The sequence below is a fragment of the Oncorhynchus gorbuscha genome, linkage group LG17, assembly GCF_021184085.1.
Source record: "Oncorhynchus gorbuscha isolate QuinsamMale2020 ecotype Even-year linkage group LG17, OgorEven_v1.0, whole genome shotgun sequence".
In the NCBI taxonomy this organism is placed as follows: Eukaryota; Metazoa; Chordata; class Actinopteri; order Salmoniformes; family Salmonidae; genus Oncorhynchus; species Oncorhynchus gorbuscha.
In genome coordinates this window covers 2643473-2787651 of record NC_060189.1, presented here as the reverse complement: position 1 = coordinate 2787651, position 144179 = coordinate 2643473, and the positions used below count along the sequence as shown (strand labels likewise).

The following is a 144179-nucleotide window of genomic DNA, read 5'->3' as shown; positions in this document are numbered from 1 at the left end:
ATTTTTTATTATTATTATGACTATATTATATATACTATTTATCTTTCAGGCTGAAGGACAGAATGCCAAGATGCAGATGGACCCGTTTACTAGACGACAGTGCAAACCGACCATGGTGTCTAACGTAAGTCTGTCTGTCTCTACCATGGTGTCTAACGTAAGTCTGTCTGTCTCTACCATGGTGTCTAACGTAAGTCTGTCTCTGTCTCTCTGTCTCTGTCTAACGTAAGTGTGTCTGTCTCTACCATGGTGTCTAACGTAAGTCTGTCTGTCTCTACCATGGTGTCTAACGTAAGTCTGTCTGTCTAACGTAAGTCTCTGTCTCTACCATGGTGTCTAACTGTCTCTACCATGGTGTCTCGTCTCTGTCTCTCTCGCTCTCTGTCTCTCTCGCTCTCTGTCTCTCTCGCTCTCTGTCTCTCTCGCTCTTTGTCTAACGTAAGTCTCTATGTAGGGTGCCATTTGGGATGCAGCCATGCTGTACAATATTATAATATTCAGATGAACTTGTGTGTCTGTCTGTCTTTGTGTTTTGGCAGGCCAGAGACCCTTCAGTCCATGCAGCTATCCTCCAACACCTCAATGAGAAGTACGGAGAAGGGTCAGGCAAAGAGATGGACTTGGAGTTTGAGATGGGCAGGGGAGCAGGACAGGCTGCTCTCAAAGTCATCGACCCGACAAAGAACACCAGCGACCTATCAGAGGACCTCTTTAAAGTCCACGACTTTGACGTCAAGATTGACCTACAGGTTCCCAACGCAGGTGAAGTTCATATGTAAACGAGCATAAAGTGGTGGGTTCACGGGTCGAACCCCCGTCTCCAGGGGAGTGTGGGGTCGGTAGTGGTGCTGCTAGACCATATGTAAGTATATGGTATACTACAAAGCAGCATCAGTGCATTAGGAATGTAAAAATTCATCCGATACGCGTCAGTCCCCAAGGTCACAGTGGCTTCCGTCATTGTTAAATAGAAGAAGTTTGGAACCACCAAGACTCTTCCAAGAGCTGGCCATCTGGCCAAACTGAGCAATCAGGGGAGAAGAGGCTTGGTCAGGAAGGTGACCAAGAACCCGATGGTCACTCTGACAGAGCTCCAGAGTGCCTCTGTGGAGATGGGAGAACCTTCCAGAAGGACAAACATCTCTGCAGCTCTCCACCAATCAGACCTTCATGATAGATTTGGCCAGACGTGCCTTTTACTGAGAAGTGGCCTCCATGACAGCCTGCTTAGAATTAGCCAAAAAACACCTAAAGAACTCTCAGAAACAAGATTCTCTGATCTGATGAAACCAAGATTGAACTCTTTGGCCTGAATGCCAAGCGTCACGTCTGGAGGATTCCTGGCACCATCCCTACAGTGAAGCATGGTGGTGGCAGCATCATGCTGTGGGGATGTTTTTCAGCGGCAGGGACTGAGAGACTAGTAAAGATTGAAGGAAAGACGAAAGTGCAGAGAGATCCTTGATGAAAGCTTGCTCAGTACCTCAGACTGGGGTTCACTTTCCAACAGGACAACGACACAAAGCACACAGCCAAGACAACTTCAGGATAAGTCTGAATGTCCTTGAGTGGCCCAGCCAGAGCCCGGACTTGAACCTGATCGAACATCTCTGAAGAGACCTGAAAATAGTTGTGCAGCGACGCTCCCCATCCAACCTGACAGAGCTGGAGAGGATCTGCAGAGAAGAATGGGAGAAACTCCCCAAATACAGGTGTGCCAAGCTTGTGGCGTCAAACCAAAGAAGACTCAAGGCTGTAATCGCTGCCAAAGGTGCTTCAATAAAGTACTGAGTAAAGGGTCTGAATACTTATGTAAATAAGGTATTTCTGTTTTTAATTTTTAATAAATGTGCATACATTTCTGAAAACCTGTTTTCACTTTGTTATTATGATGTATTGTGACTTCACTATGGGGTATTGTGACGTCACTATGGGGTATTGTGGTTAGATTGATTAGGGAATCCTGGAGTCGCCTCTTCACTGTTGAAGTTGAGACTGGTGTTTTAGAGGTACTATTTAATGAAGCTGCCAGTTGAGGACTTGTGAGGCATCTGTTTTTTCTAATGTACTTGCCCCCTTGCTCAGTTGTGCACTGGGGCCTCCCCACTTCTCTTTCTATTCTGGTTAGAGCCAGTTTGTGCTGTTCTGTGAAGGGAGTGGTACACAGCTTTGTACGTGATCTTCAGTTTCTTGGCAATTTTTCGCATGGAATCGCCTTCATTTCTCAGAACAAGAATAGAATGACGAGTTTCAGAAGAAAGTACTTTGTGTCTGGCCATTTTGAGCTTGTAATCGAACCCACAAATGCTGATGCTCCAGATACTCCAAGTCTAAAGAAGGACAGTTTTATTGCTTCTTTAATTAGCACAACAGTTTTCAGCTGTGCTAACATAATTGCAAAAGAGTTTTCTAATGATCAATTAGCCTTTTTTAAATGATAAACTTGGATTAGCGAACACAACGTGCCATAGGAACACGGGAGTGATGGTTGCTGATAATGGGCCTCTGTACACCTATGTAGATATTCCATAAAAAATCTTCAATTTCCAGCTACAATAGTCATTTACAACATTAATGTCTACACTGTGTTTCTGATCAATTTGATGTTATTTTAATGGACCAAAAATGTGCTTTTTTTTCTTCTTTTGAACGGTATATAGTGTATAAATTTAATGCCATTTAGCAGATGCTCTTATCCAGAGAGGCAATATTGAGTACATTTACATACTTTAATTTTTTTTATATACTGCCTCCCCCCCCCCGTGGGAATCGAACCCACAACCCTGCCGATGAAAGCACTATTTTCTACCAACTCAGTTGTGACTTGTTAAGTATCATTTTTACTCCTGAACTTATTTAGGCCATAACAGAGGTTGAATACTTCTTGACTCAAGACATTTCAGTGTCTTTTTTTCATTTATTAATTTAATGAAAACCGAATTCCACTTTTACATTATTGGGGTATTGTGTGTAGATCAGTGACCACAGCTCAGACACACAGCTCAGACACACAGCTCAGACACACAGCTCAGACACACAGCTCAGACACAGCTCAGAGAGGCTCTGCTCATGACCATCAGCAGCAGATTTGAATGGAAATTAGTAAATGTGTTTGTGCAACTTTGTGGGCAGAACTGAAAAAGCATGAGCAAGGAGGCCTACAAACCTGACTCAGTTACACCAGCTCTGTCATGGGGAATGGGCCAAACCTGACTCAGTTACACCAGCTCTGTCAGGAGGAATGGGCCAAACCTGACTCAGTTACACCAGCTCTGTCAGGAGGATTGGGCCAAACCTGACTCAGTTACACCAGCTCTGTCAGGAGGAATGGGCCAAAATTCACCCAACTTATTGTGGGAAGCTTGTGGAAGGCTACCTGAAACGTTTGACCCAAGTTAAACAATATAAAGTCAATGCTACCAAATACTATTTGAGTGTATGTAAACTTCTGACCCACTGGGAATGTGATGAAAGGAATAAACGCTGAAATAAATAATTCTGTCTACTATTATTCTGACATTTCACATTCTTAAACTAAAGTGGTGATCCTAACTGACCTAAGACAGGGAATTTTTACTAGGATTAAATGTCAGGAATTGTGAAACTGAGTTTAAATGTCTTTGGCTAAAGTGTACAGACGTTGCCAAAAGTTTTGAATGACACACATGAATTTTCACAAAGTCTGCTGCCTCTGTTTGTATGATGGCAATTTGCATATACTCCAGAATGTTATGAAGAGTGATCAGATGAATTGCAATTAATTGCGAAGTCCCTCTTTGCCATGCAAATGAACTGAATCCCCCAAAAACATTTCCACTGCATTTCAGCCCTGCCACAAAAGGACCAGCTGACATCATGTCAGTGATTCTCTTGATAACACAGCTAAGTGTTGACGAGGACAAGGCTGGAGATCACTCTGTCATGCTGATTGAGTTTGAATAACAGACTGGAAGCTTCAAAAGGAGGGTGGTGCTTGGAATCACTGTTCTTCCTCTGTCAACCATGGTTACCTGAAAGGAAACACGTGCCGTCATCATTGCTTTGCACAAAAAGGACTTTACAGGCAAGGATATTGCTGCCAGTAAGATTGCACCTAAATCAACCATTTATCGGATCATCAGGAACTTCAAGGAGAGCGGTTCAATTGTTGTGAAGAAGGCTTCAGGGCGCTTAAGAAGGTCCAGCAAGCGCCAGGACCGTCTCCTAAAGTTTTCAGCTGCGGGATCGGGGCACCACCAGTACAGAGCATGCTCAGGAATGGCAGCAGGCAGGTGTGAGTGCATCTGCACGCATAGTGAGGCAAAGACTTTTGGAGGATTGCCTGGTGTCAAGAAGGGCAGCAAAGAAGCCACTTCTCTCCAGGAAAAACATCAGGGACAGACTGATATTCTACAAAAGGTACAGGGATTGGACTGCTGAGGACTGGGGTAAAGTCATTTTCTCTGATGAATCCCCTTTCTGATTGTTTGGGGCATCTGGAAAAAAGCTTGTCCGGAGAAGACAAGGTGAGCGCTACCTTCAGTCCTGTGTCATGCCAACAGTAAAGCATCCTGAGAACATTCATGTGTGGGGTTGCTTCTCAGCGAAGGGAGTGGGCTCACTCACAATTTTGCGAAAGAACACAGCCATGAATAAAGAATGGTACCAACACATCCTCAGAGAGCAACATCTCCCAACCATCCAGGAACAGTTTGGTGATGAACAATGCCTTTTCCAGCATGATGGAGCACCTTGCCATAAGGCAAAAGTGATACAGTGCCTTGCGAAAGTATTCGGCCCCCTTGAACTTTGCGACCTTTTTCCACGTTTCAGGCTTCAAACATAAAGATATTAAACTGTATTTTTTTGTGAAGAATCAACAACAAGTGGGACACAATCATGAAGTGGAACGACATTTATTGGATATTTCAAACTTTTTTAATAAATCAAAAACTGAAAAATTGGGCGTGCAAAATTATTCAACTTCACCCTGAGCTGTAACAACAGGATGTGTCATAGTAATGCTGTTCCTCTGGTGTGTTTCAGAAGCCAAGTCTCTGTCAGTGAGCGCCAACACCCTGGCAGTGAAGGACGGTGCTCCACGTAGGTCTCTCAACCTGGAGGACTACAAGAAGAGGAGGGGCTTGATCTAAAGAACTACAGGAAGAGGAAGGGCTTGGTCTAATGAACTACAGGAAGAGGGGCCGTGGTCTAATGAACTACAGGAAGAGGATTGGTCTAATGATCTAATAGCCTAACCCCTCAGTCAGTCAGAACCACCTGCATGTGTTGGTTGGCCATTCTACCTGTGTGTGTGTGTGTGTGTGTGTGTGTAAGATGTGAGGTAAGTGTGTGTGTGTGTAAGATGTGAGGTAAGTGTGTGTGTGTGTGTGTGTGTGTGTGTAAGATGTGAGGTAAGTGTGTGTGTGTGTGTGTGAGATGTGAGGTAAGTGTGTGTGTGTGTGTGAGATGTGAGGTAAGTGTGTGTGTGTGTGTGAGATGTGAGGTAAGTGTGTGTGAGATGTGAGGTAAGTGTGTGTGAGATGTGAGGTAAGTGTGTGTGAGATGTGAGGTAAGTGTGTGTGTGTGTGTGAGATGTGAGGTAAGTGTGTGTGAGAGATGTGAGGTAAGTGTGTATTTGAGTAGTGTGAGAGGGAGGGATGTGAGGTAAGTGTGTATTTGAGTAGTGTGTGAGGTAAGTGTGTGTTTGAGTAGTGTGAGAGGGAAGGATGTGAGGTAAGTGTGTGTGTGTGTGAGATGTGAGGTAAGTGTGTGTTTGAGTAGTGTGAGAGGGAAGGATGTGAGGTAAGTGTGTGAGAGGGAAGGATGTGAGGTAAGTGTGTATTTGAGTAGTGTGTGAGGTAAGTGTGTGTTTGAGTAGTGTGAGAGGGAAGGATGTGAGGTAAGTGTGTGTGAGAGATGTGTGAGAGGGAGGGATGTGAGGTAAGTGTGTGTTTGAGGGAGAGATGTGTGAGAGGGAGGGATGTGAGGTGAGGGATGTGAGGTAAGTGTGTGTTTGAGTAGTGTGAGAGGGAGGGATGTGAGGTGAGGGATGTGAGGTAAGTGTGTGTTTGAGTAGTGTGAGAGGGAAGGATGTGAGGTAAGTGTGTGTTTGAGTAGTGTGAGAGGGAAGGATGTGAGGTAAGTGTGTGTTTGAGTAGTGTGAGAGGAAGGATGTGAGGTGAGGGATGTGAGGTGAGGGATGTGAGGTAAGTGTGTATTTGAGTAGTGTGAGAGGGAAGGATGTGAGGTGAGGTATGTGAGAGAGGGGACAGAGTGTGTACACTAGACTGTCCATTTTAAAACTGATAGGAAATATTAAGAGAAGGCTACTTTTCTCTCTTTGAAGAAAGTTGTCCACCTTTTCATTTGTATGTGCAAAGTCGTACTTTGAATTGTTTTTTATATAAATAAATCTTACGTTGGTTCTCCCTCATACGGATCTGAAGTCCACTCCTTTTCCGGGCCACATTGTCTCGTAAGACTTAGATTTGTTGAAATACTGAATCTGGTTTCCCCATCAACAACAGACTGGATTTCTTTCGTACCTGATTTCAGGGCAGTTCAGAACCTGCACGGTTCACTAGAGGTGGAGTTGCCTCCTAGACGCTGATCTTGGGTCAACCACAAACGGTTGAGGTTTGGATTGGGGAGGTGGGGGGAAAGAGAGAAACTGATTCTAGGTCTGTAACTATAGGGGGAAACTTCACCCCTTTAGCCTCTTAGACTGCAGAGCTGTTATCTACTTACAGTATGTGTCACTTTTTTTCCCCCAAGTCTACAAAAATAAACAGATTTAATCTATTTACATGGATCTTTTCTTTTAATCTCTAGTTTTTTTTCCATGCTTTTTGTTACCTCCCATTTTCAGAGCAGTTTCGAAGTGTTATCGATTGTTCCTGTATTGATGTGGCATGCCATGTGTATACGATACAGTTTGGAGTGAGGCAGAATAAAGAGGGGTTTCGTACCGTTTGGTTTCAGTTTTGTGTTTTGTCTCGCTCCCCAATGAACTATAACCAACGAGTGAATGAGTTTGTCTCAAAAATCTTCCATATTCCCTTATTTGTAACTGGGTTCCAATAGTGAAAATGTTAATCACCTGACAAAACTTCAACAAATATCTACCCTGTTGAGGAAAATGGCGACACTCGGTTTGTTGTTTTGGAAAATGTTGAAAGTCTATTGGAAAGTTTGACTACTAGTTAGTTAAGGGGGGGGGGGTTCGATCCCATGAAGCGGTTGGCATCAGTTGCTGGGACTGCTGACCAAGGCCGGGTCTGAGGAGCTGTGTGGTGTAGCACGGTCAGATGATGATGATGATAATAATCACAGTGGTTGTCGAGGGTACAACAGGTCAGCACCTCAAGAATACATGTCAGTTGGCTTTTCATAGCCCATCATTCAGAGTTCGAGACAGCAGTTCCAGTGACAAGGTACCAGGCAAAACAGTTGAAACTGGAGCAGCAGCACGACCAGGTGGACTGGGAACAGCAAGGAGTCATTAGGCCAGGTAGTCCTGAGGCATGGTCCTAGGGCCCAGAACAGTTGAAACTGGAGCAGCAGCACGACCAGGTGGACTGGGAACAGCAAGGAGTCATTAGGCCAGGTAGTCCTGAGGCATGGTCCTAGGGCCCAGAACAGTTGAAACTGGAGCAGCAGCACGACCAGGTGGACTGGGAACAGCAAGGAGTCATTAGGCCAGGTAGTCCTGAGGCATGGTCGAAGGGCCCAGAACAGTTGAAACTGGAGCAGCAGCACGACCAGGTGGACTGGGGACAACAAGGAGTCATTAGGCCAGGTAGTCCTGAGGCATGGTCCTAGGGCTCAGGTCCTCTGAGAGAAATAGAGAATTAGAGAGAGCATACTTAAATTCACACAAGACACCGGATAAGACAGAGCATACTCCAGATATAAAGATTCACACATAAAAGCAGCACCGGATGAGACAGGAGAAATACTCCAGATATAACAAACTGACCCTAGCCCCCGACACATAAACTACTGCAGCATAAATACTGGAGGCTGAGACAGGAGGGGTCAGGAGACACTGTGGCCCCATCCGATGATACCCCCAGACAGGGCCAAACAGGCAGGATATAACCCGAACCACTTTGCCAAGGCACAGGCCCCACACCACTAGATGGATATCTTCAACCACCAATCTACTACCCTGACACAAGGCAGAGTATAGCCCACGAAGACCTCCCCCACGGCACGAACCCGAGGGGGCACCAACTCAATCATAGGACCTACTGAATAAATGTGTCTTAAACAAAGACTTAAAGGTTGAGACCTCTCACATGAATAGGCAGACCATTCCATAAAAATGGAGCTCTATAGGAGAAAGCCCTTCTTTCAGATGTTTGCTTAGAAATTCTAGGGACAATTAGGAGGCCTGCGTCTTGTGACCGTAGCGTACGTGTAGGTATGTACAGCAGGACCAAATCAGAGAGATAGGTAGGAGCAAGCCCATGTAATGCTTTGTAGGTTAGCAGTAAAACCTTGAAATCAGCCCTAGCTTTGACAGGAAGCCAGTGTAGGGAGGCTAGCACTGGAGTAATATGATCAAATGTTTTTCTAGTCAGAATTCTAGCAGCCATGTTTAGCACTTCATATTCAGTGCTTTATCCGGGTAGCCAGAAAGTTGAGCATTGCAGTAGTCTAATCTAGAAGTGACAAAAGCATGGATTCATTTTTCTGCATCATTTTTTGACAAAGTTTCAGATTTTTGTAATGTTACGTAGATGGAAAAAAGCTGTCCTTGAAATGGTCTTGATATGTTCGTCAAAAGAGAGATCAGGGTCCAGAGTAACGCCGAGGTCCTTCACAGTTTTATTTGAGACGACTGTACAACCATCACGATTAATTGTCAGATTCAACAGAAGATCTCTTCGTTTCTTGGGACCTAGAACAAGCATCTCTGTTTTGTCCGAGTTTAAAGGTAAAACATTTGCCTCCATCCACTTCCTTATGTCTGAAACACAAGCTTCCAGGGAGGGCATTGTTGAGGCTTCACCATGTTTCATTGAAATGTACAGCTGTGTGTCATTCGCACAGCAGTGAAAGTTAACAATATGTTTCTGAATGACATCACCAAGAGGTAAAATATATAGTGAAAACAATAGTGGTCCTAAAATGGAACCTTGAGGAACACCGAAATTTACAGTTGATTTGTCAGAAGACAAACCATCCACAGAGACAAACTGATATCTTTCCGACAGATAAGATAACCAATTTGGGTTTCCAATTTGGGTTTCCAATCTCTCCAAAAGAATGTGGTGATCGATGGTATCGAAAGCAGCACTAAGGTCTAGGAGCACGAGGACAGATGCAGAGCCTCGGTCTGACGCCATTAAAGGTCATTTACCACCTTCACAAATGCAGTCTCAGTGCTATGATGGGGTCTGAAACCAGACTGAAGCATTTCATATACATTGTTTTCTTCAGGAAGGCAGTGAGTTGCTGTGCAACAGCTTTTTCAAACATTTTTGAGAGGAATGGGAGATTCGATATGGGCCGATTCTTCGCTTTTTTATATTTTCTGTGTCAAGGTTTGGCTTTTTCAAGAGAGGCTTTATTACTGCCACTCTTAGTGAGTTTGGTACACATCCGGTGGATAGAGAGCAGTTTATTATGTTCAACATAGGAGGGCCAAGCACAGGAAGCAGCTCTTTCAGTAGTTTAGTTGGAATAGGGTCCAGTACACAGCTTGAAGGTTTAGAGGCCAAGACTATTTTCATCAATGTGTCAAGAGATATAGTACTAAAACACTTGAGCGTCTCTCTTGATCCGAGGCCCTGGCAGAGTTGTGCAGACTCAGGACAACTGAGCTTTGGAGAAATACGCAGATTTAAAGAGGAGTCTGTAATTTGCTTTCTAATGATCATGATCTTTTTGTCAAAGAGGTTCATGCTGAAGTGAAAGCCATCCTCTTGTGGGGAATACTGCTTTTTAGTTATCTTTGCGACAGAACAAAAAATACATTTGGGATTGTTCTTATGTTCCTCAATTAAATTGAAAAAAAAAATAGGATGATCGAGCAGCAGTGAGGGCTCTTCAATACTGCACGGTACTGTCTTTCCAAGCTAGTCGGTAGACTTACAGTTTGGTGTGGCGCCATTTCCGTTCCAACAGGACACTCAAGTCAGTAAGAAAGTAATCACTACAAACTATGTAACTGAGCTGTTAAACCAATTATCTACATCACCGGTTGCTCTATAGCTGGACGAGACTATTCCCGATCCAGATAGTTTTCTTTTTAAGATTAATTATCTACATCACCGGTTGCTCTATAGCTGGACGAGACTATTCCCGATCCAGATAGTTTTCTTTTTAAGATTAATTATCTACTTCACCGGTTGCTCTATAGCTGGACGAGACTATTCCCGATCCAGATAGTTTTCTTTTTAAGATTAATTATCTACTTCACCGGTTGCTCTATAGCTGGACGAGACTATTCCCGATCCAGATAGTTTTCTTTTTAAGATTAATTATCTACTTCACCGGTTGCTCTATAGCTGGACGAGACTATTCCCGATCCAGATAGTTTTCTTTTTAAGAGAGATTTTTATCAGATGGGTCATCGGCACCAACCCAAAACAACAAGCAATGGAACAAATGCAACCCATTCGTCTTACATATTCCCAGATGCGAATAGCATTATTTTCTAGGATGTATTTATTGTGTGTCTAGTGCTGAATAAAAGACGTTTCGATGAGAGTTGTACTTTTTTTGTTTTTTGGGGGGTGAATGTAGCAAAGACGAGCCAAAAGTAATGTCATGAAACAGGCAGGGAGCAGGTCTCGAACCCTCGAACCTTCTCGCCTGAGGTCTGGCGCACTGTCGGCTGTGCTGCAAAAGCATGCTCGTGTTTTTCCGCGCGTAGAAACACAGGGTCGTTACAGTAATAATGATCAAAGAGTTGTGACAGCGTTTATAACTGAGCCGCGTATAACTTAACACTGAGCCGCTTCTAGTGTGGTGACATTCAGAGATCCACTTCGAACAGCAAGACTCCTGTTACTGATGTCATATGTCAACAAGCATTTAACTCATTCATTGACAGAAACCACAAGTGGACTTTGTATCACTGCGTAACAACATAAATGCCATCCAACATACTGTAATGAAACAGGCAGCGAGCAGGTCTCGAACCCTCGACCTTCGAGCCGGAGGTCCGGCGCGCAATCCACTGTGCAGCAAAAGCATGCTCGTGCGGCAGTCGATAGCGCGCCAGACCTCGGGCTAGAAGGTCGAGGTTACAATACAGTCAGCAAAGCAAAGTCACGTGCGACTTATATCACTTATTCAGCAATGGCTGGTTCAGTGCTGAAATGAGCACATCAATATTTTCAATGAAATCAGCGCATTTCATAACATTACTGGCCATTCATAACTTTATTAACATTCTGACATTGTTTCAGAAGATTATGGGCCAGGAGGAGAGGAGCTGGAGGAACAGAAACAGACTGGAAGGAGGAGGAGAGGAGCTGGAGGAACAGAAACAGACTGGAGGGGCGGAGGAGGAGATGAGCTGGAGGACCTGAAACAGACTGGAGGGGAGGAGGAGAGGAGCTGGAGGAACAGAAACAGACTGGAGGGAGGAGGAGAGGAGCTGGAGGAACAGAAACAGACTGGAGGTGAGGAGGAGAGGAGCTGGAGGAACAGACACAGACTGGAGGAGGAGAGGAGCTGGAGGAACAGAAACAGACTGGAAGGAGGAGAGGAGCTGGAGGAACAGAAACAGACTGGAAGGAGGAGAGGAGCTGGATGAACAGACTGGAGGGGGGAGGAGAGGAGCTGGAGGGACAGACACAGACTGGAGGGGAAGGAGAAGCGGAGCTCGAGGAACTGAAACAGACTGGAGGTGAGGAGGAGAGGAGCTGGAGGGACAGACACAGACTGGAGGGGAAGGAGAAGCGGAGCTCGAGGAACTGAAACAGACTGGAGGTGAGGAGGAGAGGAGCTGGAGGAACAGAAACAGACTGGAGGTGAGGAGGAGAGGAGCTGGAGGAACTGAAACAGACTGGAGGGAGGAGGAGATGAGCTGGAGGAACAGATACAGACTGGAAGGAGGAGAGGAGCTGGAGGAACTGAAACAGACTGGAAGGAGGAGAGAAGCTGGAGGAACTGAAACAGACTGGAGGGAGGAGGAGATGAGCTGGAGGAACAGACACAGACTGGAAGGAGGAGAGGAGCTGGAGGAACAGAAACAGACTGGAAGGAGGAGAGGAGCTGGAGGAACAGAAACAGACTGGAAGGAGGAGAGGAGCTGGAGGAACTGAAACAGACTGGAAGGAGGAGAGGAGCTGGAGGAACTGAAGCAGACTGGAGGGGAGGAGGAGAGGAGCTGGAGGAACAGAAACAGACTGGAGGCGAGGAGAGGAGCTGGAGGAACAGAAACAGACTGGAAGGAGGAGAGGAGCTGGAGGAACTGAAACAGACTGGAAGGAGGAGAGGAGCTGGAGGAACTGAAACAGACTGGAGGGGAGGAGGAGAGGAGCTGGAGGAACAGAAACAGACTGGAGGGGAGGAGGAGAGGAGCTGGAGGAACAGAAACAGACTGGAGGGGAGGAGGAGAGGAGCTGGCGGAACAGGAAAAGACTGGAGGGAGGAGGAGAGGAGCTGGAGGAACAGAAACAGACTGGAAGGGAGGAGGAGAGGAGCTGGCGGAACAGGAAAAGACTGGAGGGAGGAGGAGAGGAGCTGGAGGAACAGAAACAGACTGGAAGGAGGAGAGGAGCTGGAGGAACAGAAACAGACTGGAGGGGAGGAGGAGAGGAGCTAGCGGAACAGGAAAATACTGGAGGGAGGAGGAGAGGAGCTGGAGGAACAGAAACAGACTGGAGGGGAGGAGGAGAGGAGCTGGCGGAACAGAAACAGACTGGAGGGGAGGAGGAGAGGAGCTGGAGGAACAGAAACAGACTGGAGGGGAGGAGGAGAGGAGCTGGCGGAACAGGAAAAGACTGGAGGGAGGAGGAGAGGAGCTGGAGGAACAGAAACAGACTGGAGGGGAGGAGGAGAGGAGCTGGCGGAACAGGAAAAGACTGGAGGGAGGAGGAGAGGAGCTGGAGGAACAGAAACAGACTGGAAGGAGGAGGAGAGGAGCTGGAAGAACAGACACAGACTAGAGGTGAGGAGGAGAGGAGCTGGAGGAACAGAAACAGACTGGAGGAGAGGAGCTGGAGGAACAGACACAGACTGGAGGTGAGGAGGAGAGGAGCTGGAGGAACAGAAACAGACTGGAGGAGAGGAGCTGGAGGAACAGAAACAGACTGGAGGAGAGGAGCTGGAGGAACAGACACAGACTGGAGGTGAGGAGGAGAGGAGCTGGAGGAACAGACACAGACTGGAGGGAGGAGGAGAGGAGCTGGAAGAACAGAAACAGACTGGAGGAGAGGAGCTGGAGGAACAGACACAGACTGGAGGTGAGGAGGAGAGGAGCTGGAGGAACAGAAACAGACTGGAGGTGAGGAGGAGAGGAGCTGGAGGAACAGAAACAGACTGGAGGAGAGGAGCTGGAGGAACAGACACAGACTGGAGGTGAGGAGGAGAGGAGCTGGAGGAACAGAAACAGACTGGAGGAGAGGAGCTGGAGGAACAGGAAAAGACTGGAGGGAGGAGGAGAGGAGCTGGCGGAACAGGAAAAGACTGGAGGGAGGAGGAGAGGAGCTGGAGGAACAGAAACAGACTGGAGGAGAGGAGCTGGAGGAACAGAAACAGACTGGAGGAGAGGAGCTGGAGGAACAGAAACAGACTGGAGGAGAGGAGGAGAGGAGCTGGAGGAACAGAAACAGACTGGAGGAGAGGAGGAGAGGAGCTGGAGGAACAGAAACAGACTGGAGGAGAGGAGGAGAGGAGCTGGAGGAACAGAAACAGACTGGAGGTGAGGAGGAGAGGAGCTGGAGGAACAGACACAGACTGGAGGTGAGGAGGAGATGAGCTGGAGGATCAGACACAGACTGGAGGGAGGAGGAGAGGAGCTGGAGGAACAGACTGGAGGGAGGAGGAGAGGAGCTGGAGGAACAGAAACAGACTGGAGGGAGGAGGAAATGAGCTGGAGGGACAGACACAGACTGGGGGGGAGGAGCTGGAGGGACAGAAACAGACTGGAGATGAGGAGGAGAGGAGCTGGAGGAACAGACACAGACTGGAGGGGAAGGAGGAGAGGAGCTGGAGGAACAGAAACAGACTGATGGGGAGGAGCTGGAGGAACAGACACAGACTGGAAGGAGGAGAGGAGCTGGAGGAACAGAAACAGACTGGAGGGGAAGGAGGAGAGGAGCTGGAGGAACAGAAACAGACTGATGGGGAGGAGGAGAGGAGCTGGAGGAACAGAAACAGACTGGAGGGAGGAGGAGAGGAGCTGGAGGAACAGAAACAGACTGGAGGGAGGAGGAGAGGAGCTGGAGGAACTGAAACAGACTGGAGATGAGGAGGAGACGAGCTGGAGGAACAGAAACAGACTGGTGGGGAGGAGGAGAGGAGCTGGAGAAACAGAGTACAGTGGTACTGTGTGTTGGAGACAATTTTTTCCCTTGGGATATTAACATTAAATCCTATAAGGAGGAGATTCTGAGGGACCAGCAGAGTCGACCCCAGCCCCCCGGCCTTGCCGAGCCACGCACCCCGGACATCACCACCGGTAACACATCCTGTCATATCTCTTGTTGTTTTAAAAAATACATATCTATGTATTGTATTTGCTGCTAAATGAACAGCCTTATTGAGCACATTAACACGAACCACAGAACTGGAGACGGACATCACCCAGCTGAAGACCTCAGGAGATGCCTGGAGGAGGACCATAGAGGACCATAGAGGACCATAGAGGACCATAGAGGAGCATAGAAGAGCATAGAGGAGCATAGAGGACCATAGAGTACCATAGACGACCATAGAGTACCATAGAGGAGCATATAGGAGCATAGAGGAGCATAGAGGAGCACAGAGGACCATAGAGGATCACAGAGGAGCATAGAGGAGCATAGAGGACCATAGAGGAGCATAGAGGACCATAGAGGACCACAGAGGACCATAGAGGACCATAGAGGACTAGCGGGGGCACCTCCTCTCCTCCCAGCAGTCTCTCCTGGCGCAGCAGAATGAGTTGGAGCAGGCCCACCAACGCCACGAGCAGAGCAGAGAGAACTACGATAGGCTGATCCAAGCCAAGGACGAGGAGATTGGGCGCCTGCAGCAGGAAGTAGTTGATCACTTTGGCCCTACCCGATACTCCCAGGAACAGGAAGTGATCATTCTCCAACAGGAAGACGAGACTAAGTCGTCCCTGAATAACAGGGAGAACGGCAACGAGAAACGCGACCTGTCCAAGATGGAGGTGTTGTACTCAGCATCAAATCAAATCAAATGTATTTATATAGCCCTTCGTACATCAGCTGATATCTCAAAGTGCTGTACAGAAACCCAGCCTAAAACCCCAAACAGCAAGCAATGCAGGTGTAGAAGCACGATGATTCGGGATGAATTGGTGTTGTACTCAGCAGCAGCTGATGATTCGGGATGAATTGGTGTTGTACTCAGCAGCAGCTGATGATTCGGGATGAATTACCATTCAGGATAATAAAGCATTATCTGATCTCAATTTGAAAGGCATTAGGACGGAGATCAGCCAGCTGAATGAGAAGAACCAGAACCTCACCAGACAGCTGGACCAGCTGGTGGTCTCCAGAGAGGAGATGGGGAAGCTCAGCCAGATGGTCTAGCAGAAAGACGTAGAGATCCAGGCGCTGCACTCCCACATCTCCCTGGGGGGGACGAGGCCACAGCCAAGACGTGATGTTCCTCCAGCAACAGCTGCGGGCCGACGCCGTGGAGAGAGAGCAGGTCAAAATCACTATCAACTTTATTCAATTTATTACAGTTGCAAAATCCTGGGTAATTTTCCTAAAATGTCTAGATTTTCCAGAAATCCAAGTTGAAGGATTTCCTGTCTATCCCCTCTGGATTCCAGGAATCTTCCAACCAGGAATTTTGTTAAAGTTATTGTAATTTTACAACCCCAGTAATATATATATATATTTTTTTTGACTTGACTTGATTTACTGTAGGCCCTGGCGGTGCTGAATGAGAAGACGAGGGAGAACAGCCGGCTGAGGGGAGACTACCAGCACATCATTGACATTGTAGCAGGGAAGGAGGCTCCTCAAGGTCCAGCAGGAGAACATGAGGCCATCCACCATGTCTGACCCCTCAGGGAGTCGAGAGATGTTCAGAGAGACCATTCAGAACCTGTCATTGTTGTGTAACATATATACACAGTACCAGTCCAAAGCTTGGACGCACCTACTCAAGGAGTTTTTCTTCATTTTTGACTATTTTCTACTGAATAATAGTGAAGACATCAAAACTATGAAATAACACATATGGAATCATGTGGTAACTGAAAATTTAAAATATATTTTAGATTCTATAAAGTGAGGCTTTGCCCCTTTTGCCTTGATGACAGCTTTGCACACTCATGACATTCTCTCAACCAGGAATCACCCGGAATAGAGAAGATAGCCCTATTTGGTAAAAGACCAAGTCCGTATTATGGCAAGACCAGCTCAAATAAGCATGCTTCTGCTGCCATGGCGATCAGGTATTGTCAGAGTGTATTTTGTTCTCGGGATTCATTTTGATTGACACATGCAGGTGTATTTTGATTGACACATGCAGGTGTATTTTGATTGACACATGCAGGTGTATTTTGATTGACACATGCAGGTGTATTTTGATTGACACATGCAGGTGTATTTTGATTGACACATGCAGGTGTATTTTGATTGACACATGCAGGTGTATTTTGATTGACACATGCAGGTGTATTTTGATTGACACATGCAGGTGTATTTTGATTGACACATGCAGGTGTATTTTGATTGACCAACATTGCAGAGGTTAAAAAAGTTAAGGGCTCGTAAGTAAGCATTTCACGGAAAAGTCTACAGCCGTTGTTTTCAGTCTCTTGTGTAGTCTGAAATCCCAGGCGTATGCTGGAGCATTGTTAACATGGTCTGTAACCTGTCTGCCTAGGGACTATACTAGGGAGAGTAGCTCTTGTGCAGACATTCACATACACAGTTTATTAGGTACACCCATCTAGTACCGTGTTGGACATCTAGTACCAGGTTGGACATCTAGTACCGGGTTGGACATCTAGTACCGTGTTAGACATCTAGTACCGGGTTGGACATCGAGTACTGGGTTGGACATCTAGTACCGGGTTGGACATCTAGTACCGGGTTAGACATCTAGTACCGGGTTGGACATCTAGTACCGGGTTGGACATCTAGTACTGGGTTGGACATCTAGTACTGGGTTGGACATCTAGTACTGGGTTGGACATCTAGTACTGGGTTGGACATCTACTGGGTTGGACATCTAGTACCAGGTTGGACATCTAGTACCGGGTTGGACATCTAGTACCGGGTTGGACATCTAGTACTGGGTTAGACATCTAGTACTGGGTTTGACATCTAGTACTGGGTTGGACATCTAGTACCGGGTTGGTCATCTAGTACTGGGTTAGACATCTAGTACTGGGTTAGACATCTAGTACCGGGTTAGACATCTAGTACTGGGTTGGACATCTAGTACTGGGTTGGACATCTAGTACCGGGTTAGACATCTAGTACTGGGTTAGACATCTAGTACTGGGTTAGACATCTAGTACTGGGTTGGACATCTACTGGGTTGGACATCTAGTACCGGGTTGGACATCTAGTACTGGGTTGGACATCTAGTACCGGGTTGGACATCTAGTACCGGGTTGGACATCTAGTACCGGGTTGGACATTCTGTGCCAGGACAACATTCTGTACCAGGACAACATTCTGTACCAGGACAACATTCTGTGCCAGGACAACATTCTGTGCCAGGACAACATTATGTACCAGGACAACATTCTGTACCAGGACAACATTCTGTGCCAAGACAACATTCTTTGGGCATGGACAACATTCTGTACCAGGACAACATTCTGTACCAGGACAACATTCTGTACCAGGACAACATTCTGTGCCAGGACAACATTCTGTGCCAGGACAACATTATGTACCAGGACAACATTCTGTACCAGGACAACATTCTGTGCCAAGACAACATTCTGTGCCAGGACAACATTCTGTACCAGGACAACATTCTGTGCCAGGACAACATTCTGTGCCAGGACAACATTATGTACCAGGACAACAATCTGTACCAGGACAACATTCTGTACCAGGACAACATTCTGTGCCAGGACAACATTCTGTGCCAAGACAACATTCTGTGCCAGGACAACATCTGTGCCAGGACAACATTCTGTGCCAGGACAAAATTCTGTGCCAGGACAACATTCTGTACCAGGACAACATTCTGTACCAGGACAACATTCTGTGCCAGGACAACATTCTGGGTTTCTTCCTAGGTTCCTCTTTATGCTGTAATGGAACAGTCACTGTCTCCACTATGTTATAATGGAACAGTCACTGTCTCCACTATGTTATAATGGAACAGTCACTGTCTCCACTATGTTGTAATGAAACAGTCATTGTCTCCACTATGTGTTAATGAAACAGTCACTGTCTCCACTATGTGATAATGAAACAGTCACTGTCTCCACTATGTTGTAATGAAACAGTCACTGTCTCCACTATGTGATAATGGAACAGTCACTGTCTCCACTATGTTGTAATGAAACAGTCACTGTCTCCACTATGTGATAATGGAACAGTCACTGTCTCCACTATGTTGTAATGAAACAGTCATTGTCTCCACTATGTGATAATGAAACAGTCATTGTCTCCACTATGTGATAATGAAACAGTCACTGTCTCCACTATGTGATAATGGAACAGTCACTGTCTCCACTATGGTATGGTATGTACAGACAGGTATGTACAGACAGGTAGGTATGGTTTGTACAGACAGGTAGGTATGGTATGTACAGACAGGAAGGTATGGTATGTACAGACAGGTAGGTATGGTATGTACAGACAGGTATGTACAGACAGGTAGGTATGGTATGTACAGACAGGTATGTACAGACAGGAAGGTATGGTATGTACAGACAGGAAGGTATGGTATGTACAGACAGGAAGGTATGGTATGTACAGACAGGAAGGTATGGTATGTACAGACAGGAAGGTATGGTATGTACAGACAGGAAGGTATGGAATGTACAGACAGGAAGGTATGGTATGTACAGACAGGAAGGTATACAGACAGGAAGGTATGTACAAACAGGAAGGTATGGTATGTACAGAAGGTATGGTATGTACAGAGGAAGGTATGGAATGTACAGACAGGAAGGTATGGAATGTACAGACAGGAAGGTATGGTATGTACAGACAGGAAGGTATGGTATGTACAGACAGGAAGGTATGGTATGTACAGACAGGAAGGTATGGTATGTACAAACAGGAAGGTATGGTATTTACAGACAGGAAGGTATGGTATGTACAGACAGGTATGTACAGACAGGAAGGTATGGTATGTACAGACAGGAAGGTATGGTATGTACAGACAGGAAGGTATGGAATGTACAGACAGGAAGGTATGGAATGTACAGACAGGAAGGTATGGTATTTACAGACAGGAAGGTATGGTATGTACAGACAGGAAGGTATGGTATGTACAGACAGGAAGGTATGGTATGTACAGACAGGTATGTATGGTATGTACAGACAGGAAGGTATGGAATGTACAGACAGGAAGGAATGGAATGTACAGACAGGAAGGAATGGTATGTACAGACAGGAAGGTATGGTATGTACAGACAGGAAGGTATGGTATGTACAGACAGGAAGGTATGGAATGTACAGACAGGAAGGTATGGTATGTACAGACAGGTATGTACAGACAGGAAGGTATGGTATGTACAGACAGGTATGTACAGACAGGAAGGTATGGTATGTACAGACAGGAAGGTATGGTATGTACAGACAGGAAGGTATGGAATGTACAGACAGGAAGGTATGGTATGTACAGACAGGAAGGTATGGTATGTACAGACAGGTATGTACAGACAGAAAGGTATGGAATGTACAGACAGGAAGGTATGGTTTGTACAGACAGGTATGTACAGACAGGAAGGTATGGTATGTACAGACAGGAAGGTATGGTTTGTACAGACAGGTATGTACAGACAGGAAGGTATGGTATGTACAGACAGGAAGGTATGGAATGTACAGACAGGAAGGTATGGTATGTACAGACAGGTATGTATGGTATGTACAGACAGGAAGGTATGGAATGTACAGACAGGAAGGTATGGTATGTACAGACAGGAAGGTATGGTATGTACAAAATGGGGGCTTGTCTACGTGACTCTTGCATGGTAGTGTGTGTGTGTGTGTGTGTGTGTGTGTGTGTGTGTGTGTGTGTGTGTGTGTGTGTGTGTGTGTGTGTGTGTGTGTGTGTGTGTGTGTGTGTGTGTGTGTGTGTGGAGGCACATTGCTCATCCCTGGATATTAAAGAAGGAAGGTATGGAAAAGGAATGCATATCACCTAGAACATCTCTAGCTACAGCAGCAGGTGAGGAGGAGGACAGGTGTTTGATCCAGACATAAATCAGCTGATTACAGACACCTGTTTTCATCGCCACGTTCCCCTTTGAAAACCGGTCTGTTTTCCCTTCTCTCTACAGTAAACTAGGCTTTTCCCCGAGTCCCAAAAAATGGCACCCTATTCCCTGTACAGTGCACTACTTTTTGACCAGTCCCCATAGGGAATAGGGCGCCATTTGGCATGCTGTCCCTAGTCTTTTGTGCCAGGTTCTCCAGTCTAAGCTCATGGCCTAGCCAGTATAGTCTGGTCAAATACGATGCCCTGTGTAGGAAATGGGATGCAGCCAAGTGATGGAACTTAAAGTAACTGTCCAGTGTTTCCAGATGTCTGTGAAATAGGATCTACAGACCTCAACCAAAGTGGCACAGCGGCCTAAAGGCACTGCATCTCAGTGCTTGAGGCATCACTACAGACCCGGGTTTGAGCCCAGGCTGTGTCACAACCGGCCGTGACCGGGAGACCTATAGGGTGGTGCACAATTGGCCCAGCGTTGTCCGGGTTTGGCTGGGTTCGGCTCACTTCCTCTCCTGATTCACCAATCAAAAGACTTGATCAGTTCGCCTGACTTCCTGGCTAATCAGGAAGTCAGTCGAAGGAAGTCGGAGGAAGCAGCAGGGCATGTTTCAGAGGAAGCAGCAGGATATGTTTCAGAGGAAGCAGCAGGGCATGTTTCAGAGGAAGCAGCAGGGCATGTTTCAGAGGAAGCAGCAGGACATGTTTCAGAGGAAGCAGCAGGATATGTTTCAGAGGAAGTAGCAGGGCATGTTTCAGAGGAAGCAGCAGGGCATGTTTCAGAGGAAGCAGCAGGGCATGTTTCTGAGGAAGCAGCAGGATATGTTTCAGAGGAAGCAGCAGGGCATGTTTCAGAGGAAGCAGCAGGGCATGTTTCAGAGGAAGCAGTCAGGACATGTTTCAGAGGAAGCAGCAGTATGTTTCAGAGGAAGCAGCGAGGGCATGTTTAGAGGAAGGGATGTCATTTCATTTGAGGAAGCAGCAGGGCATGTTTCAGAGGAAGCAGCAGGGCATGTTTCAGAGGAAGCAGCAGGGCATGTTTCAGAGGAAGCAGCAGGACATGTTTCAGAGGAAGCAGCAGGACATGTTTCAGAGGAAGCAGCAGGGCATGTTTCAGAGGAAGCAGCAGGACATGTTTCAGAGGAAGCAGCAGGGCATGTTTCAGAGGAAGCAGCAGGGCATGTTTCAGAGGAAGCAGCAGGGCATGTTTCAGAGGAAGCAGCAGGGCATGTTTCAGAGGAAGCAGCAGGGCATGTTTCAGAGGAAGCAGCAGGACATGTTTCAGAGGAAGCAAGGACATGTTTCAGCAGGACATGTTTCAGAGGAAGCAGCAGGACATGTTTCAGAGGAAGCAGCAGGGCATGTTTCAGAGGAAGCAGCAGGGCATGTTTCAGAGGAATCAGCAGGACATGTTTCAGAGGAAGCAGCAGGGCATGTTTCAGAGGAAGCAGCAGGAACATGTTTCAGAGGAAGCAGCAGGGCATGTTTCAGAGGGAAGGGCATGTTTCAGAGGAAGCAGCAGGGCATGTTTCAGCAGGACATGTTTCAGAAGCAGCAGGACATGTTTCAGAGGAAGCAGCAGGGTATGTTTCAGAGGAAGCAGCAGGGCATGTTTCAGAGGAAGCAGCAGGCATGTTTCAGAGGAAGCAGCAGGACATGTTTCAGAGGAAGCAGTAGGGCATGTTTCAGAGGAAGCAGCAGGGCATGTTTCAGAGGAAGCAGCAGGGCATGTTTCAGAGTGTTTCAGAGGAAGCATGTCTCGATCTTCAAGCTCGCTGGGAGTCGCTGCGGTGAGATGAGACCTTAACTTCGGATTGGACATTGGGAGAAAAAAGGGAATGAATTCCTGACGAAACGAAGAAAAGGACTTGATGATTAGTTGACAACTAGAATCATGTCTGTTGAATTATTCAAATAAATGGGATGGCTGTGGGTCCCTGAGGAAAGGTCTGAAAACCCCTGGTCTGGAGTCCAACTACGTTACCCAGTAGACATCTGGCATTCCATTCCAGAATGTTCTACAGGCCCATTTCACATGTTGTTATCAGCCAACCGCTCAAATAACAGAAATAGAGTCAATCACATTATTAGTATAGTAACAGTGCTAACACTACAGGAATCAATACCACCCAGGAATAGAGTTTCCCACATCAGTCTGCATTCTCAGACACAGAGACACACACACACACACACACACACACACACACACACACACACACACACACACACACACACACACACACACACACACACACACACACACACACACACACACACACACACACACACACACACACACACACACACACACAGTAAGCTGCAATGGTCTACTGATTACGCTATCAGCTGTAGACATGGTTATTACATCATAGTACACACACACACACACACACACACACACACACACACACACACACACACACACACACACACACACACACACACACACACACACACACACACACACACACACACACACACACACACACACACACACACACACACACCACCTCTCGTCTGTTTTTCATTCACTACAGGAATCCAGATGTATGAGCGGTTTAGTTGAACTGATAAAGGCTGTGAAACGGTTAAAGAGGGGCCATCTGGTTTGTGACCCATCGGAAGGCCCATCATACCCTGATCTGCCCCCTGGTTTGTGAACCATCGGAAGGCCCATCATACCCTGATCTGCCCCCTGGTTTGTGAACCATCGGAAGGCCCATCATACCCTGATCTGCCCCCTGGTTTGTGAACCATCGGAAGGCCCATCATACCCTGATCTGCCCCCTGGTTTGTGAACCATCGGAAGGCCCATCATACCCTGATCTGCCCCCTGGTTTGTGAACCATCGGAAGGCCCATCATACCCTGATCTGCCCCCTGGTTTGTGAACCATCGGAAGGCCCATCATACCTGCACCTCTGACTTAAATCTTTCTTTTGGCCATGGCGGTCTGTTACATAAATATATAGTCAGGTACTGGGAGTGTGTGTGTGTGTGTGTGTGTGTGTGTGTGTGTGTGTGTGTGTGTGTGTGTGTGTGTGTGTGTGTGTGTGTGTGTGTGTGTGTGTGTGTGTGTGTGTGTGTGTGTGTGTGTGTGTGTGTTAGAGAGAGAAAAGAGTCTAGGAGTGTGTGTGTGTCTGTGTGTCTGTGTGTGTGTGTGTGTTAGAGAGAGAAAAGAGTCTAGGAGTGTGTGTGTGTGTGTGTGTGTGTGTGTGTGTGTGTGTGTGTGTGTGTGTGTGTGTGTGTGTGTGTGTGTGTGTGTGTGTGTGTGTGTGTGTGTGTGTGTGTGTGTGTGTGTGTGTGTGTGTGTGTGTGTTACAGTTGACGTGAGGCAGGAGATGTTGGAAGAAGCTCAGGACAAGTTGATGAACCTGTTGAATAGCACCGAGGGTAAAGTCAACCAGTAAGTCCAACACAACACTGACTTGAGCAGATTTCAAAGGCAGACCGCAGATTTTTCTTGTTGTTGAGATGAGCGAGATGCAAAACTGTGTCTCTCACACACAGAGTGTTGCTTTAACACATGCTACAACGTGGTAGCTGCTGGGGACCAAACGGTGGAGAAGTTTAGCCTCGCGCCTCAATGCTCTTTAGTTGTGAAGGAAAACAGACAGATAATGTTGTTTTACTACTTAAAAAAATAAAATAAAATCTCGTTCTTCTCTCATGTAAGTTGATCAGAGTTCGTGATGAGGAAGCACACACAGCCGGTGATTAGGGTCAACGACATCTTAAATTGCAATTCAAATCTATAACGAGTATAAAGCATGAGTTGTTAGTGAAATGAACCACATGTTGAAGGAAATGGCATTTGATATCGTCCACCGTATTTAGCTATATGTACTAGAGACAAGGTCGTATTAATAGAGCTATATGTACTAGAGACAAGGTCGTATTAATAGAGCTATATGTACTAGAGACTAGGTCGTATTAATAGAGCTATATGTACTAGAGACAAGGTCGTATTAATAGAGCTATATGTACTAGAGACTAGGTCGTCCACCGATTAGCAGCACTGTAGAAACTATTACACTCAACTGAACGACTTGATTAGTGTAGTGTTAGCTAGCTACATAGCTGTCTTTGCTGTCTTCGTATCCATGATAATTGTGTAGTTTAGAGTGTGTAGTCTTAGAGTGATTATCTTAATTTACCGAGGTTAGCTAGCCAGCTATTTGTCGTCCTTAACGTAGGAGACACTGCTAGCTAGCCAACAGCTAGCCAACGTCTTCCGAATAGAACTCAACAACCCGGTCGCATTCCGCTTCGCTCCACAGGTAGTATCACATTTTCATTTCATTTCATTACAGTACAACGGTTTGATTTGTTTGATCGTAGCTAGCTACATAGCTAGCTACATAGCCGTCTTTGTATCAAAGATAATTGTGTAGTCTAGAGCGATTTTATAGGTTAGCTAGCCAGCTATTGTCGTTCTTTTAACGCAACGTAACGTAATCAACACTGCTAGCTAGCCAGCTAGCCCCCGAATAGCAGCACTGTAGAAACTATTACACTCAACGGAACGACTTGACTAGTGTAGTGTCAACAACGCAGCCACTGCCAGCTAGCCTACAAAGTCAACAACGCAACCACTGCCAGCTAGCCTACTTCAGCAGTACTGTATCATTTTAATAATTTTAGTCAATAAGATTTTTGCTACGTAAGCTTAACTTTCTGAACATTCGAGACGTGTAGTCCACTTGTCATTCCAATCTCCTTTGCATTAGCGTAGCCTCTTCTGTAGCCTGTCAACTATGTGTCTGTCTATCCCTGTTCTCTCCTCTCTGCACCATACAAACGCTCCACACCGCTCCACACCGCGTGGCCGCGGCCACCCTAATCTGGTGGTCCCAGTGCGCACGACCCACGTGGAGTTCCAGGTCTCCGGTAGCCTCTGGAACTGCCGATCTGCGGCCAACAAGGCAGAGTTCATCTCAGCCTATGCCTCCCTCCAGTCCCTCGACTTCTTGGCACTGACGGAAACATGGATCACCACAGATAACACTGCCACTCCTACTGCTCTCTCTTCGTCCGCCCACGTGTTCTCGCACACCCCGAGAGCTTCTGGTCAGCGGGGTGGTGGCACCGGGATCCTCATCTCTCCCAAGTGGTCATTCTCTCTTTCTCCCCTTACCCATCTGTCTATCGCCTCCTTTGAATTCCATGCTGTCACAGTTACCAGCCCTTTCAAGCTTAACATCCTTATCATTTATCGCCCTCCAGGTTCCCTCGGAGAGTTCATCAATGAGCTTGATGCCTTGATAAGCTCCTTTCCTGAGGACGGCTCACCTCTCACAGTTCTGGGCGACTTTAACCTCCCCACGTCTACCTTTGACTCATTCCTCTCTGCCTCCTTCTTTCCACTCCTCTCCTCTTTTGACCTCACCCTCTCACCTTCCCCCTACTCACAAGGCAGGCAATACGCTCGACCTCATCTTTACTAGATGCTGTTCTTCCACTAACCTCATTGCAACTCCCCTCCAAGTCTCCGACCACTACCTTGTATCCTTTTCCCTCTCGCTCTCATCCAACACTTCCCACACTGCCCCTACTCGGATGGTATCGCGCCGTCCCAACCTTCGCTCTCTCTCCCCCGCTACTCTCTCCTCTTCCATCCTATCATCTCTTCCCTCTGCTCAAACCTTCTCCAACCTATCTCCTGATTCTGCCTCCTCAACCCTCCTCTCCTCCCTTTCTGCATCCTTTGACTCTATATGCCCCCTATCCTCCAGGCCGGCTCGGTCCTCCCCTCCCGCTCCGTGGCTCGACAGAACAGGGCTCCGGGCAGCCGAGCGGAAATGGAGGAAAACTCGCCTCCCTGCGGACCTGGCATCCTTTCGCTCCCTCCTCTCTACATTTTCCTCTTCTGTCTCTGCTGCTAAAGCCACTTTCTACCACTCTAAATTCCAAGCTTCTGCCTCTAACCCTAGGAAGCTCTTTGCCACCTTCTCCTCCCTCCTGAATCCTCCTCCCCCTCTCCCCCTCCTCCCTCTCTGCAGATGACTTCGTCAACCATTTTGAAAAGAAGGTCGACGACATCCGATCCTCATTTGCTAAGTGAAACGACACCGCTGGTTCTGCTCACACTGCCCTACCCTGTGCTCTGACCTCTTTCTCCCCTCGCTCTCCAGATGAAATCTCGCGTCTTGTGACGGCCGGCCGCCCAACAACCTGCCCGCTTGACCCTATCCCCTCCTCTCTTCTCCAGACCATTTCCGGAGACCTTCTCCCTTACCTCACCTCGCGCATCAACTCATCCCTGACCGCTGGCTACGTCCCTTCCGTCTTCAAGAGAGCGAGAGTTGCACCCCTTCTGAAAAAACCTACACTCGATCCCTCCGATGTCAACAACTACAGACCAGTATCCCTTCTTTCTTTTCTCTCCAAAACTCTTGAACGTGCCGTCCTTGGCCAGCTCTCCCGCTATCTCTCTCAGAATGACCTTCTTGATCCAAATCAGTCAGGTTTCAAGACTAGTCATTCAACTGAGACTGCTCTTCTCTGTATCACGGAGGCGCTCCGCACCGCTAAAGCTAACTCTCTCTCCTCTGCTCTCATCCTTCTAGACCAGGGGTGTCAAAGTCAAATGGACGGAGGGCCAAATAAAAAATTTAGCTACAAGCCGAGGGCCGGACTGTTCGAATGTTCATTGAAAATTTTTTAAATGACGCATATAGTCTAGTGAACCTAATTGAACCTACTGAAAACCTAACAAATATATTCTAATATGATCAGATAAATAAAGCAATATTTTCTTATGGCTCTGTCAGTAATCTTTAATTTTCAACAGACACAAAAGACAAATTTCCTTTATATAAAAATCCCCATAACATGAACATTAAATGAAAGAAACCGGTATTCAAGGCACCATCAGTAGCCTATATTTTCTATTTTAGCAAAAGTGGGCTAAATTTACTTCAAAGAAAAAAACAATAATAGCAATTTTCTATCATCCACTCAACTGAAATATTTTAAAAATATAATTGGATTGAAATACAATAAAATAAAGTGCAAAAATCTATTAATCAAAAACAACACTTTGTTTAAGGAGAAGTAACATGCAGTGAAAACAAATATTAAACTTTAACTTTTAAACTTGAACTGAGTAAAAACTCTAAATATGTGATTGCACAGTAATGTTCACTTGTTTGAGGTTGAGGGTGATACTTGGTGGTGTCCCATCTTTTCCACAAGTTCATCAATGTTCGGGGTAAGGCTCTGAGCTGAGGAAATCCTCAGAATTGAGTGGAGGTGTTCAGCAGTAAGTCGACTTCTGTGTGATGTTTTGTTCAAGTTCATCAAAGAAAACAGTTGTTCACACAGGTATGTGCTGCCAAACATAGACAACGTTTGAGCAGCCTGGATGCGCAGCTGGGGCATTGTGTCGGGGAGGAAACGGGCGAACTCCGCAGCACCCACTGCCGCATATTTTGCCCTCAGTGCATCATTGCATTGGAGGTCAATCAACTCCATTTGGAGGTTTGGTGGTGAGCTTTCCACGTCAACAGCAAATGGGTTACCGAGCAGTTCCAACCTGCTTTTTGTGCTTCAAAGTCAGCAAATCGGCGTCGAAAGTCAGCGGCAAGCATACCTATTTTATCAGCCAACTGTGCGCTCGGGAACGCACTGGTAGAGAGCTTCTCTTTCATGGTCTGGCAGCTGGGAAAGTGGCTCAAATTTTCTTTCCGCATCTGCGTCTCCCACAGAGTCAGTTTGGTTTTAAATGCCTTCACTGTACTGTACATATCAGAGATGACACGATCCCGACCCTGCAGCTGCAAGTTCATTGCATTCAGATGACTCGTAATGTCACACAGAAAAGCCATTTCACACAGAAACATTTCGTCTCGGAGTTGTGTTGTGTCTTTCCCTTTGCTGTCCAAGAACAGACAAATCTCCTCACGAAGCTCGAAACATCTTTGAAGCACCTTTCCCTGGCTTAGCCATCGCACCTCTGTGTGATAAGGCAAATCACCATGCTCCGTTTCTAACTCCGTCAGAAATGCCTTGAACTGGCGGTGATTCTTTGGCTCTGATAAAGTTAAAGTTGATAAAGTTAACTGTGCGCGTGATGATGCTCATTACATGCTCCATTTTCAAGGCTTTACCGCACAACGCTTCCTGGTGTATGATACAATGATAAGCTGTCAGCTCACCTGTCGCGTTTTCCTCTTGCATCTTTTCCCGTATCTTTGCCACCAGTCCGCTCCTGTGTCCACACATCGCAGGTGCTCCGTCGGTTGTCAAACCCACGAGTTTTTCCCAAGGCAGCTCCATCTCATTTACACATCTTGACACCTCTTCATACAAATCATGCCCCGTAGTTGTGCCATGCATAGGACGTAAAGCCAAAAACTCCTCTGTCACGCTTAGGCTGGAGTCCACTCCGCGGATGAAAATTGACAACTGGGCAATGTCAGAAATGTCGGTGCTCTCATCCACAGCCAAGGAATATGCAATGAAATCTTTTCCCTTTTTCACAAGCTGCTCTTTTAGATTGATGGACAACTGGTCTACTCTCTCGGCAATGGTGTTTCTGCTCAGACTCACATTTAAAAAGAGTTGCCTTTTTTCTGGGCAAACTTCGTCACAAACTTTAATCATGCAGTTTTTGATGAAATCCCCCTCCGTAAATGGCCGGGCTGATTTAGCGATCTCTTCTGCCAAAATAAAACTGGCCTTGACAGCAGCCTGGCCTTGTGATTTGGCTTTTTTGAACAGAGCCTGTCGAGATTTGAGGCCTCGTTTTAATTCCTCTGCCTTTTGTAGCCTTTGTTCCATGTCCATATTCTTGTTTTTGTCTGCGTGTTTCGTTTCATAATGTCGTCTCAGATTATACTCTTTCAGTACCGCCACACTTTCTCCACACAGAAGACACACAGGTTTTCCAGCTACCTCCGTGAACAAATACTCCGACTCCCACCTTGTTTGAAACCCCCGGTTCTCAGTGTCCACCTTCCGTTTTGCCATTTTTGATGGGTATCTGAAAGTTAATTTTACTGTGATGCTGACAACTGCTGTGCCAATAAATATTGAAATGAAGCAGCCTACTGCTCGGTGCGTCACCGTTGCATTGTGGGAAATGTAGTATTGGTGCGTGTAAAAGATCTGCGGGCTGCCGGCTTGCTGCGGTCTGCGGGCCGGTTCTAATAATAAATCAAGATCATCCCAGGGGCCGTAAAAAACCTTCTCGCGGGCCGGATGTGGCCCGCGGGCCTTGACTCTGACATATGTGTTCTAGACCTATCAGCTGCCTTCGATACTGTGAAACATCAGATCCTCCTCTCCACCCTCTCAGAGTTGGGCATCTCCGGCGCGGCCCACGCTTGGATTGCGTCCTACCTGACAGGTCGCTCCTACCAGGTGGCGTGGCGAGAATCTGTCTCCTCACCACGCGCTCTCACCACTGGTGTCCCCCAGGGCTCTGTTCTAGGCCCTCTCCTATTCTCGCTATACACCAAGTCACTTGGCTCTGTCATAACCTCACATGGTCTCTCCTATCATTGCTATGCAGACGACACACAATTAATCTTCTCCTTTCCCCCTTCTGATGACCAGGTGGCGAATCGCATCTCTGCATGTCTGGCAGACATATCAGTGTGGATGACGGATCACCACCTCAAGCTGAACCTCGGCAAGACGGAGCTGCTCTTCCTCCCGGGGAAGGACTGCCCGTTCCATGATCTCGCCATCACGGTTGACAACTCCATTGTGTCCTCCTCCCAGAGCGCTAAGAACCTTGGCGTGATCCTGGACAACACCCTGTCGTTCTCAACTAACATCAAGGCGGTGGCCCGTTCCTGTAGGTTCATGCTCTACAACATCCGCAGAGTACGACCCTGCCTCACACAGGAAGCGGCGCAGGTCCTAATCCAGGCACTTGTCATCTTGTCATGTTTGTCATTTATTATCATGTCTTGTCCCTGTGCTCCCCATGCTATTCGTTTCCCTCTGCTGGTCTTATTTGGTTCTTTCCCTCCTTCTATCCCTCTCTCTCCCCCTCCCTCTCTCACTCTCTCGCTCTCTCTTCTCTCTATCGTTCCGTTCCTGCTCCCAGCTGTTCCTATTCCCCTAATCATCATTTAGTCTTCCCACACCTGTTCCCGATCCTTTCCCCTGATTAGAGTCCCTATTTATTCCTTTGTGTTCCGTTCCTGTCCCGTCGGTTCCTTGTTTAGTATTCACCATGCTGTGATTGCGTTTCGCCCTGTCCTGTCGTGTTTTTGCTGTGATTGTGTATCGCCCTGTCCTGTCGTGTTTTTGCCCTCAGATCCTGTGAGCAGGTGTCTCTATCAACTACGGCCTTCTGCTCGCTTCTGCTGCGTGTGAGCAGGTTCTCTATCAACTACCTGCAGCTTCTCCAGTTATTCCCCTCTACAGACTAGAGGATTTTTGTTATTCCCTGTTTGGAATTAAATAAACTCTGTTTCTGTTAAGTCGCTTTTGGGTCCTCTTTCACCTGCATGACAGAAGGAACCGACCAAGGAATGGACCCAGCGACTTCAGACGCTCGTTACACTGCCGTCGAGATCCAAGGAGCCATGCTCGGCAGACACGAGCAGGAATTGTCTGCTGCTCGCCATGCCGTGGAGAACCTGGCCGCTCAGGTTTCCGACCTCTGGACAGTTCCAGAGTCTACGTCTCGTGCCACCTGTTACTTCCTGGCCTGCCGAGCCTCCAGAACCTAGGGTTAATAACCCACCTTGCTACTCCGGGCAGCCCACTGAGTGCCGCTCCTTTCTCACGCAGTGTGAGATTGTGTTCTCTCTCCAACCCAACACATACTCTAGAGAGAGAGGTCATTTCACTCCTTACTGGCCGGGCTCGAGAATGGGGCACAGCTATCTGGGAGGCAAGGGCTGATTGCTCTAACAAATTCCAGAACTTTAAAGAGGAGATGATTCGGGTTTTTGACCGTTCAGTTTTTGGTGGGGAGGCTTCTAGGGCCCTGGCTTCCTTATGCCAAGGTGAACGGTCCATAACGGATTATTCTATTGAGTTTCGCACTCTTGCTGCCTCTAGTGAGTGGAACGAGCCGGCGCTGCTCGCTCGTTTTCTGGAGGGACTCCACGCAGTGGTTAAGGATGAGATTCTCTCCCGGGAGGTTCCTTCAGATGTGGACTCCTTGATTGCTCTCGCCATCCGCATAGAACGACGGGTAGATCTTCGTCACCGGGCTCGTGGAAGAGAGCTCGCATCAACGGTGTTTCCCTGCTCCGCATCGCAACCATCTCCCTCCTCTGGCTTTGAGACTGAGCCCATGCAGCTGGGAGGGATTCGCATCTCGAATAAGGAGAGGGAACGGAGGATCACCAACCGCCTGTGCCTCTATTGTGGAGTTGCTGGACATTTTGTTAATTCATGTCCAGTAAAAGCCAGAGCTCATCTGTAAGCGGAGGGCTACAGGTGAGCGCAACTACTCAAGTCTCTCCATCAAAGTCCTGTACTACTTTGTCGGTCCACCTACGCTGGACCGGTTCGGGTGCTACATGTAGTGCCTTGATAGACTCTGGGGCTGAGGGTTGTTTCATGGACGAAGCATGGGTTCGGAAACATGACATTCCTTTCAGAGAGTTAGAGAAGCCTACGCCCATGTTCGCCTTAGATGGTAGTCATCTTCCCAGTATCAGATTTGAGACACTACCTTTAACCCTCACAGTATCTGGTAACCACAGTGAGACTATTTCTTTTTTGATTTTCCGTTCACCGTTTACACCTGTTGTTTTGGGTCATTTACACCTGTTGTTTTGGGTCATCCCTGGCTAGTATGTCATAATCCTTCTATTAATCGTATATTGTACTAGAAGCTAGGTCATGGTCGTAATTCTATCCTATCCTGGAACGTTTCTTGTCATGTGAAGTGTTTAATGTCTGCCATCCCTCCCGTTTCTTCTGTCCCTACTTCTCAGGAGGAACCTGGCGATTTGACAGGAGTGCCGGAGGAATATCATGATCTGCGCACGGTCTTCAGTCGGTCCCGAGCCAACTCCCTTCCTCCTCACCGGTCGTATGATTGTAGTATTGATCTCCTTCCGGGGACCACTCCTCCTCGAGGTAGACTATACTCTCTGTCGGCTCCCGAACGTAAGGCTCTCGAGGATTATTTGTCTGTGTCTCTTGACGCCGGTACCATAGTGCCTTCTTCTTCTCCGGCCGGGGCGGGGTTCTTTTTGTTAAGAAGAAACGGTACTCTGCGCCCCTGCGTGGATTATCGAGGCTGAATGACATAACGGTTAAGAATCGTTATCCGCTTCCCCTTATGTCATCAGCCTTTGAGATTCTGCAGGGAGCCAGGTGCTTTACTAAGTTGGACCTTCGTAACGCTTACCATCTCGTGCGCATCAGAGAGGGGGACGAGTGGAAAACGGCGTTTAACACTCCGTTAGGGCATTTTGAGGTTCGGTCTCGCCAATGCGCCAGCTGTTTTTCAGGCATTAGTTAATGATGTTCTGAGAGACATGCTGAACATTTTTGTTTTTGTCTATCTTGACGATATCCTGATTTTTTCTCCGTCACTCGAGATTCATGTTCAGCACGTTCGACGTGTTCTACAGCGCCTTTTAGAGAATTGTCTCTACGTAAAGGCTGAGAAGTGCTCTTTTCATGTCTCCTCCGTTACTTTTCTCGGTTCCGTTATTTCCGCTGAAGGCATTCAGATGGATTCCGCTAAGGTCCAAGCTGTTAGTGATTGGCCCGTTCCAAGGTCACGTGTCGAGTTGCAGCGCTTTTTAGGTTTCGCTAATTTCTATCGGCGTTTCATTCGTAATTTTGGTCAAGTTGCTGCCCCTCTCACAGCTCTTACTTCTGTCAAGACGTGTTTTAAGTGGTCCGGTTCCGCCCAGGGAGCTTTTGATCTTCTAAAAGAACGTTTACGTCCGCTCCTATCCTCGTTACTCCAGAGGTAGGCGTGGGAGCCATTCTATCCCAGCGCTTCCAGTCTGACGATAAGGTTCATCCTTGCGCTTATTTTTCTCATCGCCTATCGCCATCTGAGCGCAACTATGATGTGGGTAACCGTGAACTGCTCGCCATCCGCTTAGCCCTAGGCGAATGGCGACAGTGGTTGGAGGGGGCGACCGTTCCTTTTGTCGTTTGGACAGACCATAAGAACCTTGAGTACATCCGTTCTGCCAAACGACTTAATGCCCGTCAACTCGTTGGGCGTTGTTTTTCGCTCGTTTCGAGTTTGTGATTTCTTACCGTCCGGGTAGCAAGAACACCAAGCCTGATGCCTTATCCCGTCTGTTTAGTTCTTCTGTGGCTTCTACTGATCCCGAGGGATTCTTCCTTATGGGCGTGTTGTCGGGTTAACAGTCTGGGAATTACAGGTTGCACGCACTTGCTGTTGGCTAGGGCTCCCTGCCTGTGCCATTAAACCCCACAACTCATCCAACTCACGCACACTGCGTCTTTAGGGGATTCTTCCGCTTGGTAACCCTCCTTTTCGTTCCTGCACGTCTGGCTGTTCTTCAGTGGGCTCACTCTGCCAAGTTAGCTGGTCATCCCGGTGTTCGAGGCACTCTTGCGTCTATTCGCCAGCGCTTTTGGTGGCCGACTCAGGAGCGTGACACGCGCCGTTTCGTGGCTGCTTGTTCGGACTGCGCGCAGACTAAGTCGTAACTCTCCTCCTGGGTCGTCTTCCCCATTCCTTCTCGACCATGGTCTCACATTGCCTTAGACCATTACCGGTCTGCCTTTGTCTGCGGGGAAGACTGTGATTCACGGTTGTCGATAGGTTCTCTAAGGCGGCACATTTCATTCCCCGCTAAACTTCCTTCCGCAAATCATTATTGAGAATGTATTCAGAATTCATCCACTGGCTTCCAGATTGGTGAAGTCTCTCTTCCGGGTTTCATCCAGCTACGGTCAGAGACCATGGTGCTTGCGTCTGGGCAGAACAGCTCCCGGAGCTGTGCTACCGGGGGGAACAGCCTCCTCTGTTCTCACCCAGTACCTCCAGGCTCTGATCAGGCCATACACCCAAACAAGGGCACTGACAGTTCGTAAGTTGATCCACCTCTGGCCTGCTCGCCTCCCTACCACTGAGGAAGTACAGTTCCCTCTCAGCCCAGTCAAAACTGTTCGCTGCTCTGGCCCCCAAATGGTGGAACAAACTCCCTCACGACGCCAGGACAGCGGAGTCAATCACCACCTTCCGGAGACACCTGAAACGCCACCTCTTTAAGGAATACCTAGGATAGGATTAAGTAATCCTTCTCACCCCCCCTTTAAGATTTAGATGCACTATTGTAAAGTGACTGTTCCACTGGATGTCATAAGGTGAATGCACCAATTTGTAAGTCGCTCTGGATTAAGAGCGTCTGCTGGAATTAAATAAATGATTACTGCAACTTGCTGTTGGCTGGGCTCCCTGCCTGTGCCATTAAACCCCTACAAAGACGCCGCAGCCCGTCTGGTGTTCAACCTTAAATGACTTAAATGTAATGATGTAAATGTATTAATAGAGCTATATGTACTAGAGACTAGGTCGTATTAATAGAGCTATATGTACTAGAGGCTAGGTCATATTAATAGAGCTATATGTACTAGAAGCTAGGTCATATTAATAGAGCTATATGTACTAGAGACTAGGTCGTATTAATAGAGCTATATGTACTAGAGACTAGGTCGTATTAATAGAGCTATATGTACTAGAGGCTAGGTCGTATTAATAGAGCTATATGTACTAGAGGCTAGGTCGTATTAATAGAGCTATATGTACTAGAGGCTAGGTCGTATTAATAGAGCTATATGTACTAGAGGCTAGGTCGTATTAATAGAGCTATATGTACTAGAGACTAGGTCGTATTAATAGAGCTATATGTACTAGAGACTAGGTCGTATTAATAGAGCTATATGTACTAGAGACTAGGTCGTATTAATAGAGCTATATGTACTAGAGGCTAGGTCATATTAATAGAGCTATATGTACTAGAGGCTAGGTCGTATTAATAGAGCTATATGTACTAGAGACTAGGTCGTATTAATAGAGCTATATGTACTAGAGACTAGGTCGTATTAAAAGAGTCCATGTTATATTGTCTGACTAGACGTCCTGTCCATGGGGTTGAAGTTGAACCTCAAGCTGCCCCTATGGGCCTTTCTGGCTCGGACAATGCTTACTTACTTTTTATACTGTCTGCTCAGGGCTCTGATGAGGAACCTGTTCATGGGGTACTTCCACACCCCGAAAGCCAAACGCTCTGAGGTGCTGAGGCTCATGGGTAGTGTCCTGGGACTAGACAAGGATGAGGACAACCAGGTGAAACACTCTTCTTCTCCTCTTTTCCCCCTCTGTTCTTCTTCTCCTCTTTACTCCCTCTGTTCTTCTTCTCCTCTTTTCGTGGTCCTTCTGTAGCTCAGTTGGTAGAGCATGGCGCTTGTAACGCCAGGGTCCACCCATACGTAGAATGTATGCACACATGACTGTAAGTCGCTTTGGATAAAAGCGTCTGCTAAATGGCATATATTATTATTATATTATTATTTTCTCCCTCTGTTCTTCTTCTCCTCTTTACTCCCTCTGTTCTTCTTCTCTTCTTCTCCTCTTTACTCCCTCTGTTCTTCTTAAAAGCGTCTGCTAAATGGCATATATTATTATTATTATTATATTATTCTTCTCCTCTTTTCTCCCTCTGTTCTTCTTCTTCTTCTCCTCCTCTTTACGCCCTCTGTTCTTCTTCTCTTCTTCTCCTCTTTACTCCCTCTGTTCTTCTTCTCCTCTTTTCCCCCTCTGTTCTTCTTCTCCTCTTTACTCCCTCTGTTCTTCTTCTCTTCTTCTCCTCTTTACTCCCTCTGTTCTTCTTCTCTTCTTCTCCTCTTTACTCCCTCTGTTCTTCTTCTCCTCTTTACTCCCTCTGTTCTTTTTCTCCTCTTTACTCCCTCTGTTCTTCTTCTCCTCTTTTCCCCCTCTGTTCTTCTTCTCTTCTTCTCCTCTTTACTCCCTCTGTTCTTCTTCTCTTCTTCTCCTCTTTCTCCCTCTGTTCTTCTTCTCCTCTTTACTCCCTCTGCTCTTCTTCTTCTTTACTCCCTCTGTTCTCTTCTCTTCTTCTCCTCCTCTGTTCTTCTTCTCCTCTTTTCTCCCTCTGTTCTTCTTTCTTCTTCTCCTCTTTACTCCCTCTGTTCTTCTTCTCCTCTTTACTCCCTCTGTTCTTCTTCTCCTCTTTACTCCCTCTGTTCTTCTTCTCCTCTTTACTCCCTCTGTTCTTCTTCTCCTCTTTACTCCCTCTGTTCTTCTTCTCCTCTTTTCTCCCTCTGTTCTTCTTCTCCTCTTTTCTCCCTCTGTTCTTCTTCTCCTCTTTACTCCCTCTGTTCTTCTTCTCCTCTTTACTCCCTCTGTTCTTCTTCTCCTCTTTACTCCCTCTGTTCTTCTTCTCCTCTTTACTCCCTCTGTTCTTCTTCTCCTCTTTACTCCCTCTGTTCTTCTTCTCCTCTTTTCTCCCTCTGTTCTTCTTCTCCTCTTTACTCCCTCTGTTCTTCTTCTCCTCTTTACTCCCTCTGTTCTTCTTCTCCTCTTTACTCCCTCTGTTCTTCTTCTCCTCTTTACTCCCTCTGTTCTTCTTCTCTTCTTCTCCTCTTTACTCCCTCTGTTCTTCTTCTCCTCTTTACTCCCTCTGTTCTTCTTCTCCTCTTTACTCCCTCTGTTCTTCTTCTCTTTACTCCCTCTGTTCTTCTTCTCCTCTTTTCTCCCTCTGCTCTTCTTCTCCTCTTTACTCCCTCTGTTCTTCTTCTCCTCTTTACTCCCTCTGTTCTTCTTCTCTTCTTCTCCTCTTTACTCCCTCTGTTCTTCTTCTCCTCTTTACTCCCTCTGTTCTTCTTCTCCTCTTTACTCCCTCTGCTCTTCTTCTTCTCCTCTTTACTCCCTCTGTTCTTCTTCTCCTCTTTACTCCCTCTGTTCTTCTTCTCTTCTTCTCCTCTTTTCTCCCTCTGCTCTTCTTCTTCTCCTCTTTACTCCCTCTGTTCTTCTTCTTCTTCACCTCTTTACTACCCTCCTCGTCTATACTTCCTCTCTGTTCATTCTCTGTTGCTGTGAATCTCTAGCCTGGTCCCAAATCAGTCTGTGCTTTCTCTTGTGGTCGTTGTCATTTACTATCTAACCCCTGACCTCTCGAAAGATGTGTCCAAATTTGAAATAAGTCAAAAGTAGTGCACTATATAGGGAATAGGGTCCCTGGTCTAAAGTAGTGGACTACATAGGGAATAGGGCTCTGGTCTAAAGTAGTGCACTATATAGGGAATAGGGCTCTGGTCTATAGTAGTGCACTATATAGGGAATAGGGCCCTGGTCTAAAGTAGTGCACGACATAGGGAATAGGGCTCTGGTCTAAAGTAGTGCACTATATAGGGAATAGGGCTCTGGTCTAAAGTAGTGCACTACATAGGGAATAGGGCTCTGGTCTAAAGTAGTGCACTATATAGGGAATAGGGCTCTGGTCTAAAGTAGTGCACTATATAGGGAATAGGGCCCTGGTCTAAAGTAGTGCACGACATAGGGAATAGGGCTCTGGTCTAAAGTAGTGCACTATATAGGGAATAGGGCTCTGGTCTATAGTAGTGCTCTATATAGGGAATAGGGCTCTGGTCTAAAGTAGTGCTCTATATAGGGAATAGGGCTCTGGTCTAAAACAGTGCACTATATAGGGAATAGGGCTCTGGTCTATAGTAGTGCACTATATAGGGAATAGGGCTCTGGTCTAAAGTAGTGCACTATATAGGGAATAGGGCTCTGGTCTAAAGTAGTGCACTATATAGGGAATAGGTTCCCTGGTCTAAAGTAGTGCACTATATAGGGAGTAGGGCTCTGGTCTAAAGTAGTGCACTATATAGGGAATAGGGCTCTGGTCTAAAGTAGTGCACTATATAGGGAATAGGGCTCTGGTCTATAGTAGTGCACTAGGTGCCATTTGGGACTCTAGTCTAAAGTAGTGCACTATATAGGGAATAGGGCTCTGGTCTATAGTAGTACCACTATATAGGGAATAGGGCTCTGGTCTATAGTAGTGCACTATATAGGGAATAGGGCTCTGGTCTATAGTAGTGCACTATAAAGAGAATAGGGCTCTGGTCTAAAGTAGTGCACTATATAGGGAATAGGGCTCTGGTCTAAAGTAGTGCACTATATAGGGAATAGGGCTCTGGTCAAAAGTAGTGCACTATATAGGGAATAGGGCTCTGGTCAAAAGTAGTGCACTATATAGGGAATAGGGCTCTGGTCTAAAGTAGTGCACTATATAGGGAATAGGGCTCTGGTCTATAGTAGTGCTCTATATAGGGAATAGGGCTCTGGTCTAAAGTAGTGCTCTATATAGGGAATAGGGCTCTGGTCTAAAACAGTGCACTATATAGGGAATAGGGCTCTGGTCTATAGTAGTGCACTATATAGGGAATAGGGCTCTGGTCTAAAGTAGTGCACTATATAGAGAATAGGGCTCTGGTCTAAAGTAGTGCACTATATAGGGAATAGGTTCCCTGGTCTAAAGTAGTGCACTATATAGGGAGTAGGGCTCTGGTCTAAAGTAGTGCACTATATAGGGAATAGGGCTCTGGTCTAAAGTAGTGCACTATATAGGGAATAGGGCTCTGGTCTAAAGTAGTGCACTATATAGGGAATAGGGCTCTGGTCTAAAGTAGTGCACTATATAGGGAATAGGGCTCTGGTCTATAGTAGTGCACTAGGTGCCATTTGGGACTCTAGTCTAAAGTAGTGCACTATATAGGGAATAGGGCTCTGGTCTATAGTAGTGCACTATATAGGGAATAGGGCTCTGGTCTATAGTAGTGCACTATATAGGGAATAGGGCTCTGGTCCATAGTAGTGCACTATATAGGGAATAGGGCTCTGGTCTAAAGTAGTGCTCTATATAGGGAATAGGGCTCTGGTCTATAGTAGTGCACTATATAGGGAATAGGGCTCTGGTCTAAAGTAGTGCTCTATATAGGGAATAGGGCTCTGGTCTATAGTAGTGCACTATATAGGGAATAGGGCTCTGGTCTAAAGTAGTGTACTATATAGGGAATAGGGCTCTGGTCTAAAGTAGTGTACTATATATAGGGAATAGGGCTCTGGTCTATAGTAGTGCACTATATAGGGAATAGGGCTCTGGTCTATAGTAGTGCACTATATAGGGAATAGGGCTCTGGTCTAAAGTAGTGCTCTATATAGGGAATAGGGCTCTGGTCTAAAGTAGTGCTCTATATAGGGAATAGGACTCTGGTCTAAAGTAGTGCACTACATAGGGAATAGTGTGCCATTTGGGACACATGCTGATTCTTTTGGTCCATTCTGATGACCATCTATCAAGTCATATGTTTTGGTTGGCTTGTCCCCTTGCTAATGACATAGACATATTCATTACTACGAGCTCCGCTCCTTCCAATGCTGTGGAGGGAATATTCAGTCCTTCATTATTGAAAACTAAGAGATTCTCTGGCAGTAGAGATGTGTGAGTGACATTTCTGCTTTTATAAGAGATAAGCCCAGCTTATTCACAACAGAGACATTTTCCCGAGGTGATGAGAATACAGATGTTGTTTTATTAGACATTATCCCAAAGTTACTGTTGGGACATTAAGATAACATAACGCTCTACAATAACTAGAGGAATTTGTTGAAATGCTCTCTTGGGATTTGAAGATACTCCTATTCTCGCTCTACTATCACCTACTGATGCAATTGTGTCCCCCTTTTCTAGTTCTGTCCGTGGACAGTCTTAAGCATCATGCAATCCAACATATTTTCTGTTGTTCCAACTTCCAAGTCAATGAACAAGACTGTCCTAAGTAGATGATCCCCCCCCAAAAAAATCCCCAAAGTCTAATACCTTCTGAACTACCAACCCCCCTGACTAATCTGATTTGATCTGATCCCAACCACACACACACACACACACACACACACACACACACACACACACACACACACACACACACACACACACACACACACACACACACACACACACACACACACACACACACACACACACACACACACACACACACACACACACAACAGCTTAGAAAGCATTTCCTCCTCCAGAGCTAGAGAGCTGCCTCCGGCTGGACCCTGTGGGACCACAGCCAACTATTTAAACTGTATTACCCAATACACACACACACACACACACACACACACACACACACACACACACACACACACACACACACACACACACACACACACACACACACACACACACACACACACACACACACACACACACACACACACACACACACACACACACACACACACACACACACACCGTCTATTTCCCAATACTAGCTGCAGCCTTAAAGGAAACCAGATTGAAGGAGTAAATGTGATTCTTACCTCTCTGAAGACTCGTATTAACTCCTGAGATTCCTTCATCTCTGTTTTCTTTTTTTTTCTCCCACTTTCCCCCTTGGCTCTCATCTCTCATCTCTCCATCTCTCCATCACTCCATCTCTCCATCTCTCCTTGGCTCTCATCTCTCATCCTCTCCATCTCTCCATCTCTCCATCTCTCCTTGGCTCTCATCTCTCCATCTCTCCATCTATCCATCTCTCCATCTCTCCATGGCTCTCATCTCTCCATCTCTCCTTGGCTCTCATCTCTCCATCTCTCCATCTCTCCTTGGCTCTCATCTCTCCATCTCTCCATCTCTCCTTGGCTCTCATCTCTCCATCTCTCCATGGCTCTCATCTCTCCATGGCTCTCATCTCTCCATGGCTCTCATCTCTCCATCTCTCCATCTCTCCATGGCTCTCATCTCTCCATCTCTCCTTGGCTCTCATCTCTCCATCTCTACATCTCTCCTTTTCTCATTGGCTCTCATCTCTCCATCTCTCCTTGGCTCTCATCTCTCCATCTCTACATCTCTCCTTTTCTCATTGGCTCTCATCTCTCCATCTCTCCTTGGCTCTCATCTCTCCATCTCTCCTTGGCTCTCATCTCTCCATCTCTCCTTTTCTCATTGGCTCTCATCTCTCCATCTCTCATTTTCTCATTGGCTCTCATCTCTCCATCTCTCCTTGGCTCTCATCTCTCCATCTCTCCTTGGCTCTCATCTCTCCATCTCTCCTTGGCTCTCATCTCTCCTTTTCTCCTTGGCTCTCATCTCTCCATCTCTCCTTTTCTCATTGGCTCTCATCTCTCCATCTCTCCTTGGCTCTCATCTCTCCATCTCTCCTTGGCTCTCATCTCTCCTTTTCTCCTTGGCTCTCATCTCTCCATCTCTCCTTTTCTCCTTGGCTCTCATCTCTCCATCTCTCCTTGGCTCTCATCTCTCCATCTCTCCTTGGCTCTCATCTCTCCTTTTCTCCTTGGCTCTCATCTCTCCATCTCTCCTTTTCTCCTTGGCTCTCATCTCTCCATCTCTCCTTTTCTCCTTGGCTCTCATCTCTCCATCTCTCCTTTTCTCATTGGCTCTCATCTCTCCATCTCTCCTTTTCTCATTGGCTCTCATCTCTCCATCTCTCCTTGGCTCTCATCTCTCCATCTCTCCTTGGCTCTCATCTCTCCATCTCTCCTTGGCTCTCATCTCTCCATCTCTCCTTGGCTCTCATCTCTCCATCTCTCCATGGCTCTCATCTCTCCATGGCTCTCATCTCTCCATGGCTCTCATGGCTCTCCATCTCTCCATCTCTCCATGGCTCTCATCTCTCCATCTCTCCTTGGCTCTCATCTCTCCATCTCTACATCTCTCCTTTTCTCATTGGCTCTCATCTCTCCATCTCTCCTTGGCTCTCATCTCCATCTCTACATCTCTCCTTTTCTCATTGGCTCTCATCTCTCCATCTCTCCTTGGCTCTCATCTCTCCATCTCTCCTTGGCTCTCATCTCTCCTTTTCTCATTGGCTCTCATCTCTCCATCTCTCCTTGGCTCTCATCTCTACATCTCTCCTTGGCTCTCATCTCTCCATCTCTCATTTTCTCCTTGGCTCTCATCTGTCCATCTCTCCATCTCTCCTTGGCTCTTTGGCTCTCCATTGGCTCTCATCTCTCCATCTCTCCTTGGCTCTCATCTCTCCATCTCTCCTTGGCTCTCATCTCTCCATCTCTCCTTGGCTCTCATCTCTCCATCTCTCTCCATCTCTCATCTCTCATCTCCTTGGCTCTCATCTCTCCATCTCCTTGGCTCTCATCTCTCCATCTCTCTTGGCTCTCATCTCTCATCTCACCTTGGCTCTCACATCTCTCCTTGGCTCTCATCTCTACATCTCTCCTTGGCTCTCATCTCTCCTTCTCTCCTTGGCTCTCATCTCTCCATCTCTCCTTGGCTCTCATCTCTCCATCTCTCCATCTCTCCTTGGCTCTCATCTCTCCTTGGCTCTCATCTCTACATCTCTCCTTGGCTCTCACCTCTACATCTCTCCTTGGCTCTCATCTCTCCTTCTCTCCTTGGCTCTCACCTCTACATCTCTCCTTGGCTCTCATCTCTCCTTCTCTCCTTGGCTCTCACCTCTACATCTCTCCTTGGCTCTCATCTCTCCTTCTCTCCTTTCTCTCCTTGGCTCTCATCTCTCCATCTCTCCTTCTCTCCTTGGCTCTCATCTCTCCATCTCTCCTTTTACACTTGGCTCTCATCTCTCCATCTCTCCTTTTGGAAACCCAAACCAGATTGGAAACCCAAATTGGTCTACACGGACAAGTTCTGGCCTGGTTTAGATCTTATCTGTCGGAAAGATATCAGTTTGTCTCTGTGAATGGTTTGTCCTCTGACAAATCAACTGTAAATTTCGGTGTTCCTCAAGGTTCCGTTTTGGGACCACTATTGTTTTCACTATATATTTTACCTCTTGGTGATGTCATTCGAAAACATAATGTTACCTTTCACTACTATGCGGATGACACACAGCTGTACATTTCAATGAAACGTGGTGAAAATTGCTCTTGCTAGAAGCATGTGTTTCAGACATAAGGAAGTGGATGGCTGCAAACTTTCTAATTTTAAATTCAGACAAAACAGAGATGCTCTCCATCTCTCCTTGGCTCTCTTCTCTCCATCTCTCCTTGGCTCTCATCTCTCCTTTTCTCCTTGGCTCTCATCTCTCCATCTCTCCTTGGCTCTCATCTCTCCATCTCACCTTGGCTCTCTTCTCTCCATCTCTCCTTGGCTCTCATCTCTCCCTTTCTCCTTGGCTCTCATCTCTCATTTTCTCCTTGGCTCTCATCTCTCCTTTTCTTCTTGGCTCTCATCTCTCCATCTCTACATCAATATGTAATTTTAACTCAGTGTAGAGCCACAAATGAGTGGGTCTAAAAACATCTATCCTTGGCTCTCATCTCTCCCTTTCTCCTTGGCTCTCATCTCTCCCTTTCTCCTTGGCTCTCATCTCTCCTTTTCTCCTTGGCTCTCATCTCTCCATCTCTCCTTGGCTCTCATCTCTCCATCTCTCCTTTTCTCCTTGGCTCTCATCTCTCCTTTTCTCCTTGGCTCTCATCTCTCCTTTTCTCATTGGCTCTCATCTCTCCTTTTCTCCTTGGCTCTCATCTCTCCTTTTCTCCTTGGCTCTCATCTCTCCATCTCTCCTTTTCTCCTTGGCTCTCATCTCTCCATCTCTCCATCTCTCCTTGGCTCTCATCTCTCCATCTCTCCATCTCTCCTTGGCTCTCATCTCTCCTTTTCTCCTTGGCTCTCATCTCTCCATCTCTCCTTGGCTCTCATCTCTCCATCTCTCCATCTCTCCTTGGCTCTCATGTCTCCTTCATACGATTGAAATGTTCCACTGTGTTTACAACTTTAAATGTTCCACAAAACCGACCCTGTTTTCAGAATGGGCCTCAGTGGGGAAGTCCCCTCCCCCCTACAATCCCTCTCCTCCTTCCATTACAGCTTCCCAGCATTTCTTAATGTGTTTAGTTTTGTAGTTCAGGTCGTCAGTGTAGAGTAATCCTAGGATTCTTAGCTTCCCCGCCTCTTGCCATTGATTGTTAACAGTGTTTTGGACGCATCACCCATTTCTGCATCTTTAGATCCCCTGAAGAAAAATATATTCTTCCCTGGTTGACATTTACCACTGAGCCTATTGATCAGTGACCCCCCCCCCTCCTCCAATCCACTTCCCAGACAAATAGACCCACTTAGGCCTAGTGATAATGTGTTTCTGTCCCCTGAGAGTCCAGTGCTCACTGCTCTTCTCCAACTCTGTCTGTCCCTGCATATGTGAGGGTTTGAATTGTAGAATTTAAAATATCAACGTGAGCCCTTACAGAAGATATCAATGGTGAGCCTTTACAGAAAATATCAACGGTGAGCCTTTACAGAAAATATCAACGGTGAGCCCTTACAGAAGATATCAACGTGAGCCTTTACAGAAAATATCAACGGTGAGCCCTTACAGAAGATATCAACGTGAGCCCTTACAGAAGATATCACCGTGAGCCCTTACAGAAGATATCACCGTGAGCCCTTACAGAAGATATCAACGTGAGCCCTTACAGAAGATATCACCGTGAGCCCTTACAGAAGATATCAACGTGAGCCTTTACAGAAGATATCACCGTGAGCCCTTACAGAAGATATCAACGTGAGCCCTTACAGAAGATATCACCGTGAGCCCTTACAGAAGATATCAACGTGAGCCTTTACAGAAGATATCACCGTGAGCCCTTACAGAAGATATCAACGTGAGCCCTTACAGAAGATATCAACGTGAGCCCTTACAGAAGATATCACCGTGAGCCCTTACAGAAGATATCAACGTGAGCCTTTACAGAAGATATCACCGTGAGCCCTTACAGAAGATATCAACGTGAGCCCTTACAGAAGATATCAACGTGAGCCCTTACAGAAGATATCAACGTGAGCACCCCTAAGACTTTACAAGTGTCAATATGTAATTTTAACTCAGTGTAGAGCCATAACCTATATCCCTGAGTGGGTTAACATCTCTCTCTTGCCCTGACTAACACACACAGGCCTACACACACACTCACTCACACACAGAGCTACACACACACACTTTCACACTCACAGACCTACACACAATCACAGACACACTGTGAGTCTTTCACACACTAAGAGTGTTTACAGCAGTCTTTCACAGTCACACACACACACAGTCTCTAAGAGTGTTTACAGCTGTGAGTCTTTCACACTACACACACAGCTGTGAGTCTTTCACACAAGTCTCAGAGTGTTTACAGCAGTCTTTCACACTCAGAGTGTTTACACACAGTCTTTCACACACACACACTGTGAGTCTTTCAGTCTCTAAAAAATCTATCAAAACAGATTAAATATCTTTAGTTTTCTCATCCATATAAGCACCTTTGGTAGTGTTTACAGCTGTAGCCAATCAACAGCATTCTCACATGTGAGTCTTTCTGGGTGAGTCTCTAAGAGTGATTACAGCCGTGAGTCTTTCTGGGTATGTCTCTAAGAGTGTTTACAGCCGTGAGTCTTTCTGGGTAAGTCTCTAAGAGTGTTTACAGCTGTGAGTCTTTCTGGGTATGTCTCTAAGAGTGTTTACAGCGTGAGTCTTTCTGGGTAAGTCTCTAAGAGTGTTTACAGCTGTGAGTCTTTCTGGGTATGTCTCTAAGAGTGTTTACAGCTGTGAGTCTTTCTGGGTATGTCTCTAAGAGTGATTACAGCTGTGAGTCTTTCTGGGTATGTCTCTAAGAGTGTTTACAGCTGTGAGTCTTTCTGGGTAAGTCTCTAAGAGTGATTACAGCTGTGAGTCTTTCTGGGTATGTCTCTAAGAGTGTTTACAGCTGTGAGTCTTTCTGGGTAAGTCTCTAAGAGTGATTACAGCTGTGAGTCTTTCTGGGTATGTCTCTAAGAGTGTTTACAGCTGTGAGTCTTTCTGGGTAAGTCTCTAAGAGTGTTTACAGCTGTGAGTCTCTAAGAGTGATTACAGCCGTGAGTCTTTCTGGGTATGTCTCTAAGAGTGTTTACAGCTGGGAGTCTTTCTGGGTAAGTCTCTAAGAGTGATTACAGCCGTGAGTCTTTCTGGGTGAGTCTCTAAGAGTGTTTACAGCTGGGAGTCTTTCTGGGTAAGTCTCTAAGAGTGATTACAGCTGTGAGTCTTTCTGGGTGAGTCTCTAAGAGCTGTGAGTCTTTCTGGGTGAGTCTCTAAGAGCTGTGAGTCTTTCTGGGTAAGTCTCTAAGAGTGATTACAGCTGTGAGTCTTTCTGGGTGAGTCTCTAAGAGTGATTACAGCTGTGAGTCTTTCTGGGTGAGTCTCTAAGAGTGTTTACAGCTGTGAGTCTTTCTGGGTGAGTCTCTAAGAGTGATTACAGCTGTGAGTCTTTCTGGGTAAGTCTCTAAGAGTGATTACAGCTGTGAGTCTTTCTGGGTGAGTCTCTAAGAGTGATTACAGCTGTGAGTCTTTCTGGGTGAGTCTCTAAGAGTGTTTACAGCTGTGAGTCTTTCTGGGTATGTCTCTAAGAGTGTTTACAGCTGTGAGTCTTTCTGGGTAAGTCTCTAAGAGTGATTACAGCTGTGAGTCTTTCTGGGTGAGTCTCTAAGAGTGATTACAGCTGTGAGTCTTTCTGGGTATGTCTCTAAGAGTGTTTACAGCTGTGAGTCTTTCTGGGTAAGTCTCTAAGAGTGATTACAGCTGTGAGTCTTTCTGGGTATGTCTCTAAGAGTGTTTACAGCTGTGAGTCTTTCTGGGTAAGTCTCTAAGAGTGATTACAGCTGTGAGTCTTTCTGGGTATGTCTCTAAGAGTGTTTACAGCTGTGAGTCTTTCTGGGTAAGTCTCTAAGAGTGATTACAGCCGTGAGTCTTTCTGGGTATGTCTCTAAGAGTGTTTACAGCTGTGAGTCTTTCTGGGTAAGTCTCTAAGAGTGATTACAGCCGTGAGTCTTTCTGGGTATGTCTCTAAGAGTGTTTACAGCTGGGAGTCTTTCTGGGTAAGTCTCTAAGAGTGATTACAGCTGTGAGTCTTTCTGGGTGAGTCTCTAAGAGTGTTTACAGCTGTGAGTCTTTCTGGGTAAGTCTCTAAGAGTGATTACAGCTGTGAGTCTTTCTGGGTGAGTCTCTAAGAGCTGTGAGTCTTTCTGGGTGAGTCTCTAAGAGCTGTGAGTCTTTCTGGGTAAGTCTCTAAGAGTGATTACACCTGTGAGTCTTTCTGGGTGAGTCTCTAAGAGAGATTACAGCTGTGAGTCTTTCTGGGTGAGTCTCTAAGAGTGTTTACAGCTGTGAGTCTTTCTGGGTGAGTCTCTAAGAGTGATTACAGCTGTGAGTCTTTCTGGGTAAGTCTCTAAAAGAGATTACAGCTGTGAGTCTTTCTGGGTGCGTCTCTAAGAGAGATTACAGCTGTGAGTCTTTCTGGGTGAGTCTCTAAGAGTGATTACAGCTGTGATTCTTTCTGGGTAAGTCTCTAAGAGTGATTACAGCTGTGAGTCTTTCTGGGTGAGTCTCTAAGAGCTGTGAGTCTTTCTGGGTGAGTCTCTAAGAGCTGTGAGTCTTTCTGGGTGAGTCTCTAAGAGCTGTGAGTCATTCTGGGTGAGTCTCTAAGAGCTTTCCACACCTGGATTGTGCAATATTTGCACATTATTCTTTTCAAAATTCTTCAAGCTCTGTCAAGTTGGTTGTTGATCATTGCTAGACAACGATTTTCACGCCTTGCCGTAGATTTAAGACAAAACTGTAACTCGGCCACTCAGGAACATTCACTGTCTTCTTGGTAAGCAACTTCAGTGTAGATTTGGCCTTGTGTTTTAGGTTATTGTCCTACTGAAAGGTGAATTCATCTCAGTGTCTGGTGGAAAGCAAACTCAACCAGGTTTTCCTCTAGGATTTAGCCTATATTTAGCTCCATTCTGTTTCTTTTTTATCCTGAAAAACTCTTCAGTCCTTATTGATTACAAGCATACTCATAACATGATGCAGCCACCACTATGCTTGAAAAATATGGAGAGTGTTTCTCAGTAATGTGTTGTATTGAAATTCCCCCAACATAACACATTGTATTCAGGACAAAAAGGGAATTGCTTTGACACATTTTTTGCAGTTTTCCTTTAGTGACTCGTTGCAAACAGGATGCATGTTTTGGAATATTTGTATTCGGGCCAGGCTTCCTTCTTTTCACTCAACCAGTGAGGTTAGTGTTGTGGAGTAAATACAATGTTGATCCATCCTCAGTTTTCTGTCACACCTATTATTATATTTTTTAAATATAGTTTTTTAACCCATTTTTTACCAGGTAAGTTGACTGAGAACACATTCTTATTTACAGCAACGACCTGGGGAATAGTTACAGGGGACTCTGTAACTGTTTTAAAGTCACCATTGGCCTCATGGTTAAATTCCTGAGCGGTTTCCTTCCTCTCTGGCAACTGAGTTAGGAAGGACGCCTGTATCGTTGTAGTGACTGGGTGTATTGATACACCATCCAAAGTGTAATTAATAACTTCACCAGGATCAAAGGGATATTCAATGTCTGCTTTTTGATGTTTTACCCATCTCGGTTCCCTTCTTTGCGAGGCATTGGAAAACCCTCCTTGGTCTTTGTGGTTGAGTCTGTGTTTGAAATTCACTGCTGGATTGAGGGGACCCTACAGATAATTGTATGAGGTAGTCATTTAACCATCACGTTGACCACTATTATTGTACACATTGTCCATGCAATTTATGTGACATGTTTTAGCTTTTTGTTTTTACTCCTGAACTTAATTAGGCCATAACAAAGTGGGTTGAATACTTATTGATTTGATACAATTCAGCTTTTCATTTTTAACGAATTTGTAAATATTCTGTCAAATATATAATTCCACTTTAACATTATGGGTTATTGTGTGTAGTAGGCCAGTGACCAAAAAAATAAAAAATCTAAATTTAATGAAATTTAAATTCAGAAAAAGTGGAAAAAAGTCAAGTGTTGTGAAGGCTGTTTTACTCCTGACCAATTCTGCCATATCCTCATGATTCCTGCTTACAAGCAAAAACGCAAACAGGAAGTTAGAGCTGTTTTACAGGCTCCTGACCAATTCTGCCATATCCTCATGATTCCTGCTTACAAGCAAAAACGCAAACAGGAAGTTAGAGCTGTTTTACAGGCTCCTGACCAATTCTGCCATGTCCTCATGATTCCTGCTTACAAGCAAAAACGCAAACAGGAAGTTAGAGCTGTTTTACAGGCTCCTGACCAATTCTGCCATATCCTCATGATTCCTGCTTACAAGCAAAAACGCAAACAGGAAGTTAGAGCTGTTTTACAGGCTCCTGACCAATTCTGCCATACCCTCATGATTCCTGCTTACAAGCAAAAACGCAAACAGGAACTTAGAGCTGTTTTACAGACCAATTCTGCCATATCCTCATGATTCCTGCTTACAAGCAAAAACGCAAACAGGAAGTTAGAGCTGTTTTACAGACCAATTCTGCCATATCCTCATGATTCCTGCTTACAAGCAAAAACGCAAACAGGAAGTTAGAGCTGTTTTACAGACCAATTCTGCCATATCCTCATGATTCCTGCTTACAAGCAAAAACTCAAACAGGAAGCTGTTTTACAGGCTCCTGACCAATTCTGCTATTTTGCGCTGATCTGTTCTTGTACATAATGTTTCCGCCATCTTTTCCGAAAAGAACCGAAAAGAACTTTCCGGACATCAGAATCTCTAACGTCTGTTTGGATTAAGAGATTCAACGAGTATTAAGGAAGTCTTAAGGTTTTGCTGGAATATGTAACGGGATTCATCTGATGGCATTGAGGAGTTTACCACATCAGTAACCCCACAGTGACCGTTCGTACATATCCCAACCAGAAGCCATGGATTACAGGCAACATCCGCACTGAGTTAAAGGTTAGAGCTAACGCTCTCAAGGAGCGGGACACTAATCCGGACGCTTCTAAGAAATCCTGCAGTGACGAACTATTAAACAGGCAAAGCACCAATACAGGATTAAGATCTTACTACACCGGCTCTGACGCTCGTCACTCAGTGATGTCAAGAACTTCCACACAGCAGGACATGTCACCCTGTCTGATTCACTGGCAGTTTGTTGTCCTTATTAAAATTAAAATAACATTTAAAAAAAAAAATGTAGAAAGGGGTTGAAATAGTCTTTTTATTTTTTATTTACTAAAGAAGGATCCATTCCGTTGGCTATATTACGGAGACGATCAGGACTCAATTCCATGAGTGTCCCATTCACTTTAGTCTGTGTAACTTTTTCTGCCACGGTATTGTTACAGACAGACAGTATTGAACAAAGAGGGAATGTTTTATGGCTGTGCAAAAGAACGTGAGGGAGAACGTCTTGGCTCTACTTCAACCCGTCACTGTTTGGACAAATTGGAGATGTAGGACTATACGTTTTGTATGATTTTAATTGCATTTTTAAGCCACAGGCCTAAACTCTGGTTCTGGACCAAATAGCACCCTAATCCCTACTTTTGACCTGAGCCTTATGGTGCCTGGTCAAAGGTAGTGCACTATGTAGGGAATAGAGTTCTATAAAGGTAGTGCACTATGTAGGGAATAGGGTTCTATAAAGTAGTGCACTATGTAGGGAATAGAGTTCTATAAAGGTAGTGCACTACGTAGGGAATAGGGTTCTATAAAGGTAGTGCACTATGTAGGGAATAGGGTTCTATAAAGTAGTGCACTATGTAGGGAATAGAGTTCTATAAAGTAGTGCACTATGTAGGGAATAGAGTTCTATAAAGGTAGTGCACTATGTAGGGAATAGAGTTCTATAAAGGTAGTGCACTACGTAGGGAATAGGGTTCTATAAAGGTAGTGCACTATGTAGGGAATAGAGTTCTATAAAGGTAGTGCACTATGTAGGGAATAGAGTTCTATAAAGGTAGTGCACTACGTAGGGAATAGGGTTCTATAAAGGTAGTGCACTACGTAGGGAATAGGGTTCTATAAAGGTAGTGCACTATGTAGGGAATAGGGTGCCATTTGGATCGCCGACTGTCTGATCTGATGCAAGGCCCGATGCTTCCTGGCAACAGCAATGCGGTAGAGATTTTATCGTGTGACTGCTCCTATGCATCTGGTGAAACCATCCAGATCATGTCTGATAAATCTTCTGTTCAGCAAAGAACAACTGGCCTCTATATGCTGCAACTCAGAACAACTAGCCTTCTGTATACGCTGCAACTCAGAACAACTAGCCTCTATATGCTGCAACTCAGAACAACTAGCCTCTATATGCTGCAACTCAGAACAACTAGCCTCTATATGCTGCAACTCAGAACAACTAGCCTCTATATGCTGCAACTCAGAACAACTAGCCTCTATATGCTGCAACTCAGAACAACTAGCCTCTATATGCTGCAACTCAGAACAACTAGCCTCTATATGCTGCAACTCAGAACAACTGGCCTCTATATGCTGCAACTCAGAACAACAACTGCAACTCAGAACAACTAGCCTCTATATGCTGCAACTCAGAACAACTAGCCTCTATATGCTGCAACTCAGAACAACTAGCCTCTATATGCTGCAACTCAGAACAACTAGCCTCTATATGCTGCAACTCAGAACAACTAGCCTCTATATGCTGCAACTCAGAACAACTAGCCTCTATATGCTGCAACTCAGAACAACTAGCCTTCTGTATACGCTGCAACTCAGAACAACTAGCCTCTATATGCTGCAACTCAGAACAACTAGCCTCTATATGCTGCAACTTAGAACAACTAGCCTCTATAAGCTGCAACTCAGAACAACTAGCCTCTATATGCTGCAACTCAGAACAACTAGCCTCTATATGCTGCAACTCAGAACAACTAGCCTCTATACGCTGCAACTCAGAACAACTAGCCTCTATACGCTGCAACTCAGAACAACTAGCCTCTATACGCTGCAACTCAGAACAACTAGCCTCTATATGCTGCAACTCAGAACAACTAGCCTCTATATGCTGCAACTCAGAACAACTAGCCTCTATATGCTGCAACTCAGAACAACTAGCCTCTATATGCTGCAACTCAGAACAACTAGCCTTCTGTATACGCTGCAACTCAGAACAACTAGCCTCTATATGCTGCAACTCAGAACAACTAGCCTCTATATGCTGCAACTCAGAACAACTAGCCTTCTGTATACGCTGCAACTCAGAACAACTAGCCGTCTGTATACGCTGCAACTCAGAACAACTAGCCTCTATATGCTGCAACTCAGAACAACTAGCCTCTATAAGCTGCAACTCAGAACAACTAGCCTCTATATGCTGCAACTCAGAACAACTAGCCTCTATATGCTGCAACTCAGAACAACTAGCCTCTATATGCTGCAACTCAGAACAGCTAGCCTCTATATACGCTGCAACTCAGAACAACTAGCCTCTATATGCTGCAACTCAGAACAACTAGCCTTCTGTATACGCTGCAACTCAGAACAACTAGCCTCTATATGCTGCAACTCAGAACAACTAGCCTCTATATGCTGCAACTCAGAACAACTAGCCGTCTGTATACGCTGCAACTCAGAACAACTAGCCTCTATATGGTGCAACTCAGAACAGCTAGCCTCTATATACGCTGCAACTCAGAACAACTAGCCTCTATATGGTGCAACTCAGAACAGCTAGCCTCTATATACGCTGCAACTCAGATCAACTAGCCTTCTGTATACGCTGCAACTCAGAACAACTAGCCTCTATATGCTGCAACTTAGAACAACTAGCCGTCTGTATACGCTGCAACTCAGAACAACTAGCCTTCTCTATACGCTGCAACTCAGAACAACTAGCCTCTATACGCTACAACTCAGAACAACTAGCCTCTATAAGCTGCAACTCAGAACAGCTAGCCTCTATAAGCTGCAACTCAGAACAGCTAGCCTCTATAAGCTGCAACTCCTATGCATATCAGAAAAGTTACCTAACTTGCATTACAAAGTGTCTGAATATTCTTCACTTGGACATACAGTGGGGCAAAAAAGTATTTAGTCAGCCACCAATTGTGCAAGTTCTCCCACTTAAAAAGATGAGAGAGGCCTGTAATTTTCATCATAGGTACACTTCAACTATGGCAGACAAAATGAGAAAAAAAAGTTGCAGTTAGAAATGCCATGGATAGAGCTGATGTCGTAACTTTTAGTAGTGGTCCATTTCCCAATGATCTCGAAAACAGCCAGGGTGGTTCCTCTCTACAAGAAGAGCAGTAAAACAAATGTAGGAAACTACAGGCCTGTGTCAATCCTCAGCACCTCATCCGAAGTTGTTGAGAGATAAATTTTCGAGAACAAACTTCTTTATGTACTCCAGTCTCGCTTTAGAACAGCTCTTCCCACTGATACTTGCCTTAATCACCTTTTTTGACCACAATAAGCAGGAAAGTGAGAAGGGGGAACTATACAGGAATGGTCATGTTAGACTTACAGAAAGATTTTGACACTGTGGACCAATGATATTCTCCTGATGAAACTGAAATGCATGTTTCTAAATGATGTAGCAGTGAATTGGTTTAGGTCTGATCTGACCAACAGAACACAAGTATGTAATATTGGTGATGTTCTGTCAGAGGACAAAGAAATATCCTCTGGAGTACCACAGGGATCCATTCTAGGGCTACTATTATGTCTTATATGCGTTAATGATGTGCCAAATACAGTAAAGTCCTGCTTTATGCTGAGGATTCAGCTATACTGGTATCTGGGAAGGATACAGTTTACTTAGAGGAGACCCTGAGTAAGGAATTGCATTTTGTTAGAGATTGGATGACTGATAACCGAAATCGCTGCTAAAATGATTTGTAAAATGGCGAACAAATTGAAATGTTTACATCGTTAACACTTGATATTTTAACATCAAAATTAAGAAACTGCTTGTCTCAACTCAGTGTCCTTTTGATTATGCCTGAACTGCTTGGTACAGCGTTACTCTCTGAAAAAGATGCAGGTCATGCAGGTCATGCAAATTAATGTTACCAGGTATGTGCTGAATATCTCTCTAGGACCCACATAGGGTCCGGGAGGTGGGCTTGTTGCCTTTGGAGTCCAGAGCGGATCAACTTAAATGTAATCATATATTTCGCATCTTAAATGATTGTGCCCCAGGTTATATGAAAAACCACATTGATATGGTTTTTATAACCAAGTCAGTTACAATACCACAGCTCATGTTATGTGTGGTCCTTCTGTAGCTCAGTTGGTAGAGCATGGCGCTTGTAACGCCAGGGTAGTGGGTTCGATTCCCGGGACCACCCATACGTAGAATGTATGCACACATGACTGTAAGTCGCTTTGGATAAAAGCGTCTGCTAAATGGCATATATTATTATATTATTATGTCTTGTAAAACCTCAAGGGTAAACAGTACTGCAAGGAGCATGTTTTTTCCAAACAGGCATTTGTCTATGGAATAGCCTTCCCTTAGAGATCAAGCAAAGAACAAGTAGAAATAGCTTGAAAAAAAGGTTTTAATTTGGACAGGGTTGTCTCAGTAAGAGAAACCACTCCACTGACCCTTGTGCTCCCTACTGATGGTCATTTGTATTTTATTTGAATGATCGGTATGATGTGTAATTAATAGATTGTTTTAATGTGAAATTAATATGGTTGATTTTTAAGGTCAGGGAGAAGAGCAGTGAATAGTGCCACTTTTTAGGAAGTCAATATAAATGAATGCATTTATGGTTGTTTTTGTTTGGAGAACCACTTTAGAAACAAGCTTCTTAATTAATACTTTCAAGTGATCTCCCGTGGGTTACTAATCCCTTTGTCCTGACAGTCTAGGGGGGATTTGCAACAGGGCATGAGCTGTCAATCAGGCCGTATCTGTGTTGTGACAGTGAATGGTGTTGTAACAGTGAATGGTGTTGTGACAATGAATGGTGTTGTAACAGTGAATGGTGTTGTAACAGTGAATGGTGTTGTAACAGTGAATGGTGTTGTAACAGTGAATGGTGTTGTAACAGTGAATGGTGTTGTGACAGTGAATGGTGTTGTAACAGTGAATGGTGTTGTAACAGTGAATGGTGTTGTAACAGTGAATGGTGTTGTGACAGTGAATGGTGTTGTAACAGTGAATGGTGTTGTAACAGTGAATGGTGTTGTAACAGTGAATGGTGTTGTGACAGTGAATGGTGTTGTAACAGTGAATGGTGTTGTGAAAGCCCAGAGACTCAGGCCCAGACCGAGGCAAGCCTTTACATGTAGGCCTGTGGTGAAAGCCCAGAGACTCAGGCCCAGACCGAGGCAAGCCTTTACATGTCGGCCTGTGGTGAAAGCCCAGAGACTCAGGCCCAGACCGAGGCAAGCCTTTACATGTAGGCCTGTGGTGAAAGCCCAGAGACTCAGGCCCAGACCGAGGCAAGCCTTTACATGTAGGCCTGTGGTGAAAGCCCAGAGACTCAGGCCCAGACCGAGGCAAGCCTTTACATGTCGGCCTGTGGTGAAAGCCCAGAGACTCAGGCCCAGACCGAGGCAAGCCTTTACATGTAGGCCTGTGGTGAAAGCCCAGAGACTCAGGCCCAGACCGAGGCAAGCCTTTACATGTAGGCCTGTGGTGAAAGCCCAGAGACTCAGGCCCAGACCGAGGCAAGCCTTTACATGTCGGCCTGTGGTGAAAGCCCAGAGACTCAGGCCCAGACCGAGGCAAGCCTTTACATGTAGGCCTGTGGTGAAAGCCCAGAGACTCAGGCCCAGACCGAGGCAAGCCTTTACATGTAGGCCTCTGGTGAAAGCCCAGAGACTCAGGCCCAGACCGAGGCAAGCCTTTACATGTAGGTCTGTGGTGAAAGCCCAGACACTCGAGGCAAGCCTTTAAAATTTCAATACACAATCAGAACAAGTGAATAGATTATAAAATAAGATAAAAAAATCACTTTGCTGTAGAATCAGAATAGAACAGAACAACAGAATGTAACAGAACAGAACTGTGCATGCCTTCAGAGTCCCATTGTAGAATCATGTCCTGTTGATCTGCTCTTCAATAATTGTAAGTATATTTTCAAGCAGGCCCACACTCTGGATTAATGCGCCCTCTGATATCCCATCTGGGGCATTTCTCCCTCTCCCCTCCTGCGGTGGTTCGAGGGGGCTGTCTCTCTTTGATTGAATCCAGCTGTTGTCAGAAGTGCGCGAGGACCTGTCTCGGTCATTTGCATTGCTAAACTATCTGTACAGTTTAGAGAGACGGGGGAAATAGACCAGACCGGTTTAAAAAAAAAGACATTCCCCGTAAAGTGAGGCATATATCAAGGCTTCGGTCGACTAGCTGGCTGTTTATCAAATCCTGGTTGAGGTTTTTTCACGTAGTCTGGGCGGTGTGACTGGCGAGAGTAGCCCACCACATGCGCATTGGATTTTCGACTCCACAACAGTAGCAAAGTGTTTAAAACATTTCTTGCTCCAAAGTATCCACGGGTCGTCGGGAGTTAATCGGCAGGATCCATATAGACCATGTTTTGGGACATACGTGGCTTGAATGTCTGGACTTACGCAAGGTTAGTGTAATGACTGATGTTGGGTTGTGAAATAGTTGTGACAAAAGTTGTTTCACGTTTTGTTGTAAAACAGAGTCATAGATTTGACTTTTATGTCACCAATATAATCTTACTCTGGTATATGCAGTGGTTGATATATCCTGGTCCTTTTAAAACAGCCTTTAGCCTATATATATGCTAAAGGCTGTTTATATATATATATATATTGTCCCATTTGAATAATACAGGAGCCCAATATTGAGATTATGCCTTGTGGAATTAAGTATATTTCTGACAAAAAAACCTCTATCTTTTCAGAATGTTGACAGTTGTGGTGTTGGCATTATGTAGCATTCACTCCGTATGTGGCCAGGTAACTCATGCATTTATTTACCATGGTATTTCTTGAGATGCCTGTCTGTCTGTCTGTCTGTCTGTCTGTCTGTCTGTCTGTCTGTCTGTCTGTCTGTCTGTCTGTCTGTCTGTCTGTCTGTCTGTCTGTCTGTCTGTCTGCCTGTTTGTCTGCCTGTCTGCCTGTCTGCTTGTTTGTCTGCCTGTCTGCCTGTCTGCTTGTTTGTCTGCCTGTCTGTCTGTCTGTCTTGTTTGTCTGCCTGCCTCTGCTTGTCTGTCTGTCTGCCCTCCTGTCTGTCTGTCTGTCTGTCTGTCTGTCTGTCTGTCTGTCTGTCTGCCTGTCTGCCTGCCTGCTTGTTTGTCTGCCTGCCTGCCTGCCTGCCTGCCTGCCTGCCTGCCTGCCTGCCTGCCTGCCTGCCTTCCTGCCTGCCTGCCTGCCTGCCTGCCTGCCTGTCTGTCTGCCTGTCTGCCCTCCTGTCTGCCTTCCTGTCTATCTGCCCTCCTGTCTGCCTTCCTGCCTGTCTGCCCTTCTGTCTGCCTGCCTGCCTGCCTGCCTGCCTGCCTGCCTGCCTGCCTGCCTGCCTGCCTGCCTGCCTGCCTGCTTGTTTGTCTGTCTGCCCTCCTGTCTGCCTTCGTGCCTGTCTGCCCTCCTGTTTGCCTTCGTGCCTGTCTGTCTGTCTGCCTGTCCGCCTGTCTGCCCTCCTGTCTGCCTTCCTGTCTATCTGCCCTCCTGTCTGCCTTCCTGCCTGTCTGTCTGTCTGCCCTTCTGTCTGCCTGTCTGCCTGCCTGTCTGTCTGCCTGTCTGTCTGCCTGTCTGTCTGCCCTCCTGTTTGCCTGTCTGTCTGTCTGTCTGTCTGCCCTCCTGTCTGCCTGCCTGCCTGCCTGCCTGTCTGTCTGTCTGTCTGCCTGTCTGCCTGTCCATCTGTCCGTCTGCCCTCCTGTCCATCTGTCTTCAGACATTTCATTCATTCCTGCATCTACAAAGAGTAGAGTGAGTAGTGATGGACAGTAGGAGGCTACAGCTTCAGTGGAAAATTATAAACTATGAACAAAATAATGTACGAATGAATGAGTTACTGCAATGTTCCAAGTGCTTCATTAAAATAATATATATATGAAAAGCAGGTCAACAAAATGTTCTCCTGTAATGATGAATTAGTTGTGTTTGCTTTCACTCACTGGTTGTCTGAATAAGGCTCTTGGCCATCTGCTCTTTCCTATTCTGTCCTGTAGACCTGCACAGAGGGGTTCGCCTATGATCGCAGGGCAAGAGTATGTGTTGGTGAGTTTAATCACTCCCCCCCCTTCCCCCCACACACCTACAGTTTCCATTCTGTCTGTCAATGGGCTGTGTTTTGATCAGTTTCCATTCTGTCTGTCAATGGGCTGTGTTTTGATCAGTTTCCATTCTGTCTGTCAATAGGCTGTGTTTTGATCAGTTTCCATTCTGTCTGTCAATAGGCTGTGTTTTGATCAGTTTCCATTCTGTCTGTCAATAGGCTGTGTTTTGATCAGTTTCCATTCTGTCTGTCAATAGGCTGTGTTTTGATCAGTTTCCATTCTGCCTGTCAATAGGCTGTGTTTTGATCAGTTTCCATTCTGTCTGTCAATGGGCTGTGTTTTGATCAGTTTCCATTCTGTCTGTCAATGGGCTGTGTTTTGATCAGTTTCCATCTTGCATCTTTACACATTGTGTTTTTGGAGACAGATTGTTTACAAGATAATTTTCCACTCTGGAACAATAAAGTTCTCCTATTCGTATCCTTAACTGGTGTCCCTTCCTTGCTAGACATTGATGAGTGTCGTACGGTACCAGACGCCTGCAGAGGGGACATGCAGTGCGTGAACCAGAACGGAGGCTATCTCTGCATCCCCCGGGGGCTGTACAGCCAGCCTACCTACCCCCGAGGTGGTGAAGGAGGAGGAGGAGCAGGCAGGTCCCAGGCCACCTACCCAGACACCTCCCTGGGCTTCCCAGAACCAGAACCCTACCCTCTCCAACCCCCTCCAGCCCCCCCCGTGGCCCCCAGCTACCCAGTCGTAAGCCGCTCCACTTCCTGCCTTCTGGGATACACCCTGGCAGAAGATGGGACCTGTCATGGTGAGTCTTGGTGATTATGTCCAATTACTATTTCATGAAAAGACCTAATGGATTTTACATTTACATTTACATTTAAGTCATTTAGGATTTGTCCCATGTCCCTGGTTGTTTTCAAGTTAGATACGTGTCATGATGAGCACTTCTTTGTCACAAATGTCATAGCCATTTTAGTCGAGTATAATACGTTTTTTCATAAATAGGCGCAGGTGGATTTAGTGGGTTGTATATCTGGTGGGATAGTGGGTTGTATATCTGGTGGGATAGTGGGCTGTATATCTGGTGGGATAGTGGGTTGTATATCTGGTGGGATAGTGGGCTGTATATCTGGTGGGATAGTGGGCTGTATATCTGGTGGGATAGTGGGCTGTATATCTGGTGGGATAGTGGGCTGTATATCTGGTGGGATAGCGGGCTGTATATCTGGTGGGATAGTGGGCTGTATATCTGGTGGGATAGCGGGCTGTATATCTGGTGGGATAGTGGGCTGTATATCTGGTGGGATAGTGGGCTGTATATCTGGTGGGATAGTGGGCTGTATATCTTGGTGGGATAGTGGGTTGTATATCTGGTGGGATAGTGGGCTGTATATCTGGTGGGATAGTGGGCTGTATATCTGGTGGGATAGTGGGCTGTATATCTGGTGGGATAGTGGGCTGTATATCTGGTGGGATAGTGGGCTGTATATCTGGTGGGATAGTGGGCTGTATATCTGGTGGGATAGTGGGCTGTATATCTGGTGGGATAGTGGGCTGTATATCTGGTGGGATAGTGGGCTGTATATCTTGGTGGGATAGTGGGTTGTATATCTGGTGGGATAGTGGGCTGTATATCTGGTGGGATAGTGGGCTGTATATCTGGTGGGATAGTGGGCTGTATATCTGGTGGGATAGTGGGCTGTATATCTGGTGGGATAGTGGGCTGTATATCTGGTGGGATAGTGGGCTGTATATCTGGTGGGACAGTGGGCTGTATATCTGGTGGGATAGTGGGTTGTATATCTGGTGGGATAGTGGGCTGTATATCTGGTGGGATAGTGGGCTGTATATCTGGTGGGATAGTGGGCTGTATATCTGGTGGGATAGTGGGCTGTATATCTGGTGGGATAGTGGGCTGTATATCTGGTGGGATAGTGGGCTGTATATCTGGTGGGATAGTGGGCTGTATATCTGGTGGGATAGTGGGCTGTATATCTGGTGGGATAGTGGGCTGTATATCTGGTGGGATAGTGGGCTGTATATCTGGTGGGATAGTGGGCTGTATATCTGGTGGGATAGTGGGCTGTATATCTGGTGGGATAGTGGGCTGTATATCTGGTGGGATAGTGGGCTGTATATCTGGTGGGATAGTGGGCTGTATATCTGGTTGTCTTGGTGGGATAGTGGGCTGTATATCTGGTGGGATAGTGGGCTGTATATCTGATGGGATAGCGGGCTGTATATCTGGTGGGATAGCGGGCTGTATATCTGGTGGGATAGTGGGCTGTATATCTGGTGGGATAGTGGGCTGTATATCTGGTGGGATAGTGGGCTGTATATCTGGTGGGATAGTGGGCTGTATATCTTGGTGGGATAGTGGGCTGTATATCTTGGTGGGATAGTGGGCTGTATATCTTGGTGGGATAGTGGGCTGTATATCTTGGTGGGATAGTGGGTTGTATATCTGGTGGGATAGTGGGCTGTATATCTGGTGGGATAGTGGGCTGTATATCTTGGTGGGATAGTGGGCTGTATATCTGGTTGTCTTGGTGGGATAGTGGGCTGTATATCTGGTGGGATAGTGGGCTGTATATCTTGGTGGGATAGTGGGCTGTATATCTTGGTGGGATAGTGGGCTGTATATCTTGGTGGGATAGTGGGCTGTATATCTGGTGGGATAGTGGGATAGTGGGCTGTATATCTGGTGGGATAGTGGGCTGTATATCTGGTGGGATAGTGGGCTGTATATCTGGTGGGATAGTGGGCTGTATATCTGGTGGGATAGTGGGCTGTATATCTGGTGGGATAGTGGGCTGTATATCTGGTGGGATAGTGGGCTGTATATCTGGTGGGATAGTGGGCTGTATATCTGGTGGGATAGTGGGCTGTATATCTGGTGGGATAGTGGGCTGTATATCTGGTGGGATAGTGGGCTGTATATCTGGTGGGATAGTGGGCTGTTCCTAGTTCTTCTAATTTTGTTGAGCTCTGTATCATGTATCATATTGATTCTAGATGTTTTTATCCTTGCATATCTTCAGTCTCAATCAATGCAACATCAAGTTGTCTCGAAAACCTTTGTATGATTGGCTCTGTATCTCTCACACGGTACTGGCTTACTCTCTGTTGATTCGCTAAGGAAGTACGTTACACCCTGCTGATTGGCTGGGGCAGCAGGTCTACCTCCATCTTCCCCCTGGGAAGTACAGAACGGTCCCTGACTCTCAGCTGTCTCTGATACATTGGACCAGAGCCATTATCTATACAGTAGTGATGCTCGGGTTGAATAAAGAGAAAACGATACCCTTAAAACATTCAGAAACGTCTCATTCTCGTGCACTTCATATCTATAGGCTACATTGAGGTCTTTCTTTCATTATTTTCAGCTGTCATTAGTGCTAAAAGCTTTAGTGAGCCAAATAGCCTACACACCAATGGTCAAATGCTTTCGCGAACGGGCAGCAAAAAGGTTGTTTCGATCCACATGTCTTCTCACACGGTACTGGCTTACTCTCTGCTGATTGGCTAAGGAAGTAAGTTACACCCTGCTGATTGGCTGGGGCAGCAGGTCTACCTCCATCTTCCCCCTGGGAAGTACAGAACTCTCAGCTGTCTCTGATACAATCTCAGAATTGAATTCAGTAAGAGAAAAACTGCGAAACGGAGAGTTTAATATTTTTTAAATATTTTATTATATTTTGATTTAAGCTTTATTTAACTAGACAAATTCTTACATTACAATGACGGCCTACCACGGCCAAACACAGACGACGCTGGGCCAATTGTGTGCCACCCTATCGGACTCCCAATCACAGCCGGACGGATTTAGCCTGGATTCGAACCAGGGACTGTAGTGTTGCCTCTTGTACTGACAGAAAATAAAGAGATGGGAGGACCAAAAGAGTAATGTTTGGGAAAGATTAGGTGACGTGGTTAAAGAGGATGATAGCGGGTATGTTATGATGTGATGATTGTGAGGCGCTATATCTATTCGACAGTCACAAGACGGAGACTTGAAACGGGCCTATGGCACGTCAATGGAACTTGTTCAGATGTGATAAATGAAAACTGAAATGTGGACACTGACTGTCGGTCTGGAACATCTCATTCAGCCTTAATATCACCTCCTGCAGAGTCAAGCATTTCTTGCATTAAAATTCTACACTAAATGGAGGTACAAGTTTTAACACGGGAACAGGAGTGGAGAAATATGATTTCTTTCAGCATCTTGACAGAATGTGAATGTGCAGTTAGGGACCGTCTGTAAAGGTGCTATCTTTATCAGCATCATAAAAGCTGATAGTATTTCAATCACAGTTAGCACCTTTACAGACGATCCCTATCTTTATCAGCATCATAAAAGCTGATAGTATTTCAATCACAGTTAGGGATCGTCTGTAAAGGTGCTATCTTTATCATCATCATAAAAGCTGATAGTATTTCAATCACAGTTAGGGACCGTCTGTAAAGGTGTTGTCTTTATCAGAATCATAAAAGCTGATAGTATTTCAACCACATAAAATATTGGATACGAACAAACCTGAAACCTGATCAGAAACATGTTGGGTCATTTTCACAGCATGCTATTTCCTTACAACTGGTCAAACTGATGTCATTAGGGAAAATTTGCACTGAAATGTTTTTACATTTTTTTCCCCTGCCCCCAAACGTCTTTGCTCTGCAATTGAAACAGAGATGACAACTATTCTTCTGGTGAGAAACAGTTGATTTAGTCTTCTAGAGCAACATATAATGACACAAGAGAAGCTGCATGTATCTAATTAGAGACAAATAGCCTAACAAAACGTCGGGGAATGATCAGTGAAAACATATTTAAGTAATTCAAAATAAATCTTGCACTTCCTGTCAAAAAGAAAAAGGTTCTGGTGTCTCTCACTGTAGCCTCTTGCGCATTTTCTATATTAGTGGGTTAGTGTCAGGTGCAGGCCTCAGATTCACTTTATCTTATGTAGTCAGGGGGTTGCTGTCACGATCGTCGTATTGAAGAGACCAAAGCGCAGTGTGGTTTGAATAAAATACTTTTAATTAGACAAAAAAAAACATGAAGTACAAACAAAGAAACTACTCGTGCTACCATGCAACATCACATAGACAATAACCCACAAACCACAATACAAAACAGGCTACCTAAATATGGTTCCCAATCAGAGACAACGACAAACACCTGCCACTGATTGAGAATCACATCAGGCCAAAAACACATAGAAACAGACAAACTAGACATGCAACATAGAATGCCCACTCATATCACACCCTGACCAAACAAAACATAGAAACAGACAAACTAGACATGCAACATAGAATGCCCACTCATATCACACCCTGACCAAACAAAACATAGAAACAAACAAACTAGACATGCAACATAGAATGCCCACTCATATCACACCCTGACCAAACAAAACATAGAAACAGACAAACTAGACATGCAACATAGAATGCCCACTCATATCACACCCTGACCAAACAAAACATAGAAACAGACAAACTAGACATGCAACATAGAATGCCCACTCATATCACACCCTGACCAAACAAAACATAGAAACAGACAAACTAGACAAGCAACATAGAATGCCCACTCATATCACACCCTGACCAAACAAAACATAGAAACAGACAAACTAGACATGCAACATAGAATGCCCACTCATATCACACCCTGACCAAACAAAACATAGAAACAGACAAACTAGACATGCAACATAGAATGCCCACTCATATCACACCCTGACCAAACAAAACATAGAAACAGACAAACTAGACATGCAACATAGAATGCCCACTCATATCACACCCTGACCAAACAAAACATAGAAACAAACAGCGCAAATAATGGTCAGAGTGTGACAGTTGCGGTTATTAGAAATTGTTGGCGGTTGAAACACTGACCACTAGTATACTGAACAAAAATATAAACTCAACATGTAAAGTGTTGGTCCCATGTTTCATGAGCTGAAACAAAACAAATGAAATGTTTAAATGCAAAAAAAAATAACATATTTCTCTCAAATTTTGCATTTTGTTTACATCCCTGTTAGTGAGCATTTCTCCTTTTACCAAGATAATCCATCCACCTGACAGGTGTGGCATATCAAGAAGCTGATTAAACAGCATGATCATTACACAGGTGTACCTTGTGCTGGGGACAATAAAAGACCACTCTAAAAAAATGTGCTGTTTTGTCACACAACATAATGCCGAAGATGCCTGAAGTTCTGAGGAAGCGTGAAATTGGCATCTTGGCAGCAGGTAATGTCCAACAGAGCTGTTGCCAGAGAATTTTATGTTCATTTCTCTACCATAAGCCGCTTCCAACGTTGTTCAGAGAATTTGGCAGAACGTTCAACCGGCCTCACAACCCCAGACCACGTGTAACCCCGCCAGCCCATGACAGCTGATGGGTTTGCACAACCGAATAATTTTTGCACAAACTGTCAGAAACCGTCTCAGGGAAGCTCATCTGCGTGCTCGTTGTCCTCACCGGGGTCTTGACCCGACTGCACTTCGGCATCGTAACTGACTTCAATGGGCAACTTTCATGACCACTGGAACGCTGGAGAAGTGTGCTCTTCACGGATGAATCATGGTTTCAACTGTACCTGGCAGATGGCAGACCAGTGGGCGAGTGGTTTACTGATGTCAACGTTGTAAACAGAGTGCCCCATGGTGGCGGTGGGGTTATGGTATGGGCATAAACTACGGACAACGAACACAATTGCATTTTATTGATGGCAATTTGAATGAACAGAGATACCGTGACGAGATCCTGAGGCACATTGTCGTGCCATTCATCCGCCGCCATCACCTCATGTTTCAGCATGATAATGCACGGCCCCATGTTGCAAGGATCTGTACACGTTTCCTGGAAGCTGAAAATGTCCCAGTTCTTCCATGGCCTGCATACTCACCAGACATGTCACCCATTGAGCATGTTTGGGATGCTCTGGATCAACGTGTATGACAGCGTATTCCAGTTCCTGCCAATATCCAGGAACTTCTCACACAGCCGAAGAAGAGGAGTGGGACAACATTCCACAGGCCACAATCAACGGCCTGATGAACTCTTATGTGAAGGAGATGTGTCCCACTGCATGAGGCAAATGGTCACACCAGATACTGACTGGTTTTCTGATCCACACCCCTAATTTTGTTTAAGGTATCTGTGACCAACAGATGGACATCTGTCTTCCCAGTCATGTGGAATCCATAGATTATGGCCCAATTTATTTATTTCAATTGACTGATTTCCTCATATGAACTGTAACTCAGTAAAAAATTTGAAATTGCTGCATGTTGCGTTTAATTTTGTACATAGCTCTGGGTTGGATAACCTCTGGGTTGGATAACCTCTGGGTTGGATAACCTCTGGGTTGGATAACCTCTGGGTTGGATAACCTCTGGGTTGGATAACCTCTGGATTGGAAAACCTCTGGGTTGGATAACCTCTGGGTTGGATAACCTCTGGGTTGGATAACCTCTGGGTTGGAAAACCTCTGGGTTGGAAAACCTCTGGGTTGGATAACCTCTGGGTTGGAAAACCTCTGGGTTGGAAAACCTCTGGGTTGGATAACCTCTGGGTTGGATAACCTCTGGGTTGGAAAACCTCTGGGTTGGAAAACCTCTGGGTTGGATAACCTCTGGGTTGGAAAACCTCTGGATTGGATAACCTCTGGGTTGGATAACCTCTGGGTTTTATTTATGTCATCATATTCCTCAATTACAGATACATCCTGAAAGTACAACAATCCTCATTCTTGAGCGAGATTAAGTTAATAAATAAACATAAACTGTCTTTCCAGTTGTAGTCTTTACATTTCCGAAAGTGTTTGCATGAAGCCTGTACTGAGCCTGTTATGGACAAGCTGTTGAAATGGACAGAGCAGACGGAATGAGCAGAGCAGATGCCCCATTACGGCATATTTCTGCCATTCTGGCTAGATGAAGCGTGACTCTGTAATAAGTGGAAAATGCCTTCCTTACTTTCAGTTTAGACCGACATATGCATCAAGGCTTTTTGTAAGGAAGGAAAAAAGAGATTTCAGAGATTCTACTACAGCTAAAACATTGGGAATAACCCAAATCCTCGTCCTCCTCAGAGAGAGCCGCTATGTATTCCATCTGCAATGCCCATCGCACGCACCCAAACGATGAGGTCATGTGGTAGTTACAAAATCTCTGCCTTGTTGGTTGGCGGAATAGACATTCCTCTGTATAGAGCTGGGTAAGGACTTAGAGGCTTCATAACACTCTCTCTGTGTGTGTGTGTGTGTGTGTGTGTGCGCGCGTGTGTGTATGCGCGTGTGTGTGTGTGTGCATGCATGCGTGCGTGTGTGTGCGTGCGTGAGCGAGAGCTCCTACAGGGCAGACATTTGCCAGACCGTGACTTCCTGTCTCAGCTGTTTAGCGACAGATGTGGCTTTGTCTTAATGGCAGACCTTTTCCTCTTCCACTAATGACATCGGTCATTAACCATCAAAACAACTTGTAACATAAGACCCTGTGTAACTAGCAGAGAGACAAGCAGAGAGACAAGCAGAGAGACAAGCAGAGAGACAAGCAGAGAGACAAGCAGAGAGACAAGCAGAGAGACTAGCAGAGAGACTAGCAGAGAGACTAGCAGAGAGACTAGCAGAGAGACTAGCAGAGAGACAAGCAGAGAGACTAGCAGAGAGACTAGCAGAGAGACTAGCAGAGAGACTAGCAGAGAGACAAGCAGAGAGACAAGCAGAGAGCTTCCACTGCAGGTGGCTCTACTTCCTGTTCCCAAAACTGGGCACAAACAGACACGGAACAAGACACTCGGTCGAGACGAACAGAAAACAAGCCCGCACAAAAAACAGGCGGGCCTAACAGGCTTAAATAGTCCTGAATCAAAACTCAAACGCGAAACAGGTGCAACCATTAAGACACAACGAACAGAAAAGGAAAAGGGGATCGGTGGAAGCTAGTAGACCGGCGAGAGCCGCCCGAACAGGAAGAGGAGCCACCTTCAGTGGCAGCTAGTAGACCGGCGACGACGACCGCCGAGCGCCGCCCGAACAGGAAGAGGAACAACCTTCAGTGGCAGCTAGTAGACCGGCGAGCGCCGCCCGAAAAGGAAGAGGAGCCACCTTCAGTGGCAGCTAGTAGACCGGCGACGACGACCGGCGAGCGCCGCCCGAACAGGAAGAGGAGCCACCTTCAGTGGCAGCTAGTAGACCGGCGAGCGCAGCCCGAACAGGAAGTAGAGCCACCTGCAGTGGAAGCTAATAGACCGCCGAGCGCCGCCCGAACAGGAAGTAGAGCCACCTGCAGTGGAAGCTAATAGACCGCCGAGTCTATTAGAGAGGTTATATGGTTGAAGGGAGGTTACTATAGCTAGGTTGTATGGTTGAAGACCAGAGCCCTATTCCCTATATAGTACACTACTTTAGACCAGAGCCCTATTCCCTATATAGTACACTACTTTAGACCAGAGCCCTATTCCCTATATAGTGCACTACTTTAGACCAGAGCCCTATTCCCTATATAGTGGTACTACTATAGACCAGAGCCCTATTCCCTATATAGTACACTACTTTAGACCAGAGCCCTATTCCCTATATAGTACACTACTTTAGACCAGAGCCCTATTCCCTATATAGTACACTACTTTAGACCAGAGCCCTATTCCCTATATAGTGCACTACTTTAGACCAGAGCCCTATTCCCTATATAGTGGTACTACTATAGACCAGAGCCCTATTCCCTATATAGTACACTACTTTAGACCAGAGCCCCATTCCCTATATAGTGCACTACTTTAGACCAGAGCCCTATTCCCTATATAGTGCACTACTTTAGACCAGACCTCTACATGTGCTATACAGGGAAGAGGGTGCCATCTGTGATGCTGACCAACCCTAACCCCTAACCCCTAACCCCTAACCCTAACCCCTAACCCTAACCCCAACCCCTAACCCTTACCCTAACCCTAACCCTTACCCCTAACCCTAACCCTAACCCTAACCGGGTCGGACTGCAGACTTTATCATTTATCACAGCTGCCTGTTGAAACAAGAACACTTTGCTTAGCTGACTTCTCACCCACCCTGCTCTCCCTGCCTCCCACCCTGCTCTCCCTCCCTCCCTCCCTCCCTCCCTCCCTCCCTCCCTCCCTCCCTCCCTCCCTCCCTCCCTCCCTCCCTCCCTCCCTCCCTCCCTCCCTCCCTCCCTGCTCTCCCTCCCTCCCTCCCTCCCTGCTCTCCCTGCCTCCCTCCCTCCCTGCTCTCCCTGCTCTCCCTCCCTCCCTCCCTGCTCTCCCTCCCTGCTCTCCCTCCCTCCCTCCCTCCCTCCCTCCCTCCCTCCCCCTCCCTCCCTCCCTCCCTCCCTCCCCCTCCCTCCCTCCCTCCCTCCCTGCCTCCCTCCCTCCCTGCTCTCCCTGCCTCCCTCCCTCCCTGCTCTCCCTCCCTCCCTCCCTCCCTGCTCTCCCTCCCTCCCTCCCTCCCTGCTCTCCCTCCCTCCCTCCCTGCTCTCCCTCCCACCTTCCCTGCTCTCCCTCCCTTCCTCCTTCCCTGCTCTCCCTCCCTCCCTCCCTCCCTCTATAAAATGACTTCATTGTCTGAGAACCATGAACAGTTTGGAATTTTGATTTGTAATATATCCACATAAGGAAATGTAATGTTATGTGGTGATTATGGGGTACTGTGTGAACCTGTTTAAGTTACATGAATTTCACCCAGAACATTAGTCTTTAATCTAGTGTAATACACAGAACTACAGTTCTTTACGTGCAATCAGTGGGAACTATAGCATACTACATGAAGCACAATACATTCAGTTGATGTGATACTGACCTATAGCAACTGCATATTTTGTGGAACTTAGAACGTTAAGGTTTCCTCCATAAAACATTCTAATATTGGGTAGAATCGACAAACAAGGTTACTTCACAATCATGAGTGACTTTTCTACCACCTAACAAGGTTAAGAGACAGTTCTAAATGTACTGGGGTGTGAGGACGGTTCTAAATGTACTGGGATGGGGGACAGTTCTAAATGTACTGGGGTGGGGGACGGTTCTAAATGTACTGGGGTGGGGGACGGTTCTAAATGTACTGGGGTAGGGGACGGTTCTAAATGTACTGGGGTGGGGGACAGTTCTAAATGTACTGGGGTGTGAGGACGGTTCTAAATGTACTGGGTGGGGGACAGTTCTAAATGTACTGGGGTGTTCTAAATGTACTGGGGTGGGGGACGGTTCTAAATGTACTGGGGTGGGGGACAGTTCTAAATGTACTGGGGTGGGGGAAGTTCTAAATGTACTGGGGTGGGGGACAGTTCTAAATGTACTGGGGTGGGGGACGTTCTAAATGTTCTAAATGTACTGGGGTGGGGGACGGTTATAAATGTACTGGGGTGGGGGACGGTTATAAATGTACTGGGGTGGGGGACGGTTATAAATGTACTGGGGTGGGGGGGTTATAAATGTACTGGGGTGGGGGACGGTTATAAATGTACTGGGGTGGGGGACAGTTCTAAATGTACTGGGGTGGGAGGACAGTTCTAAATGTACTGGGGGACGGTTCTAAATGTACTGGGGGACGGTTCTAAATGTACTGGGGTGGGGGACAGTTCTAAATGTACTGGGGGACAGTTCTAAATGTACTGGGGTGGGGGGACAGTTCTAAATGTACAAGACATGCCACCAGAGGTCTATTCACAGTCCCCAAGTCCAGAACAGACTATGGGAGGACCACAGTACTACATAGAGCCATGACTACATGGAACTCTATTCCACATCAGGTAACTGATGCAGTAAAATTATATTTTAAAAACACAGGGATGTGAAGCAACACAAACATTGGCACACACACACACACACACACACACACACACACACACACACACACACACACACACACACACACACACACACACACACACACACACACACACACACACACACACACACACACACACACACACACACACACACACACACACACACACACACATATGCACTATACATATACATGTATTTAGTACTTTAGTACTGTAGATATGTGTTAGTGGTGGAGTAGGGGCCTGAGGGCACCCAAATGTGTTGTGAAATCTGTGAATGTATTGTAATGTTTTAAAATTGTATAAACTGTCTTGGAGATCCATAATAAAACCCAGGGAAAGTAGCTGCTGCCTTGGCAGGAACTAATGGGGATACATAATAAACCCCAGGAAGAGTAGCTGCTGCCTTGGCAGGAACTAATGGGGATACATAATAAACCCCAGGAAGAGTAGCTGCTGCCTTGACAGGAACTAATGGGGATCCATAATAAACCCCAGGAAGAGTAGCTGCTGCCTTGACAGGAACTAATGGGGATCCATAATAAACCCCAGGAAGAGTAGCTGCTGCCTTGACAGGAACTAATGGGGATCCATAATAAACCCCAGGAAGAGTAGCTGCTGCCTTGACAGGAACTAATGGGGATCCATAATAAACCCCAGGAAGAGTAGCTGCTGCCTTGACAGGAACTAATGGGGATCCATAATAAACCCCAGGAAGAGTAGCTGCTGCCTTGACAGGAACTAATGGGGATCCATAATAAACCCCAGGAAGAGTAGCTGCTGCCTTGGCAGGAACTAATGGGGATCCATAATAAACCCCAGGGAGAGTAGCTGCTGCCTTGGCAGGAACTAATGGGGATCCATAATAAACCCCAGGAAGAGTAGCCGCTGCCTTGGCAGGAACTAATGGGGATACATAATAAACCCCAGGAAGAGTAGCTGCTGCTTTGACAGGAACTAATGGGGATCCATAATAAACCCCAGGAAGAGTAGCTGCTGCCTTGACAGGAACTAATGGGGATCCATAATAAACCCCAGGAAGAGTAGCTGCTGCCTTGACAGGAACTAATGGGGATCCATAATAAACCCCAGGAAGAGTAGCTGCTGCCTTGACAGGAACTAATGGGGATCCATAATAAACCCCAGGAAGAGTAGCTGCTGCTTTGGCAGGAACTAATGGGGATCCATAATCAATACAAACACAAATGGACATTAGACCGATGGAAATCTGTCCTTTGGTCTGATGAGTCCAAATTTTAGATTTTTGGTTCCAACCGCTGTGACTTTGTGAGACGCAGGTAAATGGATGATCTGACGCATGTGTGGTTCCCACCGTGAAGCACGGAGGAGGAGGTTTGATGTCGTGGGGGTGTTTTGCTGGTGGTACTATCAGCGATTTATTTAGAATTCAAGGCACACTTAACCAGCATGGCTACCACAGCATTCTGCAAGGCTACGACATCCCATCTGGTTTGTGCTTTAAAAACAAAAACAAAAAAAAAATGATTTTACCTTTATTTAACCAGGTAGGCCAGTTGAGAATACCTTTATTTAACCAGGTAGGCCAGTTGAGAACACCTTTATTTAACCAGGTAGGCCAGTTGAGAACACCTTTATTTAACCAGGTAGGCCAGTTGAGAACACCTTTATTTAAACCAGGTAAGCCAGTTGAGAACAAGTTCTCATTTACAACTGCGACCTGGCCAAGATAAAGCATAGCGACACAAACAACAACAGAGTTACACATGGAATAAACAAACGTACGTTCAATAATACAGTAGAACAATCTATATACGGTGTGTGCAAATGAGGTAGGATAAGGGAGGTAAGGCAACAAATAGGCCCTAGTGGCTAAATAATTACAATATAGCAAATAAACACTGGGGTAATAGATGTGCAGAAGATGAGTGTGCAAGTAGAAATACTGCGGTGCAAAGTAACAAAATAAATAAATAACAGTATGGGGATGAGGGAGTTGAATGGGCTATTTACAGATGGGCTGTCACGGCCGTCAAAAGAAGTGGACCAAGGTGCAGCGTGGTGAGCGTACATTTTCCTTTCCCCACATTTTACTTTTATTATAAAATTACGCCACTTAGCTTTACAAGGGCCTTACAAGTGCCACAACCAAAGTTAACTACCCACAATCACAGGTGGGAAAATTGCCGCCTAAGTATGGTTCCCAATCAGAGACAACGATAGACAGCTGTCCCTGATTGAGAACCAAACAAAGAAATACAAAAACATAGAAAATAGAACATAGAATGCCCACCCCACATCACACCCTGACCTAACCAAATAGAGAAATAAAACGGCTCTCTAAGGTCAGGGCGTGACATGGGCTGTGTACAGGTGCTATGTACAGGTGCTATGTACAGGTGCAGTGATCTGTGAGCTGCTCTGACAGCTGGTGCTTAAAGCTAGTTGATTTGGTTAGTTGGTTGGTTTGCTCTTAGTGGGACTATCACTTGTTTTTCAACGGGACAATGACCCAACACACCCCCAGGTTGTGTAAGGGCTATTTGACCAAGAAAGAGAGTGCATCAGATGACCTGGCCTCCACAATCCCCCGACCTCAACCCAATTGAGATGGTTTGTGATGAGTCGGACCGCAGAGTGAAGGAAAAGCAGCCAACATGTGCTCAGCATATGCGGGGGGAAATGCTTCAAGACTGTCAGAAAAGCATTCCAGGCGAAGCAGGCCAAGAGTGTGCAAAGCTGTCATCAAGGCAAAGGGTGGCTACTTTGAAGAATTTGTCTAACACTTTTTTGGTTACTACAGGATTCCATGAGTTATTTCATAGTTTTGATGTCGTCACTATTATTGCACAATGAAGAAAATAATAGCATACAGAAAATCCCTGGAATGAGTAGGTCTGTCCAAACCTTTGACTGGTACTGTGTGTGTGTGTATATACAAAAATACAGTAATGGGAAGCACAAATAAAACATCACAAATCCCCCAGAAAACAGTTACATTCCTCCAGAAATACGTCCCCAAATCAATACTCTAAACCTCCTGAACAGCACCAAGACATCTAGATGATCAATACTCTAAACCTCCAGAACGGCACCAAGACATCTAGATGATCAATACTCTAAACCTCCCGAACAGCACCAAGACATCTAGATGATCAATACTCTAAACCTCCAGAACGGCACCAAGGCATCTAGATGATCAATACTCTAAACCTCCCGAACAGCACCAAGACATCTAGATGATCAATACTCTAAACCTCCAGAACGGCACCAAGACATCTAGATGATCAATACTCTAAACCTCCCGAATGGCACCAAGACATCTAGATGAAGCGTATTTTTGAATTTTGTTCCAGCAATACAGTGCTTTAAACTAAAAGCAGATTTACAGACAGGCAGAGAGAGTGATGAGAGAGGGATGAGACAGGGAGAGAGGGGGATGAGACAGGGAGAGAGGGGGATGAGACAGGGAGAGAGAGGGATAAGACAGGCAGAGAGAGGGATGAGACAGACAGAGAGTGTGATGAGACAGGCAGAGAGTGTGATGAGACAGGCAGAGAGAGGGATGAGACAGGCAGGGAGAGGGATGAGACAGGCAGAGAGAGGGATGAGACAGGCAGAGAGAGGGATGAGACAGGCAGAGAGAGTGATGAGACAGGCTGAGAGAGTGATGAGACAGGCTGAGAGAGTGATGAGACAGACAGAGAGAGGGATGAGACAGGCAGAGAGGGATGAGACAGGCAGGGAGAGGGATGAGACAGGCAGAGAGAGTGATGAGAGAGGGATGAGACAGGCAGAGAGAGTGATGAGAGAGGGAGGGAGAGGGAGGGAGAGGGATGAGAGGGAGCTCGTCCGTGTTGGTCGGCGAACCCTAAAGCTTTTGGCCCGTTAGCTCTGCGTGGCATTGACTGTTCCACAAAACCATACTAAAGTGGTCCACTCCAAATCCACGGTTTTAAACAAAGGGTCACTACAATTGTTGTTATTTGCGGTGGTAATCATTGTTTGTTTTTTTGTTTATTTTATCAGAGAGGAGGGTGTGCACATTTTTTTTTATAGTACAAGGGGGAAGATATATTTTCCGTTGGGGGAGGAGGGATGCATTTAACCCACTCGAAACCAACCTCCCTCTGTTACAGACATGGACGAGTGTGAGACAGACTCCCACCAGTGTAACCCCACCCAGGTGTGTATAAACACAGCTGGAGGATACACCTGCTCCTGTACCGAGGGCTACTGGCTGGTCGGGGGACAGTGTCAGGGTAAGAACCTGTGTGTGTGTGTGTGTGTGTGTGTGTGTGTGTGTGTGTGTGTGTGTGTGTGTGTGTGTGTGTGTGTGTGTGTGTGTGTGTGTGTGTGTGTGTGTGTGTGTGTGTGTGTGTGTGTGTGTGTGTGTGTGTGTGTGTGTGTGTGTGTGTGTGTGTGGGAAAGTTGTGCAACGAATGGTAAGTTCTGAGGTTTATTATATATATTATTACAGACAATGAAATCATATTTTTTCAGGAGAAGGACAGATACTATGCTATGTCGCCATTACGGAAATGTCAATCATTACTATATGTGGAAATACAGTAAATGTTTAAAGTTTTGTTTTTTTGCTGTGTCAAAATGTGCTTTTCCTGATTGTTCCAGGTCCCTTTGTGTGTCTAGATATGGATTGTTAAACTTCCATCTCTCTGTGTCTAGACATTGATGAGTGTCGCTACGGGTACTGCCAACAGCTGTGTGCCAACGTGCCAGGCTCCTATTCGTGCTCCTGCAACCCTGGCTTCCTCCTCAACCCTGACAGCAGAACCTGTCAAGGTGGACACACACACCGTGCAGACACACACACAAACCGTGCAGACACACACACACACACCGTGCAGACACACACACAAACCATGCCGACACACACACACACCGTGCCGACACACACACAAACCGTGCAGACACACACACACACACACCGTGCAGACACAAACACACACACACACCGTGCCGACACACACACAAACCGTGCAGACACACACACACACACACCGTGCAGACACACACACACACACACCGTGCAGACACACACACACACACACACCGTGCAGACACACACACACACACACACACCGTGCAGACACACACACACACACACACACCGTGCAGACACACACACACACACACACACCGTGCAGACACACACACACACACACCGTGCAGACACACACACACACACACACACCGTGCAGACACACACACCATGCATTACTTTAGTGACTTGTTGGAATATTGTTATTCTGGCCAGGCTTCCTTCTTTTCACTCTGTCATTTAGGTTGGTATTGTGAAGTAACTACAATGTTGTTGATCCATCCTCAGTTTTCTCCTATCACAGCCAATCAACTCTGTCATTTAGGTTGGTATTGTGGAGTAACTAGTGGTTAGTGTAGAGGCGGCAGGGTAGCCTAGTGGTTAGAGTGTAGAGGAGGCAGGGTAGCCTAGTGGTTAGAGTGTAGAGGTGGCAGGGTAGCCTAGTGGTTAGAGTGTAGAGGAGGCAGGGTAGCCTAGTGGTTAGAGTGTAGAGGCGGCAGGGTAGCCTAGTGGTTAGAGTGTAGAGGCGGCAGGGTAGCCTAGTGGTTAGAGTGTAGAGGAGGCAGGTAGCCTAGTGGTTAGAGTGTAGAGGCGGCAGGGTAGCCTAGTGGTTAGAGTGTAGAGGCGGCAGGGTAGCCTAGTGGTTAGAGTGGAGGGCGGCAGGGTAGCCTAGTGGTTAGAGTGGAGGCGGCAGGGTAGCCTAGTGGTTAGAGTGGTTAGAGGCGGCAGGGTAGCCTAGTGGTTAGAGTGGTAGAGGCGGCAGGGTAGCCTAGTGGTTAGAGTGTAGAGGCGGCAGGGTAGCCTAGTGGTTAGAGTGTAGAGGCGGAAGGGTAGCCTAGTGGTTAGAGTGTAGAGGCGGCAGAGGCGGCAGGGTAGCCTAGTGGTTAGAGTGTAGAGGCGGCAGGGTAGCCTAGTGGTTAGAGTGTAGAGGCGGCAGGGTAGCCTAGTGGTTAGAGCGTTGGACTAGTAACCGAAAGGTTGCAAATTCTAATCCCCGAGCTGACAAGGTACAAATCTGTCGTTCTGCCCCTGAACAGGCAGTTAACCCACTGTTCCTAGACCAGTTAACCCACTGTTCCTAGATCAGTTAACCCACTGTTCCTAGACCAGTTAACCCACTGTTCCTAGACCAGTTAACCCACTGTTCCTAGACCAGTTAACCCACTGTTCCTAGACCAGTTAACCCACTGTTCCTAGACCAGTTTACCCACTGTTCCTAGACCGGTTAACCCACTGTTCCTAGACCGGTTAACCCACTGTTCCTAGACCAGTTAACCCCACTGTTCCTAGACCAGTTAACCCACTGTTCCTAGACCAGTTAACCCACTGTTCCTAGACCAGTTAACCCACTGTTCCACTGTTCCTAGACCAGTTAACCCACTGTTCCTAGACCAGTTAACCCACTGTTCCTAGACCAGTTAACCCACTGTTCCTAGACCAGTTAACCCACTGTTCCTAGACCAGTTAACCCACTGTTCCTAGACCAGTTAACCCACTGTTCCTAGGCCGTCACTGAAAATAAGAATTTGTTCTTAACTGACCTGCCTTCTTAAATAAAGGTACAAAAAAAAATCGTCTTTTTACATTTTTACTCATCTACCAATCGGTGGCCTTCTTTGCGAGGCAGTGGAAAAACCTCCCTGGTCTTTGTGGTTGAGTCTGTGTTTGAAATTCACTGCTCGACCGATGTACCTCACAGGTAATTGTATGTGTTTGGGTACAGAGATGAGGTAGTCATTCATGTGACTTGTTAAGCACATTTTTACTCCTGAACTTTAACCTCTACTGGAGCGGTGACCGATAAAATTAATAACTAGAAAACACACGTTTTTATCTTTTTATTATCTTTTACCAGATCTAATGTGTTATATTCTCCTACATTCCTTTCACATTTCCACAAACGTCAAATGGTTTCCTTTCAAATGGTATCAAGAATGAAATGAATGAATCAAGAATATGCACATCCTTACTTCAGGTCCTGATCTACAGGCAGTTAGATTTGGGTATGTCATTTTAGGGGCAAAATTTTTTTTTAAAGGGTGTCTTGTCCTTAAGAGGTTTTAAGCTTTTCATAACTAAGGGGTTGAATACTTCTTGACTCAAGACATTTCAGTTTTTTATTTGTAATTCATCTGTTCAATTTTTGTTGTTAAAACTATCATTCCTTTTTGATATTATGAGGTATTGTGGGTAGGCCAGTAATCAATTTTAAATTCAGGCTGTAACACAACAAAATGTGGAAAAAGTCAAGGTAATAACCTTTAACCTCCTTCAACACCTGTAATTAAACCTCCTCTCCTCTCTAGACGTGGACGAGTGTGAGGATAACCCCTGTGCCCACGGCTGTTTCAACACCTACGGCTCCTACATGTGTAGCTGTGAAGAGGGATTTGAGCTGGCTTCTGATGGCACCACCTGCAATGGTGATGATGAGAGATCAAATATGTTCTGTGCTACAGCAACTAAAGAGAAGGCTGTCCATCCCAAATGACACCCTATTCCCTCTATAGTGCACTACTTCTGACCAGAGCCCTATTCCCTATATAGTGCACTACTTTAGACCACAGCCCTATTCCCTATATAGTGCACTACTTTAGACCACAGCCCTATTCCCTATATAGTGCACTACTTTAGACCAGAACCCTATTCCCTATATAGTGGTACTACTATAGACCAGAGCCCTATTCCCTATCTATAGTGCACTACTTTAGACCAGAGCCCTATTCCCTATATAGTGGTACTACTACAGACCAGAGCCCTATATAGTGCACTACTTTAGACCAGAGCCCCATGGCACCCTATACCCTATATAGTGCACTACTTTTGACCAGAGCCCTATGGCACCCTATTCCCTATATAGTGCACTACTTTTGCCCAGAGCCCTATGGTGCACTATATAGGGAATAGGGTGCTATTTGAGCCACTAGGTTGTTGAAGTGAGACAGATAAATGAGGTCTATGGTGACCTAGTGATTCATAACCATCCAATCATTATTTAGCTGTGGTTCAGTCATTATTCGACATCTAGCTGTGGTTCAGTCATTATTCGACATCTAGCTGTGGTTCAGTCATTATTCGACATCTAGCTGTGGTTCAGTCATTATTTGACATCTAGCTGTGGTTCAGTCATTATTTGACATCTAACTGTGGTTCAGTCATTATTCGACATCTAGCTGTGGTTCAGTCATTATTCGACATCTAACCGTGGTTCAGTCATTATTCGACATCTAGCTGTGGTTCAGTCATTATTCGACATCTAACTGTGGTTCAGTCATTATTCGACATCTAGCTGTGGTTCAGTCATTATTCGACATCTAGCTGTGGTTCAGTCATTACACGTTGAACTGTAATTCTTGGTCAATATTGTAATGACAGTGATGACTATGATGTGGTGTACTGTGATGTACTGTGGTGTACTGTGATGTACTGTGGTGTACTGTGATGTACTGTGATGTACTGTGATGTACTGTGCTGTACTGTGATGTACTGTGATGTACTGTGATGTACTGTGGTGTACTGTGATGTACTGTGATGTACTGTACTGTGCTGTACTGTGATGTACTGTGATGTACTGTGGTGTACTGTGGTGTACTGTGGTGTACTGTGTTGTACTGTGGTGTACTGTGATGTACTGTGGTGTACTGTGATGTACTGTGGTGTACTGTGGTGTTATGTGATGTACTGTGGTGTACTGTGATGTACTGTGATGTACTGTACTGTGCTGTACTGTGATGTACTGTGATGTACTGTGGTGTACTGTGTTGTACTGTGGTGTACTGTGTTGTACTGTGGTGTACTGTGATGTACTGTGGTGTACTGTGATGTACTGTGGTGTACTGTGTTGTACTGTGGTGTTATGTGATGTACTGTGATGTACTGTGTTGTACTGTGATGTACTGTGGTGTACTGTGGTGTACTGTGATGTACTGTGGTGTACTGTAGTGTACTGTGGTGTACTGTGGTGTACTGTGGTGTACGGTGGTGTACGGTGGTGTACTGTGATGTACTGTGGTGTACTGTGGTGTTACGTAGTGTACTGTGATGTACTGTGATGTACTGTGATGTACTGTGGTGTTACGTAGTGTACTGTGATGTACTGTGGTGTACTGTGATGTACTGTGGTGTTACGTGGTGTACTGTGGTGTACTGTGATGTACTGTGATGTACTGTGGTGTACTGTGGTGTTACGTGATGTACTGTGATGTACTGTGGTGTACTGTGGTGTACTGTGGTGTACTGTGGTGTTACGTGGTGTACTGTGGTGTACTGTGGTGTACTGTGATGTACTGTGGTGTACTGTGATGTACTGTGGTGTACTGTGGTGTACTGTGGTGTACTGTGGTGTACTGATGTACTGTGGTGTACTGCGATGTACTGTGGTGTACTGTGATGTACTGTGGTGTTACATGATAACTACTAATGCTGTGTATCACCTATAGACCTGGACGAGTGTGGTTTCTCAGAGTTTCTGTGTCAGCACCGCTGTGTGAACACCCCAGGGTCCTTCCAGTGTCACTGCCCAGCGGGATACTATCTTTATGAGGATGGGAGGAGCTGTGAAGGTAATCAGGACACCTACTGTACTAACCCTAACCTGTCCAGAGAGTGGGAGGAGCTGTGAAGGTAATCAGGACACCTACTGTACTAACCCTAACCTGTCCAGGGAGTGGGAGGAGCTGTGGAGGTAATCAGGACACCTACTGTACTAACCCTAACCTGTCCAGGGAATGGGAGGAGCTGTGAAGGTAATCAGGACACCTACTGTACTAACCCTAACCTGTCCAGGGAGTGGGAGGAGCTGTGAAGGTAATCAGGACACCTACTAACAGTCGTCTGTAATCTGTCAGCATGACAGGACTTACTGGATGAATCTCAGTATATCAAATCACATGTTATTGGTCACATACACATGGTTAGCAGATGTTATTAGTCACATACACATGGTTAGCAGATGTTATTGGTCCATACACATATTGAGCAGATATTATTGGTCACATGCCCATGTTTAGCAGATGTTATTGGTCGCATACACATGGTTAGCAGATGTTATTGGTCCATACACATATTTAGCAGATGTTATTGCTGGTGTAGTGAAATGCTTGATTCCTTGCCTTGCGTCCTCTCTCCTCGCTTCTTACTCAAAATGTCAGAGGAAACTAAGGATCTTCTCTCAAATGCTGTCCTCGTTTACCTCTGGCATTTTGGGAAGGTGATGAGAATACTTTTTAGATTCACCCCAGGACCAACTTTACCATAACCTTTCTAGATAGGAATAGATAGATGTACACATACAGTAGGTATCTCTCCAGGAACAGGGTCGGAGAGCCCTGGACTAGATAGATGTAAACCTACAGTAGGTATCTCTCCAGGAACAGGGTCGGAGAGCCCTGGACTAGATAGATGTAAACCTACAGTAGGTATCTCTCCAGGAACAGGGTCGGAGAGCCCTGGACTAGATAGATGTAAACATACAGTAGGTATCTCTCCAGAAACAGGGTTGGAGACCCCTGGACTAGATAGATGTAAACATACAGTAGGTATCTCTCCAGAAACAGGGTTGGAGACCCCTGGACTAGATAGATGTAAACCTACAGTAGGTATCTCTCCAGAAACAGGGTTGGAGACCCCTGGACTAGATAGATGTAAACATACAGTAGGTATCTCTCCAGGAACAGGGTTGGAGAGCACTGGACTAGATAGATGTCAACCTACAGTAGGTATCTCTCCAGGAACAGGGTTGGAGAACCCTGGACTAGATAAATGTAAACCTACAGTAGGTATCTCTCCAGGTACAGGGTTGGAGACCCCTGGACTAGATAGATGTAAACATACAGTAGGTATCTCTCCAGGTACAGGGTTGGAGACCCCTGGACTAGATAGATGTCAACCTACAGGTGGGTCTCTCCAGGAAAAGGGGTCGGAGAGAACTGGACTAGATAGATGTAAACCTACAGGAGGGTATCTCTCCAGGAACAGGGTTGGAGAGCCCTGGACTAGATAGATGTAAACATACAGTAGGTATCTCTCCAGGTACAGGGTTGGAGACCCCTGGACTAGATAGATGTCAACATACAGTAGGTATCTCTCCAGGTACAGGGTTGGAGAGCCCTGGACTAGATAGATGTCAACATACAGTAGGTATCTCTCCAGGTACAGGGTTGGAGAGCCCTGGACTAGATAAATGTAAACCTACAGTAGGTATCTCTCCAGGTACAGGGTTGGAGAACCCTGGACTAGATAAATGTAAACCTACAGTAGGTATCTCTCCAGGTACAGGGTTGGAGAACCCTGGACTAGATAAATGTAAACCTACAGTAGGTATCTCTCCAGGTACAGGGTTGGAGACCCCTGGACTAGATAGATGTAAACATACAGTAGGTATCTCTCCAGGAACAGGGTTGGAGAGCCCTGGACTAGATAGATGTAAACATACAGTAGGTATCTCTCCAGGTACAGGGTTGGAGAGCCCTGGACTAGATAAATGTAAACCTACAGTAGGTATCTCTCCAGGTACAGGGTTTAGTCCTTTAGTATAGTATACCTACCTATTGCTTGTTTTGTTTTCATTGTGTAATAATAATATTTCAAATTTGTTGTGATGGATGATGATGTTGTCTAACTGTCATTAATTGTTGTGTGTTTTATATTTTTGAAGATATCAATGAATGTGAGACTGGTAACAACACGTGTACAACAGCACAAGTATGTTTCAATTTCCAGGGAGGCTATACATGCTTGGATCTGCTAAAATGTGATCCACCGTACGTTGAACTCAATGACAAGTAAGTACTCTCAATATTCTCTCTCTCCTCTCTCTCCTTTCTCTCTCTCTCTCTCTCTCCTTTCTCTCTCTCTCCTTTCTCTCTCTCTCCTTTCTCTCTCTCTCTCTCCTTTCTCTCTCTCTCTCTTTCTCTCTCTCATTTCTCTCTCTCTCTCTCTCTCCTTTCTCTCTCTCTCTCTCTCTCTCTCTCTCTCTCTCTCTCTCTCTCTCTCTCTCTCTCTCTCTCTCTCTCCTCTCTCTCTCTCTCTCTCTCTCTCTCTCTCTCTCTCTCTCTCTCTCTCTCTCTCTCTCTCTCTCTCTCTCTCTCTCTCTCTCTCTCTCTCTCTCTCTCTCTCTCTCTCTCTCTCTCTCTCTCTCTCTCTCTCTCTCTCTCTCTCTCTCTCTCTCTCTCTCTCTCTCTCTCTCTCTCTCTCTCTCTCTCTCTCTCTCTCTCTCTCTCTCTCTCTCTCTCTCTCTCTCTCTCTCTCTCTCTCTCTCTCTCCTTTTTTATTCTCTCTCTCTCTCTCCTCTCTCTCTCTCTCTCTCTCTCTCAGGACTGTAGTCATATTAATGCCTAGTCAATGTCTCTCATTATAACTAACTATTGCTATTTTAACGCTTAGAACTTTAAGAATAATTTAAATAATTTAAAAGGAATTCCTTTATGACATCAGAAGGTTTTTTAAAAGCAATACACTACTTGACCAAAAGTACGTGGACACCTGCTCATCAAACATCTCATTCCAAAATCATTGGTGTTAATCTGGAGTTGGTTCCCCCCTTTGCTGCTATAACAGCCTCCACTCTTCTGGGAAGGCTTTCCACCAGATGTTGGAACATTGCTGCTATAACAGCCTCCACTCTTCTGGGAAGGCTTTCCACCAGATGTTGGAACATTGCTGCTATAACAGCCTCCACTCTTCTGGGAAGGCTTTCCACCAGATGTTGGAACATTGCTGCTATAACAGCCTCCACTCTTCTGGGAAGGTTTTCCACCAGATGTTGGAACATTGCTGCTATAACAGCCTCCACTCTTCTGGGAAGGCTTTCCACCAGATGTTGGAACATTGCTGCTATAACAGCCTCCACTCTTCTGGGAAGGCTTTCCACCAGATGTTGGAACATTGCTACTATAACAGCCTCCACTCTTCTGGGAAGGCTTTCCACCAGATGTTGGAACATTGCTGTTATAACAGCCTCTACTCTTCTGGGAAGGCTTTCCACTAGATGTTGGAACATTGCTGCTATAACAGCCTCCACTCTTCTGGGAAGGCTTTCCACTAGATGTTGGAACATTGCTGCTATAACAGCCTCCACTCTTCTGGGAAGGCTTTCCATTAGATGTTGGAACATTGCTGCTATAACAGCCTCCACTCTTCTGGGAAGGCTTTCCACTAGATGTTGGAACATTGCTGCTATAACAGCCTCCACTCTTCTGGGAAGGCTTTCCACCAGATGTTGGAACATTGCTGCTATAACAGCCTCCACTCTTCTGGGAAGGCTTTCCACCAGATGTTGGAACATTGCTGCTATAACAGCCTCCACTCTTCTGGGAAGGCTTTCCACCAGATGTTGGAACATTGCTACTATAACAGCCTCCACTCTTCTGGGAAGGCTTTCCACCAGATGTTGGAACATTGCTGCTATAACAGCCTCCACTCTTCTGGGAAGGCTTTCCACTAGATGTTGGAACATTGCTGCGACGGACTTGCTTCCATTCAGCCACAAGAGCATTAGTGATGTCGGGCACTGATGTTGGGAGACGAGTTCTGGCTCGCAGTCGGCGTTTCAATTAATCCCAAAGGTGTTTGATGGGGTTGAGGTCAGGGCTCTGGGCAGGCCAGTCAAGTTCTTCCACATCACACTTTTCCATTGCTCCAGAGTCCATTGGCGGCGAGCTTTACACCACTCCAACGCTTGGCATTGCTCGTGGTGATCTTAGGTTTGTGTGCGGCTGCTCGGCCATGGAAACCCATTTCATGAAGCTCCTGACAGACAGTTATTGTGCTGACGTTGCTTCCAGAGGCAGTTTGGAACTCGGTAGTGAGTGTTGCAACCGAGGACAGATTACTTTTTTACGTGCTTCAGCACTCGACGGTCCCATTATGTGAGCTTGTGTGGCCTACCACTTCACAGCTGAGCCGTTGTTTCTCCTAGACGTTTCCACTTCACAATAACAGCACTTACAGTTGACCGGGGCAGCTCTAGCAGGGCAGAAATTTGACACACTGTCTTGATAGAAAGGTGGCGTCCTATGACAGTACCACGGTGGGCACTTCAGTAAGGCCATTCTACTGCTACTGTTTGTCTATGGAGATTGCATGGTGGTGTGCTCGACTTTATACACCTGTCAGCAATGGGTGTGGCTGAAATATCTACCAATTTGAAGGGGTGTCCCTTACACGTACAATTGATGTCAGAAGTTAACATACACCTTAGCCAAATACATTTAAACTCAGTTTAAATTAAATTCCTGACATTTACTCAGTAAAAATTCCCTGTCATAAGTCAGTTAGCATCACCACTTTAGTTTAAGAATGTGAAATGTCAGAACAATAGGAGAGAAAATGATTTAGTTCAGCTTCTATTTCTTTCATCACATTCCCAGTGGGTCAGAAGTTTACATACACTCAATTAGTATTTGGTAGCATTGCCTTTAAATTGTTTATCTTGGGTCAAACGTTTCGGGTAGCCTTCCACAAGCTTCCCACAATACGTTGGGTGAATTTTGGCCCAATCCTCCTGACAGAGCTGGTGTAACTGAGTCAGGTTTGTAGGCCTCCTTGTTCGCACACGCTTTTTCAATTCTGCCCACAAATTTTCAATAGGATTAAGGTCAGGGCTTTGTGATGGCCACTCCAATACCTTGACTTTGTTGTCCTTAAGGCATTTTGCCACATCTTTGGAAGTATGCTTGGGGTCATTGTCCATTTGGAAGAATCATTTGCAACTAAGCTTTAACTTCCTGACTGATGTCTTGAGATGTTGCTTCAATATATCCACATACTTTTCCTCCTCATGGTGCCATCTATTTTGTGAAGTGCACCAGTCCCTCCTGCAGCAAAGCACCCCCACAACATGATGCTGCCACCCCCGTGCTTCACGGTTGGGATGGTGTTCTTCGGCTTGCAAACCTCCCCCTTTTTCCTCCAAACATAATGATGGTCATTATGTCCAAACAGTTCTATTTTTGTTTCATGAGACCAGAGGACATTTCTCCAAAAAGTATGATCTTTGTCCCCATGTGCAGTTGCAAACCGTAGTCTGGCTTTTTTAGGGTGTTTTTGGAGCAGTGGCTTCTTCCTTGCTGAGCGGCATTTCAGGTTGTGTTGATATAGGACTCATTTTACTGTGGATATAGATACTTTTGTACCTGTTTCCTCCAGCATCTTCACAAGGTCCTTTGCTGTTGTTCTGGGATTGATTTGCACTTTTCGCACCAAAGTACGTTCATCTCTAGGAGACAGAATGCGTCTCCTTCCTGACGGCTGTGTGGTCCCATGGTGTTTATACTTGCGTACTATTGTTTGTACAGATGAACATGGTACCTTCAGGGGTTTGAAAATTGCTCCCAAGGATGAACCAGACCTGTGGAGGTCTACAATTTCTTTTCTGAGGTCTTGGCTGATTTCTTTTGATTTTCCTATGATGTCAAGCAAAAAGGCACTGAGTTTGAAGGTAGGCCTTTAAATACATCCACAGGTACACCTCCAATTGACTCAAATGATGTCAATTAGCCTATCAGAAGCTTCTAAAGCCATGACATAATTTTCTGGAATTTTCCAAGCTGTTTTAAGGCACAGTCAACTTAGTATGTAAACTTCTGACCCACTGGAATTATGATGCAGTGAATTATAAGTGAAATAATCTGTCTGTAAACAATTGTTGGAAAAATGACTTGTGTCGTGCACAAAATAGATGTCCTAACCGACTTGACAAAACTATAGTTTGTTAACACGAAAATGTAACGACCGGCTTATTTGAAAACAGCTAATTTGTTGGTGAACTTTCCAAATGTCGACAAAATGAATGATGGTGGGGGAAATGCCTTTATGCGTAAATATGGAAATAATAACCTAACATTAGATTATAAATATTATTAAAGCTAATGGCAATTTGTCAGTAATCTAGGTAATCTTAGTGACATGATGATCTCGAGCGCGGCTGCAGTTTGAAAAATAAAAAGGATCTCGCTCTTTTTGTTCGTAATAATAATGTAGGATACTATATCTGCCAGCTGTTGGCTAGAGCACAGGGGCCAATAACTGAGTAGACACATTCGATATATACACATACAGTGCCTTGTGAAAGTATTCGGCCCCCTTGAACTTTGCAACCTTTTGCCACAATACTGAGCACGAGCTGTTTTGCAAGGAGGAATGGGAAAAAATGTCAGTCTCTCGATGTGCAAAACTGATAGAGACATACCCCAAGCGACTTACAGCTGTAATCGCAGCAAAAGGTGGCGCTACAAAGTATTAACTTAAGGGGGCTGAATCATTTTGCACACCCAAATTTTTCCGTTTTTGATTTGTTAAAAAAGTTTGAAATATCCAATAAATGTCGTTCCACTTCATGATTGTGTCCCACTTGTTGTTGATTCTTCACAAAAAAATACAGTTTTATATCTTTATGTTTGAAGCCTGAAATGTGGCAAAAGGTCGCAAAGTTCAAGGGGGCCGAATACTTTCGCAAGGCACTGTATATACACATTCGATATATATACACATATCTACACATTTTTAGAGTTTAAAATGTGTCTGGAAACTTATTTAAGTCTCTTTTTCTTTTTGGGGGAATTTATCCACAAAAGTTATTTTTATGCATACTGTGTCATCAATCACGTCCTTTTATCTGCTGCAATTCAATTGGATGGAAACATATCTCTAGTGGGAAAATGCAAATTTTTCTGCAGATTTTTTTGATGATCCCCAATTGGATGGAAACATATCTCTTGTGGGAAAATGCAAATTTTTATGCAGATTTTTTGTAATGATCCCCAATTGGATGGAAACATATCTCTAGTGGGAAAATGCTAATTTTTATGCAGATTTTTTTTGATGATCCCCAATTGGATGGTAACACATCTCTAGTGGGAAAATGCAAATTTTTATGCAGATTTTTTTGATGATCCCCAATTGGATGGAATAACATCTCTAGTGGGAAAATGCAAATTTTTATGCAGATTTTTTTTGATGATCCCCAATTGGATGGAAACACATCTCTAGTGGGAAAATGCAAATTTTTATGCAGATTTTTTTTGATGATCCCCAATTGGATGGAAACACATCTCTAGTGGGAAAATGCAAATTTTTATGCAGATTTTTTTTGATGATCCCCAATTGGATGGAAACACATCTCTAGTGGGAAAATGCAAATTTTTATGCAGATTTTTTTTGATGATCCCCAATTGGATGGAAACACATCTCTAGTGGGAAAATGCAAATTTTTATGCAGATTTTTTTTGATGATCCCCAATTGGACGGAAACCTAGCTAGTGATCATGTGTTGATGTGATACTTCGGATGTTTTAGTTGTGTATATATAAATGTACCTATTATACTGTTATATTATTAACCAAGCTTAAAGTACGTTTTCTTCCCTCCTCTCCCTCTCTCCAGTCAGTGTATGTGTAGTGCTGAGAACCCAGCTTGTAGAGACAGGCCCTTCACCATCCTTTACCGTCACATGGACCTGTCCTCAGGCCGCAGCGTCCCAGCAGACATCTTCCAGATGCAGGCCACTACCAGATACCCTGGAGCTTTCTACATCTTCCAGATCAAAGGACCGGGCAACGAGGGACGAGAGTTCTACATGAGGGTGAGGGAGGGAGGAGAGTTCTACATGAGGGTGAGGGAGGGAGGGAGGAGAGTTCTACATGAGGGAGGGAGGGAGGAGAGTTCTACATGAGGGTGAGGGAGGGAGGGAGGAGAGTTCTACATGAGGGTGAGGGAGGGAGGGAGGAGAGTTCTACATGAGGGTGAGGGAGGGAGGGAGGAGAGTTCTACATGATGAGGGAGGGAGGAGAGTTTACATGAGGGTGAGGGAGGGAGGAGAGTTCTACATGAGGGTGAGGGAGGGAGGAGAGTTCTACATGAAGGTGAGGGAGGGAGGAGAGTTCTACATGAGGGTGAGGGAGGGAGGGAGGAGAGTTCTACATGAAGGTGAGGGAGGGAGGAAAGTTCTACATGAGGGTGAGGGAGGGAGGGAGGAGAGTTCTACATGAGGGAGGGAGGAGAGTTCTACATGAAGGTGAGGGAGGGAGGAGAGTTCTACATGAGGGTGAGGGAGGGAGGAGAGTTCTACATGAGGGTGAGAGAGGGAGGGAGGAGAGTTCTACATGAGGGTGAGGGAGGGAGGGAGGAGAGTTCTGCATGAGGGTGAGAGAGGGAGGGAGGAGAGTTCTGCATGAGGGTGAGGGAGGGAGGGAGGAGAGTTCTACATGAGGGTGAGGGAGGGAGGGAGGAGAGTTCTACATGAGGGTGAGGGAGGGAGGAGAGTTCTACATGAGGGTGAGGGAGGGAGGAGAGTTCTACATGAGGGTGAGGGAGGGAGGAGAGTTCTACATGAGGGTGAGGGAGGGAGGAGAGTTCTACATGAGGGTGAGGGAGGGAGGAGAGTTCTACATGAGGGTGAGGGAGGGAGGGAGGAGAGTTCTACATGAAGGTGAGGGAGGGAGGAGAGTTCTACATGAGGGTGAGGGAGGGAGGGAGGAGAGTTCTACATGAGGGAGGGAGGAGAGTTCTACATGAAGGTGAGGGAGGGAGGAGAGTTCTACATGAGGGTGAGGGAGGGAGGAGAGTTCTACATGAGGGTGAGAGAGGGAGGGAGGAGAGTTCTACATGAGGGTGAGGGAGGGAGGGAGGAGAGTTCTGCATGAGGGTGAGAGAGGGAGGGAGGAGAGTTCTGCATGAGGGTGAGGGAGGGAGGGAGGAGAGTTCCACATGAGGGTGAGAGAGGGAGGGAGGAGAGTTCTACATGAGGGTGAGGGAGGGAGGGAGGAGAGTTCTGCATGAGGGTGAGAGAGGGAGGGAGGAGAGTTCTGCATGAGGGTGAGGGAGGGAGGGAGGAGAGTTCCACATGAGGGTGAGGGAGGGAGGGAGGAGAGTTCTACATGAGGGAGGGAGGAGAGTTCTACATGAAGGTGAGGGAGGGAGGAGAGTTCTACATGAGGGTGAGGGAGGGAGGAGAGTTCTGCATGAGGGTGAGAGAGGGAGGGAGGAGAGTTCTACATGAGGGTGAGGGAGGGAGGGAGGAGAGTTCTGCATGAGGGTGAGAGAGGGAGGGAGGAGAGTTCTGCATGAGGGTGAGGGAGGGAGGGAGGAGAGTTCCACATGAGGGTGAGGGAGGGAGGGAGGAGAGTTCTACATGAGGGTGAGGGAGGGAGGAGAGTTCTACATGAGGGTGAGGGAGGGAGGGAGGAGAGTTCTACATGAGGGTGAGGGAGGGAGGAGAGTTATACATGAGGGTGAGGGAGGGAGGGAGGAGAGTTCTACATGGGGTGAGGGAGGGAGGGAGGGAGGAGAGTTCTACATGAGGGTGAGGGGGAGGGAGGGAGGGAGGAGAGTTCTACATGAGGGTGAGGGAGGGAGGGAGGGAGGGAGGAGAGTTCTACATGAGGGTGAGGGAGGGAGGAGAGTTCTACATGAGGGTGAGGGAGGGAGGGAGGGAGGGAGGGAGGGAGAGTTCTACATGAGGGTGAGGGAAGGAGGGAGGGAGGAGAGTTCTACATGAGGGTGAAGGAGGGAGGGAGGAGAGGATTCTACATGAGGGTGAGGAGGGAGGAGAGTTCTACATGAGGGTGAGGGAGGGAGGAGAGTTCTACATGAGGGTGAGGGAGGGAGGAGAGTTCTACATGAGGGTGAGGGAGGGAGGAGAGTTCTACATGAGGGTGAGGGAGGGAGGAGAGTTCTACATGAGGGTGAGGGAGGGAGGGAGGGAGGAGCGTTCTACATGAGGGTGAGGGAGGGAGGAGAGTTCTACATGAGGGTGAGGTAGGGAGGGAGGAGCGTTCTACATGAGGGTGAGGGAGGGAGGAGAGTTCTACATGAGGGTGAGAGAGGGAGGGAGGAGAGTTATGCATGAGGGTGAGAGAGGGAGGGAGGAGAGTTCTACATGAGGGTGAGAGAGGGAGGGAGGAGAGTTCTACATGAGGGTGAGAGAGGGAGGGAGGAGAGTTCTACATGAGGGTGAGAGAGGGAGGGAGGAGAGTTCTACATGAGGGTGAGAGAGGGAGGGAGGAGAGTTCTGCATGAGGGTGAGAGAGGGAGGGAGGAGAGTTCTGCATGAGGGTGAGAGAGGGAGGGAGGAGAGTTCTGCATGAGGGTGAGGGAGGGAGGGAGGAGAGTTCTACATGAGTGTGAGGGAGGGAGGACTGTTCTACATGAGGGTGAGAGAGGGAGGGAGGAGAGTTCTATGTGAGGGTGAGGGAGGGAGGAGAGTTCTATGTGAGGGTGAGGGAGGGAGGAGAGTTCTACATGAGGGTGAGAGAGGGAGGAGAGTTCTGCATGAGGGTGAGGGAGGGAGGAGATTTCTGCATGAGGGTGAGGGAGGGAGGAGAGTTCTATGGGAGGGAGGGAGGGAGGGGAGTTCTATGTGAGGGAGGGAGGAGAGTTCTATGTGAGGGAGGTAGGAGAGTTCTATGTAAGGGAGAGGGGAGAGTTCTACATGAGGGTGGTATTGAGTAGTGACCTGAGGGCCATGTACTATAATGTTTTTAAAATGGCATAACTGCCTTAATTTTGCTGGACACCAGGAAGAGAAGCTGCTGCCTTGGCAGGAACTAATGGGGATCCATAATAAACCCCAGGAAGAGTAGCTGCTGCCTTGACAGGAACTAATGGGGATCCGTAATAAACCCCAGGAAGAGTAGCTGCTGCCTTGACAGGAACTAATGGGGATCCATAATAAACCCCAGGAAGAGTAGCTGCTGCCTTGGCAGGAACTAATGGGGATCCATAATAAACCCCAGGAAGAGTAGCTGCTGCCTTGACAGGAACTAATAGGGATCCATAATAAACCCCAGGAAGAGTAGCTGCTGCCTTGACAGGAACTAACGGTGATCCATAATAAACCCCAGGAAGAGTAGCTGCTGCCTTGACAGGAACTAATAGGGATCCATAATAAACCCCAGGAAGAGTAGCTGCTGCCTTGACAGGAACTAATAGGGATCCATAATAAACCCCAGGAAGAGTAGCTGCTGCCTTGGCAGGAACTAATGGGGATCCATAATAAACCCCAGGAAGAGTAGCTGCTGCCTTGGCAGGAACTAATGGGGATCCATAATAAACCCCAGGAAGAGTAGCTGCTGCCTTGGCAGGAACTAATGGGGATCCATAATAAAACCCAGGAAGAGTAGCTGCTGCTTTGACAGGAACTAATGTGGATCCATAATAAACCCCAGGAAGAGTAGCTGCTGCCTTGACAGGAACTAACGGTGATCCATAATAAACCCCAGGAAGAGTAGCTGCTGCCTTGACAGGAACTAACGGTGATCCATAATAAACCCCAGGAAGAGTAGCTGCTGCCTTGGTAGGAACTAACGGTGATCCATAATAAACCCCAGGAAGAGTAGCTGCTGCCTTGGCAGGAACTAACGGTGATCCATAATAAAACCCAGGAAGAGTAGCTGCTGCTTTGGCAGGAACTAATGGGGATCCATAATAAACCCCAGGAAGAGTAGCTGCTGCCTTGACAGGAACTAATGAGGATCCATAATAAACCCCAGGAAGAGTAGCTGCTGCCTTGACAGGAACTAACGGGGATCCATAATAAACCCCAGGAAGAGTAGCTGCTGCCTTGGCAGGAACTAATAGGGATCCATAATAAACCCCAGGAAGAGTAGCTGCTGCCTTGGCAGGAACTAATGGGGATCCATAATAAACCCCAGGAAGAGTAGCTGCTGCCTTGGCAGGAACTAATGGGGATCCATAATAAACCCCAGGAAGAGTAGCTGCTGCCTTGGCAGGAACTAATGGGGATCCATAATAAACCCCAGGAAGAGTAGCTGCTGCCTTGGCAGGAACTAATGGGGATCCATAATAAACCCCAGGAAGAGTAGCTGCTGCCTTGGCAGGAACTAATGGGGATCCATAATAAAACCCAGGAAGAGTAGCTGCTGCTTTGACAGGTACTAATGGGGATCCATAATAAACCCCAGGAAGAGTAGCTGCTGCCTTGACAGGAACTAATGGGGATCCATAATAAAACCCAGGAAGAGTAGCTGCTGCCTTGACAGGAACTAACGGTGATCCATAATAAACCCCAGGAAGTGTAGCTGCTGCCTTGGCAGGAACTAATGGGGATCCATAATAAAACCCAGGAAGAGTAGCTGCTGCCTTGACAGGAACTAACGGTGATCCATAATAAACCCCAGGAAGAGTAGCTGCTGCCTTGGCAGGAACTAATGGGGATCCATAATAAACCCCAGGAAGAGTAGCTGCTGCCTTGGCAGGAACTAATGGGGATCCATAATAAACCCCAGGAAGAGTAGCTGCTGCCTTGGCAGGAACTAATGGGGATCCATAATAAACCCCAGGAAGAGTAGCTGCTGCCTTGACAGGAACTAATGGGGATCCATAATAAATACTAATATAAATCAGGCCTGAGGACAATAATAAACAGACAATGTTGTAACTATGTTTGCAGTAGTTTGAGTGTAGTGTAGTTTGTAGTGTAGTTTGTAGTGTAGTTTGTAGTGTAGTTTGAGTGTAGTGTAGTTTGCGTGTAGTTTGCGTGTAGTGTAGTTTGTATTGTAGTGTAGTTTGTCGTGTAGTTTGTACTGTAGTTTGCGTGTAGTTTGAGTGTAGTGTAGTTTGTAGTGTAGTTTGCGTGTAGTTTGAGTGTAGTGTAGTTTGTAGTGTAGTTTGTAGTGTAGTTTGTAGTGTAGTTTGTAGTGTAGTTTGCGTGTAGTTTGAGTGTAGTGTAGTTTGTAGTGTAGTTTGTAGTGTAGTTTGTAGTGTAGTTTGCGTTAGAATGATGCCATCTGTTTCATATGTTATCAGCCTTTTTTAAACTGATACCAGCAGGATACATACAGACTTTTTTTTTGGTCGGGATATACAGAACAGAACACAAAGTAATCTGCAACACTGTTGCTCGGTCTGCCTTTCTGTGTTAGGTATAGTTGACAGGCAGATGGGCCAATAAGAGTCTGTAGTTTTAGAGTGGGCGGAGCACTACTAGGTGCTGCCCAGTGTCACATAGACTACGTAGTGCACTATGTGGGCGGTAGGGTAGCCTAGTGGTTAGAGTGTTGGACTAGTAACCGGAAGGTTGCAAGTTCAAATCCCTGAGCTGACAAGGTACAAATCTGTTGTTCTGCCCCTGAACAGACAGTTAACCCACTGTTCCTAGGCCGACATTGAAAATAAGAATTTGTTCTTAACTGACTTGCCTAGTTAAATAAAGGAAAAAAAAAAAATATATATATATATATATATATATATATATGTCAACTGTAGTGCACTACGTAGGGCCTCAGTCAACTGTAGTGCACTACGTAGGGCCTCGGTCAACTGTGGTGCACTACGTAGGGCCTCGGTCAACTGTGGTGCACTACGTAGGGCCTCGGTCAACTGTAGTGCACTACGTAGGGCCTCGGTCAACTGTAGTGCACTATGTAGGGCCTTGGTCAACTGTAGTGCACTATGTAGGGCTTTGGTCAACTGTAGGGCACTATGTAGGGCCTCGGTCAACTGTAGTGCACTATGTAGGGCCTCGGTCAACTGTAGTGCACTACGTAGGGCCTTGGTCAACTGTAGTGCACTATGTAGGGCTTTGGTCAACTGTAGGGCACTACGTAGGGCCTCGGTCAACTGTAGGGCACAATGTAGGGCCTCGGTCAACTGTAGTGCACTACGTAGGGCACTCGGTCAACTGTAGTGCACTACGTAGGGCACTCGGCCAACTGTAGGGCACTACGTAGGGCACTCGGTCAACTGTAGTGCACTACGTAGGGCACTCGGCTAACTGTAGGGCACTACGTAGGAATCGGGTGCAATTTGGGATGCTGACTCAGTGGATATTCCTTGATAATGCTAGAAGGTTCCTCAGGCTGTTTTTGGTATGTAGTGCTGTACTGCAAAGTCAAAGTGTGATAAAATCCCTCCATGGTAAAGTGTATCGTGCTGAACTCTCTGTTTGCTCACGATTCGGCAGCATTAGATCTGAAACCATAAACCAAATGTTTTTGGCCCATGACCCCATTTTGATATCTGAAAATTCTCGATGATGCTGTTCTCAACTCTCTAGAGACAGCAGGAGCGGTAGAGATACTCTGAATGATCGGCTATGAAAAGCCAATTGACCTGTTACACCCTCTACAACTACTGTGATTATTATTATTTGACCCTGCTGGTCATCTATGAACATTTGAACATCTTGGCCATGTTCTGTTATAATCTCCTGTTGGTCATCTATGAACATTTGAACATCTTGGCCATGTTCTGTTATAATCTCCTGTTGGTCATCTATGAACATTTGAACATCTTGGCCATGTTCTGTTATAATCTCCTGTTGGTCATCTATGAACATTTGAACATCTTGGCCATGTTCTGTTATAATCTCCTGTTGGTCATCTATGAACATTTGAACATCTTGGCCATGTTTTGTTATAATCTCCACCCGGCACAGCCAGAAGAGGACTGGCCACCCCTCATAGCCTGGTTCCTCTCTAGGTTTCTTCCTAGGTTTTGGCCTTTCTAGGGAGTTTTTCCTAGCCACCATGCTTCTACACCTGCATTGTTTGCTGTTTGGTTGTTTTAGGCTGAGTTTCTGTACAGCACTTTGACATATCAGCTGATGTAAGAAGGGCTTTATAAATACATTTGATTTGATTGATGTAGTTAACAGCCAATGTTAACTTTTGTATTTGGGGCTTTGACTGTCAATAGAAAAACATTGTAACAGTATTTCTGATTGTCTTTTCAACTCACCATCACATACTGTTACTGTGGGGCTGTAACAGTCAACTCACCATCACATACTGTTACTGTGGGGCTGTAACAGTCAACTCACCATCACATACTGTTACTGTGGGGCTGTAACAGTCAACTCACCATCACATACTGTTACTGTGGGGCTGTAACAGTCAACTCACCATCACATACTGTTACTGTGGGGCTGTAACAGTCAACTCACCATCACATACTGTTACTGTGGGGCTGTAACAGTCAACTCACCATCACATACTGTTACTGTGGGGCTGTAACAGTCAACTCACCATCACATACTGTTACTGTGGGGCTGTAACAGTCAACTCACCATCACATACTGTTACTGTCACAGTCAACTCACATCACAGACTTACTGTGGGGCTGTAACAGTCAACTCACCATCACATACTGTTACTGTGGGGCTGTAACAGTCAACTCACCATCACATACTGTTACTGTGGGGCTGTAACAGTCAACTCACCATCACAGACTGTTACTGTGGGGCTGTGTCACCATCACAGACTGTTACTGTGGGGCTGTAACAGTCAACTCACCATCACATACTGTTACTGTGGGGCTGTAACAGTCAACTCACCATCACATACTGTTACTGTGGGGCTGTAACAGTCAACTCACCATCACATACTGTTACTGTGGGGCTGTAACAGTCAACTCACCATCACATACTGTTACTGTGGGGCTGTAACAGTCAACTCACCATCACATACTGTTACTGTGGGGCTGTAACAGTCAACTCACCATCACATACTGTTACTGTGGGGCTGTAACAGTCAACTCACCATCACATACTGTTACTGTGGGGCTGTAACAGTCAACTCACCATCACATACTGTTACTGTGGGGCTGTAACAGTCAACTCACCATCACATACTGTTACTGTGGGGCTGTGTCAACTCACCATCACAGTTACTGTGGGGCTGTAACAGTCAACTCACCATCACATACTGTTACTGTGGGGCTGTAACAGTCAACTCACCATCACAGACTGTTACTGTGGGGCTGTAACAGTCAACTCACCATCACAGACTGTTACTGTGGGGCTGTAACAGTCAACTCACCATCACAGACTGTTACTGTGGGGCTGTAACAGTAACAGTCAACTCACCATCACATACTGTTACTCAGTCAACTCACCATCACATACTGTTACTGTGGGGCTGTAACAGTCAACTCACCATCACATACTGTTACTGTGGGGCTGTCAACTCACCATCACAACTGTTACTGTGGGGCTGTCAACTCACCATCACATACTGTTACTGTGGGGCTGTAACAGTCAACTCACCATCACAGACTGTTACTGTGGGGCTGTAACAGTCAACTCACCATCACATACTGTTACTGTGGGGCTGTAACAGTCAACTCACCATCACATACTGTTACTGTGGGGCTGTAACAGTCAACTCACCATCACATACTGTTACTGTGGGGCTGTAACAGTCAACTCACCATCACATACTGTTACTGTGGGGCTGTAACAGTCAACTCACCATCACATACTGTTACTGTGGGGCTGTAACAGTCAACTCACCATCACATACTGTTACTGTGGGGCTGTAACAGTCAACTCACCATCACATACTGTTACTGTGGGGCTGTAACAGTCAATTGCAAATGAGTCTGACATTTACATTTACATTTAAGTCATTTAGCAGACGCTCTTATCCAGAGCGACTTACAAATTGACATAATGCCTCTTATCTCTCCACCTCTAATGAGATGGGTGTGGCTTGATGTTGAGATGGGTGTGGCTTGATACTGAGATGGGTGTGTGGTTGATGCTGAGATGGGTGTGTGGTTGATGTTGAGATGGGTGTGGCTTGATGCTGAGATGGGTGTGTGGTTGATACTGAGATGGGTGTGTGGTTGATGCTGAGATGGGTGTGTGGTTGATGTTGAGATGGGTGTGGCTTGATGCTGAGATGGGTGTGAGGTTGATGTTGAGATGGGTGTGGCTTGATGCTGAGATGGGTGTGAGGTTGATGTTGAGATGGGTGTGGCTTGATGCTGAGATGGGTGTGTGGTTGATGCTGAGATGGGTGTGGGTTGATGCTGAGATGGGTGTGTGGCTTGATGCTGAGATGGGTGTGTGGCTTGATGCTGAGATGGGTGTGTGGCTTGATGCTGAGATGGGTGTGTGGCTTGATGCTGAGATGGGTGTGTGGCTTGATGCATGTCGTGTTCAGCTTCTCAAAGTCCGGGGATGTGGTCGACAGTGTAAGCACCTCATCTCCAATCACATCCAACCCGGATCGATGTGTGTTTTTTAATGCAGAAGAGAGCACTGAATCGGCGTACCGCGAGTTTTAATGCTTGAAGGGAGGACGGCACACTATTTATTCCCTTGTTACGCAGGAACCAAAACTCCTCCGTAGTGCGTTGCATGCAGCATTCGGTCACATGACAGCTAGATCAGCTGTTTCGACTTCACTTACCAGCACGTCAACTGAGCCGGGATCACAGTCAAACGGATGCTGCTGATCTGATCACTCACCTGTACAATGTTTTCTGTTTTTCCCCTGCTTTGAGTTCGTTCAGTTTCCCAAATATGTCTGTTATATAGGCAAGGAGAAACATTTTATTTTCATGACACAGAATGTCAACAAAGTCTGTTTTTGATAACAGATTGATAACATTTACTTCCTCAATTCTAAAAATCGATAACCGCCAAGCCTCGGTGTGAATAGGACACTGTCATGCCCTGATCCCATATCTCCACCTAGATAACCACCAAGCCTCGGTGGGAATAGGACACTGTCATGCCCTGATCCCATATCTCCACCTAGTTTAGAGAACAGGCGCTATGTAGTTTACACTCGAAGTTACCTGCTGCATATCTCCACCTAGTTTAGAGAACAGGCGCTATGTAGTTTCAAAGTTACCTGCTGCATTTCTCCGGAGTTCTGCGCTCAGCTCTTTTACCGCCAGTTTCTCTCCGTGTATCCATTCTAGCTCAGTGCGTGTATCATACAATGTTGTCCAGATGGCAGAGGGAGGCACATGCATAACTAGAGTGTAGAGGCCTGCCTGCTGTCCCGTGATAGATGGAGCCCCATCTGTACAATAGATTTGATCCCATGTTTTTTCGTCAATATGTCAAACAATCAATCTATAAAATGTATTTCTAATATATTCATAAACAAACTTTAAACTTCAGTAACACGGCCTACAATCACAAATTCCAAGCAGAAACACCAGTGGCCCAGATGTCTAAAGTTAGGAGCTACATTCAGTCATTAGTCCATGTCTGAAATGAAATCTCTCTCTCTCTCTCTGTCTCTCTCTCTCTCTGTCTGTCTCTCTCCTCTCTCTCTCTCTCTCTCCCTCTCTCTCTCTGTATCTCTCTGTCTCTCTCTCTCTCTCTCTCTGTCTGTCTCTCTGTCTCTGTCTCTCTCTGTCTCTCTCCCTCTCTCTCTCTCGGTCTCTCTCTCTGTGTCTCTCTCTGTCTCTCTCTCTCTGTCTCTCTCCCTCTCTCTCTCTCTCTCTTTCTGTCTCTCTCTCTCTCTCTCTCTCTCTCTCTCTCTCTGTCTCTCTCTCTGTCTCTCTCTCTCGTTACAGCAAACCAGTAACGTGAGTGCCACTCTGGTCCTGTCTCGGCCCATCAAGGGTCCCAGGGAGCTGGTCCTGGATCTGGAGATGGTAACCGTTAACAACGTCATCAACTTCAGAGGCAGCAGTATCATACGGCTGACGATATACGTGTCTGAGCATCCTTACTGAGGCCCACTCCCCCTGACCTCTAACCCCTGACCTCTGACCAATCACTACGTCCGGTCCAACTCTCACAAGCCCGAAGTATACCTTCCTAGATTCCCATACTCTCCAAATCTCCCGATCTTCCAGCAGGCAGCTCCACTCCGCTTCCCTCACAACTGTCGTCTCAATAAACTCTTACCTGTTGTTATAGGAGACGGGGGGCACCTTCCTCTCCATTTCACCACCTCCCCTCCCCACTCTTACATCCACATCAGACTGTTACCGGACTGTACATTATGGTGCTAAGGACGTATCCACACAGAAGGATATTTATGTTGTATTGTAAAGGCTGTGTGACTCTCTCTCTCTCTCTCTCTGTCTCTCTCCCTCTGTCTCGCTCTCTCTATGTGTCTGTCTGTCTCTCTCTCTCTCTCCCTCTCTCTCCGTCTCTCTCTCTCCCTCTCTCTCTGTCTCTCTGTCTCTCCCTCACTCTCTATATATCTCTCTCTCTCTCTCTGCTCTTTAAAAATACACATTTCCAATGACATTTACTATTAAGGTAATTGAAAGCAGTGTTGGTTGTTTTCACGCGTACTTCTCTCTTTGTGTTATTAATAAACTCACCTTATTTTCTGTGAAGCGTTTTCCTTTAAATAAGCTGTGAATGTGAGCTTTACAATATGTGATACAATGTGTTAGTGATGCTTTTGGGGCTTTGTTTTGTGTGTGTCAACCATCTACAGACTAAGATCTGTTAAAAAAGGACCGTAAAACCTTGACAGTATGTTTTCTACCTACCTGACTGAACTAGCCTGGTCCCATGTCTGTTTGTGCTATCATTCCATGGGAATGGCAAGGAGTAGAATGTTAGCTCAAAACAGATTGCTACCAGGCTATGACTGCTCTGGTCTGGGTTAGTTTCTGTCACTGTATTGTGTAAGAACAAGACGAGAATGTCTTCTACTGTTGCAGGGGGGCCTCACCTCCTCCAGCTGGTGAAATGGACATTACTATTTTCTAATCAAGCTACACACATTTCATTTTTCCATTTTTCATTTTGAGACAATCATTTTGTCATGGTGCCCCCTCACATGCATTTACGGATTTAACAAAATACATTTCCATCGAACATTGTCTCTGTGTTTCATTTTAAAACGTTTACCATGAACAGAACTCGTCACCATTAAAAAAAATTTTTTTTAAATGGTGGTCAGTTTTGTATTTTTGTGTTTTTTGTCTAAAAGTCTTTGTCAGATTTCATTCATTCCTATTCAGTAACAACATGTGAGTTCTACAAGTGAGCCAAGTCGGTCAAATAAAACATTGTACTTTGACCTGAACGCTATATCTGGCCAAAGTTATTCTTTATATTTTACAATGTCATTGTGTATTTTGGAATAAGACACAAGGCGAGACCCAGATGTGGACACAGGAGGTAGATGGTTGGACTCTTAGATGTTTAATAATCCAAAAAGGAGTAGGCAAGAGAACGGTCGTGGACAGGCTAAAAGGTCAAAACCAGATCAGAGCCCAGGAGGTACAGAGTGGCAGACAGGCTCGTGGTCTAGGCAGGCGGGTACAAAGTCCAGAAACAGGCAAGGGTCAAAACCAGGAGGACTAGAAAGAGGCAAAAAGCAGGAGAACGGGGAAAAACGCTGGTTGACTTGGAAACATACAAGACGAACTGGCACAGAGAGACAGGAAACACAGGGATAAATACACTGGTACAGAGAGACAGGGATAAATACACTGGCACAGAGAGACAGGAAACACAGGGATAAATACACTGGTACAGAGAGACAGGGATAAATACACTGGTACAGAGAGACAGGAAACACAGGGATAAATACACTGGTACAGAGAGACAGGAAACACAGGGATAAATACACTGGTACAGAGAGACAGGAAACACAGGGATAAATACACTGGTACAGAGAGACAGGAAAAACAGTGATAAATATACTGGGGAAAATAAGCGAATACCTGGAGGGGGTGGAGACAATAACGAGGACAGGTGAAACAGATCAGGGTGTGACATAAGAACTTCATTAGAGTCAAATGAGATCACTTGTGAGAAGTAATAAATGCACTGTACATACAGTTGAAGTCGGAGGTTTACATACACTTAGGTTGGAGTCGTTTTTCAACCACTCCACAAATTTCTTGTTAACAAACTATACTGTAGATTTGGCAAGTCGGTTAGGACATCTACTTTGTGCTTGACACAAGTCATTTTCCCAACAATTGTGTACATACAGATTATTTCACTTATAATTCACTGTATCACAATTCCAGTGGGTCAGAAGTTTACATACACTAAGTTGACTGTGCCTTTAAACAGCTTGGAAAATTATAGAAAATTATGTCATGGCTTTAGAAGCTTCTGATAGGCTAATTGACATCATTTGAGTATATTGGAGGTTTACCTGTGGATGTATTTCAAGGCCTCCCTTCAAACTTAGTACCTCTTTGCTTGACATCATAGGAAAATCAAAAGAAATCAGCCAAGACCTCAGAAAACAATTTGTAAACCTCCACAAGTCTGGTTCATCATTGGGAGCAATTTCCAAACGGCTGAAGGTACCATGTTCATCTGTACAAACAATAGTACGCAAGTATAAACACCATGGGACCACGCAGCCATCATACCGCTCAGGAAGGAGATGCGTTCTGTCTCCTAGAGATGAACGTACTTTGGTGTGAAAAGTGCAAATCAATCCCAGAACAACAGCAAAGGACCTTGTGAAGGTGCTGGAGGAAACAGGTACAAAAGTATCTATATCCACAGTAAAACGAGTCCTATATCGACATAACCTGAAAGGCCACTCAGCAAGGAAGAAGCCACTGCTCCAAAACAGCCATACTAAAGCCAGACTTCGGTTTGCAACTGCACATGGGGACAAAGATTGTACTTTTTGGAGAAATGTCCTCTGGTCTGATGAAACAAAAATGTTTGGCCATAATGACCATCGTTATGTTCGGAGGAGAAAGGGGAGGTTTGCAAGCCGAAGAACACCATCCCAACCGTGAAAGATGCGTGTTGAGTCACAGACATGTAATACAACACTGAGCGATTGGTCCAAAACACTGATAACAATCAATGGCAAGAGGCGGGGAAGCTAAGAATCCTAGGATTACTCTACACTGACGACCTGAACTACAAAACTAAACACATTAAGAAATGCTGGGAAGCTGTAATGGAAGGAGGAGAGGGATTGTGGGGGAGGGGACTTCCCCACTGAGGCCCATTCTGAAAACAGGGTCGGTTTTGTGGAACATTTAAAGTTGTAAACACAGTGGAACATTTCAATCGTATGAAGGAGACATGAGAGCCAAGGAGAAAAGGAGAGATGAGAGCCAAGGAGAAAAGGAGAGATGAGAGCCAAGGAGAGATGGAGAGATGGAGAGATGAGAGCCAAGGAGAAAAGGAGAGATGAGAGATGACGAGAAAAGGAGAGATGAGAGCCAAGGAGAAAGAGGAGAGATGAGAGCCAAGGAGATGGAGAAGAGAGAGAGATGGAGATGAGATGGAGAGATGAGAGCCAAGGAGAAAAGGAGAGATGGAGAGATGAGAGCCAAGGAGAAAAGGAGAGATGAGAGCCAAGGAGAAAGGGAGAGATGAGAGCCAAGGAGAGATGGAGAGATGAGAGCCAAGGAGAAAAGGAGAGATGAGAGCCAAGGTGAGATGGAGAGATGAGAGCCAAGGAGAAAAGGAGAGATGAGAGCCAAGGAGAAAAGGAGAGATGGAGAGATGAGAGCCAAGGAGAAAAGGAGAGATGGAGAGATGAGAGCCAAGGAGAGATGGAGAGATGAGAGCCAAGGAGAAAAGGAGAGATGAGAGCCAAGGTGAGATGGAGAGATGAGAGCCAAGGAGAAAAGGAGAGATGAGAGCCAAGGAGAAAAGGAGAGATGGAGAGATGAGAGCCAAGGAGAAAGGGAGAGATGAGAGCCAAGGAGAAAAGGAGAGATGGAGAGATGAGAGCCAAGGAGAAATGGAGAGATGAGAGCCAAGGGAGAAAAGGAGAGAGATGAGAGCCAAGGAGAAAAGGAGAGATGAGAGCCAAGGAGAAAAGATGAGAGCCAAGAAGATGGAGAGATGAGAGCCAAGGAGAAAAGGAGAGATGAGAGCCAAGAAGAAAAAGGAGCCAAGATGGAGAGATGAGAGCCAAGGAGAAAAGGAGAGATGAGAGCCAAGGAGAAAGGGAGAGATGAGAGCCAAGGAGAAAAGGAGAGATGGAGAGATGAGAGCCAAGGAGAAATGGAGAGATGAGAGCCAAGGAGAAATGGAGAGATGAGAGCCAAGGAGAGAGATGGAGAGATGAGAGCCAAGGAGAAAGGAGAGATGAGAGCCAAGGAGAAAAGGAGAGATGAGAGCCAAGGAGAAAAGGAGAGATGAGAGCCAAGGAGAAAAGGAGAGATGAGAGCCAAGAAGAAAAGGAGAGATGAGAGCCAAGGAGAAAAGGAGAGATGAGAGCCAAGGAGAAAAGGAGAGATGAGAGCCAAGGAGAGATGGAGAGATGAGAGCCAAGGAGAGATGGAGAGATGAGAGCCAAGGAGAAAAGGAGAGATGAGAGCCAAGGAGAAAAGGAGAGATGAGAGCCAAGGAGAAAAGGAGAGATGAGAGCCAAGGAGAAAAGGAGAGATGAGAGCCAAGGAGAAAAGGAGAGATGGAGAGATGAGAGCCAAGGAGAAAAGGAGAGATGAGAGCCAAGGAGAAAAGGAGAGATGAGAGCCAAGGAGAAAAGGAGAGATGAGAGCCAAGGAGAAAAGGAGAGATGAGAGCCAAGGAGAAAGGGAGAGATGAGAGCCAAGGAGAAAAGGGAGAGATGAGAGCCAAGGAGAGATGAAAGGAGAGATGAGAGCCAAGGAGAAAAGGAGAGATGAGAGCCAAGGAGAAAAGGAGAGATGAGAGCCAAGGAGAAAAGGAGAGATGAGAGCCAAGGAGAGATGGAGAGATGAGAGCCAAGGAGAAAAGGAGAGATGAGAGCCAAGGAGAGATGGAGAGATGAGAGCCAAGGAGAAAAGGAGAGATGAGAGCCAAGGAGAGATGGAGAGATGAGAGCCAAGGAGAGATGGGAGATGAGAGCCAAGGAGAAAAGGAGAGATGAGAGCCAAGGAGAGATGTAGAGATGAGAGCCAAGGAGAGATGTAGAGATGAGAGCCAACCCTTAAAAGTGGGAGAAAAAGAAATAGAGATGAAGGAATCTCAGGAGTTAATACAGAGTCTTCAGAGAGGTAAGAATCACATTTACTCCTTCAAACTGGGTTCCTTTAAGGGGTGGCAGCATCATGTTGTGGGGGTGGCAGCATCATGTCAGGAGGAATGGGACAAAATTCACCCAACTTATTGTGGGAAGCTTGTGAAAGGCTACTCCGAAATGTTTGACCCAAGATAAAAATGTGAAGGCAATGCTACCAAATAGTAATTGAGTGTATGTAAACTTCTGACCCACTGGGAATGTGATGAAAGAAATAAAAGCTGAAAGAAATCATTCTCTCAACTATTATTCTGACATTTCACATTCTTAAACTAAAGTGATACTAACAGACCTAAGACAGGGAATGTTTACTAGGATTAAATGTCAGGAATTATGAAAAACTGAGTTTAATGTATTTGGCTAAGGTGTATGTAAACTTCCGACTTCAACTGTATGTAGAGAGATTAAGTTGAAGACTATTGTATGTTATTTATTAAGGAAGCAATTTAGTCTACTGCTTGTTTGTTCTCTTTGTTCAGAGAAGGAAGCTTGTGGTGTTCTTCCGAGAATGTCTTGTTGAAGGGCATTCCCCTTGAGACAGAGTGTGTGTGTGAGCGAGAGAGAGTGCGTGCCAACACTGGTCAACCAGCACTATAATAGACAGGCACTAAGACCCAACACTATTCTGTGGTTCCAGAGGAGGCTTCTCAGATCAAAACAGACTGGGAGAATTCCCACTATTCCACCTGTTCTATAGAGAAAGATAGAAGTGCTGCTTCTTCCCGGCGAGATAACCGCTCTGCAGGTAATTTAGAAGTTTTTTTTTCTCTGGTTGATCCGATTATATTGAGAGATTAGGTATCTTATTGTTACTACATTTTCTAGATATTGATCTATTCTCATCATGAGATATTAGATGACTACTGTCTATTCATTTCATGAAGTATTTTGTGGTCCAAAAAAAAAAAAAAAAAAAAAACAGTCAGTTAGAAATGAATGAGAGTGTCTTTATGAGACTCTTTCAGAGGTAGTTTGCGTCCTGTCCTGTGCTTAAACGTTGCACTCTGCTTAAATGTCGTCCCTGATTTGGACTCTATTACAGCATGGCAATGGAATGCATCAATAACTGCTGCAAAAGCTTCCAAGGCAAAGACAAGGCAATCAAACAGAAAGGTAAATTGTTAACTTTATAAATATTTTTTTAAATATATATATTATCAACTATACTGGATTATTCCGTGTTTTATAGCCTTATATCCTTCTGACAATTGTTTGTTAAATAACATAGATTTCAGAACAATTGTTTGTTAAATAAAATAGATTTCAGAACAAAATACCATTTTGTTTTACTTTCTTGTAAGTTGTTCCTTTTTCCATTTCAAATAGTCAAATATAGGATATTGCCCAAATGACATGCGATACGTGATTAGTATGTGATGAATGTCCTGTACTCTGTAGAGTTCACATTGAAAATGCCCCCTGGGAGTGGAATTATCTCTTTCAATAAGTGGGATATAAAATATACAGAACAAAAATATAAACACAACATGTAAAGTGTTGGTCCCATGTTTCACGAGCTGAAATAAAAGATCCCAGAAATGTTCCATAAGTTGCCTGCAACTTAGTTTTTAGAGAATTTGGTAGTATGTCCTACTGGCCTCACAACTCCAGACCACGTGTAACCACGGCAACCCAGGACTCACAACTGCAGACCACGTGTAACCACGGCAACCCAGGACTCACAACTGCAGACCACGTGTAACCACGGCAACCCAGGACTTCCACATCCGCCTTCTTCACACCCTAGACCAGCCACCGAGACAGCTGATGAAATTGAGGAGTATTTCTGTCTATAATGAAGCCCTTTTGTGGGGGAAAAAAAGTCATTCTGATTGGCTGGGCCATCGCTGCCCAGTCATGTAAAATCCATAGATTAGGGCCTAATGAATTTATTTCAATGGACTGATTTCCTTAAATCAACTGTAACTCAGTAAAATCATTGAAATTGTTGCATGTTTTGCGTTTTTGATATTTTTGTTCAGTATATTTGAACTGATCCATGTATGTCTATACTTTGTAGTGATAACGGTGAAGATGTCCCCTGCCAGAGCCATCTCAGGTGACCCCAGGAAGACTGTAGGGGTATCGGAGGACTATCTCCTCTCCAAACTCCCCCCGGGTGGGAAAGAGGTTCCCTTTGTCATCCCCACGTTCAAACCTTCCTACATCCAACCGCCAGGCTCACGTTACCTCGGCAACCAGACACCGTGGCAACACAGTACGAACCAATCAATCAATGTCTTTTTGTTGTTGTTTGTTCGTTTTTACCCACCAGACAGCTTTGTTTTAAAGAGCGAAAACCCATATAAAACCAGGTTTTATTACTAGAGGACAGTTCTTTACTATATATATATATATATAAACCCATATAAAACCAGGTTTTATTACTAGAGGACAGTTCTTTACTATATATATATATATATAAACCCATATAAAACCAGGTTTTATTACTAGAGGACAGTTCTTTACTATATATATATATAAACCCATATAAAACCAGGTTTTATTACTAGAGGACAGTTCTTTACTATATATATATATATATATAAACCCATATAAAACCAGGTTTTATTACTAGAGGACAGTTCTTTACTATATATATATATAAACCCATATAAAACCAGGTTTTATTACTAGAGGACAGTTCTTTACTATATATATATATATAAACCCATATAAAACCAGGTTTTATTACTAGAGGACAGTTCTTTACTATATATATATATATATAAACCCATATAAAACCTGGTTTTATTACTAGAGGACAGTTCTTTACTATATATATATATATAAACCCATATAAAACCAGGTTTTATTACTAGAGGACAGTTCTTTACTATATATATATATATATATAAACCCATATAAAACCAGGTTTTATTACTAGAGGACAGTTCTTTACTATATATATATATAAACCCATATAAAACCAGGTTTTATTACTAGAGGACAGTTCTTTACTATATATATATATATATATAAATCCATATAAAACCAGGTTTTATTACTAGAGGACAGTTCTTTACTATATATATATATATAAACCCATATAAAACCAGGTTTTATTACTAGAGGACAGTTCTTTACTATATATATATACAGTGCCTTGCAAAAGTATTCGGCCCCCTTGAACTTTGCGACCTTTTGCCACATTTCAGGCTTCAAACATAAAGATATAAAACTGTATTTTTTTGTGAAGAATCCACAGCAAGTGGGACACAATCATGAAGTGGAATGACATTTATTGGATATTTCAAACTTTTTTAACAAATCAAAAACTGAAAAATTGGGCGTGCAAAATTATTCAGCCCCCTTAAGTTAATACTTTGTAGCGCCACCTTTTGCTGCGATTACAGCTGTAAGTCGCTTGGGGTATGTCTCTATCAGTTTTGCACATCAAGAGACTGCAATTTTTTCCCATTCCTCCTTGCAAAACAGCTCGAGCTCAGTGAGGTTGGATGGAGAGCATTTGTGAACAGTAGTTTTCAGTTCTTTCCACAGATTCTCGATTGGATTCAGGTCTGGACTTTGACTTGGCCATTCTAACATCTGGATATGTTTATTTTTGAACCATTCCATTGTAGATTTTGCTTTATGTTTTGGATCATTGTCTTGTTGGAAGACAAATCTCTGTCCCAGTCTCAGGTCTTTTGCAGACTCCATCAGATTTTCTTCCAGAATGGTCCTGTATTTGGCTCCATCCATCTCCCCATCAATCTTCCCTGTCCCTGCTGAAGAAAAGCAGGCCCAAACCATGATGCTGCCACCACCATGTTTGACAGTGGGGATGGTGTGTTCAGGGTGATGAGCTGTGTTGCTTTTACGCCAAATATTACGTTTTGCATTGTTGCCAAAAAGTTCAATTTTGGTTTCATCTGACCAGAGCACCTTCTTCCACATGTTTGGTGCGTCTCCCAGGTGGCTTGTGGCAAACTTTAAACAACACTTTTTATGGATATCTTTAAGAAATGGCTTTCTTCTTGCCACTCTTCCATAAAGGCCAGATTTGTGCAATATACGACTGATTGTTGTCCTATGGACAGAGTGTCCCACCTCAGCTGTAGATCTCTGCAGTTCATCCAGAGTGATCATGGGCATCTTGGCTGCATCTCTGATCAGTCTTCTCCTTGTATGAGCTGAAAGTTTAAAGGGACGGCCAGGTCTTGGTAGATTTGCAGTGGTCTGATACTCCTTCCATTTCAATATTATCGCTTGCACAGTGCTCCTTCGACACATAGACCTATGGATCCAGCAGGCTCAGTTATCCAGGGGTAGTTTAACAGACATAGACTGACCAGGTGAAAGCTAAGATCTCTTATTGATGTCATTACTTCAAATCAGTGCAGATGAATCGGAGGAGAGGTTAAAGAAGGATTTTTAAGCATTGAGACATGGATTGTGTTTTGCCATTCAGAGGGTGAATGGTCAAGACAAAGTGTGTACGTGCCTTTGAATGAGGTATGGTAGTCGGTGCCAGGCGCACACTGGTTTTGTGTCAAGAACTGCAACGCTGCTGGGTTCCTTTAAGGGGTGGGGTTTTTTTTTTCTCCCACGCAACAACAGTTTCCCTGACAACAGTGTATCAAGAATGGTCCACTAAAGGACATCCAACCGACTTGACAAAACTGTGCAACTCAATATAAGGAAGGTGTTCTTAATGTTTTGTACACACATATACTGTTTTGTATATGACCGTTTTATAAATGGTAAAATTGCGTGTGATATGATTGCATTTTGGAACACCACCCCAAGATGAATGGTTTTGACCAGGGTCAAACTATCACAATAATGTACCAACTGTGCATTGATTATGTTGATAAACTCTGTGTGTACCCCAGGTTTATGTGATGTGTCCTGTAACTTCTGACCTGTGACCTCTAACCTTTGTTGACCCCCGTGTCAGCCAGTAGCGCCTATGCAGAGAGGAAGGCTGAGCTGTCAGGGGACAGTCATATCATCTATAACCCTGACTCCTCCCCCAACATGTGTCCCAGGACAACACACAACAGCACCCTGAAAAAGACTCCCAGTGGATCAGGTGTGTACTGTGGTGTCACCCTAACACTAACCCTGTACTGTAAAATCACACTAACCCTGTACTGTAAAATCACACTAACCCTGTACTGTAAAATCACACTAACCCTGTACTGTAAAATCACACTAACCCTGTACTGTAAAATCACACTAACCCTGTACTGTAAAATCACACTAACCCTGTACTGTAAAATCACACTAACCCTGTACTGTAAAATCCACTAACCCTGTACTGTAAAATCACACTAACCCTGTACTGTAAAATCACACTAACCCTGTACTGTAAAATCACACTAACCCTGTACTGTAAAATCACACTAACCCTGTACTGTAAAATCACACTAATCCTGTACTGTAAAATCACACTAACCCTGTACTGTAAAAAGTGCACGGGATGGGCTAGATGCTCTTTTCCAACAAATGTTGAGGGTCTGATTCTAGTGACATGATGATCGATGCTTGACTGCCATTTGACAAAGAAAAATGTTCTCGCTCTGACCATAATAATCTCATCATTCAGACTGACTACCGTAGAGCGTGTGTACCGAGACCTGAGTCGGAACATTTGCTATTTTAACAGAACAGTTTTTGTAACAAAACTATCCGTAGAGTTGAAAATGTGATGGAATCTAAAAAAAATGTGTATTCGGTACATTAGAAAAAAAGTTAATTTTGTTGCCACTATATCATGCACAGATTTGTCTTTTTTAAATCTGCAGATTTTTGAACATTAGCATAAAAATCTGGTACTGTTTTGCAATATTTTTGTATCCGAGCTTCCGTTTTTGTATTTTTCAACATTTTCGACAGTTGGCGGTTCTCTACCATTCCCATTATTTTAGCATTATGGATATAGTGTGAGGCGAGACCAGGACCTCTGAATCAGGTGTATAACTACAATATCAGAAAAATAAACTAGAAAATCATCACACTAAGAAAGGTTCACAGTGTTTAATTTAGATTTAGATGTTCTTGTGTCTTTTATGTACCGTTAACTGATGGCTTGGCTTTCAGGTGGGAATATGAAGACTGGAACACAGAGTCTGAGTACATCTATGTTTAATCTGTCTAACCCCAGCCTTCACAGCCACATACAGGTGAGGTTTTATGTTTACTGTAATATTTATTTAACTCAGCACCTGTGAAGCCACAGTAAACAAAGCCTAACGCCTAACCTATGAGCTGCCGTACCTATTTCTGAACCTCTTAATAAATCATTGTGCGCCACTTGTACCATCAGTGTTTTCATTGACCGTTACTCACCGTTCTGTCTGGTAAAAGACGGAGCAAATCTCTGTTGATTGTGTTAAATGAAGTGGAAATCAATCAAAAACATGTATATGTAGTGTTTTACAAAGGGTTTGGTTAGGGCTGTCCGGGTGGGGTTCTCTTCGCTGCATTAGTAAAGGATATCGCGTAGTTCTGTATCGTATTCGCGTGTCATCAACAACCTATTGGTTACCAGGTGTATATATATATATATATATATATCGATAGTGAAGCCGTTTTGAATACTCCGTATCTCGTGTCTCGCCCCCAGAACCACAAAGAAACATTACAAGCTCTCGTACTGAACCTCGTCATAAATAACGCGATAAACTCCAGTGCTGCGCGTGCTTCCGTCTGAACGAATAGTACTCCTGAGTTGTATTCCAAATGGTATTATATTGCCTTTTATATTGACCAATGGGCCCTGGTCAAAAGTAGCGCAAGTAGTCGTTTGGCTGTCTTTAGTGTGTTGTATTGTTTTTACAACGCCTTATTGGGGAAACTACCTTTTTTTTACAGCTGTTGCTATGTTTAGTGTAGTGTAATTATGCATACAGGAAGATCATAAAATAGGCTGTTTGAGTATCCTGTTCACGTCCTGTTGACTTTCTCTTGATATCATGCAATGTTGTCTCTGTGTTTTGTTGCGACATTTGCGTCCAGTGGTTTACGTTGTGTGTTTATCCCGATGCAGCGGTATGACAGTGTGTCCAACGTCCAGAGCAGCAGTGCTTCGTCCTCTACGAGGGACTCCCTGGGGAGCAGCCGTAGTCTTGGTAACCATTACACCATTACACGCACACACACACACACACACACACACACAGGCCCACACACACGCACCAGGGTTGGACATAAATCACATTTCAATTATGGTAATGAATCCGAACAGAACATGTAACTCATGTAATGAAGCAGTCAATTTCAAACATTTGTCAAAATGCAATTCATGTGAAAACACTATTCTGAACAGAACACCTGAAAAAACACCATTCTGAACAGCGCACCTAGAAAACACTATTCTGAACAGCGCACCTGGGAAAACACCATTCTGAACAGCGCACGTGAAAACACACCATTCTGAACAGAGCACGTGAAAACACACCATTCTGAACAGAGCACGTGAAAACACACCATTCTGAACAGAGCACGTGAAAACACACCATTCTGAACAGAGCACGTGAAAACACACCATTCTGAACAGAGCACGTGAAAACACACCATTCTGAACAGAGCACGTGAAAACACACCATTCTGAACAGAGCACGTGAAAACACACCATTCTGAACAGAGCACGTGAAAACACACCATTCTGAACAGAGCACGTGAAAACACACCATTCTGAACAGAGTACGTGAAAACACACCATTCTGAACAGAGTACGTGAAAACACACCATTCTGAACAGAGCACGTGAAAACACACCATTCTGAACAGAGTACGTGAAAACACACCATTCTGAACAGAGCACGTGAAAACACACCATTCTGAACAGAGCACGTGAAAACACACCATTCTGAACAGAGCACGTGAAAACACACCATTCTGAACAGAGCACGTGAAAACACACCATTCTGAACAGAGCACGTGAAAACACACCATTCTGAACAGAGCACGTGAAAACACACCATTCTGAACAGAGCACGTGAAAACACACCATTCTGAACAGAGCACGTGAAAACACACCATTCTGAACAGAGCACGTGAAAACACACCATTCTGAACAGAGCACGTGAAAACACACCATTCTGAACAGAGCACGTGAAAACACACCATTCTGAACAGAGCACGTGAAAACACACCATTCTGAACAGAGCACGTGAAAACACACCATTCTGAACAGAGCACGTGAAAACACACCATTCTGAACAGAGCACGTGAAAACACACCATTCTGAACAGAGCACGTGATAGCTAATCCATATGTGACAGATTAAAATCTATGTTAGAAACTTAGAAAGTGGGGGAATGTAAAAATGCAACAACTAGGATGGGTTGATAATATGTCTAGGATTGTGCCTTTTGGTTTCTGGACAACGAAAGAAAGGTAATATGAAAAGCAATAAACTCTTAGGATTTTTTCCCCCCAAAAGTTTTATTTGTCAGTCTCCATAGAATAACCTCTTTTGGTTCCAGGTAGAACTCTTTTGGGTTCCATGTAGAACCCTCTGTGGAAAAGGGTTTTTACATGAAACCAAAAAGGGTTCTTCCTGGAACCAAAAAGGGTTCTTCCTGGAACCAAAAAGGGTTCTTCCTGGAACCAAAATGTGTTCTACCTGGAACCAAAATGGGTTCTACCTGGAACCAAAAAGGGTTCTACCTGGAACCAAAAAGGGTTCTACCTGGAACCAAAATGGGTTCTACCTGGAACCAAAATGGGTTCTTCCTGGAACCAAAAAGTGTTCTACCTGGAACCAAAATGGGTTCTACCTGGAACCAAAAAGGGTTCTTCCTGGAACCAAAAAGGGTTCTTCAAAGGGTTCTCCTATGGGGATAGCCAAAGAACCATTTCAGTTTCTAGATAGCACCATTTGTTTCTAAGAGTGTTAAACGGGAGAGAAACGCCAGAACAGTGGGTCCAATAGGTAAGTAAATGGAAATACACTGTCTGAAATTATAGAATTACTCCTGTCTATACAGAAATCAATTAAATCATTCATTAAATCATTCAAAATACGACGTAGAACCTTTTCCACAGAGGGTTCTACATGGAACCCAAAAGGGTTCTCCTATGGGGATAGCCGAAGAAACCTTTCGGAACCCTATTGTTCTTGGAGTGTAGGCTACGACGTTGTGTTTTCCGTTGAACTAATGTATGTCTCTGTATTGCTTGTCTTGTAGAGTCCATCACGTTGTCAGGCGATGAGAGGGAGCTGGGGATGGTGTGTGTCCGGCTGAGTTACCAGGAGGACCTGGAGCAGGTGTGGATCACTTTGGTACAGGTACGGTTTCAGGCCGGGAGGAGGGGTGAGGATGAGGGATTTGGGGACTAAAGGGCCCATTGTACCTGCCTTCTAGGTGGCTGAATGGGGCCTCTGTCTCAGACTGTTGCAACAGAAACCAGGGCCCAGAATCTCCATCTCAATATCTCCTCTCTCTTCACAAGTCACTGCTCTGTTAACTTCTGAGAGGTTCCTCACTCAAGAGGAATAATGATGAGCAAATATTTCCTATCCAAGCAAAACTTAAAATGGTCATAGACTTCTGATCATATAACAAAATGATCACAATGTAGATACACTAACAAGTAAATGGCGACACAAGTCCCTGTATAATACATACACTATGATACCAAGCCCTCCAACTCTGTAGCCAGCCCCCCAACTCTGTAGCCAGCCTCCCAATTCTGTAGCCACCCCCCCAACTCTGTAGCCAGACCTCTAGATCTGTAGCCAGACCTCTAGATCTGTAGCCAGCTCTTCAACTCTATAGCCAGACCTCTAGATCTGTAGCCAGACCTCTAGATCTGTAGCCAGACCTCTAGATCTGTAGCCAGACCTCTAGATCTGTAGCCAGACATCTAGATCTGTAGCCAGACATCTAGATCTGTAGCCAGACATCTAGATCTGTAGCCAGACCTCCAACTCTGTAGCCAGACCTCTAGATCTGTAGCCAGAACCTCTAGATCTGTAGCCAGCTCTTCAACTCTATAGCCAGACCTCAAGATCTGTAGCCAGAACCTCTAGATCTGTAGCCAGACCTCTAGATCTGTAGCCAGACCGCTAGATCTGTAGCCAGACCTCTAGATCTGTAGCCAGACCTCTAGATCTGTAGCCAGAACCTCTAGATCTGTAGCCAGAACCTCTAGATCTGTAGCCAGAACCTCTAGATCTGTAGCCAGAACCTCTAGATCTGTAGCCAGAACCTCTAGATCTGTAGCCAGACCTCTAGATCTGTAGCCAGACCTCTAGATCTGTAGCCAGACCTCCAACTCTGTAGCCAGACCTCTGGATCTGTAGCCAGAACCTCTAGATCTGTAGCCAGCTCTTCAACTCTGTAGCCAGACCTCTAGATCTGTAGCCAGACCTCTAGATCTGTAGCCAGACCTCTAGATCTGTAGCCAGCTCTTCAACTCTATAGCCAGACCTCTAGTTCTGTAGCCAGACCTCTAGATCTGTAGCCAGACCTCTAGATCTGTAGCCAGAACCTCTAGATCTGTAGCCAGTCCTCTAGATCTGTAGCCAGTCCTCTAGATCTGTAGCCAGACCTCTAGATCTGTAGCCAGACCTCTAGATCTGTAGCCAGAACCTCTAGATCTGTAGCCAGTCCTCTAGATCTATAGCCAGAACCTCTAGATCTGTAGCCAGAACCTCTAGATCTGTAGCCAGAACCTCTAGATCTGTAGCCAGACCTCTAGATCTGTAGCCAGAACCTCTAGATCTGTAGCCAGACCTCTAGATCTATAGCCAGACCTCTAGATCTGTAGCCAGACCTCTAGCTCTGTAGCCAGCCCTCCATCTCTGTATCCAGCTCTTCAACTCTGTAGCCAGACCTCTAGATCTATAGCCAGACCTCTAGATCTATAGCCAGACCTCTAGATCTGTAGCCAGACCTCTAGCTCTGTAGCCAGCCCTCCATCTCTGTAGCCAGCTCTTCAACTCTGTAGCCAGACCTCTAGATCTGTAGCCAGACCTCCATCTCTGTAGCCAGACCTCTAGCTCTGTAGCCAGCCCTCCATCCCTGTAGCCAGCTCTTCAACTCTGTAGCCAGACCTCTAGATCTGTAACCAGACCTCTAGATCTGTAGCCAGACCTCTAGATCTGTAGCCAGACCTCTAGATCTGTAGCCAGACCTCTAGCTCTGTAGCCAGCCCTCCATCTCTGTAGCCAGACCTCTAGATCTGTAGCCAGACCTCTAGATCTGTAGCCAGACCTCTAGATCTGTAGCCAGACCTCCATCTCTGTAGCCAGACCTCTAGATCTGTAGCCAGACCTCTAGATCTGTAGCCAGACCTCTAGATCTGTAGCCAGACCTCTAGATCTGTAGCCAGCTCTTCAACTCTGTAGCCAGAACCTCTAGATCTGTAGCCAGCTCTTCAACTCTGTAGCCAGAACCTCTAGATCTGTAGCCAGCTCTTCAACTCTGTAGCCAGAACCTCTAGATCTGTAGCCAGCTCTTCAACTCTGTAGCCAGAACCTCTAGATCTGTAGCCAGCTCTTCAACTCTGTAGCCAGAACCTCTAGATCTGTAGCCAGACCTCTAGATCTGTAGCCAGACCTCTAGATCTGTAGCCAGACCTCTAGATCTGTAGCCAGAACCTCTAGATCTGTAGCCAGACCTCTAGATCTGTAGCCAGACCTCCATCTCTGTAGCCAGCTCTTCAACTCTGTAGCCAGACCTCTAGATCTGTAGCCAGACCTCTAGATCTGTAGTCAGACCTCTAGATCTGTAGCCAGACCTCTAGATCTGTAGCCAGCTCTTCAACTCTGTAGCCAGAACCTCTAGATCTGTAGCCAGCTCTTCAACTCTGTAGCCAGAACCTCTAGATCTGTAGCCAGCTCTTCAACTCTGTAGCCAGAACCTCTAGATCTGTAGCCAGCTCTTCAACTCTGTAGCCAGAACCTCTAGATCTGTAGCCAGCTCTTCAACTCTGTAGCCAGAACCTCTAGATCTGTAGCCAGCTCTTCAACTCTGTAGCCAGAACCTCTAGATCTGTAGCCAGCTCTTCAACTCTGTAGCCAGACCCTCTAGATCTGTAGCCAGACCTCTAGATCTGTAGCCAGACCTCTAGATCTGTAGCCAGACCTCTAGATCTGTAGCCAGACCTCTAGATCTGTAGCCAGAACCTCTAGATCTGTAGCCAGCTCTTCAACTCTGTAGCCAGAACCTCTAGATCTGTAGCCAGCTCTTCAACTCTGTAGCCAGACCCTCTAGATCTGTAGCCAGACCTCTAGATCTGTAGCCAGACCTCTAGATCTGTAGCCAGACCTCTAGATCTGTAGCCAGACCTCTAGATCTGTAGCCAGAACCTCTAGATCTGTAGCCAGCTCTTCAACTCTGTAGCCAGAACCTCTAGATCTGTAGCCAGCTCTTCAACTCTGTAGCCAGAACCTCTAGATCTGTAGCCAGCTCTTCAACTCTGTAGCCAGAACCTCTAGATCTGTAGCCAGACCTTCAATTATTATTTCTCTCCTTCTCTCAGTGTAAGGATGTGTCCCTCGTTCAGAACAGCAGTGAGCAGCAGAAGATTAGCTTTAAAGGAATCATCACTATGACCAAACCAGTACAGTTCAAGAGCTCCGTCAAGGAAGGTTCTCCGGTAAGTTATTTAGCACATCCCAACCACATCTTAGCCTGGTATCAGATCTGTTGACGCTGTCATACCAACTCCTATGATCAGTGATGTAGGAAAGACAACGCAAACAGATCTGGTACCAGGCTAAGATGTGGTTGTACTGTACAATACTATAACTACAGTCACATCCAGACTTATCATCAGCCTGGTGGTCCCGTACCTCTTTGTGTTTGTTGGCCCATAGCAAACGTCTATAGTTGTTTGGAGTTGAAAAGACAGCACAAAGACATCTGGAACCAGGCTACTCTAGGATGACCTCACCTATCTAAAAACACTGGGCCACAGGAACCATGCTACTGTAGCATGACCTCACCTATCTAAAAACACTGGAACCAGGTTACTGTAGCATGACCTCACCTATCTAAAACACTGGACCACAGGAACCAGGCTACTGTAGCATGACCTCACCTATCTAAAACACTGGACCACAGGAACCAGGCTACTGTAGCATGGCCTCACCTATCTAAAACACTGGACCACAGGAACCAGGCTACTGTAGCAGGACCTCACCTATCTAAAACACTGGAACCAGGCTACTGTAGCATGACCTCACCTATTTAAAAACACTGGAACCAGGCTACTGTAGCATGACCTCACCTATCTAAAACACTGGACCCAGGCTACTGTAGCATGACCTCACCTATCTAAAACACTGGACCCAGGCTACTGTAGCATGACCTCACCTATCTAAAACACTGGACCCAGGCTACTGTAGCATGACCTCACCTATCTAAAACACTGGACCCAGGCTACTGTAGCATGACCTCACCTATCTAAAACACTGGAACCAGGTTACTGTAGCATGACCTCACCTATCTAAAAACACTGGACCACAGGAACCAGGCTACTGTAGCATGACCTCACCTATCTAAAAACACTGGACCACAGGAACCAGGCTACTGTAGCATGACCTCACCTATCTAAAACACAGGAACCAGGCTACTGTAGCATGACCTCACCTATCTAAAACACTGGACCACAGGAACCAGGCTACTGTAGCATGACCTCACCTATCTAAAACACTGGAACCAGGCTACTGTAGCATGACCTCACCTATCTAAAACACTGGAACCAGGTTACTGTAGCATGACCTCACCTATCTAAAACACTGGACCACTGATGGTCAGTTAACTAATAGCTTCACATCCAATCCAAGTAGAAGTTCTGATAACAGTATTCTCCCATTCTAGACATTGGTGCTCGGTTTGATAGGCAACGTGTGTTGAATAGAGAGGAAAGGTCTCTGGCAGCTGATCTCATACCTTCCTCTCCCCTGGCCATTATATTACCTGCTCAGGGCCTGTATCCACAAAGTGTCTACGAGTAGAGTGCTGATCTAGGATCAGTTGAGCCTTTTAGTTCATAATGAATGAGATGATATGGACAGATCCTAGATCAGAATGAATGGAAGTTGATATGGACAGATCCTAGATCAGAATGAATGAGATGATATGGACAGATCCTAGATCAGAATGAATGGAAGTTGATATGGACAGATCCTAGATCAGAATGAATGAGATGATATGGACAGATCCTAGATCAGAATGAATGAGATGATATGGACAGATCCTAGATCAGAATGAATGAGATGCTATGGACAGATCCTAGATCAGAATGAATGAGATGATATGGACAGATCCTAGATCAGAATGAATGGAAGTTGATATGGACAGATCCTAGATCAGAATGAATGAGTTGATATGGACAGATCCTAGATCAGAATGAATGAGATGATATGGACAGATCCTAGATCAGAATGAATGGAAGTTGATATGGACAGATCCTAGATCAGAATGAATGGAAGTTGATATGGACAGATCCTAGATCAGAATGAATGAGTTGATATGGACAGATCCTAGATCAGAATGAATGAGATGCTATGGACAGATCCTAGATCAGAATGAATGAGATGATATGGACAGATCCTAGATCAGAATGAATGAGTTGATATGGACAGATCCTAGATCAGAATGAATGAGATGATATGGACAGATCCTAGATCAGCACTCCTTCGCTAAGATGCTTTGTGGATACATGCCCAGATCTGACCACCGCCAAGGAAGATAGAGAGAGAGAGAAGATCTCCTCAAAGCTCTTATATTCCTAAATCAAATCACTGGCTTTTTTTATAGTTGTCACTTTATCCTCTTGTCTGGCGTAGTGTTTCTGTTGTTGAGCTGTTGCAGCCCTTGAAGAGTCTGACTGATTTATTAGGCCTAGAACGAGTTAGTACCAGTGAATTAAGTGTTATAGCCCAGGGAATCTAAGTGAGAACGGGGTTCATTCATTTGCTCTGTTGGGGCTCTTTGCTCCGCCAGGAGCGACAAGGAGGCGGATAAAATAAGTCAAGAAACAAAGTGATTCTCTTGTAGCAGACTATCAGACAGAGCCAGAGTGGAATACTGTCTAAGGGCTGTATTCAAGCCTTACAGACTCTACAATATAAATGCAAAGGTCATTTAAGATTGAGCCGACGTTTTTTTTTACCGTGAATGCTGTCTACACTTAAGCTGGAACATCGGCTTTTACATTTCAATCACGCTGTTCAGCTGAACTCCCACGACAGGGATTGAATTGAGTCATTATCTTCTATCTCTGCTCCCTCCCTCCCTCCCTCCCTCCCTCCCTCCCTCCCTCCCTCCCTCCCTCCCTCCCTCCCTCCCCCTCCCTCCCTCCCTCTCTCTCTCTCTCTCGCTCTCTCCCTCCCTCCCTCCCTCCCTGTCTCTCTCTCTCTCTGTCTCTCCCTCCCTCCCTCCTTCCCTCCCTGTCTCTCTCTCTGTCTCTCCCCCCCCCTCCCTCCTTCCATCCCTGTCTCTCTCTCTGTCTCTCTCTCTCTCTCCCCCTCCCTCCCTCCAACCCTCCCTCCCTCCCTGTATCTCTCCCCTCTCTCTCTCCCCTCCCTCCCTCCCTCCCAACCCTCTCTCTCCCTCCCTCCCTCCCTCCCTCCCTCCCTCCCAACCCTCCCTCCCTCCCTCCCTCCCTCCCTCCCAACCCTCTCTCTCCTCTCCCTCCCTCCCAACCCTCCCTCCCTCCCTCCCTGTATCTCTTCCCTCCCCCTCCCTGTATCTCTTCCCTCCCTCCCTCCCATCTCTCCCCTCCCTCTCCTCTCCCTCCCTCCCTCCCAACTCTCCTCTCTCTCCTCTCCCTCCCTCCCAACCCTCCCTCCCTCCCTCCCCTCCCTCCCTCCCTCCCTCCCTCCCTCCCTCCCTCCCTCCCTCCCTCCCTCCCTCCCTCCCTGTATCTCTCCCCTCCCTCCCTCCCTCCCTCCCTCCCTCCCTCCCTCCCTCCCTCCCTCCCTCCCTCCCTCCCTCCCTGTATCTCTTCCCTCCCTCCCTCCCTGTATCCCTCCCCCTCCCTCCCTCCCTCCCTCCCTCCCTCCCTCCCTCCCTCCCTCCCTCCCTCCCTCCCTCCCTCCCTCCCTCCCTGTATCTCCCCTCCCTCCCTCCCTCACTGTATCTCTCCCCTCCCTCCCTCCCTGTATCTCTCCCCACCCTCCCTCCCTCCCTCCCTCCCTCCCAGGACACAGTCTTCATGGAGACCTTTGTGTTTACGTTGCGGCTGCAGCAGCTGCGTTGCAGTGCTCTGGTATTCCGGCTGCAGACCCACCACCCCAGGAAGAGAACGGTGGCAGAGTGTGTCCTCTCCCTCAGACAGCTGGGCCCTGAGGAGACACAGCACTGGATGGAGCTCAGCCCCCCCTCCAAGGCCACAGTAAGTATGGATATATATACAGCATAGAAATAGAATGTCTAGAATGTACATTCCAACTCAGAGGCCTTGTGGTTAGTGTCCGCCCTGAGATTGGAAGGTTGTGGAGTTCGATCCGAGTCGTTTAGAGGAAGTTCATTTAATTGGTCAATTGTACATAAAGGTCCAACCGAAATGCGTCTTCCATTTATAACCCAACCCCTCCAAAAGACACATAGAGGTTTTGGAAAGGCGTGGGGGGGGAGCTACGTGGTTAAGTGCCTTGCTTAAGGGCACAACGGCAGGCAATGGCATCTAGGATATGATACCAGATCACTTCCCGCTTGATGTTTCACGTCAGACCCGAAATTCGAACCGGCAACTATCCGGTTGCTGAATAGCCTCTCTATCCGCTACACCAAAGACTTTAAAAATGGGACCTGATTCGTTCCTGCTTGGCACTCAGCATTAAAGAGATTAATTGGGGGTAAGGCCCTGCGATACACTAGCATCTTGTCCAGGGGGTGTCCTGGTACATCAAGCTGTCTCACTACAGAAACAGGAGATAGACTAGTGTCCTGTCCAGGGGGTGTCCTGGTACATCAAGCTGTCTCACTACAGAAACAGGAGATAGACAAGTGTCCTGTCCAGGGGGTGTCCTGTACATCAAGCTGTCTCACTACAGAAACAGGAGATAGACAAGTGTCCTGTCCAAGGGGTGTCCTGGTACATCAAGCTTTCTCACTACAGAAACAGGAGATAGACTAGTGTCCTGTCCAGGGGGTGTCCTGTACATCAAGCTGTCTCACTACAGAAACAGGAGATGGACTAGTGTCCTGTCCAGGGGGTGTCCTAGTACATCAAGCTGTCCCAGTATAGAAACAGGAGATGGACTAGTGTCCTGTCCAGGGGGTGTCCTGGTACATCAAGCTGTCTCACTACAGAAACAGGAGATAGACTAGTGTCCTGTCCAGGGGGTGTCCTAGTACATCAAGCTGTCCCAGTATAGAAACAGGAGATGGACTAGTGTCCTGTCCAGGGGGTGTACTGGTACATCAAGCTGTCTCCCTACAGAAACAGGATATAGACCAGTGTCCTGTCCAGGGGGTTTCCTGTACATCAAGCTGTTTCAGTATAGAAACAGGATATAGACCAGTGTCCTGTCCAGGGGGTGTCCTGTACATCAAGCTGTCTCACTACAGAAACAGGAGACAGACTAGTGTCCTGTCCAGGGGTTTGTAAACCTCTATAAACACCCAATGCCTCAACATGTCCATCTTGTGGCTGAAACGGGTCTGTGATCATACACCTGGCTGAAACGGCTCTGTGATCATACACCTGGCTGAAACGGGTCTGTGATCATACACCTGGCTGAAACGGGTCTGTGATCATACACCTGGCTGAAATGGGTCTGTGATCATGAAACGGGTCTGTGATCATACGCCTGGCTGAAATGGGTCCAACCCCTCTGAATCAGAGAGGTGTGTCTTCCACGTTTAACCCAACCCCTCTGAATCTGTTATGCAGGTGAATGAGGACCCAAAAGCGACTTGGCGAAAACAGAGTCTTTAATCCAGTAAAGGAAATATGCAATACTCCTAGACAAATCGGAGCGGTAAATAAAGCATAAGAAACAATTCCACTCGTAATGACGAGAACAGACTGGAGACTCGATCATAAACTGCAGGTTGCCTCGGGAAGGCACTTGACCGTAGCAGACTCAGACACCTGCTCACCACGCAGCATCTGAGGGAAACACGACACGACAGGGCGATACAAAGACACAGCACGGTGAACAGTATACAAGGATCCGACAGGACAGAAACGGAAAACAAGGGGAGAAATAGGGACTCTAATCAGGGGAAAAGATAGGGAACAGGTGTGGGAAGACTAAATGATTGATTAGGGGACTAGGAACAGCTGGGAGCAGGAACGGAACGATAGAGAGAAGAGAGAGAGAGAGAGGGAGAGAGAAAAAAGGGAACGAACCTAAAAAGACCAGCAGGGGGAAAACGAACAGAAGGAAAAGCAAAATGACAAGACAATATAAGACAAAACATGACAGAATCAGAGAGGTGTGTCTTCCACGTTTAACCCAACCCCTCTGAATCAGAGAGGTGGGGGACTATGCTAAAGACTATGCTTAAACACATAATGTTGAGATAATGTGGACATATGGTATGACCCCCTTGACTTGTTCCACATTTTGTTACTTTAAAGCCTTATTCTAAAATGGATTCAATAGTTTTTTTCCCCTCGTCAATCTACACACAATACCCCATAATGACATCACAATACCCCATAATGACATCACAATACCCCATAATGGCATCACAATACCCCATAATGACATCACAATACCCCGTAATGTAATGACATCACAATACCCCGTAATGACATCACAATACCCCGTAATGACATCACAATACCCCATAATGACATCACAATACCCCATAATGACATCACAATACCCCATAATGACATCACAATACCCCATAATGGCATCACAATACATCACACATCTGAAACTATCCGCCGCCATTGTCGCAACCCCTATTACCAGCCTGTTAAACCTCTCTTTCATATTGTCTGAGATCCCCAAGGATTGGAAAGCTGCCGCAGTCATCCCCCTCTTCAAAGGGGGAGACACCCTGGACCCAAACTGTTACAGACCTATATCCATCCTGCCCTGCCTATCTAAGGTCTTCGAAAGCCAAGTCAACAAACAGGTCACTGACCATCTCGAATCCCACCGTACCTTCTACGCTGTGCAATCTGGTTTCCGAGCCGGTCACGGGTGCACCTCAGCCACACTCAAGGTACTAAACGATATCATAACCGCCATCGATAAAAGAAAGACAGTACTGTGCAGCCGTCTTCATCGACCTTGCCAAGGCTTTCGACTCTGTCAATCACCATATTCTTATCGGCTGACTCAGTACCCTCGGTTTTTCTGATGATTGCCTTGCCTGGTTCACCAATTACTTTGCAGACAGAGTTCAGTGTGTCAAATCGGAGGGCATGCTGTCCGGTCCTCTGGCAGTCTCTATGGGGGTGCCACAGGGTTCAATTCTCGGGCCGACTCTTTTCTCTGTATATATCAATGACTGTGCTGCTGCTCCAGTTTCAACTGTTCTGCCTTATTATTATTTGACCATGCTGGTCATTTATGAACATTTGAACATCTTGGTCATGTTCTGTTATAATCTCTACCCGGCACAGCCAGAAGAGGACTGGCCACCCCACATAGCCCGGTTCCTCTCTAGGTTTCTTCCTAGGTTTTGGCCTTTCTAGGGAGTTTTTCCTAGCCACCGTGCTTTTACACCTGCATTGTTTGCTGTTTGGGGTTTTAGGCTGGGTTTCTGTACAGCACTTTGAGATATCAGCTGATGTACGAAGGGCTATATAAATAAATTTGATTTGATTTGATTTGATGATGTTGCTCTTGCTGCGGGCGATTCCCTGATCCACCTCTACGCAGACGACACCATTCTATATACTTCCGGCCCGTCCTTGGACACTGTGCTATCTAACCTCCAAACAAGCTTCAATGCCATACAACACTCCTTCCGTGGCCTCCAACTGCTCTTAAACGCTAGTAAAACCAAATGCATGCTTTTCAACCGTTCGCTGCCTCCATCACAATACCCCATAATGACATCACAATACCCCATAATGACATCACAATACCCCATAATGACATCATAATACCCCATAATGACATCATAATACCCCATAATGACATCATAATACCCCATAATGACATCACAATACCCCATAATGACATCATAATACCCCATAATGACATCATAATACCCCATAATGACATCACAATACCCCATAATGACATCACAATACCCCATAATGACATCTCAATACCCCATAATGACATCTCAATACCCCATAATGACATCTCAATACCCCATAATGACATCTCAATACCCCATAATGACATCATAATACCCCATAATGACATCACAATACCCCATAATGACATCATAATACCCCATAATGACATCACAATACCCCATAATGACATCACAATACCCCATAATGACATCACAATACCCCATAATGACATCATAATACCCCATAATGACATCACAATACCCCATAATGACATCACAATACCCCATAATGACATCACAATACCCCATAATGACATCACAATACCCCATAATGACATCACAATACCCCATAATGATATCATAATACCCCATAATGACATCACAATACCCCATAATGACATCACAATACCCCATAATGACATCACAATACCCCATAATGACATCATAATACCCCATAATGACATCACAATACCCCATAATGACATCACAATACCCCATAATGACATCACAATACCCCATAATGACATCACAATACCCCATAATGACATCACAATACCCCATAATGACATCACAATACCCCATAATGACATCATAATACCCCATAATGACATCATAATACCCCATAATGACATCACAATACCCCATAATGACATCACAATACCCCATAATGACATCATAATACCCCATAATGACATCACAATACCCCATAATGACATCACAATACCCCATAATGACATCACAATACCCCATAATGACATCACAATACCCCATAATGACATCACAATACCCCATAATGATATCATAATACCCCATAATGACAAAGCAAAAACAGGTTTTTAGAATTTGTTGCTAATGTATTTAAAAAATATATATATATATGACATTTATGTAATTATTCAGACCATTTTCTCAGAACTTTGTTGAAGCACGTTTGGCAGCGATTACAGCCTTGAGTCTTCTTGGGTATGACACTACAAGCTTGGCACACCTGTATTTGGGGAGATTCTCCCATTCTTCTCTGCAGATCCTCTAAAGCTGTCAGGTTGGATGGGGAGCGTCGCTGCATAGCTTTTTTCAGGTCTCTCAGGAAATGTTCGATCAGGTTCAAGTTCAGACTCAAGGACATTCAGAGATTCGCCCCGAAGCCACTCCTGTGTTGTCATGGCTGTGTGCTTAGGGTTGTTGTCCTGTTGGAAGGGGAACCTTCATCCCAGTCTGAGGTCCTGAGTGCTCTGGAGCAGGTTTTCATCAAAGATCTCTCTGTACTTTGCTCTGTTCATCTTTGACTCGATCCTGACTAGTCTCCCAGTCCCTGCCGCTGAAACACATCCCCACAGCATGATGCTGCCACCACCATGCTTCACCGTAGGGATGGTGCCAGGTTTCCTCCAGACGTGACGCTTGGCATTCAGGCCAAAGAGTTCAATCTTGGTTTCATCAGACCAGAGAATCTTGTTTCGCATGGCCTGAGAGTCTTTAGGTGCATTTTGTCGAACTCCAAGCGGGCTGTCATGTGTCTTTTAACTGAGGAGTGGCTTCTGTCTGGCCCCTCAACCATAAAGGCCTGATTGGTGGAGTACTGCAGAGATGGTTGTTCTTCTGGAAGGTTCTCCCATCTCCACAGAGGAACTCTAGAGCTCTGTCAGAGTGACCATCGGGTTCTTGATCACCTCCCTGACCAAGGCCCTTCTCCCCCAATTGATCAGTTTGGCCGGGCTGACAGATCTAGGAAGAGTCTTGGTGGTTCCAAACATCTTCCATTTAAGAATGATGGAGGCCACTGAGTTCTTGGAACTTCAATGCTGCAGAAATGTTTTGGTACCCTTCCCCAGATCTGTGCCTTGACACAATCCTGTCTCTGAGCTCTACGTACAGATCCTTCAACCTCATGGCTTGTTTTTTTCTCTGACCTGCACTGTGAACTGTGGGACCTTATATAGACAGGTGTGTGTCTTTCCAAATCATGTCCAATCAGTTGAATTTACCACAGGTGTACTCCAATCAAGTTGTAGAAACATTTCAAGGATGATCAATGGAAACAGGATGCACCTGAGCTCAATTTCGAGTCTCATAGCAAAGGGTCTGAATACTTATGTAAATAAGGTATTTTAGTTTTTTTTAAATTTGTAATATATTTTGCAAAAATCTCTAAAAACCGGTTTGCTTTGTCATTATGGTGAATTGTGATGTCATTATGGGGAATTGTGATTTCATAATGGGCCATTGTGATCTCATTATGGGGAATTGTGATGTCATTATGGGGTGTTCTGTGTAGATTGATGAAGATTAAAAATATATATATATAATCCATTTGAGAATAAGGCTGTAAACGTAACGTAAACAAAAAATGGAAAAAGTCAAGAGTTCTGAATTCTTTCCGAAGGCACTTTTCCGAACGTAAATCACATTCTGCCTGTAGTTTGGTGTTGTCATCGTCTTTTGGTCTCTGGCCATCAGGAAATGCCTGTAGAATGGGACAAGCCTATGACTCAGTAATTAAAATATGTAGTCTATTCTCTGTGCCTATACTCTGTGTATCTTCCTATTATAACTCCTTATCAGAACAGTATGTTAAGAACAAAACTTACATCATGAAACAATGTTTTTCTTTGTTTATATATTGCAGGCAGTTGGCACATGAGGAACATGCCAATATTGATATATTGACGGAGCCTCTCTGGGGTTGCATAATCTGGGAGTAGGGAATTTTTTGAGAAGTTTTAGGGAAACAGAAACTGGAGGTGAAAGGTTTATTGGAAAAAGCCATCAGGCTGGGGTTGGGATGTATGGTGGAATTGTGAGGCCTGAAACTAGGTCAAACCTTAAACAATTCAAGGGAGAAAGAGAGGCACAGAGAGAGAGAGAGACACAGAGAGAGTGACAGAGACAGAGACAGAGACAGAGACAGAGACAGAGACAGAGACAGAGACAGAGAGAGAGAGAGAGAGAGAGAGAGGCACATAGAGAGAGAGACACAGAGAGAGAGAGAGGCAGAGAGAGAGAGAGAGAGGCACAGAGAGAGAGAGAGAGAGGCACAGAGAGAGAGAGAAAGAGGCACAGAGAGAGAGAGAAAGAGGCACAGAGAGAGAGAGTCACAGAGAGAGAGAGAGAGACATACACAGAAAGAGACACAGAGAGACAGAGAGAGAGACATACACAGAAAGATACAGAGAGAGACATACACAGAAAGAGACAGAGAGAGACATACACAGAGACAGAGAGAGAGACATACACAGAAAGAGACAGAGAGAGAGACATACACAGAAAGAGACACAGAGAGACATACACAGAAAGAGACACAGAGAGACAGAGAGAGAGACATAGAGAGATAGAGACAATATTAGAGAGACATATTTCTCTCAGATTACACAGAGCCACAAAGATTTCAAAAACAAACCCAATTTTGATAAACTCCCATATCTACTGGGTGAAATAGCACAGTGTTCCATCACAGAAGCAAGATTTGCGACCTGTTGCCACGAGAAAAGGGCAACCAGTGAAGAACAAACGCCATTGTAAATACAACCCATATTGATGTTTAATTATTTTCCCTTTTTGTACTTTCACTATTTGCACATCATTACAACACTGTATATAGACATAATGCAGTATGTGTAGTAGGATTCGATCTTCATCCTGTATTGACATTTTGACTGTTTGATGATCGTAGCAGGATTTCATAAGTGTCGGGATTACTGTCGCGCTCCTTGAAAGAGTTCTAGTCTTCATACTGTCCCGCTCCTTGAAAGAGTTCTAGTCTTCATACTGTCCCGCTCCTTGAAAGAGTTCTAGTCTTTATACTGTCGCGCTCCTTGAAAGAGTTCTAGTCTTTATAGTGTCCCGCTCCTTGAAAGAGTTCTAGTCTTTATAGTGTCCCGCTCCTTGAAAGAGTTCTAGTCTTTATACTGTCGCGCTCCTTGAAAGAGTTCTAGTCTTTATAGTGTCCCGCTCCTTGAAAGAGTTCTAGTCTTTATACTGTCCTGCTCCTTGAAAGAGTTCTAGTCTTTATACTGTCCCACTCCTTGAAAGAGTTCTTGACTTTACTCTCTGGTTCCTTGAAAGAGGCAGTTCTAGCCTTTAGCTCGGACGTTGAACCACATGGTTCTACGTACCGTCACTGTGTGGACGACGTCGTTTATGCACTTATTAATGAACCCGGTGAATGATGTGGTGAACTCCTCCATGTTATCGTATGAATCCTGGAGTGTATTCCAGTCTGTGCTGTGTTTCGCGAGCACAGACAGGAAACAGTCCTGTAGCGTCCCTCTTCATTGGACCATTTCTGTGTCGAGCGTGTCACTGGTACTTCCTGTTTCAGTTTGGTGGTTGTAAGTGTAACAGTATAACTTTAGACCGTCCCCTCGCCCATACCCGGGCGCGAACCAGGGACCCTCTGCACACATCAACAACAGTCACCCTCGAAGCATCGTTACCCATCGCTCCTTGCAGAGCAAGGGGAACCACTACTTCAAGGTCTCAGAGCAAGTGACGTCAGCACCACCGCTAACTAAGCTAGCCGTTTCACATCCGTTACACCAGCACCACCGCTAACTAAGCTAGCCGTTTCACATCCGTTACACCAGCACCACCGCTAACTAAGCTAGCCGTTTCACATCCGTTACACCAGCACCACCGCTAACTAAGCTAGCCGTTTCACATCCGGTACACCAGCACCACCGCTAACTAAGCTAGCCGTTTCACATCCGTTACACCAGCACCACCGCTAACTAAGCTAGCCGTTTCACATCCGTTACACCAGCACCACCGCTAACTACGCTAGCCGTTTCACATCCGTTACACCAGCACCACCGCTAACTAAGCTAGCCGTTTCACATCCGGTACACCAGCACCACCGCTAACTAAGCTAGCCGTTTCACATCCGTTACACCAGCACCACCGCTAACTAAGCTAGCCGTTTCACATCCGTTACATCAGCACCACCGCTAACTAAGCTAGCCGTTTCACATCCGTTACACCAGCACCACCGCTAACTAAGCTAGCCGTTTCACATCCGTTACACCAGCACCACCGCTAACTAAGCTAGCCGTTTCACATCCGTTACACCAGCACCACCGCTAACTAAGCTAGCCGTTTCACATCCGTTACACCAGCACCACCGCTAACTAAGCTAGCCGTTTCACATCCGGTACATAAGCAGGAATCAGGAGGATAGAATTATGGTCAGATTGTATCTTTGTAGTGACTGGGTGTATTGATACACCATCCAAAGCGTAATTAATAACTTCATGCTGAAAGGGATATTCAATGTCTGCTTTTTAAAAATCTACCAATCGGTGGCCTTCTTTGCGAGGCAGTGGAAAACCTCCCTGGTCTTTGTGGTTGAATCGGTGTTTGAAATTCACCACTTCATTATTGTAGCACACAGAGTGAGTCCATGCAACTTATTATGTGACTTGTTAAGCACATTTCTACTTCTGTCCTTGTTTAGGCTCCTTGCCATAACAAAGGGGTTGAATACTTATTGACTCAAGACATTTCAGGTTTTCATTTGTATTAATTTGAAGAAATAATTCCACTTTATGGGGTACTGTGTGAAGACCAGTGGGTGAGAATAGCTTCTGAAGGCACTGTAGCTTCCTAACCAAGTACAGCCATTTGGAATGGGGACCAGTATGTTCAGCAACATGAAGTTGGTAGAACATTCTTTTTTTAACTGAAGACATGTGCACCTACCGTCTCCGGCGTCTGATGTTCATAACTCCTTCTTCAGGTGTGTCACGCTGAGCTGCACCTGGCCACCTGTTTCCAGCCTGTTAACGGACGCATCCAACTGCAGGTCCTCGCTGCCCAGAACCTCCCTGCTCCACTCAACCAGGGTAGGGGTCTACGTAGTCTGTTATATATCTGTTAGAACCTCCCTGTTCCACTCAGCCAGGGTAGGGGTCTACATAGTCTGTTATATATCTGTTATAACCTCCCTGTTCCACTCAGCCAGGGTAGGGGTCTACATAGTCTGTTATATATCTGTTATAACCTCCCTGTTCCACTCAGCCAGGGTAGGGGTCTACATAGTCTGTTATATATCTGTTATAACCTCCCTGTTCCACTCAGCCAGGGTAGGGGTCTACATAGTCAGTTATATATATGTTATAACCTCCCAGCTCCACTCAGCCAGGGTAGGGGTCTACATAGTCTGTTATATATCTGTTATAACCTCCCAGCTCCACTCAGCCAGGGTAGGGGTCTACATAGTCTGTTATATATCTGTTATAACCTCCCTGTTCCACTCAGCCAGGGTAGGCGTCTACATAGTCTGTTATATATCTGTTATAACCTCCCTGTTCCACTCAGCCAGGGTAGGGGTCTACATAGTCTGTTATATATCTGTTATAACCTCCCTGTTCCACTCAGCCAGGGTAGGGGTCTACATAGTCTGTTATATATATGTTATAACCTCCCAGCTCCACTCAGCCAGGGTAGGGGTCTACATAGTCTGTTATATATCTGTTATAACCCCCCTGTTCCACTCAGCCAGGGTAGGGGTCTACATAGTCTGTTATATCTCTGTTATAACCTCCCTGTTCCACTCAGCCAGGGTAGGGGGTCTACATAGTCTGTTATATATCTGTTATAACCTCCCTGTTCCACTCAGCCAGGGTAGGGGTCTACATAGTCTGTTATATATCTGTTATAACCTCCCTGTTCCACTCAGCCAGGGTAGGGGTCTACATAGTCTGTTATATCTCTGTTATAACCTCCCTGTTCCACTCAGCCAGGGTAGGGGTCTACATAGTCTGTTATATATCTGTTATAACCTCCCTGTTCCACTCAGCCAGGGTAGGGATCTACATAGTCTGTTATATATCTGTTATAACCTCCCTGTTCCACTCAGCCAGGGTAGGGGTCTACATAGTCTGTTATATCTCTGTTATAACCTCCCTGTTCCACTGAGCCAGGGTAGGGGTCTACATAGTCTGTTATATATCTGTTATAACCTCCCTGTTCCACTCAGCCAGGGTAGGGTTCTACATAGTCAGTTATATATATGTTATAACCTCCCAGCTCCACTCAGCCAGGGTAGGGGTCTACATAGTCTGTTATATATCTGTTATAACCTCCCAGCTCCACTCAGCCAGGGTAGGGGTCTACATAGTCTGTTATATATCTGTTATAACCTCCCTGTTCCACTCAGCCAGGGTAGGCGTCTACATAGTCTGTTATATCTCTGTTATAACCTCCCTGTTCCACTCAGCCAGGGTAGGGGTCTACATAGTCTGTTATATATATGTTATAACCTCCCTGTTCCACTCAGCCAGGGTAGGGGTCTACATAGTCTGTTATATATCTGTTTACTCCAGCTAACACTTGGCATTATGCATGATGATGTTTGGCTTGTGTGCGGCTGCTCGGCCATGGAAACCCATTTCATGAAGCTCCCGACAGACAGTTCTTGTGCTGACGTTGCTTCCAGAGGTAGTTTGGAACTCGGTAGTGAGTGTTGCAACCGAGGACAGACGATTTCTACACCCTAAGTGTTTCAGCACTCGACGGTCCCGTTCTGTGAGCGTGTGTGTCCTACCACTTCACGGCTGAGCCGTTGTTGCTCCTAGAGGTTTCCACTTCACAATAACAGCACTTATAGTTGACCGGGGCAGCTCTAGCAGGGCTAGAAATTTGACGAAATGACTTGTAGGAAAAGCCACGTTGAACGTCACTGAGCTCTTCAGTAAGGCCATTCTACTACCAATGTTTGTCTATGGAGATTGCATGGCTGTGTGCTCGATTTTATACACCTGCCAGTAACGTGTGGCTGAAACGGGATAAATCCACTAATTGAAGGAGTGTCCACATACTTTTGTATATATCGTGTTTGTCACAGAGAAAAATGTGTTTTAATGAACCGGATGTGGATTTTTAACCCGTTCTAAAATTAGTTAAGGTTAGGTTTAGGTTTAGGTTTAGGTTTAGGGTTAGTTTTAGGGTTAGGTTTAGGTTAAGGTTTAGGTTTAGTCGGAGAGGTTCAACCTGGAACCATTTTAAAATCTGCCAGCTGTATACACACTGTCTACTAAGTAACCATTTCTCTTGTGCTTTTCTATTTCCCTTGTGCCTTTCTATTTCCCTTGTGCTTTTCCATTTCCCTTGTGCTTTTCCATTTCCCTTGTGCTTTTCCATTTCCCTTGTGCTTTTCCATTTCCCTTGTGCTTTTCCATTTCCCTTGTGCTTTTCCATTTCCCTTGTGCTTTTCCATTTCCCTTGTGCTTTTCCATTTCCCTTGTGCTTTTCCATTTCCCTTGTGCTTTTCCATTTCCCTTGTGCTTTTCCATTTCCCTTGTACTTGTCCATTTCCCTTGTGCTTCCCTTGTCCATTTCCCTTGTGCTTCCCTTGTCCATTTCCCTTGTGCTTCCCTTGTCCATTTCCCTTGTGCTTCCCTTGTCCATTTCCCTTGTGCTTTTCAATTTCCCTTGTGCTTTTCCATTTCCCTTGTGCTTCCCTTGTGCTTTTCCATTTCCCTTGTGCTTTTCCATTTCCCTTGTGCTTCCCTTGTGCTTTTCCATTTCCCTTGTGCTTCCCTTGTCCATCAACCAGCGTTCTTTGTGAAGATATTAATGCAGCTGCAGGGCACGGTGGTGATGAAGAAGAAGACTCACACCCTAAAGTCCTCCGGAGGTCAGCTGACCTGGACTGAGTCTTTCTACTTCCCCTTCGCTTTGGACCAGGGCTTCCTGCTGTCAGTCAAACTCTACAGCCGCAGTTCTGTCAGACGGAAACACTGCCTCGGACAGGTGAGACGAAAGGCCTAGGGCTCTGTTCAATCCGAAGAGCGGAAGTTCAGCTTTACAGCGAGACTGAAATTTAAAGGCAATGTTCCAACTTCAGCGGAGACTGTTTTCATGGTAGACGCTGCAACGTAAAATGACCTTTACATTTCTATCCCGGGAAGCTGTAACGCTTCAGATTTTCCAGATTAAATAGAGCCCCTAGATTTAATCAGACCAAGCATTGACCCGGCGAGAGCCGACACCTGCCACCTGCATAGCGGATGTTTTTGGCAGTGTCGGTGTGGAACTGTGTCGGTGTGGAACTGTGTCGGAGGTGGAACTGTGTCGGAGGTGGAACTGTGTCACTGTGTCGGTGTGGAACTGTGTCGAGGTGGAACTGTGTCGGTGTGGAACTGTGTCGGTGTGGAACTGTGTCGGTGTGGAACTGTGTCGGTGTGGAACTGTGTCGGAGGTGGAACTGTGTCGGAGGTGGAACTGTGTCGGTGTGGAACTGTGTCGGTGTGGAACTGTGTCGGAGGTGGAACTGTGTCGGAGGTGGAACTGTGTCGGTGTGGAACTGTGTCGGAGGTGGAACTGTGTCGGAGGTGGAACTGTGTCGGAGGTGGAACTGTGTCGGAGGTGGAACTGTTTCGGAGGTGGAACTGTGTCGGAGTGGAACTGTGTCGGAGGTGGAACTGTTTCGGAGGTGGAACTGTGTCGGAGGTGGAACTGTGTCGGAGGTGGAACTGTGTCGGAGGTGGAACTGTGTCGGAGGTGGAACTGTGTCGGTGTGGAACTGTGTCGGTGTGGAACTGTGTCGGAGGTGGAACTGTGTCGGAGGTGGAACTGTGTCGGTGTGGAACTGTGTCGGAGGTGGAACTGTGTCGGAGGTGGAACTGTGTCGGAGGTGGAACTGTGTCGGTGTGGAACTGTGTCGGTGTGGAACTGTGTCGGTGTGGAACTGTGTCCGAGGTGGAACTGTGTCCGAGGTGGAACTGTGTCGAGGTGGAACTGTGTCGAGGTGGAACTGTGTCGGTGTGGAACTGTGTCGGTGTGGAACTGTGTCGGTGTGTAAAATCAGTGAGCAGTTGCTCCGGTGATCATTGTCATGAAGCCACACCCTCCTCACATTGTCATGAAGCCACACCCTCCTCACTTGAGATAGAAGTTTTGAACGAGAAAGTTTAGGCTCCGTATAATTAATGACATTCAGATTCAGAAAAATTATAAATGAATATTTCATCATTTATATCAGCCTAGTCAAGGTGTAGATTACAAGGCTACATAAGGATTTCTCTCAATGCGACTGCGGGCAGCCAATCATGCCGGGAGCCGTTGTGGATTTGACACGCAGTTTCATCTGTTACGTTCCCACAAGACAAACTCAAAATGTTGCTCACAACAAAGGGAACTAACAGACAACCAGAAAAGAGTACTGAAAGGCACCTATGTGGGTCTCCACTGAAGGTTGACAAGCAACTAGGAAATGTGCCCTAAAACATTCCCAGAATGGATTCCCACTAAATGTGGCCAGGGGAAGGGAATGCAAACAGAACATCCCACACCAATAGAAACCTGATCTAAAGGAAACAGAACATCCCACACCAATAGAAACCTGATCTAAAGGAAACAGAACATCCCACACCAATAGAAACCTGATCTAAAGGAAAGAGAACATCCCACACCAATAGAAACCTGATCTAAAGGAAACAGAACATCCCACACCAATATAACCCTGATCTAAAGGAAACAGAACATCCCACACCAATAGAAACCTGATCTAAAGGAAAGAGAACATCCCACACCAATAGAAACCTGATCTAAAGGAAACAGAACATCCCACACCAATAGAAACCTGATCTAAAGGAAACAGAACATCCCACACCAATAGAAACCTGATCTAAAGGAAACAGAACATCCCACACCAATAGAAACCTGATCTAAAGGAAACAGAACATCCCACACCAATAGAAACCTGATCTAAAGGAAAGAGAACACCCCACACCAATAGAAACCTGATCTAAAGGAAAGGCCAGCAAGTCTTAAATCCCAGCTAGGCTGACTGATGCCCAGGCCAGCAAGTCTTAAATACCAGCTAGGCTGACTGATGCCCAGGCCAGCAAGTCTTAAATCCCAGCTAGGCTGACTGATGCCCAGGCCAGCAAGTCTTAAATCCCAGCTAGGCTGACTGATGCCCAGGCCAGCAAGTCTTAAATCCCAGCTAGGCTGACTGATGCCCAGGCCAGCAAGTCTTAAATCCCAGCTAGGCTGACTGATGCCCAGGCCAGCAAGTCTTAAATCCCAGCTAGGCTGACTGATGCCCAGGCCAGCAAGTCTTAAATACCAGCTAGGCTGACTGATGCCCAGACCAACAGGTCTTAAATACCAGCTAGGCTGACTGATGCCCAGGCCAACAGGTCTTAAATACCAGCTAGGCTGACTGATGCCCAGGCCAGCATGTCTTAAATACCAGCTAGGCTGACTGATGCCCAGGCCAACAGGTCTTAAATACCAGCTAGGCTGACTGATGCCCAGGCCAACAGGTCTTAAATACCAAATAGGCTGACTGATGCCCAGGCCAGCATGTCTTAAATACCAAATAGGCTGACTGATGCCCAGGCCAGCAGGTCTTAAATACCAGCTAGGCAGACTGATGCCCAGGCCAACAGGTCTTAAATACCAAATAGGCTGACTGATGCCCAGGCCAGCAAGTCTTAAATTGAGTTCTAAGATCAGGCCAGTTCCATAACTTTCATAACTGCTTCTACAGGTTCACCTTGGCTTCGACAGCCCAACACAGGAAGCAGCAGAGCAGTGGAGGGACAGCATTTCTCACCCTGAGAAGATGGTGGCCGTATGGCACAGACTCAACGGATTCTGACACACCTGTATAATTTCACTTCCCAAAGGAGTTGACCGCCTCACCTGAATCGCCGCCTGTACTGCCACCCAGTGGTATAAAGTACTTAAGTAAAAATACTTTAGTAGTTTTTGGAGGTATCAGTACTTTACTTTACTATTTTTATGTTTGCCAACTTTTAATTTGACCTCACTACATTCCTAAAGAAAATAATGACCTTGTATTATTTTGTAGATAAAGTATATAGATTAGTCATTTGTGCTGCATAGACTTGTTTTGTGTAGTGCCATATGTTGGATGTCATAAGGTGAATGCACCAATTTGTAAGTCGCTCTGGATAAGAGCGTCTGCTAAATGACTTAAATGTAAATGTTGTATGTTCAGTTAATATAATATAATATTTTAGAGGACAGATATTTGGCGGCAGGTAGCCTAGTGGTTATTGGGCCAGTAACCGAAAGGTTGCAAGTTTGAATCCCCGAGCTGACAAGGTAAAAGAAAATCTGTCGTTCTGGCCCCTGAACAAGACCGTTAACCCACTGTTCACCGATAGGCTGTCTTTGTAAATAAGAATTTGTTCTTAACCGACTTAAATAATGGTATAATAAAAAAATATAAAACATTCATGAAGTTCTGTTGCATGAATTGCAAGGAGTAATGGTACCATTACTCAGTACCCAGAGTTCATGTGTTCTCATTGGTGGTCCTGATGAATCCCTGGTCTTCTGCATCTTCTCCACTCACACTGTTTAGTGTTTCCCACATATTTAAGGGGCTCTAGTGGTCCTTCTGTAGCTCAGTTGGTAGAGCATGGCGCTTGTAACGCCAGGGTAGTGGGTTCGATCCCGGGACCACCCATACGTAGAATGTATGCACACATGACTGTAAGTCGCTTTGGATAAAAGCGTCTGCTAAATGGCATATATTATTATTATTATTAGTCAGTCTGTAAAGCTGAAGACTTGGGGCTCTATTCAGTCTGTAAAGCTGAAGACTTGGGGCTCTATTCAGTCTGTAAAGCTGAAGACTTAGGGTTCTATTCAGCCTGTAAAGCTGAAGACTTAGGGCTCTATTCAGTCTGTAAAGCTGAAGACTTAGGGCTCTATTCAGTCTGTAAAGCTGAAGACTTAGGGCTCTATTCAGTCTGTAAAGCTGAAGACTTAGGGCTCTATTCAGTCTGTAAAGCTGAAGACTTAGGGTTCTATTCAGTCTGTAAAGCTGAAGACTTAGGGCTCTATTCAGCCTGTAAAGCTGAAGACTTAGGGCTCTATTCAGCCTGTAAAGCTGAAGACTTAGGGCTCTATTCAGCCTGTAAAGCTGAAGACTTAGGGCTCTATTCAGTCTGTAAAGCTGAAGACTTAGGGCTCTATTCAGTCTGTAAAGCTGAAGACTTGGGGCTCTATTCAGTCTGTAAAGCTGAAGACTTAGGGTTCTATTCAGTCTGTAAAGCTGAAGACTTGGGGCTCTATTCAGTCTGTAAAGCTGAAGACTTGGGGCTCTATTCAGTCTGTAAAGCTGAAGACTTAGGGCTCTATTCAGTCTGTAAAGCTGAAGACTTAGGGCTCTATTCAGTCTGTAAAGCTGAAGACTTAGGGCTCTATTCAGTCTGTAAAGCTGAAGACTTAGGGCTCTATTCAGTCTGTAAAGCTGAAGACTTGGGGCTCTATTCAGTCTGTAAAGCTGAAGACTTGGGGCTCTATTCAGTCTGTAAAGCTGAAGACTTAGGGCTCTATTCAGTCTGTAAAGCTGAAGACTTGGGGCTCTATTCAGTCTGTAAAGCTGAAGACTTAGGGTTCTATTCAGTCTGTAAAGCTGAAGACTTGGGGTTCTATTCAGTCTGTAAAGCTGAAGACTTAGGGCTCTATTCAGTCTGTAAAGCTGAAGACTTAGGGCTCTATTCAGTCTGTAAAGCTGAAGACTTGGGGCTCTATTCAGTCTGTAAAGCTGAAGACTTGGGGCTCTATTCAGTCTGTAAAGCTGAAGACTTGGGGCTCTATTCAGTCTGTAAAGCTGAAGACTTAGGGCTCTATTCAGTCTGTAAAGCTGAAGACTTGGGGCTCTATTCAGTCTGTAAAGCTGAAGACTTAGGGCTCTATTCAGTCTGTTAAACTGAAGACTTAGGGCTCTATTCAGTCTGTTAAACTGAAGACTTGGGGCTCTATTGAGTCTGTAAATCTGAAGACTTGGGGCTTATGGAATCATGTAGTAACCAAAAAAGTGTTAAACAAATCAAAATATATTGTTTATATTTGAGATTCTTAAAAGGAGCCACACTTTGCCTTGATGACAGCTTGGCACACTCTTGGTATTTCACTCATGAGGGTCATGAGGCGCAGCTGAATTGAGACGATGGTGACAGGTGTGCGGAATAAATCAGCAGCCCGATGACCTAGAGGGAGTACACGTGACATACATTGTGCACTAAGACATGTGTTTGTGTCCTTGTCGGTGTGGTGCTTCGGCAGTCATTGTTTACGTAGTAAGTATTTGGTCCAGGTTCATGTTTACTCAGCCTGAAGGCATTCCAGACACACCTTGTCCATAAGCTTGTCTTATTACACAACACTACCTTTCAGTCCACACTACCTTTCAGTCAACAGCACCTTTCAGTCAACAGCACCTTTCAGTCAACAGCACCTTTCAGTCAACAGCACCTTTCAGTCAACAGCACCTTTCACCCAACAGCAGCTTTCAGTTAACACTACCTTTCAGTCAACACTACCTTTCAGTCAACACTACCTTTCAGTCAACACTACCTTTCAGTCAACAGCAGCTTTCAGTCAACACTACCTTTCAGTCAACACTACCTTTCAGTCAACAGCACATTTCACCCAACAGCAGCTTTCAGTCAACACTACCACTCTGTCAACAATACCTTTCTGTCAACAATACCTGTCAGTCAACAATACCTTTCAGTCAACAATACCCCTCAGTCAACACTACCCCTCAGTCAACACTACCCCTCAGTCAACACTACCCCTCAGTCAACACTACCCCTCAGTCAACACTACCCCTCAGTCAACACTACCCCTCAGTCAACACTACCCCTCAGTCAACACTACCTCTCAGTCAACACTATCTCTCAGTCAACACTACCTCTCAGTCAACACTACCTCTCAGTCAACACTACCTCTCAGTCAACACTACCTTTCTGTCAACACTACCTTTCAACACTACCTTTCATTCAACACTACCTGTCAGTCAACACTACCTGTCAGTGAACACTACCTGTCAGTCAACACTACCTTACTGTCAACACTACCTCTCTGTCAACACTACCTCTCTGTCAACACTACCTCTCTGTCAACACTACCTTTCAGTCAACAGCACCTTTCAGTCAACACTACCTTTCAGTCAACACTACCTTTAATTCAACAGCACCTTACAGTCAACACTACCTTTCTGTCAACACTACCATTCAGTCAACACTACCACTCTGTCAACACTACCATTCAGTCAACACTACCACTCTGTCAACACTACCACTCTGTCAACACTACCTTTCAGTCAACACTACCTTTCAGTCAACACTACCTTTCAGTCAACACTACCTCTCAGTCAACACTACCTTTCAGTCAACAGCCCCTTTCAGTCAACACTACCTTTCAGTCAACACTACCTTTCAGTCAACAGCCCCTTTCAGTCAACACTACCTCTCAGTCAACACTACCTCTCAGTCAACAGCCCCTTTCAGTCAACACTACCTTTCAGTCAACACTACCTTTCAGTCAACAGCCCCTTTCAGTCAACACTACCTCTCAGTCAACACTACCTCTCAGTCAACACTACCTCTCAGTCAACACTACCTCTCAGTCAGTGTGAGTGTCTGATTGCCAACATGAGAACCTATTACACACAAAGACCTGGTGTTAAATTCTAATCAAAATAATTTCGTATACTGTATCTGTGCTTGATTGAGCGAGCCTGTTGCAATGAAAACCAATAGAGAAGTGTTAAAAGTTCAAACACCGCAGACGGTAGGAGAGAGTGGCCAAAACGGCACGTTGATTTTATCCGTGACTTCCAATAATTACTGAAATGGGGAGTCGGGAGCATGTTGTCTTCTAATTGGCTAACGTTTCAGTGGGCCTGTTAAAATCATCTGAACATTTTGTTTGTGAAAACGGATAGACATTTTGAAGGTTAATAAGGATGCGTCATTTGGTTTCTGTTCTCAACTGATATGTTTGGACGCCCTAAAGCAAACCCTGCAAGTATTTAAACCCAAGTCTTTTACAACCTCCTAAAGATCAAACTAGGCAGTACATAATGTGTAATAGGTTCTCATGTTGGCAATCAGACACTCATTCCAACCTGTCGTCTACCTTCTCTTGTAAGAAGGAGCTCATTCCATCGCTATGGATACGATGACGGACGATGATCTTGGGTTTTGGCTAGAGGGAGAACAGCTGTATGCCTTGTGATTGGGTTTTGGCTAGAGGGAGAACAGCTGTATGCCTTGTGATTGGGTTTTGGCTAGAGGGAGAACAGCTATATGCCTTGTGATTGGGTTTTGGCTAGAGGGAGAACAGCTGTATGCCTTGTGATTGGGTTTTGGCTAGAGGGAGAACAGATGTATGCCTTGTGATTGGGTTTTGGCTAGAGGGAGAACAGCTGTATGCCTTGTGATTGGGTTTTGGCTAGAGGGAGAGCAGCTATATGCCTTGTGATTGGGTTTTGGCTAGAGGGAGAACAGCTATATGCCTTGTGATTGGGTTTTGGCTAGAGGGAGAACAGCTATATGCCTTGTGATTGGGTTTTGGCTAGAGGGGGAACAGCTATATGCCTTGTGATTGGGTTTTGGCTAGAGGGAGAACAGCTATATGCCTTGTGATTGGGTTTTGGCTAGAGGGAGAGCAGCTATATGCATTGTGATTGGGTTTTGGCTAGAGGGGGAACAGCTATATGCCTTGTGATTGGGTTTTGGCTAGAGGGAGAACAGCTATATGCCTTGTGATTGGGTTTTGGCTAGAGGGAGAGCAGCTATATGCCTTGTGATTGGGTTTTGGCTAGAGGGGGAACAGCTATATGCCTTGTGATTGGGTTTTGGCTAGAGGGAGAGCAGCTATATGCCTTGTGATTGGGTTTTGGTTAGAGGGAGAACAGCTATATGCCTTGTGATTGGGTTTTGGCTAGAGGGAGAGCAGCTATATGCCTTGTGATTGGGTTTTGGCTAGAGGGGGAACAGCTATATGCATTGTGATTGGGTTTTGGCTAGAGGGAGAGCAGCTATATGCCTTGTGATTGGGTTTTGGCTAGAGGGAGAGCAGCTATATGCCTTGTGATTGGGTTTTGGCTAGAGGGGGAACAGCTATATGCCTTGTGATTGGGTTTTGGCTAGAGGGAGAGCAGCTATATGCCTTGTGATTGGGTTTTGGCTAGAGGGGAACAGCTATATGCCTTGTGATTGGGTTTTGGTTAGAGGGAGAACAGCTCATGTGGGGTCCTCTGAGAAACGAATCTTATCAAACAAATGAGCAACTTGTTTTTCTTCAAATGGGTTATAGAATACAACCTTTTTAGTGTCAGGTAAGGGTATTTTACACTATTAGAATGCACGTCATGTAATATATGTGTCAGGGCAAACCTGAGGCACCTACAATGTAGTGAATATGAACACCGTGTTAATTAGGGATTATCATTTTCCCATGTGGGGTCCTCTTCATTTTCTCATTTCAAATTGTGGTTGTTTGCAGAAAAAGTTTGGGAACCCATGACATAACAGCAGGGCCAGATTACAGACCGGGCACGTGCCCTGGGGCCCCAATCTTCAGGGATTAGCGATAAAACTCAGTCTGTTTCTCTGCCTCATGGCAAAATGTGTAGAATAGAATTAGCATGAGATTAGCTATAAAACTCATTCTGTTTCTCTGCCTCATGGCAAAATGTGTAGAATAGAATTAGCATGAGATTAGCTATAAAACTCATTCTGTTTCTCTGCCTCATGGCAAAATGTGTAGAATAGAATTAGCATGAGATTAGCTATAAAACTCATTCTGTTTCTCTGCCTATGGAAACACTTGTAGAAATGCAGGAAGTTAGCTGTTTTCCTCAATAACTGTATGTAAATTCCTGAAAGCGTGGCCTCTTTCCCAGGCTTTTTATATGGTCCAAAACACACAAACAGTTGCGACAACAGAAACCAACGGTATCAGATTGCCTAACAAAACAGCTGTGTTATCCTGTTACACAACCCCATACAACGACTGTCAATAAAGACTTGCAGTCCTCTCGTAACAGATCACTCTATTCCCTGTGACCTCACAACCAGTCAGAGGAGTCATTCCACTGGTGAGGAGAGAGTCTGTTGAACATTGTGTTCCTCTTGAGTTCAAAGACAACCAGTTTGAGTTGTCACTCCCACTGGTGAGGAGAGAGTCTGTTGAACATTGTGTTCCTCTTGAGTTCAAAGACAACCAGTCTGACAGGAAATCAACGAAGGCTGAAGGTGTAACAGTGGTGTCCAACATCCTCAGGGCAGGTCCACATGTTGAGGATGGAGTCAGACTTCATGTCCCTCTAGTATGGCAAATAGAGGACCTGTGACTAAAATTAGAAACAAAGTATGCAATCACAGGGCATTCACAGTGGCATTCACAGTGGCAATCACAGTGGCATTCACAGTGGCATTCACAGTGAATTTCACAGTGGCATTCACAGTGGCATTCACAGTGGAAATAACAGTGGCATTCACAGTGGCATTCACAGTGGCATTCACAGTGGAAATAACAGTGGCATTCACAGTGGCATTCACAGTGGCATTCACAGTGGCATTCACAGTGGCATTCACAGTGGCAATCACAGTGGCATTCACAGTGGCATTCACAGTGGCATTCACCGTGGCATTCACAGTGGTATTCACAGTGGCATGCAGTGAAAATCACAGTGGCATTCACAGTGGCATTCACAGTGGAAATCACAGTGGCATTCACAGTGGAAATCACAGTGGCATTCACAGTGGAAATCACAGTGGCAATCACAGTGACAATCACAGTGGCAATCACAGTGGCATTCACAGTGGCATTCACAGTGGCATTCACAGTGGAATTCACAGTTGCATTCACAGTGGCATTCACAGTAGCAATCACAGTGGCAATCACAGTGGCATTCACAGTTCCCTCTCCCCCACCCCGAATTCCATGATGTTCAAAAGGTATATCAATCTCCCCAGAGTGGGAGTAAAAAGTTGTGAGTCGCTCTCTTTCCACAAGGGGGCACTCCTTCCCCATGGATGGCTCATTTCTGGCCTTCATTGCAGATTCCTGCTTGAAGTTCACTAGTCCCTATGAGGTGCTTGTTGATATTGGTTATGGATTCCTGTAGGCGATTGGTTTCATTCCTGTGAATTTGATTGAATTATGAATTGTCTCTCAGAGCTGTCCCTTTTCCAGCTGGGTTACGAGGTCCTGTGGTACCGGTACCGAAGACTGATGGGTATGATAACCTTCGTGAGAGCGTTTTTCCCCAGGGTTTATTTTTAATGCGCGGAGTCCAGCGCTGGGTGCCAAGCGGTTACCGGGACGCATCTTACCGCCTAAACTGAGCCTTTCGTTGTGACAGAAGTATATCAATTGGGCTACCGGGTTTTAGGCGAACCTTGGTGCATATATACACAGTTTTGTCAATCCAAAGTTTCACAGTGTTTATGTATGTCAAAAGATTTGCATTTTACACGTGTGGGTGCAATGAAAAAGTGTCCCTTCTCCATATTCAGACATAATGATCGAGAGTGTTGGAAAGGGAAAAATACAAATTATGTATTATAGTTTGTCAGGTCAATTAAAACGTTGAAGACGAAATAAATCTATCAATAATCCTGCTGTATTCAGTCTCTTTACAACAAGACAAGGCATCGAGAGTTGGCCAACAGGAGGCCAACGAAATGTACACAATCCTCTATTCAAAGACTAAACCCTTAATCTAAAATAAATAAAAAAATATATATTTTTCTCTCTATTTCACTCAATCCTAAAAAGACTAGGCTTCTTGTGTACCTGAACTTGTCCAAGTGTCACTCCCAGCTAACACATAAAGTTCTGAGAACCATAGAGTTTGGTGAGAGTGAGGTTGTCCTTTGGTTATTTTGCATACAATCTTCCCACAACTTTCTGGGAATGGTGCAGGATATTTGCTTGGCTTCGGAACATTCTCAGCACTTTGGCAGCGAACTTGACAACAACAAAACATCATAATAATCCTGGTATTTCGTTACTTTAACGGAACGCTGCTTCAAGGATCCAAGACGGTTGTATTTAATTTCAATTTTGGTAATGTTGTAGGAACATTCTCCAACTGGTTTGACATTGGGAATGTTGTAGGAACGTTCTCCAACTGGTTTGACATTGGGAATGTTGTAGGAACGTTCTCCAACTGGTTTGACATTGGGAATGTTGTAGGAACGTTCTCCAA

General features: G+C 45.6%; 3 protein-coding genes across 7 annotated transcripts in view; all 3 read left to right on the top strand.

Annotated features, from left to right (window-relative positions):
* rtf1 (RTF1 homolog, Paf1/RNA polymerase II complex component) overlaps positions 1-5906 on the top strand; it is a 25867-nt gene extending 19961 nt beyond the window's left edge. For 2 of the 3 annotated variants that reach the window (XM_046307750.1, XM_046307749.1), the window contains exons 14-16: positions 50-124; positions 540-762; positions 5026-5906. In XM_046307750.1, coding sequence (XP_046163706.1) covers positions 50-124; positions 540-762; positions 5026-5132 — 405 coding nt within the window. In that variant the 3' untranslated portion in view covers positions 5133-5906. The remainder of the gene's footprint in view (positions 1-49; positions 125-539; positions 763-5025) is intronic. The other variant, XR_006832743.1, reaches the window with a different exon arrangement.
* A 50583-nt stretch (positions 5907-56489) lies between these two features.
* Positions 56490-99928, top strand: fbln5 (fibulin 5). The gene is made up of 11 exons (XM_046309056.1): positions 56490-56892; positions 57190-57244; positions 58456-58504; positions 59012-59323; positions 74463-74585; positions 75010-75126; positions 77692-77808; positions 79825-79947; positions 82041-82167; positions 87767-87965; positions 98660-99928. The coding sequence occupies exons 1-11, from the start codon at positions 56849-56851 to the stop codon at positions 98819-98821; spliced, it is 1428 nt and encodes a 475-aa protein (XP_046165012.1). The 5' UTR covers positions 56490-56848; the 3' UTR covers positions 98822-99928.
* A 4765-nt stretch (positions 99929-104693) lies between these two features.
* LOC124001174 (tandem C2 domains nuclear protein-like) lies at positions 104694-136188 on the top strand. 3 transcript variants are annotated; one of them, XM_046307779.1, is made up of 12 exons: positions 104694-104800; positions 105098-105168; positions 106076-106273; positions 108959-109093; positions 110104-110186; positions 111053-111134; positions 113198-113298; positions 116499-116615; positions 120216-120362; positions 129918-130023; positions 132738-132934; positions 135681-136188. In XM_046307779.1, exons 2-12 carry the CDS (start codon positions 105099-105101, stop codon positions 135789-135791), a joined length of 1347 nt encoding a protein of 448 aa, XP_046163735.1. In that variant the 5' UTR covers positions 104694-104800; position 105098; the 3' UTR covers positions 135792-136188. The 3 variants fall into 3 exon arrangements, with proteins under 3 accessions (XP_046163735.1, XP_046163734.1, XP_046163736.1); XM_046307778.1 differs by having other exon boundaries at positions 120171-120362; XM_046307780.1 differs by lacking the exon at positions 116499-116615 and having other exon boundaries at positions 120171-120362.
* The last annotated feature ends 7991 nt before the right edge of the window (positions 136189-144179 follow it).

What these genes read in the sequence shown, in the direction of transcription:
- LOC124001174 (XM_046307778.1), top strand. Translation starts at nt 105,099, where the DNA reads ATGGCAATGGAATGCATCAATAACTGCTGCAAAAGCTTCCAAGGCAAA. An exon ending in CCAGACACCGTGGCAACACA is followed by an intron (nt 106,274 to 108,958) that starts GTACGAACCAAT and finishes CCCCCGTGTCAG; the next exon opens with CCAGTAGCGCCTATGCAGAG. An exon ending in CCCTGCTCCACTCAACCAGG is followed by an intron (nt 130,024 to 132,737) that starts GTAGGGGTCTAC and finishes TCCATCAACCAG; the next exon opens with CGTTCTTTGTGAAGATATTA.
- fbln5 (XM_046309056.1), top strand. Translation starts at nt 56,849, where the DNA reads ATGTTTTGGGACATACGTGGCTTGAATGTCTGGACTTACGCAAG. An exon ending in TTCACTCCGTATGTGGCCAG is followed by an intron (nt 57,245 to 58,455) that starts GTAACTCATGCA and finishes TCTGTCCTGTAG; the next exon opens with ACCTGCACAGAGGGGTTCGC. An exon ending in TGACAGCAGAACCTGTCAAG is followed by an intron (nt 75,127 to 77,691) that starts GTGGACACACAC and finishes TCTCCTCTCTAG; the next exon opens with ACGTGGACGAGTGTGAGGAT.